This window comes from Hemiscyllium ocellatum, chromosome 46 (assembly GCF_020745735.1).
Source record: "Hemiscyllium ocellatum isolate sHemOce1 chromosome 46, sHemOce1.pat.X.cur, whole genome shotgun sequence".
NCBI classification, from domain to species: domain Eukaryota; kingdom Metazoa; phylum Chordata; class Chondrichthyes; order Orectolobiformes; family Hemiscylliidae; genus Hemiscyllium; species Hemiscyllium ocellatum.
The window spans coordinates 15,540,428-15,684,606 of NC_083446.1; the positions used below are offsets into that span (position 1 = coordinate 15,540,428).

Sequence of the window (144,179 nt, forward strand, 5' to 3'; positions counted from 1 at the left end):
AGGAGTACACTTAAGAGGAAAATCAGGAAGGCAAAACGGGGACATGAGATAGCTTTGCCAAATAGAATTAAGGAGAATCCAAAGGGTTTTTATAAATATATTAAGGACAAAGGGGTAACTAGGGAGAGAATAGGGGCCCTCAAAGATTAGCAAGGCAGCCTTTGTGTGGAGCCACAGAAAATGGGGGAGATACTAAATGAATATTTCATATCAGTATTTACTGTGGAAAAGGATATGGAAGATATAGACTGTAGGGAAATAGATGGTGACATCTTGCAAAATGTCCAGATTACAGAGGAGAAAGTGCTGGATGCCTTGAAACGGTGAAAGGTGGATAAGGCCCCAGAACTGATCAGGTGTACCCGAGAACTCTTTGGGAAGCTAGAGAAGTGATTGTTGGGCCTCTTGCTGAGATATCTGTATCATCGATAGTCACAGGTGAGGTGCTGGAAGACCTGAGGTTGACAAACATGGTGCCACTGTTTAAAGAGGGCAGTAAAGACAAGCCAGAGAACTATAGACCAGTGAGCCTAACCTCGGTGGTGGGCAAGTTGTTGGAGGGAATCCTGAGGGACAGGATGTACATGTATTTGGAAAGGCAAGAACTGGCTTTGTGCGTGGGAAATCATGTCTCACAAACTTGATTGAGTTTTTTGAAGAAGTAACAAAGAAGATTGATGAGGGCAGAGCAGTAGATGTGATCTATATGGACGTCAATAAGGCATTTGACTAGGTTCCCCATGGGAGACTGATTAGCAAGGTTAGATCTCATGGAGTACAGGGAGAACTAACCATTTCGATACAGAACTGGCTCAAAGGTAGAAGACAGAGGGTGGTGGTGGAGGGTTGTTTTTCAGACTGGAGGCCTGTGACCAGTGGAGTGCCACAAGGAATGGTGCTGGGTCCTCTACTTTTTGTCATTTACATAAATGATTTGGATGCGAGCATAAGAGGTACAGTTAGTAAGTTTGTAGATGACACCAAAATTGGAGGTGTAGTGGACAGCAAAGAGGGTTGCCTCAGATTACAACAGGATCTAGACCAGATGGGCCAATGGGCTGAGAAGTGGCAGATGGAGTTTAATTTTGGGAAAGCAAATCTTAGCAGGACTTATACACTTAATGGTAAGGTCCTAAGGAGTGTTGCTGAACAAAGAGACCTTGGAATGCAGGTTCATAGCTCCTTGAAAGTGGAGTTGCAGGTAGATAGGATAGTGAAGAAGGCGTTTGGTATGCTTTCCTTTATTGGTCAGAGTATTGTGTATAGGAGTTGGGAGGTCATGTTGCGGCTGTGCAGGACATTGGTTAGGCCACTGTTGGAATATTGCGTTCAATTCTGGTCTCCTTCCTATCGGAAAGATGTTGTGAAACTTGAAAGGGTTCAGAAAAGATTTACAAGGATGTTGCCAGGGTTGAAGGATCTGAGCTACAGGGAGAGGATGAACAGGCTGGGGCTGTTTTCCCTGGAGTGTTGGAGGCTGAGGGGTCACCTTATAGAGTTTTACAAAATTGAGAGGCATGGATAGGATAAATAGACAAAGTGTTTTCCGTGGAGTCGGGGAGTGCAGAACTAGAGGGCATAGGTTTAGGGTGAGAGGGGAAAGATATAAAAGAGATCTGAGGGGCAACTTTTTCACACAGAGGGTGGTACGTGTATGGAATGAACTGCCAGAGGATGTGGTGGAGGCTGGTACAATTGCAACATTTAAGAGGTATTTGGATGGGTATGGGAATAGGAAGGGTTTGGAGGGATGTGAGCCGGGTGCTGGCAGCTGGGACTAGATTGGGTTGGGATATCTGGTCGGTATGGACAGGTTGGACCAAAGGGTCTGTTTCCATGCTGTACATCTCTATGACTCTAATTGGGGAAATGTTCCAAGTTCACTTCTGAAAATCATTGTTGAATCTGCTTCCACGAGATATTCAGATAATATCATCCAAATCTACAGAACTCACTGAGTAAAATCATTTCTCACCTGGATTTTTTGCCACATACTTTAAAAAATTGTGTTGTGTGGTTACTAATCATCTTGCAGTGGAAACAGTTTCTCCATATATAGATGAAAGGTTCTAAAATATTTCCACACCTCAATATAGTCACTCTTTAACCTTGTCTGCTTGAAGGCGTGATCTGAAATGTGTGATCAGAAACTCATTTTGAGGTGAAATTTAACACAGAGATTGTGTGGTTGAGCCTCAGACATTTCTAGGGAGAGTGATGGACTTGGTAATTAAGGAACAGAAAGTGCAGTGGTGAGTGAAGACAATGACTTTGGTCTTCTCAATTTTCACTTGAAGAAAATTTCTGTTTGCCACATTTGCGATAATCGGGTTAATAATCTAGTATGAGGGAGACAGGAGAGAAATTAGAGAATGATGTAAGTTAAGGATACAAAGAAGAACTTCAGGGCAGTTTGGCTGGGCGAGCTCAGGGAAAGGAGGGACATAGCAGAGATAATTGATCAGATGGTCTCACTCTGACTGACAAATAGCTCTTCACTTGTTGTTGGACTTGGGGTGGAAGAGATGGGAAAAAGAGGGATATGGATCCTGTAAGTGAAGACGGTTTTAGTATGGAAGGGCAAAATGTGTCAGTGTGGGCTTGAAGGGCTGAAGGGTCTGTACTTTTGCTGTATTGTTCTTCGATGATGAAAGAATGTGATTTTGGTCCAAGTCATGAGAGCGAAGTTGCATGCACCTACTGTCTCTGGCTTTCTAGGTGGTAGGGGCCATTGGGAAGGTTCTGTTGGAGGAGCCATGGTGAGTTACTGCAATGTGGATGGTACATATTTCTGCAACTGTGCGTCAGTGATGAGGGTGTGAATGTTGAAGCTGATGGTTAGGGTGCCAATCTGGAAGGCTTTTACAATTCACATACCTAACCTACTTGTAAAGTTCACATTTATATTTTGAGCTAACGTGAATGTTCTCTTTTCTCCTTTCATCAGATTCTTGGTCACCCTCTATGAGATTATCAATTACTCCCTACCTTGTCACTTTTGCTTGTGAACTTCCCAACCATGATTCGCTGCATATTTCTGTCATCAAGGAATGCATAATTGTAAACTGTGCAGTATTTCTTCAAATCTTCGATACTACCTAAGTACTTTCAAATCATTTTGTGTATTTTTCCAATCCAACATGACCAAGTTGCCAGTTCAATCTTCACAATTTCCATTGTTACGTACGTTGGCATTATCACCTAAAATATGGACTAAATGATTTAATGTGTTTGTGAACTGGATGTGATTAATGGGCTTATGCCCAAAACATTGATTCTGCAGCTCCTCAGATGCTGCCTGACCTGCTATGCTTTTCCATCACTATACTCTCGACTCCAGATGTCATTAACAGGAAATTACAGCTCCTGAAATCACTCGTGGACTTGCTGATGTCTCTGCTGGCGTGCCATGAGGTGGGATTTCTCAGTGAATCCTTTTCATTCAGTGGAGATAAATGACCACCCTCCAGTGTGAACTCGCTGGCGTACACTGAGTTGAGGGAATGATTTGAACCCAGTCCCACAGTAAGTGTACTGAATAGTCTCTCATTGGTGTGAACACAGCTCATGCAGCAAATGCCTCTCATCAGAGTGAACACATTGATGGTGTTATCAGATCTCAGGATCGTGTATAATGATACCCACAGTCTGTACATTTGAAAGGTGTCTCCCCAGTGTGAAATTGCTGGTGTGTCAGTAGGTGGATTTTCTCATTCAATCCCTTCTCACTTATGGAGCAGGTGAACGGTCTCTCTCCGGTGTGAATACGTTGGTGTGTCAGGAGGTGAATTTTTTGAGTGAATTCCTTTCCATACTTGGAGCAGATAAATGGTCTCTGTGAGAGTGAGCGCGCTGGTGTGCAGTGAGATGAGATGATTACCTGAACCCAGTTACACAGTGAGAACACCTGAGCCATCTATTGGCAGTGTGAACACATTGGTGTAACTTCAGCTCCTCAGGGCTTTTACAACTCTCCTAGAGTTTGAACAGTTGAAATGTCTCCCGAGTGTAACTCTTGTTTGTAAATCTATTGATCTCTTTGCCTATAAATTCTGTACCTGTGTGTTTCTCTTCACTTCCTTGATGAAGGAGCAGTGATCCGAAAGCTTGTGATTTCAAAGAAATCTGTTGGACTATAACCTGACATTGTGTAACTTCTGACTTTGCACTGACAGGGGTGAGCCTTCCTGTTAACTCTCTTCACAGAGTGTGAGGATTTACAGAAACTCCCACCTAACACAATGGTAAAGTCACATTTGAAAATGTAAAAGGAGAAAATCTTTTGTGTTCTGAATGTGAAAAGGTTTCAAACATCAGGGTAAATGGAGAAAATACACAGGCAGGTACCAGTGGTTCCACTGCACTAACAACTGAAAAGAGCTCAAGGCACTTGCAGTCTGAGAAAACATCACATGATTCACAAAACAGAGAAATGAACAGATGTTCTCTGTGTGGAGAATTAATCATTGAACCAGGCGAGATGGATACCCACACTGTGGAGAAATTCTGGGAATGTATGGGTTGTGGGAAAAGGATTCAAAAACCAGTTTGAATTAGAAACTCATTAATTCAGTCACAATGGGGGAGGCCATTCATTTGTTTTGAGTGCGTGAAGGGATTCACTCAGCTGTTTACCCACTTGGAGAGTGGAAAAGGATTCACTCAGTCAGCATCCCCCCCACCCCCGCCCTGCTCAGCTACCAGCAGGTTCACATTGAGGAGAGACTGTATATCTGCTCTGAATATGGAAATTGATATATCCCATCATCCCACTTGCTCAGACACCAGCAGGTTCACAAAGGACTGGAGTGACTGAAATCAGGACAAAACCATTTTCATTTTAGTTCTCTTTCTGCCAATACTAATAAACTTTAGCCTAATTTTAGGGAATAATGTTCTGGCTGAGAAACAACTGCATCAGCTTTGTGTTCTGGCTGAGAAACAGCTGCATCAGCTTTGTGTTCTGTACAGTGTGTTAAGTCTTTTTAATATTTCATTAGTTTCTCCCTCTCCTCCAACTACACTTTAACAACAAATGCAAGGTTGTGAACATCTTCATCACCGAGTTTGAGACAATCTGATCAGTTGACCCATCTTGGGTACTTGTACCTTTGTACAGGGAGGGAAGGAAATAGGAATGTAGTAGTGCTGGGTGCAGGAGAATCAGAGGGGCAAATACTCAAAAGGCAAGCAGGCCCTATTCACTCCAAGAACTGAATGCAACTACTGTTGTTTTTTTTTCTCCTTTGCTTTTCCTATTGATCCATAAAAGTTAATGATATCAATTGTCTGAACTGTTTCCAACACATGATGCTCCCACAATGAACAATGACAAGGTCTAACGTTACATAGGGGAATGAGAAGTCCTCCTAGAGACAGGGCTCTGATATAGTCTTGTGCTGAGGATGGGTAGCCTGATTCTTTTATTTGTCATTACTGCAACAATCAAACTGACACAATGATGTAAAGTGGTAATGTATTTACAAATGATCCATACCATCCCAGCACCCTCACAAACTTCCTGTCTTTTTTCTCTCACATGCCATACATTGTGGTGGGATCTTCCTGGCTGGCAGCGATTGAACTGATGTACAGCCTGGTTTTAAGTATGGAGCTGGTGGCTGAAATCCGCTGGCAGCATTGGAGTCCTCAGTCACCGGTGAGAGCACACAGAGGCCTGTGGGGCATTTATATCTGGTGAACAGCAGAGAATTGTCTGAGGTAACTAATTAAAGCTCACAGAGAGAAATTAGATTAAATTCCCAGCAGTGTGGAAACAGGTCCTTCGGTCCAAGCAGTCCACACTGACTCTCCAAAGAGTAGCCCACCTAGACCCATTTCCCTCTGACTATTGCACCTAACACGATGGGCAATTTAGCATGGCCAATTCACCTGACCTGCACATCTTTGGACTGTGGGAGGAAACCAGAGCACCCAGAGGAACCCCACGCACACAGGGGGAGAATGTGCAAACCCCACATAGTCAGTCGCCTGAGGCTGAGCCACCATGCCACCCAATGAATGCTCTATGAAACTCACAGGAATGGACACCAGGCAGATTTGGTGTAAAATTGAGCCTGTTGTTTCCTCTTGTGCCTGGGTACATCCAGAACTAGAGGGCACTGGTTTAAAAGTAGGAGTTGCCCTTTCAGCGACAAGAGGGAGGAGAAGTTTTTATCTGGGACAGTTGAGTGAATTTGGGACTCTGTCTAAGTGGGTGAATATTTTTAAGGCAGAGGTAGTCGCTATTTTTGTTTTGCACTGGGATCAAGGATTATTGGGAGGAGATGGGAATGTGGAATTTGGAGCAGAAGACGACGAGCAATGATCTTACTGATTAGCAGAACAGGCTTGAAGGTCCCAGTGACCTATACCGTCTCCTAATTCATATTTTAATAGGAAGCTGGGAACCTGGCAGTGAGAAACTCACCTTCTGGCTCCTAGCCACTGGATGCAGAACAGCAACTGACTATGGCTCCTTCGACAGCAATTTCCAATCTCATGACCTCAAACATCTAGAAAGATAAAGGCAGCAGACACAGAGGAATACCTCTGCTGCAATTCTCCTCCAAGTCACACAGCATTCTGACTTGGAAAAAAATCCTCTTTCCTTCACTATTGCCAGGGTAAATATGTAAGGCTCATTGCTCACGATCGAGCCCTCCACAATCACCTGATAAAGGAGCGTCGCTCCGAAAGCTAGTGTGCTTCCAATTAAACCTGTTTGACTATAACCTGGTGTTGTGTGATTTTTAACTTTGCTTAATTAATCACCTATTTCTGGCTGAAGACCAATTAATACATTTGATTAATTACAAGATGTTGTCTTCAGTTAAATGTTAATCTCAAAATGGCTTCCTTCACGTGGTGAGATTATTTAATTAAAACCTAAATGTAGCTATTGAGAATATATTGAAGTTATACTGAAATTCATTCTGAAGATCTTTGCCTATCTCCCCCCAACATTGTCCTGGTATCTCTGGTAGTGGCCAGATTATTAAATAAAGTTCACTTCAAAAGTTCATAGTGAAGGATACAAACATCTCTACAACAAACTATCAACTTATTAGTCCCTCCTACACTTTCACTAGAATGTCTACCGGCAACATGATGCTTTATTCTATTACAACATATCCAAGGTGAATTATTCCAATTGCTATTCAAGTGCTGCGTGCTTTTCCTTAACTCTGTCTCCCAATCTTCATCACTCCTTTTCACACAATTTTGCACATTCCGGTATAGTTACCATTGTGAACAATGGAGAACAATGACTGTCCAATGCTGACAATCCCTTTCAAACAGAATTCAAACATGCCCATCTGATTCTGAAACACAATAACATACTGTGTTTGCTTATTGTTTATTTTATTTGGCATTGATGACTTAACAGTACCAAAGTCAATGGTGCCTGGAATTTTTTTTTATGAATATTAACCCAAAAACATCTTTTAAAAATCTGTAGGCAATTATTCCTTCAAACAAACCTTTTTGAAATCCAGGAGCCACTTGAACTGTTTATTATTTGTTTTTTTTTATTATCCCTTTAAACTTTAGCTCAATTTCCCTTTGAATGGTTTAATAAGAAACTTACATCAATTTACATTTCAGACCAATTCTGTCCACGTTTGGTGGTTTCAAATGATGCCTCTACATCAGAGACAGAACAACTTGCCATTAATTTAGATGTAACTTTCAAATCTTCTGTTCTCAAGAATTTTGTCTTGAATGAGAGCAAGTGGCCTGAATAGTTAAGGTCAAGTCATTGAACAGCGAAGTATTTTTAGTCTTATCAGCACCAGGTTGTGATGTTTGATGTCTATAGTTTATTTTGTGATTTAATAAAAAAAGTTCCACTACACCAGCTGCGGAATCAGCTCTTGTGCTGCTCTGCAAAGCATTGTACCCTGTTTAAAAACACACATCCACTTGGTTTTGACCAAGAGCCCAATGGGTGAACATGGCCATGAGAATAACCAAAGGTGTAAGAGCAAGAATAATGTTCAAACAGTCAGTACTAATCAGTACTAATACAGTGGACTGAATGGCCTCCTTCTATACCATAACAATTCTGTCATACAAAAGTGTCAGATCTGAAATAATCTGGAGTAATTATGTGTATTAATATTCAGTGGTTCCAACCTCATCTCTGTCTCAGAATGTTGAGAATTCAAACATCCCATCTGGACTCTTCACTGTAAAATCACAGATGATATACTGGTGCAGGACTGAGGGAGCACTGTACTTTCAGTGATCCTATCTTTCGGAGGAAGACGCACACATCTATCCTCACAGGTGGACTTAAAAGATCCCATAAAGTTATTTCAAAAAGAGGAGAACCGATCTCTCAGTTTTACTGTTTAATATGCATCCCTTAATAATCATTCCTGAAAGAGTGTCTGTCATAGCCATGTTTCTGTTGTCAACTCTGCTCCCCAAACATACTACCTGACCTTCTGAGTATTTCCAGTTTCTTATTTCTGTTTGTAAGAGTTTGTTGCACACAATTTAGCTGCTGTATCTCCAACAACAGTGGCTGCACTTCACAAGGACTTCAGGTTAGTAATGGCATATCTCTCAGTCTCCTCTAATCAGAGAGAAATCAGGGACACAAACTCTGTATCTTATGGGATTAATAACAGGACAATTAAAGAAAGGTCCAATTAAACAGAATATTCACATCCACTAAAGTAAACCCCAAACATCAGAATAAACACGGTTCGGTCCTGGTTGCTTTAACAGCAGAATATAATCACATGTGACCTCGTTGGTGTCTCAGACATGTAGATGAATCATTGAATCCTTTACCACACACAGAGCAGGTGAATGGTTTCTCTCCAGAATGAGTCTGCTGGTGTTTCATCAAATCATTGCTGCTTCTAAAGCTCTTCTCACACTCACAACATTTAAATGGTCTCTCATCGGTGTGAACAAGTCCGTGTCTGCTGAGATTGGAGGACCGAGTGAATCCCTTCCCACACACAGAGCAGGTAAAAGGTTTCTCCCCTGTGTGAATACGCTGGTGCTCACTCAGTACAGATGACCGAGTGAATCCCTTCCCACACTCGGTGCAGGTGTATGGTCTCTCTCTCGTGTGACCACGCTGGTGTATCAGAAGCTGTGCTGATTTAATAAATCCCTTCCCACACACAGAGCAGATAAATGGTCTCTCTCCAGTGTGAACATGCCTGTGATAAGTGAGGTGGGAAGAACAAGTGAATCCCTTCCCACATATGGAGCAGGTGAATGGTTTCTCCCCACTGTGAACACGTCGATGTTTAGTGAGGCTGGATAACTGACTGAAGCTCTTTCCACACTGAGAGCAGATGAATGGTCTCTCTCCAGTATGAGATGGCTTATGTGATCTTAGGCTGGATGATGATGTGAATCCCCTCCCACATACAGAGCAGGTAAAAGGTCTCTCTCCAGTGTGAACTCGACAGTGTGACCTTAGGCTGGATGATGATGTGAATCCTCTCCCACACACAGAGCAGGTAAAAGGTCTCTCTCCAGTGTGAACTCGACTGTGTGACATTAGGATGGACGATGAAGTGAATCCCTTCCCACACACAGAGCAGATGAATGGTCTCTCTCCAGTGTGAACCCGATTGTGTAACATTAGGCTGGAGCGTGAAGTGTATGCCTTCCCACACACCGAGCAGATGAAGCTTCTCTCCCCGTGGTGAAGACGTTTGTGTGACATTAGGCTGGATCCCCAAGTGAACTCCTTCCCACATGTGGAACAGCTGAATGATTTCTCCCCTGTGTGAACAGGTCGATGTTGAATTAGACCTTTTGAGCTTTTAAAGCTTTTCCCACAGTCAGAGCATTTAAAAGGTCTCTTGTCACTGTGAACCCACTGGTGTGACATGAGGCTGGATGAGCGAGCAAATCCCTTCCCACACACGGAGCACATGAATGGTCTCTCTCCAGAGTGTCTGCGTCGATGAGCTTCCAGTTGTCCTGGATATTTGTATTCCTTCCCACAATCCACACATTTCCATGGTTTTTCCATGGTGCTGATCTCTTGGCATCTCTCCAAGTTGGATGAACTGTTGAATCCTTGTTCATAAATGCAATGTGTACACAATTTCCTTGCTCTGTGGATATTTTTTCATATTGGTAACTGGATGATGTTAAATAATGTTTGCAGTTAGTTCACTAGAACATTCACACTTAGGTGTGTTTGCGTGTTGGCACTTTACAACCCACACTGATGTTTGAAACCTTTTCCCACAGACATACCAGGTAATCATGTTCCCTTCAGGTCAAAGTGAATTGAATGGCCCTGTTAGATCTTGATCTTGACTTCCCATCTTCAATGTCTTTCTTTCTATTGCTCTGTGAAATGATTTACAAACATTATGATTGTCTGTACACAGTAGAATCTCAGAACAAACAAATTCAATTTCTGAGAAACATTCTTTCTCTATTGCAATCCCTCCAAACATATGATCCATAATACAAGAGTGAAAACCACTCCTACACACAAAAGGACCATTCCTGATTAAACCAGATTGATGTCCCCAGTGTCACCAAGACATTGGGTACCCTGAGGTGCCAACTTGTCGTGGGAGGTACATAGCCTATAGGGGGACCCCACAAGCTCCCTGTCCTCACACAAGAGAGATGAAATCCTTAGCTGCTACTGTGCATCAATGGTGAAGAAAGTGAATGGTGAAGGTGATGAGTAACCAACAGGGCTGTTTTGTCCCACATGGTGTCAAGCTTCTTGAGTGTTGTTAAAGCTGCATCCGTTCAGGTAAGTGGAGAGCAATTCATATCACACCTGACTTAGGTTTTGCAAATGGTGAATAGATGTTGGACAGTTACAAAGTGAATTTCTCGCTGCAAGATCTCTAGACTCTCCCCTGTTCTTGGAGCAACTGTATTTATATGGTTAGTCTGGTCAATAGTAACCTCCAGGATGCTGACAGTCGAGGATTCAACAATGGTAATGCCACTGAATGTTAAGGAGTGATACTCAAATTCTCTATTGTTGAAGATAGTCATTGCCAGACACAAATGTGACATGCATGTTAATTGCCACTTATGCTGATCTTGGAAGCTTCATACATGCACTATCTCAGTATCTGAGCCATCACAAATGATGTAATCATCTGTCAACATCGGAAGGGAAAGTTATTGATGAAGCAGCTGAAGTTGTTTGGGCCAAGGACTCTGCCCTGAGGAACACTACTCTGGCTAAGAGAGTCTGGATTCTTAAATTAACCCTGCTCCAGAACACGTCAGAACAGGTTCGCTAAAAAACAAATCCCATCCAGTGAAATCCTGGGATTAATGTGGATTTCTGTTTGTTGCAAATATAACATGTGGGTGAAGTTACTGAAAAGGCTATCGCCAAGAAAGCTGCATCTCCTGGGTTCTGAAGAAGATGCACAATAGAATGGAATCGTTAACTCTGTTGTTTCTGTGTCTCTGTCGCACCACAGGTGCTGCCAGACCTGCTGACTTCCTCCAGCACTTTCTGATTTAATCTCAGATGTCCAGCAGCTGCAAGATTCATTCTCAGGCCCCGCCCTGGACTGTGACGTTAATGCGCTTTGTATCATCGCCAAGATGGCGTCCGTTCACCTCGGACCGTTCCCGGATAAAAGACACGAAACTGCAAAGAACTAACCTGCAGCTTCCCTTACAAGGTGCTCGCCTCTCGCTGCTTGCCTTTATAAACCCTCTCCATCCATTGACCGTTTCCATCATTCCCTCCGGCTCCCCGACCTTGTCATTTCGAAAAGAGCGTCTCTCGCGCCCGCTGCCGCTTCCAGTGCATGGATCCAGCCGGTAGTGCGCACGCGCCCCGTTCCTGATGTGTGGAAAGAGGACCTTCAACCTCGCGGGGGATGCTGGGTACTTAGCACGCCATTCAAATCAATTGTCATTGAAGATTGATTCTACTTTTCAATAGTTTTCTCTTTCTTTCATGTCAAGCTTCTGCTATCGAAATATTCTTTGGAAGAACAAAATTGGCAGCCGGAAAGACGTCCTGACCTAAGGACACATCCATCAAACTCTCAACCCCACTCTCTACAAGTAGGAGAAAGTGAGGACTTCAGATGCTGAGAAGTCAGGGTCGAAAAGTGTGTCACTGAAAAGCACAGCAGGTCAGGCAGCATTCGAGGAGTAGGAGCGTCAACATTTCAGGCATAAGTCCTTCTTCAGGAACGTGGAGGGGGATGAGAGATAAATAGATGGGGCTAGTGAGAAGATGGGAGATGAGATTAGATTATCTGCAGTGGGAAATAGGCCTTTCAGCCCAACACGTCCACACCAACCCTTCAAAGAGTAACCTACACAGACCCATTTCATTTTGACTAATGTACCTATCACTATGGGCAAATTAGCATGGCCAATTCACCGAACCTACACTAATTTGGATTGTGGGAGAAAACTGGAGCACCTGGAGCAAACCCATGCAGATGCAGGGATAATGTGCCACACAGATCCACACAGCCAGTCACGTGAGGCGGGAATCGAACCCGGGTCCCTGGCACTGTGAGGCAGCAGTGCTAGTCACCATGCCACCACAGGTGGATGCAGATGGGGTGTCCCTGGCGCTGTGAGGCAGCAGTGCTAGCCACCATAGGTGGATGCAAGTGGGGGGTAATTGTAGTAGGCCGATGGAGAGGGAGAAACACATAGGTGGGAATAAAGATAGTCACGTATAAAGGACAGGTCAAAAGAGCAGTGCCAAATTGGAGAGTTGGATTTGGGATGAGGTTGGTGGAGGGGAGATTTGGAAACTAGTGAAATCAATATTCATGCTGTGTGTTGAAGGTTCCCAAGGCGGAAGAGAAGGCATCCTTCCTTCAATTGGTGTGTGATTTTGATTTGGCAGTGCAGGTAACCCAAGACTTGCATGTCCTTGGGGGAGTGGGAGGGGGAGTTGAAGTGGTCAGCCACAGGACAGTGGGTATTTGGTGCGAGTGTCCCAGAGATTTTCCCTGAAATGCTCCTTGAGTTGGCGTCCACTCTCTACAACATAACCTTGTAATTTAAATACCTCATCCCTCAAATCATGTTGTAAGTTCCTGTCCTGAACTGATGGTGATGGATTTTGGAGATCCTTTAACAGATACTAAGATCATGAGAAATGCTTGCCTCTTCTGAATTTCTTCCTTGACTGATACTTATTTCTTTTGTCAGCTCATTTTTATACAGAGAAATGGAAGACATGAAATTTCTGAAAAAATTCTTTGATTCCAGTTCTGCTGTCTTCTCAGCTGCAAGATCCAGCCTGAGATTTTACATTTAATCATGATAAAATTTTTCCAAAGGTGAGTATTATTGAGCATTCATCTACTATTCAATGCTGATCCTGGTGTGCAGTTTTTCACGTGTGTGGGGCTGGTGTGAGCTGTTTGAAGTGGATCTGAATTTATGTCCATCTATTGCTCTGTTTTATCCCTGTCCTGCCTGATCACTTCTTTGTCATTGTCTAACCTTCTCTACCTTTAATAATTAATGTTTTTAACCTCATGTGATAGTTTTTCATGATTTCTTCTGATCATATCTAAATGAGAATTCCATCACTGCATCCACCCATTTAGGGTGGCATTGTGGCTCAGTGCTTAGCACTGCTGCCTCACAGCACCAGGGACCCGGGTTCGATTCGAGCATGTCTGTGTGGAGTTTGCACATTCTCCCTGCGTCTGCATGGGTTTCCTCCCACAATGCAAAGATGTGCAGGTTAGGTGAATTGACCATGTTAAATTGCCTATAGTGTGCAGGGATGTGCAGGTTAGATGCATTGGTCAGGATTAAATGTGGAGTAATAGACGAATGGGTCTGGGTGGATTACTTTTGGGAGAGTCGGTGTAAACTTAGAGTCATAGAGATGTACAGCATGGAAACAGACCCTTTGGTCCAACCCTTCCATGCCGACCAAATATCCCAACCAATCCAGTCCCACCTGCCAGCACCTGGCCCATATCCCTCCAAACCCTTCCTATTCATATACCCATCCAAATGCCTCTTAAATGTTGCAATTGTATCAGCCTCCACCACTTCCCCTGGCAGCTCATTCCATACACACACCACCCTCTGCATGAAAAAGTTGCCCATTAGGTCTCTTTTATATCTTTCTCCTCTCACCCTAAACCTATGCCCTCTAGTTCTGGACTCCCCGACCCCAGGGAAAAAACTTTGCCTATTTATCCTATCCATGCCGCTCATAATTTTGTAAACCTCTATAAGGTCACCCCTCAGCCTCCGACACTTCAAGGAAAACAGCCCCAGCCTGTTCAGCCTCTCCCTGTAGCTCAAATCCTTCAACCCTGGAAACATCCTTGTAAATCTTTTCTGAACTCTTTCCAGTTTCACAACATCTTTTCGATAGGAAGAAGACCAGAATTGCATGAAATATTCCAACAGTGGCCTAACCAATGTCCTGTACAGCCACAACATGACCTGACCCGTTTCCACACTGTAGGGCTTCTAATATTTCTAATATCCAGCAACTATGTGCTGCTGATTTATCTCATGTCCACACACATGGCTTCCCTTTCTTTTGCACAGGCCTCACTCACAAACAGCCCTCTCACTCTCCTATACTCCTGCTTGCTTCTATTTTTTGCGCTCCCTCTTTCTCCCACCTTGCATCCTCTTACATACTCTTTTCCCTTCCCCGGTCTTACTCTCCAGCCACATTTTCTCTCTCTCACTCTCTCCATTTCTGTCCTCCCTTACAGGCCAGAGTCTTGTGTCGATTCTGACCAGATGGCAGTTACCCTTCCCTGGTGGATATTCATAACAAGATTCAGCAGTTTTCATTCCCACTTTTTCTGAGAGCCCCATTCCTAAAAGTTACCAGTTTCATTGAGATCAGTTTCTAATGTCCTGTTTTGTGCATTCTGTCTTTCTTTTTTCTGTTTTAAATCAATTTCACAGGATGTTAGAAGGGGAAGATTTGCAGTTCGGAAATTCAAGCCAAACATCAAATCAGGATATGATGGATTTGCTCAGTTTGTCACAACTGAATATCAGCAGATATTGAACATGGAAGAAAAAGAATCCATTTATATCTGGGAAAAGGCACATTTGTGTTCCTTGTGTGGACATGGCCTCAAACAATCTTCTGGCCTGAAGAACCACAAGTGCACTCACACTGGGAAGAAAAGGTGGCAATGTGCAGATTGTGGCAAAGGATGCAGGTGCCCATCTGAGCTGGAAATTCACCAACACAGCCACACAGGGGCAAGGCCATTCACCTGCTCCAAGTGTGGTAAAGGATTCATGCAGCCATCCACCCTACTCACACACCAACGAGTTCACACTCAGGAGAGGCCTTTTCAATGCCCAGATTGTGGGAAGTGCTATAAAAGTTCCAGCAATCTGATGTCCCATCAACGTGTTCACACTGATGAGAGGCCATTTAAATGCCCAAACTGCAGGAAATGTTTTAAAAGTTCTGGCGAACTTATGGCTCATCAACGTGTTCATACTGATGAGAGACCCTTTAAATGTTCAGAGTGTGCAAAATGCTACAAAAGTTCTGGCGAGCTGATACGTCATGAACGTGTTCACAATGATGGGAGACCTTTCAAGTGCCCAGACTGTGCAAAGTGTTATAAATGTTCCGGGGAACTAATGCGTCATCAACGTGTTCACACTAATGAGAGACCTTTTAGCTGTGCAGACTGTGGGAAGTGTTATAAGAGTTCTTGGGAACTGATGTACCACCAACGAGTTCACACTGACGAGAGACCTTTTAAATGTCCAGATTGTGGGACATGCTATAAAAGTTCCGGGGAAGTGATGCGTCATCAACGAGTTCACACTGACGAGAGGCCTTTTAACTGCCCAGAGTGTGGGAAATCCTATAAAAGTTCTGGGGGACTTCAGTACCATCAACATGTTCATGCTGACAAAAGATCTTTTCACTGCACAGACTGTGGGAAGTGCTTTAAAACCTCTGGAGAACTAATAGTCCATCAACGTATTCACACTGAGGAGAGACCATTCAGATGCTCTCACTGTGGGACTGGGTTCAGGTGGTCATCTGACCTCACTGTACATCAACGAGTTCACACTGGGGAGAGACCATTCTCCTGCATGGAATGTGGGAAGCGATTCATTCAGTCATCCCATCTGCTGAGACACCAGCGTGTTCACTCTGAGGAGAGATCATTCAACAGCACTAAGTCTGGAAAGAGATTCACTGAAACATCTGCCCTGCAGACCCACCAGTGAATTCACACATTGGAGAGGCCTCTTAAAGACCCAGACTGCAGGTCATGCTGTAAATGGTTGTGTGAACTGATTATGTCATCCACAAGAGTCTGAGTCTGACTGGGGAAAAGGGTGGAAACGTCAATTGGAAGACTGAGAATGAGGTGAATGGAATAAGAGGGAAGAGATAAATCAGCAGGAATTGGTCTGAATAGCCTGTCTGCTCATTTCATGTTCTAAGTATTTCAGTTTAACCTCCTTTTACAGTATATTTTTGTGTTGTATTTCCAAATCAGAATCAACACATTAAGATCTGACAGAGTGACCCAATTCAACAGGACCTGAACATTACTGGCACCTCCGAATGTGGAAGGTGAAACGCTGTCTGTGAGAGGAGATTTTAAGCATCAGTGTGACTGCAAAACCACCAAGACACACACAAGTGTGAGAGTGTTCCAGTGCACTAACTGTGGAAAAAGCATTAACTATGCAACCTGAAAAATAATTACACCCTCCACAACGGAGAGAGACTGTCCATGTGTTCTGTCTGTGCAGATCAGTTTCAGTCAGACATTGAACCTGGAATGACTTAAGGAGAGCAACACCACGGAGAAACCATGGGAATTTGGGGACAATGGGAAAGGATTCCGTTAATCCTCAAAGTTGGAAACTCTTCAAGCAATCACAATAGAGAGAGGCTGCTCGGTGTGTGTGAAGTGATTCACTCAGTTATTGAGCCTGTACATACACCAGCACATTCACACTGGGAAGAGGCCATTCACCAGTTCCATGTGTGGGCAGGGATTTAATGCTTTATTAGCCCTTTGGGCTCATGAGCAGATTCAGTCTTAAATGTGTGAGAAGAATTTTAAAAGCGGATAGGATATATTGATACATCAGCATAGATGTGTCAACACACTGGGGAGAAGACCATTCACCTGCAAAGTGTGTGGGAAAGGATTCGTTCAGTCGTTCCACCTGCTGACCCACCAACTTATTCATATTGAAGAGAGATATTTTAAATGTTCTGACTGCAAGACCTTTAAACATAGAAAGATGTACTGAACCACTAACGCATTCTAACTGGGGAGAAACCATAGTCTGCTTTGTGTGTGGGAAATCTATTAGATTAGATTCCCCACAGTGTGGAAACAGGCAATTTGGCCCAACAAGTTCAAACCGACCCTCCGAAAAGTAACCCATCCAGACCAATTTCCCTACATTTACCCCTGACTAATGCATCGCACATCTTTGGATTGTGTGAAGAAATCCATGCAGATGCAGCGAGAATGTGCAAACTCCACACCGACAGTTGCCCAAGACAGGAATCGAACCTGTGTCTCTGGCGGTGTGAGGCAGCAACGCTGAGCCACCGTGCCACACAAGGGAATTCAGATTGGGCAGGGATTCACTAGTTCATCCTATCTTCTGACACATCATTTTGTTCACACTGATGAGAGATCTTTTGGATGTCTTGACTGTGAGAAGAAATTTAAAAGCAGAACGCATTTTCTTAAATACCGTGACACTCACACTGGGAAGAAGCCATTCCTTTGCTTTGTGTCTGGGAAAGGATTCACTCTATTTTCCCACCTGCTGAGACACCATCAAGTTAACACTGGGGAAAGGCCATTCTCCTGTGCTGAGTTTGAGCAGGAATTTGTTGATTCATCCTGATTTTCTAATCCACCAGTGAGTTCATACTGGGGAGAGACTGCTCCCTGTGTGGCAAGAGATTCACTCAGTCTTCCAATTTCACAGAACACCAACTTGTTCACACTGACAGCAGACCTTTTCAATATTGTGGCTGTGAGAATAGGTTTAAAAGTAAACAGTATCTGCTGAAACATCAAAAAATTCACTTGAGGTTGGGAGCGTACATCTGCTTTGTGTGCAGGAAAGGATTCGCTCAATCTCACATCCTTCTGAAACACCAGCAACTTCACCTGCAAGAGCAGCAATTGGATTCGACTGAGAATGCTGCTGTGACCTATAGTCGGACTGAGCCTTATCTGACTGCCCATTTCCGCTGGGGCTCCACAGTTTCTTGGTAGAGGTCAAGGATCTAGATTTCAATGTAGGGGCCATAATGAGGAAGATTTATAAATATGACAGAAGTTGGCCATAAAATGGACAATGAGAAACAAAGCTGCAGACTGCATGATGTCAATGGACTAGCCAAAAAGGCAGAAACATGGTCAATGGAATTCATTTGGAGATAAGGAATCTGGGAGGGAAGGGGCTAACAGGAAAAGGGAATGTACAATAATTCATGGGAAACTGAGAAGTTTAGAGGAACATTGAGCACATCGAATGATCGCTGGATGGGTACATAAAGAGGTTAGTGCGGGGTTTAGTTGAACCTGGAATATAAAAACATTGTGATTGTGCTGGAACTTTAGAAAATATTAGTTAAAGCACAGCTGGAGTACCAAGGGCAGTTCTGTTCATAACATGAGTGAACTAGAAAGTGAATCTATTTTAATCATCATAAAACTCAAGACATTTCGAGATTTCAGTACAATCAGTGTTCAATTCATCAAATGTCACTGATAAAGATAAAGCTAATCTACAAAATGATTGTAATAGTGAGGACATCTGAATTGTCAGCAACTGAAAATCTGTAGTGTTTCAATAATAATAATAATTAAGAAAAATATTTTGGTTAACTTACTAAAACATGGTGACTTTGTATAAGGGAAGAAGTTGATTAGTGTGTAGCGAATGAATCTATCCTTATTTTAATCTGAATTTTGTTTTGATTTAGTTAATAAATAAACATAGTGTAGGGAATCCCAGTCCCATAGACTACTCATCGAGTTCCATATGGGAAAACCAGGATAATTACAGTCACAGAGTCATACAGCACTGAAACAGGTCTTTCAGCTCAAACTTACTCAAGTCAAACAGCTTTACTAAACTGAACTAGTTGCATTTACCTGCGTTTGGCTTATATCTCTCTAACCCTTTCCTATCCATGTCCCTGTCTAAATGTCTTTTCAATATTGTTATTGTGTCTTGCCTTTATCACTTCCTCCGGCAGCTCATTACATATGTGCACCACCCTCTGTGTGAAAAGCTTGCCCCTCAGGATGTTATTAAAGCTTTCTCACCTCAAACCTGTGCCCTCTAATTCTGGACTCCTCTACTCTGGGTAAAGGTCTTGGCTATTCACCTTATCTGTGTCCTTCATAATTTTATAAACCTCTGTAATATCACCCCTCAGTCTCCTCTACTGCAGGGGAAAAAAGTCCCAGACAATGCATCCTCTCCTTTTAACTCAAAGCATCCAGTCTTGATAATATTCTAGTAACTCTTTTTTGCACGCTTTCCAGTTTAATGACATCCTACCTGTACCAGGGTAACCAGAATTGTACGCAGTGATACAAATGTGGTGTCATCAATGTCTTGTACAGCTGTAACATGACATCTCAACTCCTGTACTCAGTGCTCTGACCAATGAAGGCAAGTGTGCCAAATACCTTCTTCATCACCCTGTCTGCCAGGGACACAATTCTTGATACTGACAAGAACACTCATTTGACCACAGCTAAAATATGACACTCAGTTCTGGCCCCACATTCCAGGACAGACGTGATCACACTAGGGAGGGTGCAGAGGAGATTGATGAGAGTGTTTCCAGAATTGGAGAATTATAGCTCTGATAAAAGGTTGAATAGGTTGAGGTTGTTTTCTGTGGAAGAGAAGCAGACTGAGGTGAGAGTTAATTTAAGTGATAAGATAGGAGTCCAGACAGAGTGGATCGGAATGAGCTATTCATTAATAGCGAGATTGGTAACTGGAGGTTTTAGATTTAAAATATTTCACAGAAAGAAGAAGGAAGTGAGGAATCATTTCACATAGAGATGGTGGGGAGTTGGAATTCTCTGTCTGATAGAGGCAGAAATCTCATTGTATTAAAATAAAAGGACATGGATACACTTGGAATGCAGAATATACAGCTCAATGTATAAAGATCAGTAAAATGGGATCAGCCTAGATAGTGGGCGGCACGGTGGCACAGTGGTTAGCACTGCTGCCTCACAGCGCCTGCGACCCGGGTTCAATTCCCGACTGTGTGGAGTTTGCACGTTCTCCCCGTGTCTGCGTGGGTTTCCTCCGGGTGCTCCGGTTTCCTCCCACAGTCACAAAGATGTGTGGGTCAGGTGAATTGGCTATGCTAAATTGCCCATAGTGTAAGGTAAGGGGTACATGTAGGGGTATGGGTGGGTTGCGCTTTGGTGGGTCGGTGTGGACCTGTTGGGCCGAAGGGCCTGTTTCCACGCTGTAAGTAATCTAATCTTCCATTTCAGCCACACAACCACAATGGGCCAAGTGGCCTCCATCTGTGCCATAACTTTCAGATGTCTTTATTCTGACCTTTGGAGTTTTTTTTCTGATGATGTTTCTCACCTCTGAAATTGGACTGGAGTTTAATATTCTGGAGAAATGTCAAATAAATCAGGTTTGTTTCAAACATCTCAGTGTAGATTGTTTGAATCCTGAGTGTTTCTATACACCTGGAGATCAGAAACAACAGTCTCGGGGGAGGATCATATGACAGCAACAGAAGTTAAGGGTGGATATTTCCTTCCGAGTCACACTGAGAGGCACAAATAACACTTTGATTTTTCTCGTCTCCTCTTCACTGACAGCAAAGCCCCACTGTGGGTTTATTCTGCCGTGAAGAAGGAATGTGTCCCAGCCACTGTCTCCTTTGGCTCAGAGCTCCTAGATATAGAACAGAATCTCTAGAATCAGAGGAAGAACAACAGTGAATGCTGGAAATGTGCTTCAAGTCAGAGATGAGTAGAAAACCGATGTGTTCCTGACTGGAAGTGAATCTACATATTTAAGTTTCTACTACATTGATAAAGATGAAACTGTTTGGCAATCCAAGATGAACTAGAAATTATACTTTACCAAGAGTGTGACCATGGAAGATGTTGACAAAATATTAAGTTTCATTTTTAAATACCCATACATTGATTGGTCAAGAGGGTGTCTAACAGCACCAAGATTGGTGTTGGCAAGTGTTCATTGGTAGAGTCTTATCTGAAACTGTTATCATGAATTTATCATTTTATAATGATGGAATACCAATTCCATTTTGTTCTTTTCAGTTTTCCAGGATTGATTTTGTTTTTCTTTTTACTTAAATTTCTGCAGGTGGCACAGTGGTTCAGTGATTAGCACTGCTGCCTCACAGCACAAGGGACCCAGATTTGATTCCAGCACTGTGTGACTGTCTGTGAGGAGATTGCACATTCTCCTTGTGTCTGCATGGGTTTCCTGCCACAGTCCAAAGATGTGCAATCTAGGTGAATTGACCATGCTAAATTGTCTGTAGTATTTGGGATGTATTGAGTAGGTGCATTAGTCAGGGGAAATATCGATTATTAAGGCAGGAGAATGGGTCTGGGTGGGTTACTCTTCAAAGGGTCAGTGTGGACATGTTGGGCCAAATGGCCTGCTTCTGTTATATAATTTTCTTGTTCTAACACTGAATTCATAGATTTTTAACTATTTGTTGAAGACAGTTCCTATTGAGTACAGAAGGTTTTGGCTGGCACTCAGTATTTTGATTCCTTCCCTCAGACACTGCCAGGCCTGCAGAATTTCTCCAACAATTTCTGTTTTTGTTTCAAATCTCCAGCAACATGGTTTTTTTTTTCCTTTGGCAGTAAAATTGGACCCAATTTAGTAACATCTGCAGTAGATTTCACTGAACATAGATCAGTCTTGGCTGTGATTAACGGAAAAGAAGTCTCTGTAGTCGTTTGGACATTTAAAAGATCTCTTGTCTATGTGATCTCAGTGGTGTGTCAACTGGGGCCGTGATTTTTGAGAATTGAAATTCATGATATTCTTTCAGGGTAGGTGTAGATAGAATATCTCCCATGGCTGTTGAGTCTAGAACCAAGGGATCTTAACTCAGAATAAAGGATAGGCCACTGAAGACTGAGTGAGGAGGGATTTTTCATTCAAAATCATTGAAATTCTTCAACAATTGAGGATGTTCAATACAGGAAACAATAGATTCACGAGGTGGATGACAGAATGGGAACAATGCAGAAAAGAAATGACTGGCCAAGATCCAACTGAATGGCAGAGCAAGTTCAGGGGCAGAATGGTCCCTGCTGTTCCAAGTTCTAGGGCTTTCACCATCTCCTCCATCTTCAAGTCCAACAAGTGGGAACTGATGGACTGTCATCAGGAGTGAGAGCATCTGATGAGTAACCTCTGCGTGTCTTTCCTTCCCTGAGCTCACCCGGCCAAACTGTGTCAAATTCTTTTTTGAACTCTCAACCCATGTATTTCTTTAATTTCTAGATCTCCCATCAGGACTTGTCCATTTGATCCACTTTTGAATCCCTGGATCCTATTCCTACTAAATAACTGACCATCCAACTCTCCCATGGTCACTAAAATTGTGAACAGTTCTCTCTCTGTCTCTTTTTCTCTCTCTCTCACTGTTTTGGTTTTGTCCCTTTCACCTTTGAATCCCTGATCATCGCCTATCCTGAGAAAAAAAGTAACTCTTGACCTCACCACCATTGCAATCTACCACCTCCTCTTTAATCTCCATTTCTTCTCCAAAATTCTTGAACATGGTGTGCTACAAGGACCTGTCCCAGGCGTCTCCTACTTATCATCTACTGGGAAACAATGCCCAGAAGCACTGTGTTGTTTTACGCAGGCACACTGACAATACTTTACTCCATCTCACCACCATCTTTTTCTATTCCTCCATTTGCAGATTGTTCTTTCCACATCCAGTACCAGATCTGCAGGACTTTCCTCCAAGTAAAAATCAGGAAGAGACAATCCATTTTTTGAAATCTGTGATGCAAGTTCTGTTTCTTTATGACCAAATCCATCCCTTTTCACTGGGAACTATCTGAGGCTGAACTACACTGTTTACCTTCTCCCTAACATGCTTAATCTGAAAATGAGTGCCTGATCACAGATCATGGACAGACTGGAGAAGCTGAGATTATTTGTCTTTGAGAAGGTTAAAGAGGGAATTCATTGAAGGGTGGTAAGTTTTTAAGCTGGTTTCATCTGCACAAGGTGAAACTGTTCCAACTTCAGGATGGTTGGTAACCACAGAACTTAACTTCAAAGTATGTAGCAAAAAGTCAAAGGGGGCAAATGAGGAGAGATTATTTTAATTCAGTTCTGATGATCTGAACAATGTTATTGGATTGTCTGTTGGAAGCCGATTGAACAGTAACTTTCAAAAGTGATTTGGAATATTCCTTCATAAGGCAGAAGAAGCAAGGGAGAGGGATTCAATTGTCAGCATTTTCACAAACAGTTCCAGCACAATGAACTGAATGACCACCTTCTGTACTCTGAAGATTCTATTGTATGACTTTGTGCTGGATCAGGATTTAATTATTTGCACAGTCACTGCAGTCGTAGAGACATTTACAAGATCTCTTGTCTGTGTGAACTGGATGAATGTTTTTCCACATTCAGAACAAGCAAATGGCTTCTCCCAATGTGACTGCAGTGATGTGGTACCAACTTAGATGGGCATTTGCACCCTCTCCCAGACCTCTCAGTTTTCCCCATGGCATTTCGTGGCAGCTTGTAAGTTGAAGCCTGCTCCATAGAGTCTGCACATGTACAGATTTTCCCTGGTGTCGTGTCTTTCAAACGTTTTAACGAATTAAAACTCTTTCCCCAACCAGAGCACTGTCACAATCTCGTTTGTATCTTGGAGTTTTTACAGTAACACTGATATTTGAAATCATTGCCCACATTCACAGCAGAGAAAGCTTTCTCCTATCACATTTTCAGATGCATGCTATCCTGGTCCTAAATGTAAATACCATGTAGTTTGGTTAGAGTTTTATTTCTGCGAAGAGAGTTTGCAGGAAGCCCCAGCCCTTTCCGCCGGTGTGACCACTCGTGCTTACAGCCGAATGCTGTTTTCGAAACCCTGGACCCACCCTCAGGCTCTCCCACTTCCTCAAGCGCCACCACCGCTTCTACATCGGTACTGCAATTGCTCATTCTGCGGCGTCCGGGTGATTGGCAGAGGCTCTCGGCCAATAGGAATCCGGAGGCGGGGCAGGAAGACCAATCGTCCGGTGGGTCCTCCAACTAATCAAAGTGAACGATGGGCGGAGTTGCAGGACCGGTCACAGTGAGAGACTTGGAGCAGCTTTGTCCAGTGGCTGCGGTCGGCGACAGAAAAGGGAAGGAGTGGAGACTGTGTGTTCGAGTGCGATCGGGAGAGAAAGAGCGGAGAGGCTCTATAAACACCTCGTGTGGGCCGCAAACCCCGGATAAGTCTCTCCAAGCCCCGCGTTCGGAAATCCGACTCAAGGAGGCCCTGCCTTATGGCCGCCATCTCAGTGAGGGCACTGGGAGCGCGCGCGGGTTTCTAGGGGCGCCATCTTTATGGAGTCAATGCGCTGTAGAGCGCGTGCGAGGCCAGCTGTGGGACAGTGCTGTGATGTCACTGGGGGATGGCTCAGTGAGGGGAGTGGTGGAGAGGGTGTGCAGGAGGGATGGGGAGACCGGAAATAGGAGGGGGAGGGGCAGCAGGAGGGATGGGGAGACCGGAAGCAGGAGGGGGAGGGGCAGCAGGAGGGATGGGGAGACTGGAAGCAGGAGGGGGAGGGGCAGCAGGAGGGATGGGGAGACTGGAAGCAGGAGGGGGAGGGGCAGCCGCAAAGGTAGGCTGCAGGAGGGGGGGCAGCAGGAGAGGGGGGAGAGTGGTCTCAATTACAAAAGAAGAGGAAGGGTCTGAATTACAGGAGTGGTGGAGGATCTCAATCTTGGGGAGAGGGGGCGGTAACGTGGGGATGTGGGAGTCTACAGGTAACCGTGTAATAGATGAGAGTTTCAGAAGCAGGTGAATTGAGACTGCGAGGGAATCGGATGATGTTATGAGGTGGAAATAAGTGATTTTAATGATCATATGGACATATGACTGGTATCTCAGTTTGGAGAATGAAATATGACACTAAGGTTGTTTCAATGTCAGACAGTTTCCAGTGACAGATGAAGTTTGCAATTGGGGAGTAGACTTCGTAATGGGGCCTGTAAGGAATGACTATCATCCTCCTCCTATTTCAGTGACAGAGTTCAGTTTTACTCCAGTACTGGATGTCAAACAGGTCAGGACAGTGCGAGTTGGATGGTAACTTGGTGCTGGTTGTTTTCACACAGAGGTAAAAACAATGACTGCAGATGCTGGAAACCAGATTCTGGATTAGTGGTGCTGGAAGAGCACAGCAGTTCAGGCAGCATCCAAGGAGCAGCGAAATCGACGTTTCGGGCAAAAGCCCTTCATTCACACAGAGCCTCACAGCGCCAGAGACCCGGGTTCAATTCCCATCTCAGGCAACTGTCTGTGTAGAATTTGCACATTCCCCCTGTGTCTGCGTGGGTTTCCTCCCACAGTCCAAAGATGTGCAGGTTAGGTGAATTGGCTATGCTGAATTGCCCCTCGTGTTAGGTGAAGGGGTAAATGTAGGGGAATGGGTCTGGGTGGGTTGCTCTTCAGAGGATCGGTGTGGACTTGTTGGGCCGAAGGGCCTGTTTTCACACTAAGTAATCTAATCTAAAAAAAAATCTGTTATCGCGGTCATAGAGATATACAGCATGGAACAGACCCTTTGGTCCATCTGATCCATGCTGACCAGATAGCCTAAATTAACCTAGTCCTATATACCAACATTTGGCCCATATCCCTCTAAACCCTTCTTAGTCATATACCCATGCAGATACCTTTTAAATGTTGTAATTGTACCGGCCTCCACAATTTCCTCAGACAGCTCATTAGCACGCTTTGCGTGAAAAAGTTTCCCCCAAGGTCCCCTTTGCGCTGATGGTGATTGAGAATTTGAAAGATCCTCTTGAAGTTCTGGTCACGTTTGAGATAAACAAAGCTTGCTTCGTTGCCCCCAGCATCCCTACTTCCTTACCTATCTGTCTCTTTCTCTCTTCATGCCACTGTGTCATTCTCTTTTCTCTCTGTCTGCTCCATAGAGGCCATACAAGGTTTGCATAAAGATTTGTAGCTCAGGTGCCATAGTTGTGGGTATGTTCACCAAGCTGGGAAATTGATTTGTGGGCATGTCGGCCCCTGTCTAGTTGACATCTTAAGTGCTTTGGAGCCTCCTGTGAGACCTCCAACAGGCCAGATAGTCCAGTGTAGGGCCAGACCATGGAGCAGGTTCCCTTCCCTGATTGACATTCGCTTTAGCCACCGTAGAGTTTCTGTGGTAATCTAGCAGCTTTCATGGTCATTTTTCTTGAATGCCATTTCCACAAATCACCAGATTCTGTCAACATAATTTCACAACATGCCTTTAAGGTTTTGTGGTTTCTCTCTCGTTCACTTTTCTATTTTCGGTCAGTTTTACAGGGTGTGATAAGAGGAGGATTTGCAGGCAGGAAACAGAAATGAAACATCACATAATGACCTGATGGAGTCACCCAATTTATTACAACCAGAATACCAACAGATTTTAACCATGGAAGAGGAAAGCACGATTCATAGTGGGGAGAACAGGTACACATGTTCTGTGTGCAGAAAAGGCTTCAACCAATCAACTGACCTCAAGAACCACAAATGCAGTCACTCTGGGGATAAACCTTGGAAATGTGGGGACTGTGAGAAAGAATTTAAACACCACTCTGCGCTGAAAATTCACCAACGTGTTCACACTGGTGAAAGGCCATTCACCTGCGCCCTGTGTGGGAAGGGATTCACTCAGTTCTCCACACTGATTACACACCAGCGGGTTCACACTGAGGATAGACCTTTCAAGTGTCCATATTGTGGGAAGTGCTTTAAAAGCTCTGGTGATCTGATGTCCCATCAACGTGTTCACACTGAGGAGAGACGGTTCAGATGCTCTGACTGTGGTGCTGGCTTCAAGTGGTCATCCCAGCTCACTGTTCACCAGCGCATTCACACTGGGGAGAGACCATTTACCTGCTCTGAATGTGGAATTGGATTTACTCAATCATCTCACCTCAAGGCACACCAACAGGTTCACACTGAGGACAGACCTTTTAAATGTTCAAACTGCAGGAAGTGCTATAAAAGTTCCAGCCGTCTGCAGTCACATCAACGTGTTCACACTGAGGAGAGACCCTTTAAATGTTCAGACTGCGGTAAGTGCTTTAAAAGTTCCGGGGAACTGATGCTTCATCAACGTATTCACACTGAGGAGAGACCGTTCCGGTGCTCTCACTGTGGGACTGGGTTTAGGAGATCGTCACAACTCACTATACATCAGCGGCTTCACACTGGGGAGAGGCCATTTATCTGCTCGGAATGTGGGCAGGGATTCATTCAGTTCTCCACCCTGTTGACACACCAGCGAGTTCACACTGGAGAGTGGCCATTCACCTGCACTGAGTGTGGGAAAGGGTTCATTGAGTCATCCCACCTCAAGGCACACCAACGAGTTCACACTGAGGAGAGACCTTTCAAATGTTCAGATTGTGGGAAGTGTTACAAAAGCTCTGGAGAGCTTAAGTTACACCAACGTGTTCACACTGATGAGAGACCGTTCAGCTGCTCTCACTGTGGGACTAGGTTCAGATGGTCATCTCAACTCAGTGTACATCAGCGCACTCACACTGGAGAGAGACCATTCACCTGCTCTGAGTGTGGGAAGGGATTCACTCAGAAAATCCACCTGTTGACACACCAGCGGGTTCACACTGGGGAGGCACCTTTTAAATGTACAGACTGTGGGAAGGGCTTTAAAAGTTCTGGGGATCTGATGCGTCATCAACGAGTGCATTCTGATGACAGGCCTTTTAAATGCCCAGAGTGTGGGAAGTGCTTTAAAAGCTCTGGGGAACTAATGTCCCATCAACATATTCATACCGATGAGAGACCGTTCAGGTGTACTCACTGTGGCACTGGGTTCAGGCGATCAACTCAACTCACTGTACATCAGCGAGTTCACACTGGAGAGAGACCTTTCATCTGCACTGAATGTGGGAAAGGCTTCACTCAGAAATCCCACCTCATGGCACACCTGCAGCGACGTATCCACAAGTAACTTCAGGAGGTGTGTTTGTCTGTTACTCACACCAAGGTCACAAGGATGTTCACTGGTGACTTTTACAATCCTAGCATTTAGATCAGAGTGGTGCTGGAAAAGCGCAGCAGGTCAGGCAGCATCCGAGGAGCAGGAAAATCTACGTTTTGGGCAAAAGCCCTTCATCAGGAAAGTCCTCACTTTTGCCTATTAGCTTTATATGATAATGGTAAGGGTAAAAGTAAATATATGGACTTTCTGTTACACACAGTCAGCTGTTTATATTTAATATTGTACTTACTATAACACTACCTTTTGAATATAAATCAGAAAAATAGGTGTGCATGTAATATGAGTAATACAGTAGTAATGGGCGATTTCGATTTCCGTATAGATTGATGCTGATTAGCTTTACCCAATGTAGTGGAGGATGAATTTCTGTGGTGTGGATAAGATTCATTTATGAAGCAGAATTTTTAATGACCAAATATGAATCAGGCTGTTTTGTATTTTGTATTATGTAAACAGAATGTGTGATTAACAGTATTGCTGTTCAGATGCGTTTGGGAAATAGCCACCATAACATCGTCAAATTTTTCATCAAGTTTGAAAGAAGTATAGCTAAATTGCTGTTTATGGTAAGATCTTTGAAAATTGTTATATATGTACAGAGCTTTTTTTCTTTTAGTAATAAACTTGTCTTGTTGAAAGAACATTGGTAGCTTCATCTGAAAGTTTCTGACTACCATCCTAACTAAACTGCAAAACTTAAAACTTACAATCTTACCTCAGAGATCCAATTTATGCAGTATTACCATCAACTGGGACCGTAACTTTTGGGAATTAAATTTTACGATATTCTTTCAGGATAGATGTAGATAGGACATCTCCCATGGCTGTTGAGTCGAGAACCAAGGGATCTCCACTCAGAATAAAGGATAGGCCACTGAAGACCAGAGTGATAAGGGATTTTTCATTCAGAACCTTTGAGATTCTTCAACGATTGAGAATGTTCAAAACAGGAAACAATAGTTCCTCAGGTGGATGACAGAATGGGAATAATGCAGAAAAGAAATGACCAGCCAAGATCCAACTGAATGGCAGAGCACATTCAGGGGTAGAATGGTCCCTGCTGTTCCAAGTTCTAGGGCTTTCACCATCTCAAAAGAAGGGCTTATGCTCGAAACGTCGAATTCCCTATTCCTAAGATGCTGCCTGGCCTGCTGTGCTTTGACCAGCAACACATTTTCAGCTTTCACCATCTCCTCCATCTTCAAGTCCAACAAGTGAGGAACTAATGAACTGTCATTAGGAGTGAGAGCATCTGATGAGTTATCGCTGCATGTCTTTCCCTTCCCTGAGCTCACCCTGCCAAACTGCCTCGAAAATTCTTCTTTGAACTCTCAAACCGTGTCTTTCTCTAACTTCTCTATCTCCATCACGACTTGTCCATTTGACCCACTTTTGAATCCCTCGATCCTATTCCTACTAAACAACTGACCATCCAACTCTCCCATGGTCACTGAAATTGTGAATAGTTCTCTCCCTGTTCTGGTTTTGTTTCTCTCTCACCTTTCAATCCATGATCATTGTCCATTCTGAGAAAATAAATAACTCTTGACCTCACCACCATTGCAATCTACCACCTCCTCTCTAATGTCCATTTCCTCTCCAAAAGTCTTGAACATGGTGTGCTACTAGGATCTGTCCCAGCAGTCTCCTATTTCTCATCTACTGGGAAACATTGCCCAGAAGCACTATGTTGTTTTACGCAGGCACACTGACAACACTCTGCTGCACCTCACCACCATCTTTTTCTATTCCTCTAATTGCAGATTGCTCTTCTCACAGCCAATACCAGATCTGCAGGACTTTCCTCCAAGTAAAAATCAGGAAGAGACAATCCATCGTCCAAAATCAGTGATACAAGTTCTGTTTCCTAACGATCAAATCCATCCCTTTCACTGGAAACTATCTGAGGCTGAACTACACTGTTCACTTTCTCCCTCACACGTTTAATCTGAAAATGAGTGTCTGATCACAGACCATGGAGAGACTGGAGAAGCTGAGATTATTTGTCTTTGAACACAAAAGGTTAAAAAGGGAATTCATCGAAGAGTGGCAAGTTTTTAAGCTGGTTTCATCTGCATGGGGAGAAACTGTTCCAACTTCAGGATTGTTGGTAACCATAAAACTCAACTTTGAAGTACGTAGCAAAAAATCGAAAGGGGCAAATGTGGAGAGATTCAGTTCTGATGATCTGAAGGACATTATCAGATTGTCTAATGGAAGCAGATTGAACAGTAACTTTCAAAAGTGATTTGGAATTTTCCTTCGTAAGGCAGAAGGAGCAAGTTGGGGGGTGGGGGGGCAATTATCAGCATGTTTCACAGACAGTTCCAGCACAATGAGTCGAATGGCCACCTTCTGTTCTCTCAAGATTCTATTGTATGGCTTTGTGCTGGATCAGGATTTAATTATTTGCACAATTCCTGTTTTATTAATAATCAGACAGCTATTCCTTCAGTAATTGAGAAATAATTACACCAGTAATCAGAATGTTTGTATTTAAAATAACCACATTAATACAATTAATAAACAGAGTGCTGTTACAACACGAAACAGGATTCTATTACATAAGGGTCATTCACCAATTGTATCAATAATCCTGATTGTATCAAGTGAATAATTTGGATGTTATTACATTCATAATCTGTCACTACCACCCCCCCCCCTCCTCTCTCCACACACACAAGCCTACCCCATGCCACTGATGAGCAATTTCCAGGTCTCCCAAAAGTTAACTGTTGATTACACAGATCCTGAGGGATTCAAGCATGTCACACTGGGAAAAGATTTAGGAAGCTGTAATTTACTGCAGCCTTTTACTTGATTACATGGATCTGTCCACATCTCATGATTCACTGCCACATCTCCCTGTTTTATCTCCCTTGGTTATAGTTACCAGACATTGTTTTGAGTTATTATAGAACATAGAAAAATACAGCGCAGTACAGGCCCTTCGGCCCTCGATGTTGCGCCAACCAAAGCCTACCTAACCTACACTAGCCCAATAACCTCCATATGCTTATCCAATGCCCGCTTAAATGACCATAAAGAGGGAGAGTCCACCACTGCTACTGGCAGGGCATTCCATGAACTCACAACCCGCTGAGTAAAGAATCTACCCCTAACATCTGTCCTATACCTACCACCCCTTAATTTAAAGCTGTGTCCCCTAGTAACAGCTGACTCCATTAGCGGAAAAAGGTTCTCACTGTCAACCCTATCTAAACCCCTAATCATCTCGTACACCTCTATCAAATCTCCCCTAAACCTCCTTTTCTCCAATGAGAACAGCCCCAAGTGCCTCAGCCTTTCCTCATACGATCTTCCTACCATGCCAGGCAACATCCTGGTAAACCTCCTCTGCACTCGTTCCAATGCCTCCACGTCCTTCCTATAGTTCTTGATTTTGGTGTTGGCTTCTGTTTCACTTCATTCTTTATTGTGAAACTGTTGGTGTGGTGCTCTGAGACGATAGAGAACGCAGCATGTGGTTATTAAAGGAATGGATCAGAATGAAGAGCTTTGGTGGACAGCAAATTTTACCCAAAATCATTTCAAAACCTGTCCCACCGATCATGACAAATGGGTTAATCAGTTCTACAAAAGCAAGGTGAGGACTTAAGTCCTGTTCCCTACACTTTCCTTGTACCTGGGGCAAGGAGAACAGCATATCCTATGTCAATCTACCAGCACAGAAACCAAACTCTGTTTTTGGATACAGTCGGTCTGCAAGGAGATGAAGTCTTTTAAACATCACTCTCCAGAAGGCCTTCCTGAGGTGCCAAGTGAAACGTCCCTGTAGTTGTTGCAGTCTTCTCTGTAATCTCAGTATCTGTAAATTGTCATGATGTTTGTATTGTGCCTTTCCTGTGGAAATTACCTGATTTCCCATCAGAAATAAGGCCATGATGGTGCAGATAGGACTTTATATTTGAACCGTTCAGCTAGAATTCCATTCTTGCTGGGGTCCTTTCAGTTTAGTAAATGATCAATGGTCTTTTCAATCTTAAGTGATGAGCATTCCTTGTCCAACTAAACATGACGAGAAGGTGTGGGAGAGTATCAGACAGAGATGTCAGAGAGAGGGAGGATCAGCATGGACCTGCTTCTTTGGGTCTGTCTCATGGGGAGTACAGCTCAGTCATAGTCAACTGTTATGAACCAAGCCAGATCTCCTCAAAACATTTCAAGAAAGTAGCCCGGACCCTAAATTTCTTAGTTGTCTTAAGCAGATGTACATTGGATATTTCAGGAGTGATGCAGCCGGCCCAACCACTTAGTTTTAAACAAAATGGAATTGCTTTACAAGATTACTGAATGAAACACAAACAGCAGAGAACAGAATACTGAATAACCTAAACTATCCGATACACCAACAGATTATCCCAACTTAATGATGCCGTTCCAACTACTTGCAACAATCCTCATAAACACCGCTTGACACAAAAGATAAAATCAGTCACAGGGTCTGACAGAAGAGATGTTAGAGAGAGGGAGGATGAACATGGACCTGCTTCTTTGGGTCCAGCAGTTACAAAATCCCACTGCTAAAACCCAAACCAAATCAGAGAAAAGCTCAGGTGGGAAAACTGGCTACTCCCCTTTCATTGCACAAGTGTTTTTTAAAAAGACTTGAAAGCCTTTTATCTGAGGCAGTATCTGTTAGCCACAATCAAACTGGCCCTAAGAACATCGAACATTATAGCGCAGTACGGGTCCTTTGGCCTTGATGTTGGGCTACCTATGAAGCCCATCTAATCTACACTATTCCATTATCATTCATATATTATCTAATGCCCATTTAATGTCCTTAAAGTTGGTGAATCTACTGAAGTTGCAGGCAGGGCATTCCATGTCCTTACTACTCTCTGACTAAAGACCTTTCCTTCTCTGAGTAAAGAACCTACCTCTGACATCTGTCCGATATCTATCACCCCTCAATTTAAAGCTGTGTCCTCTCATTCTAGCCATCACCATTCGAGGAAAAAGGCTCTCACTGCCCACCCTATCTAACCCTCTGATAATCTATTATGTCTCTTTAAGTCACCTCTTAACTTTCTCTCTAATGAAAGCAGCCTCAAATCCCTCTCCCTTTCATCATAAGACCTTCCTTTCATACCAGGCAACATCCTAGTAAATCTCCTCTGCACACTTTCCAGTGCTTCCACATCCTTCCTATAATGCGGTGACCAGAATTGTACGCAATACTCCAAATGCGGCCACACCAGAGTTTTATACAGCTGCAGCATAACTCCCAAAGTCTCGGTTTACAAACCCTCTGAAAAATAAATCAAGAACAACACAACCTTGTTATAGGAGCAGCAGCATCACAATTCAGCAGCGACTTCTATTTATACCTGTCCATTAGCACCTCATCTGTCAATGTTGATGGGGCTGGGGTAACAGTATTGGTGATAGGGTTCCAGAACTCCCTCAATCCTATCACACAGAGTGAACAGACATTCACTGTCACAGGCAACTTGGATTTATTGGTATAATTTGATTGAGATACCATCCTGCTGAACAGATTTCAAACCAGTCTCTGTTACCAGTTCCAACTTTACCAAATGTTGATGCTGCTTTATCATAAATGACTAAAGTTAGCTACTTCCAATCTTCTCTAATATCAATGTGGATTGATGAAAATTCTTTTCACAGTTGTTTCTTTTTACTTGGTAATTTAGTTTCATAATGAAGGTTCCACTGTGAAAAATATGCACATCAGTGAGAATTGTGAGGAAGGATTAGTCAGCACTGATGATTAAAGTTCACAATTTGACTATAATCAGGTTCCTATTGGAAGTTCTTGAATGAAACAGAACAATCAAATTGCTTATTTAAAAATTAACATTGAAACTTTGAAAATCAGAATATTACCTATCCAGAATATTAGCTTCCAGTTGCTCATAGGACATTGTTAATATCAGCAGAAACAAACAAAATATTGTCAGGCTATCAACCCTGGATGTGTTGAACAGCACAATCCAGACTCTGCAGTCATGTGTGAACTTGCTGGTATCTCAACAGGCTGGATAATAAAGTGAACCTGTTCCCACACACAGTGCAAATGAATGGCCTCTGCACAGTGTGAACCCGCTGGTATGGTTTGAGATTGCCCAAAAGTTTGTTTCTTTTCACAAGAAGAGCAACTGAGTGGCATCTCCTTTGTGCGAATTCACTGATGTGCTGCCAGTTTGGTTGACCAAATAAATCCCTTCCCACACTCAGAGCAGGTGAACGGCCTCTCCCCAGTCTGAACCCATTAGTGTACAGTGAGGTGGGAGGACACAGTGAATCCCTTCCCACACTCAGAGCAGGTAAACGGCCTCTCCCCAGTGTTTACATACTGGCATACAGTGAGGTGGGAGGATAGAGTGAAACCCTTCCCACACTCGGAGCAGGTGAATGGCTTCTCCCCAGTGTGAACATGCTGGTGATTCTGCAAGTAGGAGAGTACAGTAAATCCATTCTTATATATATAGCAAGTGAATGATCTCTCCCCTGTGTGAACCTGCTGGTGTACACTGAGGTGGTATGACTGCCTGAACCTATTTCCACAGTCACTGCAGCAGAAGGGCCTCGGCTTATCGTGAATTTGCTGATGCAATGCCAGGACGGGTTGACTGTACAAATCCTTTCCTGCTTCTCCCCAGTGTAACTGTGTTGTTGGGTTTCTAGCAGCTAATGAGAATCAAATCTCTTGCCACATTCCTCACGTTTCAAAGGCCTCTCTTCAGTATGACTCTGATGGTGGTATTCCAGCTGGGATGGATAACTAAAGCCCTTTCCATGGTTTCTCTATGGCACTAGTGTCTTTGTGTCAATCCAGTTGGACAATCTCTGAACAAGTTTGTTCTCCTCAGAGTAAATTAATGATGCCTGTTGTATATGGTATAACTGGGTACAGCTTTTACCACACAGACAGTATACTGGAACACTCACACTCAGGCATTTCCTTGTCTCAGTGGTTTTAAAGTCACAATAGCATTTGAAAGCTTTTCTGAAAGACAGACCAGGCAAATGTCTCTTCTTCCACACTCAAAGGCTGGTAATATTCAGGCCCTGATAAGTCAAGTACCTCCCTCAATTCTTGCTGTGATGTTTGGTTTGAGATTTCTGTCTAGTGGTTAGCACTGCTGCCTCACAGCGCCAGAGACCCAGGTTCAATTCCCATCTTCGGCGACTGTGTGGAGTTTGCACATTCTCCCCATGCCTGCGTGGGTTTCCTCCGGGTGCTCCGGTTTCCTCCCACAGTCCAAAAATGTGGGTTAGGTGAATTGGCCATGCTAAATTGCCCGTAGTGTTAGATGAAGGGGTAAATGTAGGGGAATGGGTGGGTTGCGCTTCGACAGGTCGGTGTGGACTTGTTGGGCTGAAGGGCCTGTTTCCACACCGTAAGTAATCTAATCTACAAATCTTCCTGTTCCATCACTCTGCAAAAAAGGTTTACAGTTGCCTTTCATGTCAGTATAGAATAGAAATTCAAAACAGAAAATTTTAGCTTCACTGAATTAAGTTACTGAATTCAATAATTTCCTCTTTTGTTTGTCAAAGCTGTAAATTCCAGTCTTCATTGAATGTTTTGAAGAGGTGACGAAGGTAATGGACAGGGGGATGTCTGTAGATGTTGTTTACATGCATTTTTAGAAAGTATCTGTTAAAGTCCATAAGAATATAAGACATAGAAGCAGAAATTAGGCCATTAATATCTTTGAGGTAAAATACCTTTGAGTCTGCTCTCCCATTCAATTATGGCTGATAAGTTTCTCAATACCATTCTCCCACTTTGTCTCCATAAGCTTTGACCCCTTTGATACTCAAGAACCTATCTATTTCAGTTTTAAAAATACTCAATGAGCTGGCCTCCACAGCCTTCTGTGGCAATGAATTCCAGAGATTTCCCCACTCTCTGGTTGAAGAAGTTTCTCCTTATCTTCATATCAAAGGGTCTCCCCTTTACTCTAACACTATGCGCTCACGTCCTAGCCTCTACTAACAATGGAAACATCTTCCTAACATTTACTCTGTCCAGGCCATTCAGTATTCTGTAAACTTCAATTAAATCCCCCTAACCCTTTTTTTAACTCAGTAGAGTATAAACCCAGAGTCCTTAAATATTCCTCAAATGTTAAGCTTTTCATTCCTGGGATCATTGTCATGAACCTCCTCTGAACACGCCCCAGGGCCTTCCTGAGATATGGGGCCCAAAACTACACACACAATACTCCAAATGTGGTCTGACCAGAGCCGTATAGAGCCTCGGAAGTACATACCTGCTTTTATATTCAAGTCCTCTCAAAATTAATGCCATCATTGCATTTGCCTTCCTAACCACTGACTCAACCTGCAAATTTACCTGAAGAGAATCCTGAACTAGAACTCCCAAGTCTCTTTGCAGTTTAGACTTCTGAACTTTCCCTCCATTTAGAAAATAGTCCATGCCTCTATTCATGACATCACACTTTCCCAAGTTGTACTCCATCTGCCACTTCTTTGCCCAATCTCTTAACCTGTCCAATTCCTTCCGCAGCCTTCCCACCTCCTCAATGCTACCTCTCCCTCTACCCATCTTTGTATCATCTGCAAACTTAGCAGAATAACCTCATTTTCTTTATCTAAATTGTTAATGTATAAAGTGAAAAATTGGGGTCCCAACACTGAGCTTTGCAGAAAACCACATGTCACCGGCTGCCGTCCTAAGAAGGACACTTTTATCCCCACTTTCTGTTTTCTGCTGAATAGCCAAGCTTCTATCCATGCAAGCACCTTGCCTCTGACACCAAGGATCCTGATCTTACTCAGTAGCCTCCTGTGCAGCACCTTGTCAAAGGCTTTCTTGAAGTCCAGGTATGTATCATTCATTGGCGCTCCTTGGCTTAACCTGCTCATTACCTCCTCAAAGAATTCTGGGAGGTTTGTCAGTGATGACATCCCATTGGTGAAACTGTGCTGACTTTGCCCTATTTTGCCATTTACTTCCAAGTGTTTAGAAATCTTATCCTTCACAATGGATTCCAGGATCTTACCCACAATGGAGGTAAGGCTAATCATTCTGTAATTTTCCGTATTTTGCCATACTGCCTTTTTACACAGGGGAGACACATTAGCAATTTTCCAGTCTTCTAGGACCCTCCATGATTCTAGTGATGCCTGAGAGATCACCAATAACACTTCCACTATCTCTTCAGCTCTCTCCCTTAAATCTCTGGGGGGGTTCCCATCTGGTCCAGGTGACTTAAACACCTTCAGGCCATTCAGGTTTTCTAGCACCTTCTTCTTTGTGTTGGCTATCATACTCAGCTCTGCCCTCTCACTCTCGCGAAACTTTGGGATATTACTTTTGACTCCACCTTGAAGACTGATGCAAAATAATTATTCAGTTCTTCAGCTATTTCTTAGTTCCCTACTACTAACTCTCCAGTGTCATTCTCCAGCAGACCAATGGTCACTTTTGCCTCTCTTTTGCCCTTTGTATATCTTAAGAAACTCTTGCAGTCTTCTTTTACATTACTGGCTAGCTTACCCTCATAGTTAATATTCTCCCTCCTTATTTGTTTCTTTATTGCCCTCTGTTGGTCTTTGTATGCTTTCCAATCCTCTGGTTTCCCACTGGCCTTCACCACATTATATGCTTTCACTTTTGCTTTTATGCTGTCCCTGACTTCCCTCATCAGCCATGTTTGCCTCATCCTCCCAGTATCATGCCTCTTCTTCCTCAGGATGAATCTCTGCTGTGTCTCCTGAATTACTCATGGAAACCCGGGCCATTGCTGTTCCACTGTCTTTCCTGCTGGGTTCCTCTCTAAATAAATTCTACACAGCTCCTCCCTCATGCTTCTGCAGTTGCCTTTATTCAATTATAAGTTGCCCATAACATACTATAAACTAAGGTAGAAGCCAAAGGAATTAAGGAACTTAACTGATTTGCCTGGAAATATGGTTAATTGAAGGGGACAGCAAGTTACTCAAATTAGCATGACTTCATTGGGTTATAGAGATGTACAGCAGTGAAACAGACCCTTTGGTTCAACTTGTCCATGCAACCAGATATCTGAAGCCAATCTACTCCCACCTGCCAGCATCCGGCCCATAACCTCCAAACCCTTCCTGCTCATATACCCAACCAGATGCCTTTTAAATGTTGCAATTGTACTAGCCTCCACCATTTCCTCTGGCAGGTTATTCCATACACACACCACCCTCTGCGTGAAAATGCTTCCCCTTAGGTTTCTTTTATATCTTTCCCCTCTCACCATTAACCTATGCCCTCTGGTTCTGGACTCCTTCACCCCAGGGAAAAGACTTTGTCAATTTATCCTATTCATGCCCCTCATGATTTTAAAAACCTCAATCAGGTCACCCCTCAGCCTCCGACACTCCTGGGAAAACAGCCCCAGCCAATTCAACCTCTCCCTATTGCTCAAATCCTCCAGCCCTGGTAACATCCCTGTATACCTTTTCTGAACCCTTTCAGGCTTCACAACATTGTTCCGATAGGAAGGAGAACAGAATTGCATGCAATATTCCAGAAGTTGCCTAACCAATGCCCTGTACAACTGCAACATGACCTCCCAACTCCTGTACTCAATATTCTGACCAATAAAGGAAAATATACCAAATGCTTTCTTCACTATCATATCTACCAGCGACTCCAATTTCAAGGACTTATGAAACTGCATTCCACAGTGACTTTGTTCAGCAACACTCCCTTGGACCTGACCATTAAGTGTATAAGTCCTGCTAAGATTTGCTTTCCCAAAATGCAGCACCTAACATTTATCTAAATTAAACTCCATCTGCCACTTCCCAGCCTATTGGCCCATCTGATCAAGATCCTGTTGTAATCTCAGGTAACCTTCTTCACTGTCCATGACACCTTCAATTTTGATGTCATCTGTAAACTTACTAACTATATTTCTAATGCTCACATCCAAATCATTTATGTAAATGACAAAAAGTAGTGGACCCAGCACTGATCCTTGTGGCACTCCACTGGTCACAGGCCTCCAAACTGAAAAACAACCCTCCACCACCACCCTCTGTCTTCTACCTTTGAGCCAGTTCTGTATCCAAATGGCTAGTTCTCACTATATTCCATAAGATCTATCCTTGCTAATCAGTCTCCCATGGGGAACCTTGTTGAACATTGAAGTCCATATAGATCATAACTACTGCTTTGTTCTCATCAATCCTCTTTGTTCCTTATTCAACAAACTCAATCCAGTTTGTGAGACATGATCTCCCATGCACAAAGCCATGTAACTATCCCTAATCAGTCCTTGCTCTTCCAAATACAAGTACATCCCGTCCCTCACGATTCCCTTCAACAACTTGCCCAACGCTGCCATCAGGCTCACTTGTCTATCATTCCCTGGCTCGTCATTACCACCCCTCTTAAACAGTGGCACCACTTTAGCCAACCTCCCATTTTCCAGCACCTCACCTGTGACTATTGGTGAAACAAATATCTCAGCAAAGGGCCCAGCAATCATTTCTCTGGCTTCCCACAGAGTTCTAAGGTACACCTGATCAGGTTTATGTTTTGCAAGACATCCAGCACTTCCTTCTCTGTAATATGCACATTTTTCAAGATGTCACCATATATTTCCCCACATTCTATATCTTCCATGTCCTTTTCCGCAGGGAACACTCACGCAAAGTACTTGTTTAGTATCTCCCCCAACTCCTACGGTTCCACACAAAGGTCGCCTTGCTGATCTTTGAGGGGCCCTATTCTGTCCCTAGTTACTCTTTTGTCCTTAATGTGTTTGTAAAAACCCTTTGTATTCTCCTTAACTCTATTTGCCAAAGCTATTTCATGTCCCCTTTTTGTCCTCCTGAATTCCCTCTTAAGTATACTCCTATTGCCTTGAAACCCTTCTTAGGATTCATTTGGTCTATCTTGTCTATACCTGACATATGCTTCCTTTTTTTTCTTAACCAAACTCTCAATTTCTTTAGTCATCCAGCATTCCCTGTCCTTTCACCCTAACAGGAATATACTGTCTCTGGACTCTTGTTATCTCATTTCCGAAGGCTTCCTATTTTCCAGCCATCCCTTTACCTGCAAACATCTGTCTCTAATCAGCTTTTGAAAGTTCTTACCTAATACAGTCAAAATCAACCTTCCTTCAATTTAGAATTTCAACTTTCAGATCTGGTGTATTCTTTTCCATCAATATTTAAAAACTAATAGAATAATGGTCACTGCTTCCCCCACTAACACCTCAGTCACCTGCCTACTTATTTCCCAAGATTAGGTCAAGTTTAACACCTTCTCTAGTAGGTACATTCACATATTGAATCAGAAAATTTTCTTGTACACACTTAGCAGATTCTTTTCCTTCTAAACCCGTAACGCTATGGCAGTCCAAGTCAATGTTTGGAAAGTTAAAATTGCCTACCATTACAACCCAATTATTCTTACAGATAACTGAGATCTCTTTACAAATCTGTTTCTCAATTTCCCTCCGACTATTAGGGGGTCTATAATACAATCCCAATAAAGTGATCATCCCTTTCTTAATTCTCAGTTCAACCCAAATAACTTCCCTGGATGTATTTCTGGGAGTTTCCTCCCTCAATACAGGTGTAATGCTATCCCTTATCAAAAATGCCACTCCCCCATCCTCTCGTGCTTTACTTTCTGTCCTTCTTGTAGCATTTATATCCTGAAACATTAAGCTGCCAGTCATGTCCATCCCTGAGACATGTTTCTGTAATTGCTATGGTATCCCAGACCCATGTTCCTAACCATGCCCTAAGTTTATCTGCCTTCCCTGTTAGGTCTCTTGCACTGAGATAAATGCAATTTAATTTGTCAGTCCTACCTTGTTCTCTGCTTTGTCCCTGCCTGCCCTGACTGTTTGACTCGCTCCTTTTCTCAACTGTACCATCTCAGATTGATCTCTTTCCTCACTATCTCCCTGGGTCCCACCCCCACCCCCACCCCCACATTAATGGTTTAAATCCTCCTGAGCAACTTTAGCAAAATCTTCCTGCCGTCATATTAGTCCCCTTCCAGTTCAGGTGCAATCCATCCTTCTTGTACAGGTCACTTCTACACCAAAAGAGATTCCAATGATCCAAAAATGTAAATCCTTCTCCAGTACACCAGCTCCTTAGCCATGCAGTCATCTGCTCTATCATCCTATTCCTACTCTCACTAGCTCACAGTACTGGGAGTAATATTACTACCCTCGAGGACCTCCTTTTTAAATTCCTGCCTAATTTTCTATATTCTCCCTTCAGAATCTTATCCCTTCCTATCTCATTGGTTCCAATGTGCACAATGACCTCCTGCTGGTCCTTCTCCCTCCCCCCCCCCCACCGATAACATGCTGTGACTTCTGAGACATCCTTGATCCTGGCACTAGGGAGGCAACACACCATTCTGATTTTTCACTGCTGGCCACAGAAATGTCTGGCTGTGCCTCGGACTAGAGAGTCCCCTAACACAATTGATCTCTTGGAACCTGATGTACCCCTCATTGCATTAGAGCCAGTCTCGATACCAGAAACCTGGCTGTTCTTGATGCATTCCCCTGAGAATCCATCACTCTCTACATTTTCCAAAACAGCATACTTGTTTGAAATCAGGATAACCATAGAAGACGCCTGCATTACCTTCTATCTCTCTTACCTTTCCTGGAGTTAACCCATCTATGTAACTTTTTCCATCTGTAACTTTTTTCCCATCCTGTAATTGCCATCCATCACATTTGATGCTCTTGTAAATTCCTCATTGCCTCTAATTGTCTCTCCAACCTCAGTAACACATAAATTCTCCTTAAATTCCCACATCCAACAAGAAGAGCATATCACTCTACTAAAGGCCATTTTTGCTTCTTCCAACCTACAGATCCAGAAAATAACACGCTTATTCCTCTACAAAACATTACTCTAGGCTAATTTAATACTTATGGCTTATATTTTTAAATTTAATCAAGAGACATATCTCAATAAAACATATAATCAAGAAAGAACCCACTCTACTCACTACTGCAGACTTACTGTCAAGCCACACTTAAAAATACTCACTTATCTGTTTCTGCGCCATGACCTTTCCCAAACATGTTCCTCCAAGAATTGTACAAAACCTTAGATCCCTTGGAGTACTTTGAGCAGGTCTGGGCACCAGAGCTTGGGAAGGATGTACTGGCCTTGGAGGGAGCACAACATAGGTTTACAAGAATAATACATGGACTACAGGAGTTATGTTATGAAATGAGATTACAAAGTAGACCAATTGTCTTCAAATTTAGAAGGTCAAGACAAGCTTCGATTGTAGTTTTCAAGATATTAACAAGAAAAGACTGGGAGATAAGGAAAAAATATTTCCACTGGTTGGATATTCTGGACCTAGATAGCAGAGTCTGAGAAATGGCCTCAGACCATTCAGGAGAGATGTTGTGAAGAATTTCTACACGTTAGTGTGGTGGATGTTTGGCACTCTCTACCACAAACAATAGTCGATGCTAGATCAATTGTTGATTTTAAATCTGAGCTTTCTCTTTCTGTAAAAGTATTAAGTAACCTGGGCCAAAGGCCAGAGTATGGATTGCAGCCAGAGAACTAGCCATAATCCAATTGAAAAGCAGACCAGCCTTGATGGACTGAATGGCCTACTCTTCTTCCGATGTTCCTGACTTTCTCATCTCAAAGACTGAATCCGAAACCTATCTCCCCATTTCTTTCCTCTCCCACTCCCAGTTTTTTTCTCTCCTACTCTCCCTCTGCCTGTCTCCAGTTCTCCAGCTCCTGTCTGTAGACTTAGAATCACATCAATCTGTCAATCATTGTTCCTCCCAGTCACGTGGGCAATAGACATGCCAAGAATGTGTTGCTGGAAAACCACAGCAGGTCAGGCAGCATCCGAGGAGCAGGAAAATTGACGTTTTGGGCCGGAGCCCTTCATTAGGATAAAGATAGCTTGTCCAATCCCTCCCTAGAATTCAGACCATTGAGTCCAGGCAACATCGTTGTAAATTTCTTCTGCACTCTTTCCAGTTTAATAACATCCTTCCTGTAATAAAGGTGACCAAAACTGAACACAATACTCACCAACATCCTGTATATATGCAACGTAATTACCTAACTTGCATAGTCAGTGCCCTGACTGATGAAGGCCAGTGTACCAAAACCCTTCTTCACTACCATGTCTACCTGTGACTCAACTTTGAGATAACGGTCAACCTGAACTCCAAGATCCCCCTGTTCCACTACACTCCTTAAAGCCCTACTATTCACCATGAAACCCCTGCCATGATCTGACTTTCCAAAATGCAAGACATCATACGTATTTATCTTAAACTCCATTTGCCATTTCCCAGCCCACTTCCCCAGCTGATCAAGGTCCTGCTGCAATTTCTGATAACCTTCCTCACTGTCCATGATACTGCCTATTTTAGTAACATCAGCAAACTTACTAATCATGCCTTGTACATTCTCATTCAAATCACTGATTTAGATAACAAACAGCAATGGGCCTAGCACCAACCCCTGAGGCACTCTGCTAGTCATAGGCTTCTAGTCTGACAAGCATCCTTCCACTATTACCCTCTGCTTCCTGCCATCAAGCCAATTTTGTATCCAATTTGCCAACTCATGTTGTGGAAGAATCACTTAATGTTCTATTAAAAAAAATTACCAGGAGATGCAGAAATTCCTTCATGTAAACTTTAATCTTGCAAAATCAAATCTGTGGGAGCCAGAAAAATGTCTTCCTAATTCCCCACAATCTTTGTTCTCCTGCAATCTATACTGTTATTCTTCCCGCACTTATCTGATGGCATTAACATACCCAATCATGCAGGCTTGGTTTGCCTTTCTCAACTAATCATCATCTGCCACACTAGTTTCCTCCATCTCATTTAACCCATCACATTACAACACCATCATCTTCAGCATTAGCTCATCTCCCAGTGATTTAACTAACCTATCACAGTGCACTACCATTATCTGTTACTGGACCCCTGTAACATGATCCTGGGCATGCATTGCAACACTAGGTTAACCACATAACTGCCAGAATAACTTCCATATATTCCCCTCTTTGAGACTAACAGGTCTCACACAGAAAAAGAATACAAGGAGGCTGTACACCCACAGGCCAAATTGATTGACAGAGCCCCAAAAGAAGGCAACAACAATTTACAGCGTCCAGTCCTCAAAGGATTCTCCCTCCACACCTGGAGTCACAGGCCAAAAACCTGTCCCACAATAACAGGAAAAAATACCCAAAGACCCCGCACAACCTAAACACGTACGTAACACATGCAAGTCAGACATCTCCATCGGAACAAGGTTTCTGCACCACAGCAGACGTCAGATCATTGAAGCAGAGCAGTGAACCTGCAGCAGAAGAGGGGCTGGGCCAGAGTCCACTGGAACAACCGGGATCCATTGCGCAGCAAGACACATTTAAAAACAAGACTTAACAAGAGGAAGAGCACAGCAAAAGACAAAGGCAACAACAAGCAACACAAAACCTGCAACAATCCCAAATATAGCGAACCATGCCCCCGATCTACACAAAACACCATTCAACCAGCCCAAGGCCAGCCGAGTCCACCATGTCACCTGACCAGTCACATCCAATTGCTCACCCAATGCAGAGAGGGCATCAGCAGATTAATCAATAAATAGCTGCTGATCGTAACAAGATATAATTAATCCACCTAACATTCATGCAAATTCCAGTGGCAGGGATAAGTGACTCCCAGCCTGTGGCAATCTCACTCTGGCCCAAAACATTTTGGGAGCACCCCTTGGCTAACCAATATCAAGAACGTGTATTACTGGCTCAGGGACATTCTCCTATTTAGGGCGGTGCAGTCGGTTATGATAGGGCAGTGGCTCTACCAAATAAGATCCATCAGGTTCGCTAATGGGACCCTTCCTGTTACCAGACACTGGCTCCCTCAGTATTTCCTGTGTGTGGATAGACTCATGTATCTTAGTTAGCTGTTGCATGTATTACTTAAGTTCAACTTCCAGTTGTTCCAAGCTAGGCCCATCATATGGACCCCTCCACTTGGGCATTGGCAAGGATCTACTGGTAAGCATTTCATGTAGTGCCAAGTTAGTCATGTGGATAGTTTGCATACGGTAGCTCATTAGTGCCAGTGGTAGCGCATCAACCCATTTAAGACTGGAGCTCGCACAAATCTTACACAGCTTAGCTTTCAAAGTACCATTAATCCATTCCACTATAACCTGCGACAGGGGAGGATACACACAGCCAAACCTTTGCTTAATCTGCCAGGTCTGCAGTGCCAATTAAACAACCATCTGGATAAAGACAGACCCATTACTCAAACTGATCTCCGATGGTAGGCCAAACCATGGAATAACTTCAGTCATTAAAAGCGTTATCACTGTACCTGCCCCTGAATCTTTCGACGGGGTCACTTCTACCCATCTACTAAACCTGTCAATGGCCACTAACATCCCTTATTACTCACTGTCCTTATCATGTCTACATAGTTGATCACTAAATGCTTAAATGACCCATCAGATACAGGCATATGTCCTATAGGGGTCGTTATCCCCTTTCTGACATTACTTTGAGAACAGACATCAAATTGCAATAATATATAACCCACTGAACCCTGCAAGTAAGGTGACCAAAAGCTATCAATCTATTTACCTCAGTACTTCCCCTCTAGCACAGTGATCCAACTCATGTGCCACCGAGGTGAAAATGGTCAACAAAGGGGTAGGTGCCACCCACAAAACTTCTTCTGTGCACCACAGGCCTTCCTGGTTATGCCTGTCCCTCTCCCCTTTGTCCCCGCAACAGCTGCTCAGCCAAGGTCAAAGGAAGAACCAAGAACAAAGAAAATGTACAGCCCAGGAACAGGCCCTTGGACTCTCCAAGCCTGAGCCGATCCAAATCCACTGTCTAAAACTGTCTATACTCTTCATGCTTTTGTAGACCTTAATCAAGTCCCCCCTCAATCTCCTTTTCCTTAAGAAAACAGTCCTAACCTATTCAACCTCTCTTCATAGCCAGCACTTGCCATACTAGGCAACATCCTCGTAAATCTTCTCTGCACCATCTCCAAAGCGTCCGCATCCTTTTAGTAATGTGGTGACCAGAACTGTGCACAGTATTCTAAATTCAGCTATTCCTGATCCTCTCTGAATCTGATTTCTCTCTATACCCCTTGGCCCCACCATCTCCTCGTCCGTGTCCTTGGAGACCCTAGTTCCATCTAGGCAGTTGATTAAATTTGTTTTGCCCTTGGTATGGTACTTGTGGAAAAGCCCCTCCAAAAACGTTTATTACTGGCATGGGGTTTTCAGGCCCTTGTAAGATTGCGTTAGAGGATGTCCCCTGGACCGGCATATTATTCATCACAGTAGCGCTGATCAACCCAGTTGTCACTGGCAATATTTTCTTGCTTTTCTCTCGTTCTTTCTTTTTAAGTTCCTGAGCTGCAGCAGTGTCAACTTTCATTGCTGTACCTCCTCCTACTTGTCAGCCAACTCCTATATGTCTTTCTAGTATCTTTCAACCGCATGGACTACATGTTCTCTGAACTCCTGGGGGGCCATGGACATCAGACCCACAACCTCCTCCAACTTAGATTTGACTTGAGGGGGCTTTGTCTCAGTAATAGCAGTCCGCAACTTCGTGGTCAGCAGCTGACTACCTTCCACAACCTGTTTTGTTTCAAGCCTCCACCTTTTCAACTGGTTGTCCAAATAGGCTGCTGGGTTTTCAGTGTCTCTCAATGGATGCCCTCTCAAAGCTACAGGATCAATCTCAGGTGGGCAACAATCTAAGGGCCTGCCATACCCTTTGCTTTATTCGATCAAACACAGCACTAATCATTGGATTGTCCACCACATTCCTCAGGTAAAAACAATGACTGCAGATGCTGGAAACCAGATTCTGGATTAGTGGTGCTGGAGGGCTTTTGCCCAAAACATCGATTTTACTGCTCCTCGGATGCTGCCTGAACTGCTGTGCTCTTCCAGCACCACCAATCCACCACATTCCTCATGCAGACTTGGTCCCTTACCACTCTTAATGTCGAGAATCCCATCACCTGTATTAGCAATGCCTTTAAATCACCCACAGCCAACAACCATCCTGTGGTTTAATCTTCAAAGGCTCTAATCCACTTTCCTACTCCATCATGTAAACTGGGCAACACATTTCTCAGCCTTTCCAGATCCTGGGTTCCCCAAGGAATGAATAACAACTGTCTCCCCTCTTTTATAGACAAATGCAACATTTTCCCCTGTGGAAGCTTCTTTCCCTTATTAAAATTGCAACATTGTGATTCCTCACCGGATTCCAATTCTAACCTAACTTGTATTTCACCATTCTCCCTGTTACTGGCATGTTACCTTTCCTGCCTCTCATTTCTTTTTTTAACCACATTCTGTTCTGGGTCAGTTGCATCCAAATCTAATCCCCACATTGTCTCTAATGTCCCCTTATTACAAGACAATGTGTTACATTCTCCTCACCCAAATGGGGAGGGTTGCCACAAGCCGTCCAACCCAGGAAATACAGATGTAGACCTCTGCTGGGCCTCCATACTGGAAGGCTCTTTATTCTGCACTAAACATGTGGAGATGTTCTCATCCCAGCCTTTGTGCAGAGAAGCTGCTCATCCTGCTCTCTGGCACCCCCTGGTCGCAACTCGTGCCTGAAAAAATACTCCCAAACCTCCCCAACAATTTCATACTGCTGTAAAATTTCTAACTCCTATTCCCTCTTCAATATTGCCTTGTTTGGTTTACCCTTAAGTCACCAATTCTTAATTAACCTGTTCATTTCAGTGCACATATTTCTATCAAAGGTCATTTAGTGAAAAAAATCTCAAAAAATTCTTAAATTTTTACAGTGCAAAATAAAATCAAAACACCCCCAGATCTTGAGCTCCAGGGAAACAAAACACAAACATTCAACCACCAACAATTATGTATACAAACCAGATCACAATGATTAAATTATAAAACCTTTCTCAGACACACACACAGAAACATTCTGCAAACTACCTGCTCCCTCTCTCTCACACTCACATTCAGAGCCTTGCTGCAAACAGCCAAGAACTGGGCCGTAAATCAATCTCTCTCTCTCCCACCAAAGCCTTACTTAAACAGACCCTTTGTTCATTTCCGAAAGTCTAATTATCTTACAGGCCTTATCTAAAACATTCAACAGTCTAGTAACACTTTACCACTATGACTATTCTCTGGTATTTTGCTTTTAACCATCCACTACCAATCTGCTGGCTTTCTAAACAGGACTATCAGTCTTTTAGTAAAACTATTCCCCCAGACACTCAGAAAAGCTGACCTCACCTCGCAATCTGTTAAAGTATGAGTGACAAAGAACTACCCAAATCCCACAATTTAAAAAAAACAATTTATTCTTTAACTCCATGACAATAGAATGTTGAAGAACAACTATCTACACTGCAAGCATCCTTTCTCTGATCGAGTTATCTACTTCCCACTCTACAAAACTATACTGATCCAATAAAAACCCCAAACAAAATCAAGTTTCAAACCCACAACTCTTTTCATGAGTTTTTGGAATATGGCAGGTGCATTCTTCATTCCAAAGGGCATTACCTTGAATTGACATAGCCCATTTAGGGTTACAAATGCAGAAATTTCTTTCACTTTTTCTGATAAAGGTACCTGCCAGTAACCACGCAATAAGTTCAACTAGGTTATGTAAGTGACTTATCCAATGTTCTCGATGCAGTCCTCCAATCAAGGAATTGGATATGAGTCCAATTTTGTTCCGGCATTGATCTTTCGACAGTTTACACAAAATCATTGAGTACCGTCAGATTTGGGAACTCAGATGATTGGCGAACTCCACTCACTCTGACTCAGTTTGATAGCTTCATTGAGCATCACCTCGAATTCCTTCTGGACCTGTCTGACTTTGAAAGGATTAAGCCAACAGTGGTGTTGTTTTATCAGAACAGCATTCCCTATGCCTACCTCATGCACAATAGTGTTAATCCTCCCCATCTTATTCCTGCACATGTCCTCATACTGCTGCAACAAACCTTTCAATGTTCTTTGCTCCTGAGACAGTTAGTTTACTAACCTATCCCACTCCTCAAGGACTGCCTCATTATTTAACATACTTTGAGGCACACCAAATTCCATAACATCTGGATTTGATTCCTCACTCTGCTGACTGATAACTAACATCTGTTTTTCCAGTTCCTTCTCTCTATTATAATAAGGTTTCAACATATTTACATGACATACCTGATACAGATTTTTTTTCTATCTGGCATCTTTACTAGACAGTTCACGCGTCTCAACCTTTTCTCAATTTGATAGGGACCACTAAACATGGCTTTGAAGTGATCTCCTATCATGGATGACAATACTAGTACATCATTTCCATGGGAAAACGTCTGAATCTCAGAGCTTTTTTTATCTGCCACCTGTTTCATTCTAAGCTGTGCCCTCTATAGGGGCTGTTTACCTTACTCATCTACCCGATTTAATCTCTCCCTCACCTCCGATATATAATCTAAGTGTAAGATCTGTGACTTTGGTCCTAACCATTTTTCTTTCATTAATTTCAAAGGGCCTCTCACTTCATGCCTGAATATTAACTCAAAGGGAGTAAACTGAGTAGATTTTTTAAGGCATCTCTAATGGCAAACAATACAAATGAGCAACCTTTATCCAAATCGTTCACTGTCAACATAGAACATAGAAAAATACAGCGCAGTACAGGCCCTTTGGCCCTCGATGTTTCGCCGATCCAAGCCCACCTAACCTACACTAGCCCACTTTCCTCCATATGCCTATCCAATGCCCGTTTAAATGCCCATAAAGAGGAGAGTCCACCACTGTTACTGGTAGGGCATTCCATGAATTCACGACTCGCTGAGTAAAGAATCTACCCCTAACGTCTGTCCTATATCTACCACCCTTAATTTAAAGCTATGCCCCCTCGTAATATCTGACTCCATACATGGAAAAAGGTTCTCATGGTCAACCCTATTTAAACCCCTAATTATCTTGTACACCTCTATCAAGTCACCCCTAAACCTTCTTTTCTCCAATGAAAACAGCCCCAAGTGCCTCAGCCTTTCCTCATATGATCTTCCTACCATACCAGGCAATATCCTGGTAAACCTCCTCTGCACCCCTTCCAGTGCCTCCACGTCCTTCCTATAGTATGGCGATCAAAACTGCACACAATACTCCAGATGCGGCCACACCAGAGTCTTATACAACATGGTCTTCAGAGTCTGATGTCACCTTTCTATAGTTCCCTGGGATTCAGGATGATACACCGTTTATTTACAGTGCTGTATACCTAAGCTATCCATGATTTTCATAAAAAGCCTAACAATAAAATTAGACACTTGGTCTGCCTGAATCTCTCTGGCAGCCCATACCATATGAAGAAAGTTACTAACTCCTCTACCACCCTTTTGACCTTGATAATCTAGAATGAAATTGCCTCTGGAAATCTGGTAGATACATCCATTATGGTTATCAAATACTAATTCCCACTTTTAGTTCTCAGGAGGGGACTTACACAACCAATTATAACCTGTATGAAAGGTTCTTCGAATGCGAGAATTGGCAACAAAGGGGCTGGTTTTATTCCTGTCTGTGGCTACACTTGGAATGTATGACACTTCTGGCAAAGGTTAACCACATTGTTGTGCATTCCAGGCCAATAGAAATGTTTTTGTACCTTAGTCTGAGCCTTTCATACCCCAAAGTGAACTCCTACAGGTAGTTCATGTGCTACCCGTAACACCTCCTGCCTGTATGTGATCAGCATCGCAGTCTGGTGGACTTTAGCCCATTTCTCCTCTGCACTAACCTGCCGTGGTCTCCATTTCTGTTTTATGATTCTATCTTTCAGATAATAACACTCATGAATATTCTTTGCCTCCTTTTCGGAGTACACATCAACATATATATCTTTTATTGTCTCATCTTTCTGTTGCAAGACCATTAGCCTTTCAGGACTAAACACTTCTGCCTGACCCTCCTCCTGTTCAGGGTTTTCCTGTACCATTACATCAAACGGGGTATCTGCTAACAGAACCTCAACTCCATAATGTTTCTCTTTAGTTTTTGCCGTGTGCTGTGAATTATGATCATGGGCTCTTGTAACTACACAGTCTGAGAAAATACCAGGATAATTTCCTTTCAACTCCTTGGTTCCCTGGTCTTCCTTCGGCTTCTCTGCAACAAGGGGTGTCACTCCCACCTCAGACCCTGCTAAATTGCTCCCAAGGAAAAACTGGTTTCCTGGAACTGACACTCTGTCAATACTTCCACTGTTACTTCCTGAGTCCTGATGTGGCACTCCATTCTGATCTTACATAGAGGATCGCTAAATTTCTGTCCATTTATTCCACAAATTACCACTCTCTCGGATAATAGGTCAGAAAGAGTGCAAAATTATTCATCTCTTAGCATCTCTCAAAATTATAACTTCTTGTCCTTTCTTTCTTGTCCTGTCTTCTCCATTCTTTCTCAGTGAATTTTACCCACAGAGGCGAATTCTTTATGGAGATCAGGCACTATCACAAAGACAATGACAGTTAGAAGGCCTGATTCATACGCAATTCCATGTCTGGAAGACTGTATTGGGAAGTTGGGACAAACAACATATATATCTAAGTTGGATTTGCTCAGAGAATACTGGCAGATACCTTTATCCAAAAGAGCAAAGACAATTTTGGCTTTCATAACACGGATTGGACTGTACCAATTTAAAATCATGGTATCTGGTATGAAAAATGCACCAATCACATTTCAAAGACTAACCAATAAAACCATTTCTAGATTACCCAGTTGTGTGGTACACATTGATGACCTCATGATTTTTTAGTCATACATGGAAAGAGCATTTGCAGCATTTATTGGAATTATTTGATAGAATTTGGGAGGCAGGCTTGGTGATCAGCCTGGCTAAGAGTGAATTTGCTAAAGCCCAAGTCATGTTCCTGGGCTATGATATCATACAGAATGTAAAAATAAAGGTTATTGGGGTGTGTCCCATACCATCAATGAAGAGAGCAGCACTACGATTCCTGGAATTGAGCGGGTTTTACTGGAAGGTCATACCGAATTTTGGCAGTGTGGCTACTCCACTCACTGACTTATTGAAGAAGAGCAGAAAATTTCAGTGGACAGAGGAATGTTAGAGGGTATCCAGTAGTTTAAAATCTATGTTAACCACTGCCCCAGTATTAGCCACACCTAATTACGCAAAGTTATTCAAGGTGGCTATCGATGCAAGTGATGTGGGTATTGGTGCTGTGCTCTTACAAGAAGAAGATGAGAAGATAGAAAGAAGACAGGGTAATTCTCCAGAAAATTGACTATTCATCAACAGAAATATTTGAGAATTGAGAAAGTGACCTTGAGATTGGCGTTACAACATTTCAATATCGATACTGCCAGTAAAGCGTCTGAGACAATCGTATATACTGATCGTAACCCATTAAAGTTTTGGGAGAAATTTAATGACAATAATTTCAGACTGTTTAGATGGAGCTTATTACAGCCATTCAATTTGAAAATTGTACATGTGGCAGGAAAATAAAATAAAATTGCCAATGTGTTGTCATGACCCAGATGAAGTCATTTGGAGGTGCGTGTATGTTGTAGTGTACTAATACAGTAAGACTAAGGGGTTTTAAATGAAGCCATTTTTGTATATTGATGTTTTTTAAGGAGAGGGTGTAATGCGACAATGCTGCCAGTTTCAAAAGGTTATTTTGTTCTGGGTTTTTTTGAAAAAGGTTGTGAAAGTAGTGATGTTGAAATGGGTATGAGAGATTGCCTAAGTCAACAATTAGGGGAGGCTTTTTGGTTTTTTAATTTAAAAAGACAATTGTACAATGGAATGGGAGTGGCCAGTTCTGGCTATGTTTTTAGCTGTAGCAGTCACAAAATGTTTGAGTCCAGAAAGGTTGCAAGCTTCAGTAGATGATTCTTGACTGACTTTCTCTGAAATCTCTCTTTGGGTTTTTTTCCCCTCCTGCCTGGAAGAACCTGTGTTTGAATCCACCTTTTCCCCCAAGGGGTGTGCTTATGGGATGTTACTGTGTTGAAACAGTTAATCCATAAGGTTACTGTGTCAAGTATTGGTTAAGTTTTCCAATAGTTAAGTTATTCGAAAATCCACTTTCTTTTGTTTGTGTTTTAACTACGGTGTTTAGATAAATTTTGTTTTGCTTAAAAGCCGAATGGTTAGATGAGCTGCATCAGACCTGTAAGACTCACTTCACACCTGCCTTTAAAAGATGAAAAAGTTAGGGTCTCGGCTACCTTCTTGAAATATTTTGTGGGGGTCTGGCGTGGTCCATAACAACGTGGATAACAGACCTTTCAAATATTCTGAATGTAGAAGACATTTAAAAGGACAAGCAGTCTGCTGAAACACCAGCAAAGTCACACTTGGGAGAGGATATTCATTTGCTTCAAGAATAGGAAGAAACTCATTCAGTCATACCACTTACAGACACACCAGTGAGTTCACTCGGAGATTGTGTTGTGGATTGTGTTGTTGTTGCTTTACAACTGAGTTCATTCTGACAGTTCTAGTTTTATTTATGTTGCTGTTGTTAAAACCATAACTGGACTGGAATTTAATTACTCCACCAGATCAAAATATATAATGTAATTTGAAACAATGTGTCAGGTCCTTGATTTCTCCGGGATACAATGAAACTAAATGATGACTCCGGATTTTTTATGTTCTCATACTTCAGTTACTCCTATGGAAAAGTCCCAGTTCCCATACCTTCCACAACGTATCTCTTCATCTTGTTATCCAGCAAATGTTTTGGTAGTGCTCCTGGGAATCACTGAAAGCCAAACCCAATCTTTCTGACACTTTTAGTGATCAGACATTACGTGTGGCCCTTAGTAGACATCAAATAAACCAGTTTTGTGTTTAACACATGGAGTAGAATCTTCCCAGCCCCTGCACAGTGTAGGCAATAATGGGTTAGTTGGGAAAATATGGTGAGATTACAAAAATGAGGTTCTCAAGTCAAGGAATGAAAAGTCAAATTTTCTAACCATGGTTTTAACAGAGAGACAAGAATCTTGGTGGTAAGTAGTGAGAGGTTTTATTTGCATGCAATTACATCTCATTATTATCTATTCTCTGTTGATTTATTTGCAGTTTGATATTCTTCCATGTGGCAGAGAGAAACGTAGTGCTGACAATTTCCAACATACAAGTCTGAGCAGGTACTCAGTCATTCTCTCTTGATCCTCCAGGTCTCCTTCTCAGCAGCATTCCCCAACATTTCAGGACATTCTCCATGGGCAGTGAATTCCTGCATCTTTCATCTTATGAGGTCGACGTTGGAAATGCACCAGCCTCCCATCACCTCATGGCACATCCCTGATTCACTTAGAGTACAGTTCGCCACTTCACTTTGGAGCAGATCAAAACAGCTTAGTGGGAATAGGTGGAAGCTCAGAACCGATAGGCTGGACAGAGATTGCAAGCAATAAAAATAAATGAAGGTTTGGGGGATCACTGAGATTAAAGGGTTGAACTGTGACTCAAACTACAACTGAGAAACAGCTTCTACCACACCTTGAGTGCGCAGGGTAAGTGGGTTTTCCTGTCTGAGGACACAAGTTTCATCGGTCAGCAATGCGAGACCATTCTAGAGTCAAATTGCACTTAGAGAGCAAGTTGAAGATATCTGTAATCACAGGTTTCTGCATGTGAAACCCATGCAGTGATCAACAGAGCGATTCAAATCCTGGCCACGTACAATCTTAACCATGTCATTGATCGTTCTATGTTAATCAGTCATCTCTGTGAAGCAGAAGTAATCTCAGGTCACCTTAAAATTGTCAGCTGCAGAGATCAGAGATTTCTGTGAGCTAATGAAACCAAAGGTTATTGGGAGTATATTGGAACAGCCACATTCTCATTGAATATCAGTACAGGCTCAAGAGGCTGAATGGCCTACTTGTCCTAATTTATGTGTTTGTAGATCAGCAGTGTGTAACTTGCCTCCTGCTCTCCAGTAGCAGCAGTAATACCAGATACAGCACAGCAACTGACCAGGGCTCCTTAAACACACATTTCAAAACCATGACTCGATCACCTAGAAAGACAAGGAAACAGATGTTTAGGAATCCCAGTGTCCACAATTTTCCCTCCAAGCCACACAATTCAGACTTAGAAATGCATTGTTGTTCCTTCACTGTCACGGGCCAAATTTGCAAGGCTCACTCTTTGATGATCTGTCTCTGATTGGAGACTAATTAACATTTTCAGGATGTCTTCTTCAATTAAATGTTAGGCTCAAAATTCACCTTATTAGCTTACTTCAGTCAAAATAAAATGAAACTAGTCAGAGGATGGTCAAGTTCTACTGAAATTCATTATCTAGGCCAACTTAGTGGTGTTTGAAGATATTTTATTATCTCCCCTGCAGGGTCCCACTAGCTCAGGCAATGGCGAGGCTATCAAATGCATTTAAAAGTTCATAGACAAGGATACAAACATTTCCATGAGATGTTTCCTGTTACAGGCTTCCCCTGCTACTTGAAAGTACATATGGTGTAAAGCATTAATTTATATTGAAATATTATTTTTGTACAAGCGAAAATCCTCTTCAGATTTCTTTCAGTTAGTAAAAACAGGTACTAATGTTGGTCCTTCATAAAAGTGAAGTGGTGTAAAGTGAACTTTTGAAAAGCAGGGGATACCTGTATCAGTCTTACCTACATTTTCCTTTCACTGGAATGTTCATCAGTAACAGGGGGCACTTAAACCCCCTCAACCATTCAATTCCATCAGAACGGACACATTTTCCAGATCCCTTGAAACTCTTAACAAAAATCTAACATTGCAATTTTAAAATGTTTAAGTAGTTTTCACTATCCCTGATCGTTGGGGTCGTAGATTTCACTTTTCTAATTCTCCATCTTGCTCTGATGCTGCCATTTCTGTCCTCAGCTGATTACACTCTTTCAGTGATGCTAAACATAAGCTTCAAGAATACAGCCCTCTGGATTTGCTATTGAGACCAACACATACAGACTGGGAACTCTGCATCCTACTTTGTTTTCATACCTTTTCTTGTTTCAATTTGTTTCTTTTGTTAGCTGTGCACCTGCTCCAGATTAGATTAGATTAGATTACTTACAGTGTGGAAACAGGCCCTTCGGCCCAACAAGTCCACACCGACCCGCCGAAGCGCAACCCACCCATACATTTACCCCTTTTACCTAACACTACGGGCAATTTAGCATGGCCAATTCACCTGACCTGCACATCTTTGGACTGTGGGAGGAAACCGGAGCACCCGGAGGAAACCCACTCAGACACGGGGAGAATGTGCACTCCACACAGTCAGTCGCCTGAGTCGGGAATTGAACCCGGGTCTCTGGCGCTGTCAGGCAGCAGTGCTAACCACTGTGCCACCGTGCTGCCCACAATCTTTCGTTTCTTCGTTTCTTTTCCAGTCCCAACTCTGGTCAGCATAGATAAGTTGGACCAAAGGATCTGTTTCAGTGCTGTACATCTCTATGACTCTACAACTCATTTAACTTAATTTCCCATGGCTTTGAAGGACTAATTAATGTTATGTTCTCTGCTGGTCCAGTGGTTAGGCTTTGGAGCTCTCACTGTGATGACCTGAGCTTGACTCTGACTTAGAAAAGGGGAATTTGTTGTTCTTGTAGAACTGTTAACTGACCAGGACTTTTTTCACAGTAACAACAGGGAAAATAGAGCAGCTCTGCCTGAATCATTGTGGGTTTTACATCAGATATGAAAGCATCACGCTGGGCCAGGAACAAATCAAATGTTCATCTGCTCCTGAGTATTTAGCCACTCCAAAATACTGGCTGCAGGATGACATAAACCCTGCTTTTTATTGAAACACGCAAGATTGTTAGAGAGCGTGACAGCCTGGAGGTGCAAAGGTTGTTTGTGGGACAGTCTTAGACCAGAGGGGAGAATCTCAGAACAAGAATCTCACATAAAAACAGAGATGAGGAGTTTCTTCTTTCTGAGGTTTCTGAATCTGTGGAATTCTTCATCGCAGAGAACTGTTGAGACTGGCACATTAAAGTATATAAAAGGATATGACAGACATATTTTTGATCAGTAAAGGATTCAAGGGTTATGGGAAAAGGCAGGAAAGTGGAGTTGAGAATTATTAGATCCCCAAGAATCGAATTGAAGAGACCATGACTCAAAGCTTGAAAGTATATTTCACTGGAGAGGGTCATAAAATAACAGAGTGATTAAATAAAATGATGGAACATTCCAGAAGAGGTAGAGTTGATACTGAAGCAGTTTCCTGAGGACAAATATGCCTTGCCTACCGATGAAATTCATCACTTCTCAAAGTGAGGACCATTGAAGGAAAGCAGTGATGTCCGTTAACACCACAACATGTAGATGTTGGCTATGGGAAGAGCCTGCGGTGCAATAAGTAACAGATCTGACTACGCATCTGAAATGTGCAGCTTCAGATGCTGGCTCGAGGGCCATTCACAGCTTTTGTTTTAGCAGTAATTCTCAAAGAGAACAGAGTCCTGAAACAGAACTTGGGTTTTGGAAACTGAAAGTTGCACATGAGCAGCTTGTAGGACGACTTCACCTTTCCCTTGGAACATTGTCTCTGATGTTCTCGGTAACATTCACTAATCTGAGATATTGAAAGGATTCTCATTCCTGCACACCAGGGATTCAAACATCATCTCTGCCTGGCGATAATGAGAAAACTTACATGAGAACTATACTGGAGTCTCTTAATGGTAATATAAGAAGTGTTTGTTAAGTACAGAACTTGGTTGATTCAACAGACAGTGAAATCAGGGATTCTGTGTGCTCTGATTAGATCTGAGTTCATACAAACAGCCTATATTGGTTGATCTTTTGGCAGTTTTCTGTCAACTGTTCAATTTTTTTCTGGTTTAAAACTCAAAACATCAGAGCGCTTCATTGGTTTTAATATTGTCATAATACTAAGTTCAAACTTGATTGGAGTTTGGTACCTTAGAACATAATTTAAACTGATTGGCTGAATTTGAATTGGTTTTTATCTTATAGCAACACAGATAATGCTGGCTGTTTGACCAAGTGTTACATTTTATATTTTCCAGTACTCTGTGTGCTTCTCTAAGTCCTTGCTAGCTTCTCAACTCTCTTAAAAGGTACAGCAGCTCTTACATCTTCATAATACCAGTCCTTCTGTCCAACCTGTCCATGCCAACCAGATATCCTAACCTAATCTCATCTCATTTGACAGCACTTGGCTCATATCCCTCTAAACCCTTCGTATTCATATACCCCATCCAGATGCCTTTTAAATGTTGTAATTGTAACGGACCCCACTACTTCTTCTGACAGCTCATTCCATACACGCACCACCATCTACATGAAAAAGTTGGCACTTAGGTCTCTTTTGTATCTTTCCCCTCTCACCTTAACACTATGTTCTCTAGTTCTGGACTCCCCCATCCCAGGGAAAAGACCTTGTCTATTTACCCTATCCATGCCCTTCATGATTTTATAAACCTCTATAAGGTTATCCCTCGGCCAATGACCCTACTATACCTCTGCAATCAACACAGTTTCTCAATTGCTTTATCAGGTTCTGCCTTTATACAATCATACTTACCTGTGTTTAGATTAAAATGCTATACTTAGAAACATTAGAAAATCCCCAAATCTGCCTCATGTACAGTCACACACTTATATCACTGACCGTGGACCAAATAAGAATAGCATACCCGAGGAGCTGTGTCACTTGGAACAAACTGTCCATGTAGTTTTCTCCCTGATGTAGAACATAGAAAAGTTTGGCACAGAACAGGCCCTTCAGCCCACGATGTTGTGCTGAGGATTATTCCTAATCTAAAATAAAGTAACCTAATCTACGTACCCCGCAAGTCACTGCTGTCCATGTGCATGTCCAGCAGTCGCTTAAATGTCCGGAATGAGTCTGCTTCCACCACCATCACTGGCAACGCATTCCATGCATTCACAACTCTCTGCGTAAAAAAACGTCCTTTGATGTCTCCTCTATACCTTCCTCCTAACATCTTAAAAATTATGATCCCAAGTCAATCCTGCCTTGGGGAAAAGTCTCTGGCTATTGACTCTATCCATGCCTCTCGTTACCTTGTATACCTCAGTCAGGTCACCTCTCTTCCTCCTTCTCTTCAGCGAGAAAAGTCCGAGCTTAGTCAACTTCTCTGTGTAAGACAAGCCCTCCAGTCTAGGCACCATCCTAGTAAACCTTCTTTTCACCCTCTCCAAAGCCTCTGTATCTTTCCTAATTGGGTGACCAGAGCTGGACACAATATTCCAAGTGTGGCCTTACCAGGGTCTTATAGAGCTTCAGCAAATCCTCATGGCTCTTAAATTCAATCCCCTTGTTAAAGAAAGCCAAAACTCCATATGTTTTCTTAATAACTTGATCCACTTGGGTTGCAACTTTGAGGGATCTATGCACTTGAACACCATGATCCCTCTGTTCCTCCACACTACCAAGAATCCTGGCTTTAACCCTATATTCAGCATTCATGTTTGACCTTCCAAAATACATCACTTCACATTTATCCAGGTTGAACTACGTCTGCCATTTCTCAGACCAGTTCTGCATCCTGTATATGTTGCACTGCAGTCTGCAATACCCCTCGATACTGTCAATGGCATCTTCAACCTTTGCTAATTTACTAACCCACCCCACAACCTCTTCATCCAAGTCATTTATAAAAAAACTACAAAGAGCAGAGGCCCAAGAACAGAGCCTGCGGGACACCACTCACCACTGACCTCCAGGCAGAATACTTTTCATCTACAAACAGTCTCTGCTTTACATCAGCCAATGAATTCTGAATCCAGATAGCCAAATCTCCCAGTATCCCATACCTCCTGACTTTATGAATGAGCCTACCATGGGGAATCTTATCAAATGCCTTGCTGAAGTCCATATGCACCACATCCACTGCTCGACCATTGTTGACCTGTCTCGTCACCTCCTCAAATAACTCAATATGATTTGTGAGGCATGACCTGCCGCTCACAAAGCTATGCTGACTGCCTTTAATCACACTATGCTTTTCCAAATAGTCATAAATCCTAACCTTCAGAATTTTTTCCAAAGCCTTGCTGACCACAGACGAAAGACCGACTGGTCTGTAATTGCCAGAGATTTTCCTATTCCCCATCTTGAAAAGAGGAACAACATTCACCTCCCTCCAATCCTCTGGTACGACTCCCGTGGAGAGTGAGGAAGCAAAGATCTTCGTCAGTGGCTTAGCAACCTCCTTTCTCGCTTTCCGGAGCAACCTAGGATGAATCTGGTCTAGCCCTGGGGACTTATCAATCTTATTGTTTGTCAAAGTTTCCAGCACATCCACTTCATCAATCTTGATCTGTTCAAGCCTGTTTCCCAGCTCCTCAAAGTTCTCATTCACAAGGTCCCTTTTCTTAGTGAAAACCAAAGCAAAGAAAACTCAGTTAGGAGTTCCCTATCTGCTCAGACTACATTCACAAGTTCCCTGCGCTATCCCTGATCGGCCCTACCTTCTCCCTGATCTTCCCTTATTCCTCATATATGAGTAAAATGCCTTTGGGTTCTCCGTAATCCTTCCTGCTAAGCCTTTCTCGTGCCCCTTCCTGGCTCTCCTCAGTCCATTTCTGAGCTCCTTTCTAGTAAGCCTGTAATCCTCTAAAGCTGTGCTTGATCCTTGCTTCCTCCACCTTACGTAATCTGCCTTCTTCCTTTTGAAGAGAAGCTTCTCTGTCCTCATCATCTAAGGCTCCTTAACCTTACCCCTTCTTGCCTGTCTCCAAGGAACAAATTTGTGCATCACTTGCAATAACTGCTGCTTAAAAAGTCTCCACGTCTGTTGTGCCCTTTCCATTGAACAATTGCTCCCAATCTATACTTCCCACCTCCTGTCGGATGGTGTCATAATTTTCTTTTCCCCAATTAAATATCTTCCCTTGCTAATTGCTCATTTCCCTCTCCAAGGCTATGGTAAATATAAGGCAGTTGTGGTCACTGTCACCAAAGTGTTCTCCCACTGTGTGGTCTGACACCTGTCCTGGCTCATTGCCGAGCACCAAATCCAAAATAGCCTCTCCCCTTGTCGGCTTGTCTACATACTGAGTAAGGAAACCCTTCTGAACACACCTGACAAAAACAGCTCCATCCAAACCATTTGCGCTAAGGATGTTCCAGTCAATATTGGGAAAGTTGAAGTCACCCATAACAACAACCCTGCTGCATCTGCATTTTTCCAAAATCTGACAGGTATGAGTTCTTCAATCTCCCTACTGCTATTAGGGGGCCTGTAGAAAACCCTTGCAGTTCCTAACTTCCACCCATACTGACTCAGTAGACAAACCTTCCACAACAACTTTCGTTTCTGGGCTGTGATGCCCTCTCTGATTAGCAATGCTACATCCACTCCTCTTTGTTCACCCCTCCTGTTCTTTCTAAACGTTCGAAACCCTGGAACATCTAGCAACCATTCCTACCCCTGTGAAACCCAGGAACATCTAGCAACCATTCCTATCCCTGTGAAACCCACAACATCACACCCCCAAGTACTGATCCATGCTCTAAGCTCATCACGTTTTTCTGACACTCTTTGCGTTGAAGCAGACACACTTTATCCGATCACTTTGTTCCATCACATGAATAATCTTCCCGATAGACTCACTACATCCTGTCACTTCTCCATATCTAACTACCCTCCTCTCAGATACGTAGCTCTGGTTCCCACCACCCTGCCAAACTAGTTTTAACCTTCCAGAACCACACGAGCAAATCTCCCACTCAGGACATTTGTGCCCCTCCAATTCAGGTCCAAGCCGTCCTTCATGTATTACAATGCTTGTCGTACAGCCTCCAGTTCACTGATTATGAGCTGAAGTTCCTCTAGTCACAGACACTTGATGAGGGCATGTCAATCTGGATCACACCAGTTTTCAGAAGTTGCTACATCCTGAAAAGTCTCAACACATCATCTTTCCTACCATCTTAATTGATTTTAAAAACTAATAACTTTGCTTAGTAATCTTTTTGTAAAACGTAATATCTCAAATCTTGCATCAACTCATGTTCTTATTATTTTTTATGGGTGGAACCAGGGAGAGGATATTGATCAGTTAATTGTGGAAAATAATTCATTTGGTCATCTCATTTACTAATAGAGCAGCACAGACAAATAAATTAGGAAAGACAGTTCTGACATTTCGAGAACACAAAAGGATTTACTCAATTTTCCTACCTTCAAATGCGCAAACTTTGAAACAGCAAAGGATTTCTTCCACAATTGGCATATTCAAACTGGAGAAAGGTTATTTTAAATTATTTGAAAATGAGCGGTAAGTCACTTATTCTTCTACATTTGTCAAGGCTCCTATGACTACGAAACAAAACTATTATCTCAATGATTTCAGTCTTTTCCTGCACACAAGCTATGAATAGTTGAAACTAGTTAAGATGGGGGGGGTGGGGGGGGGTGGGGGGGAAAGGAGAGAGGGGGAAGGAAGAGAATGGGAGTGAAGCAATGAAATTGTACAAATGTTTTAACATTTTGATTTCTGCCTAAGGAGGAGCTAGAATGTGTCAGATCAAGATTCACTGCAAGGACAGATAAAATGATCCATTGAAACTCTGCCGTCCCGGGATCAAGCATTGCTGCTGCGTACAGATCTCAGAGGTCAGTGTAGAAAACAAAATGAGCAGTAACACTATCAAGGACAAAGAGGGTATTTGGTGAACGGGACTGGCATTCCCTCCAAATGGCTGTGCAGGCAGCCAGGGACGTTGCACAGTCATGACTTCTGAAATTGGAAGTCAATACCTCAGTCACAGTAGCTAAACTTGGAGTGACTATACACACACACACACACACACTACAGGAAATGTGGAACAGGAGTTGCAAAACAGAGTTTTGGAAGATCTCCGATTTCCAAACTGGGCTGTGGCAAATGTGGGAAACCGGTCAGGAATGCATTGGAATCATCAAGTCTAAAGATAACACAGGCACAGAGATGGGTTTCAGTAGCAAATGAGCTGGGCTGGGGTAGAGATGGCTATGTTATGGAGATTTAAGTATCTGGTATGAGTGACAGTGTGATTTTGTCTTTGGAAATTCATCTTGGGGTTAAATCTGTGACTGAGGTGATGAACAGTGTGGTACAGCCTCAGTGTCAAGAAAGAGGGATAAATTCAGGAGTTTGACAAAGGAATATGTAGTGGTAGCTGAAGACAATGGATTGGTCTTCCAAACATCTACTTGGAGGAGACTTCTGCTCATCCAATACTTGGTGTGGGATAATGCAATAACAGTGGAGGAATGAACAGGGCTGATGGAGAGGTAGAGCTGAGGTTGTCCAAGACCACATGAAAACTAACACAGTGCTTCTGGATAATGTTGACCAGTGGCAATGTGTAGATGAGAAGTAGGAGGGAGCAAGGATCACTCAAGTCTTTGCAAGCACTGTGCAATCAAAGCTTTTTTAAAAGGACTGGTGGATAGGAAGGTTTAAGGGAGAGTGAACTGTTAACAATATCAGTGAACATCCTTAGTGAGAATAGGCCAGTGGAACAAAGGTGGATCTCATGGCCAAGAGAAGCTCTGACAGGAGAGAAACTGGAAACAGCTTTGGAGTCAGAGGTCAGGAAGGCAAAACCTGACAGACAGTTTGACCCAGTCAGCTAGTGGAAGGGAGGGAAGCAGCAGAGGCAACTGATCAGATTGTGCCCCTCACACTTCTCATTAGAGGAAAGAAAGGTGAGTCCCTTCAAAGGCACTGACTTGTGTTGGTGATACTAAAAAGACTGAAGACACTGGGTGTAACATAAAGCCAATTCATTGAATTTTATTCTGAATGTTCACATACAAAACTGTTCTAGAGTTTATTAATATCAGTAGAAATAGATGAAATGAGAAATGGATGGTCCCAGCATTTGAATAACAGCAAATCCAATTCCTGCAGTTACTAATGAACTCGCTGGTGTCTCAGAAGGTGGGGTATCTGAGCAAGTCTTCCCACTCTCACAGCAAGTGATCAGCCTCCCCACAGTGTGAAATGATTGGCTAACAGTGAGGTCAGGTGATTGTCTGAAGCCAGTCCTGCAGTGAAAGCACCTGCATGGTCTTTGCTGTGTGTGTAAATACATTGGTGGGAAATCAGATCACTCAGATTTCCATAGCACTTTTCTCAGTCTGGGCAGAGGCAGTTGCACAGATTGTCTCCATCTCAGTGACAACAAAACTTGCTCAAGGTAAGGATGAAGGGGAGAGAGAGTAATTCAAAACAGAGACATCTGTGTTAAAGACAGTAAGGAGGTGGCATGTACTGTGTTTTACACAAAGCTGGTTTATATGATGTTTGTCAACATTAACCCTCTAACTGGGTAAAAGTAACATCAGAAACAGACCACAATGAACATGGCTCTCTCCTGGATGTGGTTCATAGTAAAATCCAATCACTGCAGTTAGTTGTGAACTCTCTGGTGACTCAGCAGGTGTGATACCTGTGTGAATCCCTTCCCACAGCTGGAGCAGGTGAATGGCTTCTCCCCAGTGTGAATGTGCTGGTGCCTCAGCAGGTGGGATGACTGACTGAAACCTTTCCCACAGGCAGAGCAGGTAAAGGGTTTCTCCCCAGTGTGAACACGCTGGTGTACCAACAGGTGGGATGACTGAGAGAACCCCTTCCCACAGTCAGTGCAGGTGAATGGCTTCTCCCTAGTGTGAACTCGATGGTGCACAGTCAAGTAAGATGATCGCCTAAACGCAGCCCCACAGTCAGAGCACCTGAAAGGTCTCTCATCCGTATGAACACGTTGATGGAGCATCAGCTCCCCAGAACTTTTATAACACTTGCCGCAGATTGGGCATTTAAATGGTCTCTCATCAGTGTGAACTCGCTGGTGTGTCACCAGGTTTGATGAATTGATAAATCTCTTCCCACACTCTGTGCAGGTGAATGGTCTCTTGCCAGTGTGAACTCTCTGGTGTCTCAGCAAGGTGGATGATTGAGTAAATCCTTTGCCACATTCAGGGCAGATGAATGGTTTCTCTCCAGTGTGAACTCGCTGGTGAATCAGTAGAGTGGATGATTGAGTGAATCCCTCCCCACACTCAGAACAGGTGAATGGCCTCTCCCCGGTGTGGCTACGCAGGTGAATTTTCAGTTTGGATGGATGAAAGAATTCTCTCCCACAGTCCCCACATTTCCACGGTTTCTCATCAGTATGAGCATGTTTATGTTCTGTCAGGCCAGCTGATTGGTTGGAGTCTTGCCCACACATAGAATCCGTGTACAGCCTCTCCTTGCTGGAAACAGTGCTTTCTTCTTCCATGTTCAACACTCAGTGATACGTTGGCAACTCTCTCAGATTCTGATGTAATGTTTGGGTTCAGATTATTGACTTCATAGCCTCCTCTTCTTAAAAACCATGTGAAACTGATTTAGAACGAACAAAAGGAGACAGAAACCACAAAATCAAAAACACATGTTATGATTAGATTTAGATTAGATTAGATTCCCTACAGTGTGGAAACAGGCCCTTCGGCTCAACAAGTCCACACTGACCCTCCGAAGAGTAACTCACCCAGACCCATTTCCCTCTGACTAATGCACCTAACACTATGGGTAATTTAGAATGGCCAATTCACCTGACCTGCACATCTTTGGACTGTGGGAGGAAACCGGAGCACCCGGAGGAAACCAACGCAGACACAGGGAGAATGTGCAAACTCCACACAGACAGTTGCCCAAGGCCGGAATCGAACCTGGGTCCCTGGTGCTGTGATGTTATGAAATGTGAACTGGGTGAGGTTTGTAATTTGCAGAGCAGAAATCAACAGTAGTACAGTAAAAACAATTTCTGATTGTTACCGATTCTCTTGGAAGGTAATATTGGCAAATCAGCAGAACACGGACAGACAGGGAATATAGGCAGCGTTGGAAAACTAATTTATACACAATTAGCAGATGTAACAGTAAAACACAAAACTGAGGGAAAATACAACCACTATTGTTGTAGCCAACCACAAAAGCAGTTGGACAATGGTAGAGAGCAGATCTGGAAGGGCAGAGGGGAAATACAGCAATAATGGACATGGATTCAGAACCAGAGAAAAGGAGTCACATACAATTTCTTACCGACAACAGACACAGCACGAAATGCTCAAACTTGCACCCGAGTCATCAAAAATGCTCAGCTCTGAAACAATTTCACTGCTTTCAAAATTAGAGACTCTTGCTGCAGCTTGCAACTGGTAAGATGTCTGAATCCCTGTAAACAGAGGATCCAGTTTGACACATTACCCTGTACCCCATGGTTTTTAACTTTGGACCAGTCTGCCATGTGGGACCTTGCCAAATGCCTCAGTAGGTAATATCCACTACACTACCCACATTCCTCAACGAATTCAATCAAATTTGTTAAAGTATGACCTTCCCTTCATAAAGCAATACTGACTATCCTGGACTGGTCCGTGCATTTCTAACCAGCAGTTTATCTGCTCTCTCAGGATTGATTCTTACAATTTGTCCACCACCAAAATAAGACTGAGTGGCCTAGACTTGTTCAGCATTTCCTTTGTTCCCTTTTTACACAATGAAATTGCATTTGCAGCCCACCAACCCTCCTGCACTTCACTTGTGTTGAGTGAAGATTGGAAAATATTCCTCACAGCATCTTCTATTTCCTTCCTGGCCTCCTTCAACATCCTAGGGAGCTATCCATCTGGCCGTGGTGACTTACCACTTTTAATGATTTCAGCTTTGCTGAAATACCCTCTGCCATGATGATTATTTTGTCTAATATTTCACATTACTACTCTTAGATTACGATATCCACAACATCCCTTGCTTTGATGGGTGAGTCCTGTAGTGGGTATGTCTAAAGCACAGGATGCCATCAAACTCTGTGTTGGTCTGCAACAGGGAATGAAGCAGGAGTGAGGGAACAACACCCACTTCCTACTGTGGACAAATCTTTAAGAAGTTGTCAACAAGTGACATAATCTCCAACTGTGATTTAAAGCAAGAACAGAGCAGCTGGAGATCTCTCCTGATTCATGGATAGTGATAACTTTTGTCCCTCATTTATCAATACAAGAAATTGCCGTTTGCCCAATGAGGTAAGACCTCCTTGACCCTGTACTCAAACCTTCGAGGAGAAAGTGAGGACTGCAGATGCTGGAGATCAGAGCTGAAAATGTGTTGCTGGAAAAGCGCAGCAGGTCAGGCAGCATCCAAGGAACAGGAGATTTGACGTTTCGGACATAAGCCCTTCTTCAGGAATTCCTGAAGAAGGGCTTATGCCCGAAACGTCGAATCTCCTGTTCCTTGGATGCTGCCTGACCTGCTGCGCTTTTCCAGCAACACATTTTCAGCCCTGTACTCAAACTCTCTTGCAATGAAGGACAAAGTTCCATTTGCTTTCTTCCATGCTTGCTGCACCGACATGCTTGCTTTGAATGGCTAGTGTACCGACATACCCAGGGCCCTTTCTCCAGAAACATTCCCAAAACTATCATCTACAAACATTTAAATTGTACTCTGCCATTCTGAATTTTCCACATAGTGAATAACTCACATTGATCCTGCATCTGCCATGCATTTCTTACTCACTCAAATGACCTAAATCACCCTGTCTTCACTCACAATCCCCTTGGCTGTGTGTCAACAAACTTGGAAATATCACATTGGATTCCCTCATCCAAACCGTTGATGTATTCTTTGAATAGCTGGGGTCCAAAGGGATCACTGAGAGCCCTACTTGTTAAAACTATACACTCCAAAAAAGCTTAATTTATTTCCTGTTTCCTGTCTGCTAACTAATTCTCAATCTGCACCAGTATATTCCCAGTAATCCTGTATACTTTCACTTAAAAGGTTAGTCTGCAAAATGAGACTTTATCAAAAGCTTTCCGAAAATCCGAACGACCCCATCCATTGGCTCCACCAGTTACACCTTCAAAAAAAACTTCAAATTGTCAAACGTGATTTGTCAAACATAATTTCACCCATCTTAAACTGACAGATTGCAGATCCAAAAGATGATCCTCTGACTTGCCTGGTCCCCTCTGTACTTTGTTTACTGTATCCAGTGCTCCCGAAGTGGTCTTCTCCACATTAGTGAGACCAGACTTAAACTCAGGGCACGTTTCGCCGAGCATCTTAGCCAGGTCCACAGGGGCCGACCTGACCTCCCAGTTACCGCACATTTTAATTCCCATTCCCATTCTGACATGACCATCCTCAGCCTCCTCCAGTGCCACAGTGAATCAGACTGCAAATCGGAGGAACACTGCCTGGAGGACCTTACACTGAGTTCTCCAATTTCAAATAATCTCCCTTCCCATTCCCAGACTCCCTTCCCAGCCCATAACCAGTCCTTTCCATTCCTCCAACTCTTCCTTCCAGCTCCCAACCAGGTTCATTCATCAACCAAATAGGCTGTACCCTCTATCTGTGTTTACCTATCACCACCTCACCATTCTGCCCTTTTCCCCACCCAAAACCCTTCCCCATTGCCCTCTTATCTGCAGCATCCCTTACACCCATCTCCAGTCCTGAAGAGTTATACACGAAACATTGATTTCTCCACCTCCTGATTCTGATAGGCAGGATGTTGGGACAAGCCAATCTATCCTGATGCTGCCTGGTTTGTCGTGTTTGTCCCAGCCTCCTGCCTGTCTACCCTCTGCACTTGCAGTCAAAGATTACAGACATGGTGCATGGCAGCACTTTCTCCAGAGCAGCTGAGATGGACAATAAATGTTGATCCAGACTGCACTGCTCCCACATCCCATCAACAAACCTTCTAAAGCCCCCTGTTCAGCCCTACCTGAATTTTAAAAATTCCCACCCTTGTTTTCATATTCCTCCATGGTCTTCCCTCTCTATTTCCACATGCTCCATATCTTTCCTCAAAGACAGATCAGACAAAACAGTCAAACGCTGGTCATATTCACCTTCTACTCATCAGTTCACTCTTTCAGCACTTGGTCCGGTTCGTCTTTCTAGAGAAAACTTACAAATCCTGTGCTCCTACATAACCCGCAGAAAAACGAAAAGGTTTTTCAAAACCGTTCTCCCGTCCCCAGACAACAGGCTCAGCGCGGGGCCCGCCGTCCGGAGCAGGCGCAGTGCGGCTGCCACCAGCAGCAGGGCTCAATCTGTTTCTTTAAGGCGCAGCAGCCGGAGGGAGTGGGGGAAGGGCGACGGGGTAGCTCCCCGAGGCTTCTCGCTGTTGTCCCAGCCCCCAGCCGGTTGCCTGGAAACCTTGACTACTGTAGGGGGGAGGGGAGGGAATGGACGAGGGTGGGACTACTGCGCTCACGCTCTGGAGCCCGTAGACGTCACCGCCGAACTCAGCGATTCCTATTGGCTGCGCCCGGCAAGCCCCACCCTATATTGTGAGCTCACAAAAGCAGATGTCATATTTCAGAGTGAGCCTTTGTCCTCTGAAGAACATCTGAGAGTCAAGCAATGCCTCCCCCTTTCCACTGCATTTCTCATCCTGGGAGGAAAGTAATGTCTCCCCCTTTCCATTCCTTTTCTCATTCTGGGAGGGATAGACGGGGAGAAAGAGTTAACTTGCAGCAACTGAAGGAAGTGAATCTAGGAAGGGAGCATAATCTAGAAATGTTGGTTCAAGTATGTCTCTTTAACTTATTGTCATTATTTATTCTGTCAACTTCACACATTTATTTGCCTGGCTAAAAAGATGGCCTCTTTCCTCATGTTCATGATTGTAGGATTTCTATCAGTGATGGTCAAGATTTAGGAGGTTTTTCAGAAAATCAAAAAAGGAGTGCAAACGCCCACACCCAATATACACAGGGTCCACGGACTCCACAGCGCCACAGAACAAGCAGTTGGGCTGGGAGTCCCTGAACCACCGCAATCTGCGGTTGCAGGGGACTGCTGCGTGCAGCACCCTCCAATGGTCAAGATTTAAGAATCTGTAAATTAATTAGCAATTAAATCCAAAATTCCACTTTCTTTCTTCATAACTTGCAGCACTGTTCATTAGGAGTTATTGTTGAATTGAATTGAATTGAATTTATTGTCACATGTACTGAGACACAGTGCAAAGCTTTGTTTTGTGAGCAATAGAGGCAGATCACATAGTTAAATAACATAGCTAAAAAAAAATAGGTAAACAGCAGCAAAAACAAAAACACGGAAAGGCGAATGCTCAGATTTTGAGAGTCCATTCAGTATTGAATAACAGTAGGGTAGAAACTGTTTCAAAACTGGCTGGTGTGTGTGTGTTCAGGCTTCTGTACCTTCTCCCTGATGGTAGAGGTTGTAGAAAAACATTGCCAGGGTGGGATGGATCTTTGAGAATGCTGGTGGCCTTTCCTTGACAGAAGGCCTGGTAGATCGATTCTATAGATGGGAGGTTGGCCTTTGTGATTGTCCGGGCCAAGATCACTACTCTTTGTAATTGTCTCCAATCTTCAATGATACAGTTGCCATACCAGGTGCCATACATCCAGACAGAATGCTCTCGATGGTGCACCTATAAAAGTTGGCAAGGGTATTCGCTGTCATGCAAATTTTTCTCAGCTGCCTGATGAAGAAGAGGCATTGCTGGGCCTTTGTAATCACTGCATCCACATGAAGAGTCCAAGAAAACATGTTGTTGATGACCATTGGCACTCTCCACTCGTTCCACCTCTGTGCTGTAAATGTGTAACATCCCACTGAAAGTCAATAATGAGTTCCTTGGCTTTGCCAGCATTGAGAGCTAGGTTGTTCTCAGTGCACCATTTTTCCAGGTCTTCCACCTCCTGTCTGTTTCGTCGCCATCTGAGATTCGACCGACTATGGTGGTGTGATCACCAAACTTCTAAATGGCATTAGTCTGTTATTGGCGACGCAGTCATGGGTATACACAGTCATAGAATACGCAGTTTCAGATCTAACTGTGGAGCGAGTAACATGTGATGAAATTGTCTTGTAGCTAAAATCCCTATTGACAATTCAAGGATGCATAGATTTCAGTAAGGCGTCTGATAAGGTTCCCCATGGTGGCTATTCCACAAAATATGGAGGCATGAGATTGAGAATAATTAGCGGTTTGGATCAGAAATTGGCTAGCTGAAAAGAGACAGAAGATCAGGATTGATGGGAAATATTCATCATGGATTTCAGTTACTATTGAGGTCCCTCAAGGATCTGTTCTGGGTCCACTGTTGTTTGTCATTTATATAAAACGATCTGGACGAAGGCATAGAAAGATGGGTTAGTAAATTTGTGGATGACACTAATTTCAGTAGAGATGAATAGTGATGAAGAATGTTGTAGATTACAGAGAGACATAGATAAGCTGCAGAGCTGGACTGAGAGGTGTCAAATCAAGTTTAACGCAGAAAAGTGTGAGGAGTAACAGGAATGCAGACTACTGGGCTTATGGTAAGAATCTTGATTGTGTCGATGATCAGAGAGATTTCGGTGTCCAAGTACATAGATCCTTGAAATTTGCCACCCAAATTGATAGTGTTATTAGAAAGGCATACGGTGTGTTAGCTTTTATTGGCAAAGGGATCGGGTTTCGGAACGATGAGATCGTGCTGCAGCGGTACAAGACTCTGGTGCGCCCACATTTGGAGTATTGCATACAGTTCTGCTCACCACATTATAGGAAGGATGTGGAAGCTTTGGAAAGGGTTCAGAGGAGATTTACTAGGACATTGCCTGGTATGGAGGGAAGGTCTTATGAGGAAGGTTGAGGGACCTGAGGCTGTTTTCGTTAGAGAGAAGGTTAGAGGCGACTTAATTGAGACATGTAAGATAATCAGAGGGTTATATAGGTTGGACAGTGAGAGGCTTTTTCCCTGGATGGTGATGGCTAGCATGAGGGGATATAGCTTTAAATTGAGGGGTGATAGACATAGGCCAGATATCAGAGGTAGATTCTTTAATCAGAGAATAGTAGGGGCATGAAACACACTGCCTGCAACAGTAGTAGACTCACCAACTTTAATGGCATTTAAATGGTCATTGGATATGCGTATAGACGAGAATGGAATAGTGTGCGTTAGATGGGCTTCAGATTGGTTCCACAGATTAACACTACATGAAAGGCCGAAGGGCCTGTACTGTGCTGTAATGTTCTATGTTCTATCTCACGGAGTATGCGATGGATAAAAGAATTAGGCTTCCTTTTCAGGCTGATATACCACCCACTAATATTCTGGATAACAGCTGAATGTAATGACCAGTTGTCCCATCCAAATATGTCACTAATACAGATTGAGTTACATTTACCATTGATCAGCTTGTCTGACCAGCCTGTCTTTACCCTCCTGTAAGCTAAGGCTGTCCTGCTCACTATTTCCCACCTGTGTTTTTTTAATCTCATCTGCAAACTAACTGATTTACCTTCTTTCATTCATGTCTAAATCATTTATATAAACCATAAACAACAAGAGTGCAACACTGAATACTGTGGGACCCCAATGGACACAGGCAGCCAGTCAGAAAAAAAAACCCTTTCTTGCCATTCAGCTGATTGTGGATCCAATTTGCCAAATTTCTATGGACCCCATGGGCACTTAACTTTGCTTTCAGTCTCTCTTTATCAAAAGCTGTCCAAACAGACTCTATCAGAAATATTGCACTCATTGACCCAACTGGACAACTCATCAAAACATTGAACCAAGTTGGTTAGGCATGAACTCCCCTTGACAAAATGCATCCTGGTTGTTTTTGATTAAGCCCTGCCTGTCCAAATAAATCTGTCCATCCAATAGTCTCCCCATCACCGAGGTGAGACTGGTGGGCTTGCAGTTCCTTGGTTTATCCCTTGCTGCCTTCTCGAGTTAAAGTTCCACTTTGACTGTCCTTCAGTGCTCATGCACCTTTCCTGTGATCAGAGGGGAATTAAATATTTTTGCTAGACCTCCTGCTATTTCGATCCAACAATATAGGATTTATTTCACTTGACCCTGGGATATTGATCTGCATTTAAGTCTGCCAGACTATTCAATACTTCATCTCTCTCTCTGCTAATTTCTTTACATTCTGTCACAGACCTTCTTCTTGATTCATCTCTCTCACTAGTGAATGCTGACACAAAGTATTAATTTAGAATCAGGCTTGCATCCTCTGGTTCTACACACAGATTACTGCTGTGGTCCTTAATGGGCCTTATCTTTCCCCTGTAATCCTTTGACCATAAATGTACCTGTAAACAACTGAGCGTTCTCCTTTATTTTCCTTGGCATCATCAATTCATGTTCCCCTTATAGTTCTCCTTATCTCCACAGTTTTGCACATTTACCTGAAAGTATCTGCTCCCTGTACACTCTGGCCAAATCATATCTGGCCTTATTAAAATCACCCAATTTAGAACTTTAATTGCAGACCCATTCTTGTCCTTGAAAACAACAGTTTCAAAACCCAATGCTGACAGTTACCAGGGAACTCATTGCTGTCTAACCAGTCCTGACGAACCACAAAATCACTTCACAAACAATATGCAGGTGAACAGTCTTTACCCAGTGAAAATATATCACAGCAACGTTGTGATCATTTTTAAAACCTACTAGGCAGATACACACTGCATCAACATTTTACCTACAATATTAGTATCTTTAATAGAGTAGAGTTTAATAATGTCAATACAACAGCCCAATGATCAAGGCACATTGCTTGATGTAAGTACAAGCAAAACCCTTCACCTGCAGTTCTTTGTAAATTCCCTGATGTGTTTGCAAACACAAATCCTTTTACACAAACAGAGCAGGTGAACAGGATCCACCCAGTGTCATTTCACTGCTATGTTAACAGTTTGGATGGTAGGGTGGGAAAGGTGAACAGTCTCTCTCCAAAATGAAGACACTGATTTGTCAGCAGTCGAGTTGACCGAGAGGATTTTTTTTTTCAGTGTGAACTCCCTGGTGTCTGCGCAGGTAGAATGATTGGTTAAATCCTCTCCAACATTGGGAGCAGGTGAACAGTCTCTCTCCAGTGTGAATTCACTGGTGGATCAGCAGGTTGGTTGACTGAGTGGATTCCTTTCCACACACGGAGCAAGTGAATGGTCTTTCCACAGAGTGACTGCGTTGGTGTATCTGGAGGCTGGATGGGCGAATGAATTCCAACCCACATGACAGCAACTGAACAGTCTCTCTGCAGTGTGAACTCTCTGGTGTATCTGCAGATTGGATGACTGAATGAGACCTTTCCCACAGACAGACCAGGTGAATGGCTTCTCCACAGTGTAAGGGCACTGGTGTATCTGCAGGTTGGATGACTAGTCAATCCCATCCCACAATCAGAGCAGGTGAACAGCTTCTCCTTAGTGTGACTGCGTTGGTACATTTTCAGCTGGGATGGGTAAAGAAATCCCTTCTCACAATCCCCACATTTCCATCATCTCTCCCCAGTGTGACTGCGCTGGGGTTTGGGCATTTCAGATGAATCTTCACAGACATTTCCACACACACAGTATGTGTTTCTCTCTGGTCTGAACGGTGCTTTTTCCTTCAGTGTTCAAAACCCTGAGATAATGAGGTCATTGCAAACAGAATGACTGTCAGATCCAGATGTGGTTTAATTTGAAATCGTTCATTTGCAAAACACCTTTAAAACAGAAAAGAAATATATTAGGAGAAACCAAAAGAACACACAGGTTGTGGAACTGACAGAAATTAATCTGGTCACTTGTGGAGATGACTCTTTGGGTAACTGCTAGATTATCATGAGAACATAAACATAGAAAAGTACAGCAGAACAGGCCCTTTGGTCCACAATGTTGTGATGAGGATTAATCCTAATGTAAAATAAAATAACTTAACCTACACACCCTCAACTCTCTGCTATCCATGTACATGTCCAGCAGTTGCGTAAATGACCCTCATGACTCTGCTTCCACCACAACTGCTGACAACGCATTCCATGCATTCACAACTCTCTGCATAAAGTCGCCCTCCATAATTTTCTCCTAATATCTTAAAATTATGACCCCTCGTGCCAGTCAATCCTGCCCTGTGGCAAAGTCCCTGACTACTGACTCTATCCATGCCTCTCATTAACGTGTATACCTCGATCAGGTCACCTCTCTTCCTCCTTCTCTCCAGACAGAAAGTTCCGAGCTTAGTCAACCTCTCTTCATAAAGGCAAGCCCCCAGTCTAGGCAGCATCCTGATAAACCTTCTTTGCACCCTCTCCAAAGCCTCTGTATCTTTCCTATGGTCGGGCAACCAGAACTGGACACAATATTCCAAGTGTGGTCTCATCAGGGACCTGTAGAGCTGCAGCAAAACATTGTGGCTCTTAAACTCGATCCCCCTGTTATACAGTCATAGAGTCACAGAGATGTACACTATGGAAACAGACTCTTCTATCCAACCCGTCCATGTCGACCAGATATCCCAACCCAATCTAGTCCCACCTGCCAGCACCTGGCCCATATCCCTCCAAACCCTTCGTATTCATATACCCATCCAAATGTCTCTTAAATTTTGCAATTGTACCAGCCTCCACCACTACCTCTGGCAGCTCATTCCATACATGTATCACCCTCTGCGTGAAAAAGCTGCACCTTTGGTCTCTTTTAATCTTTCCCCTCTCACCCTAAACCTATGCCCTATAGTTCTGGACTCCCTGACCCCAGGGAAAAGACTTTGTCTATTTCCCCTATCCATGCTCCTCATAATTTTGTAAACCTCTATAAGGTCACCCCTCAGCCCCAGCCTGTTCAGCCTCTCCCCATAGTTCAAATCCTCCAACCCTGGCAACATCCTTGTAAATCTTTTCTGAATCCTTTCAAAGTTTCACAACATCTTTCCAATAGGAAGGAGACCAGAATTGCACACAATTTTCCAACAGTGGCCTAACGAATGTCCTGTACAGCCACAACATGACCTCCCAACCCCTGTACTCAATACTCTGAGCAATAAAGGAAAGCATACCAAATGCCTTCTTCACTATCTTATCTACCTGCGACTCCACTTTCAAGGAGCAATGAACCTGCACTCCAAGGTCTCTTTCTTCAGCAACACTAGGACCTTACCATTATAAGTGTATAAGTCCTGCTAAGATTTGCTTTCCCAAATTGCAGCACCTCACATTTATCTGAATTAAACTCCATCTGCCACTTCTCAGCCCATTGGCCCACCTGGTCCAGATCCTGTTGTAATCTGAGATAACCCTCTTCATTGTCCACTACACCTCCAATTTTGGTGTCATCTGCAAACTTACTAACTGTACCTCTTATGCTCGCATCAAAATCATTTATGTAAATGACAAAAAGTACACGACCCAGCACCAATCCTTGTGGCACTGCACTGGTCACAAGTCTCCAGTCTGAAAAACAACCCTCCATTCCCACCCTCTTGTCTTCTACGTTTGAATCAGTTCTGTATCCAAATGGCTAGTCCTCCCTGTATTCTGTGAGATCTAACCTTGCTAATCAGTCTCCCATGGGGAGCCTTGTCCAACGCCTTACTGAAGTCCATATAGTTCACATCTACTGCTCTGCCCTCATCAATCCTCTTTGTTACTTCTTCAAAAAACCCAATCAAGTTTTTTAGACATGATTTCCCACACACAAAGCCATGTTGACCATCCCTAATCAGTCCTTGCCTTTCCAAATACATGTACACCCTGTCCCTCCGGATTCCCTCCAACAACTTGCCCACCACCGAGGTCAGGCTCACTGGTCTATAGTTCTGTGGTTTGTCTTTACCGCCCTTCTTAAACAGTGGCACCACGTTTGCCAATCGCCAGTCTTCCAACACCTCTCCTGTGAGTATCGATGATACAAATATCTCAGCAAAAGGCCCAGCAATCACTTCTTTCGCTTCCCACAGAGTTCTCGGGTACACCTGATCAGATCCTGATGTATCTGATGTATCCACCTTTATCTGTTTCAAGACATCCAGCATTTCCTCCTCTGTAATCTGGACATTTTGCAAGATGTCACCATCTATTTCCCTACAGTCTATATCTTCCATACCCTTTTCCATAGTCAATACTGATGCAAAATATTCATTTAGTATCTTCCCCATTTTCTGCGGCTCCACACAAAGGGCGCCTTGCTGATTTTTGAGGTGTCCTATTCTCTCCCTAGTTATCCTTTTATCCTTAATATATTCGTAAAAACCCTTTGGATTCTCCTTAATTCTGGACCAGGTTAAAACACTGCACCAGGTTAAATGAATAGTTATGGCTTATATTTTAAGTTTAGTCAAGAGACTTATCTCCAAAAACATATAATCAGGAGGGAACCCACTGTACTCACTACTGCAGCCTTTCTATTGGACAGACTTAAAACAACGATTAACTTATCTGATTCTGTGCTGTGAACTTCGCCCAAACAGGTTCCTCCAAGATTAGTTGTGAAATTCACTGTTTGATAATTTTCCCAGACGCACTCCGATGTCCAGCAATACATGAATTCAAAATGAAAGCCAAAACACCATATGCATTCTTAACAAGGAACAATGTTCTTTCATAACATTAAAATAATAAGCTTTAATCTGCAATTTAAAAGGGAGAGAGTACAATTGGAAGTGACAATATTTCAGTTGAATAAAGGGAACTATGGAGCTATGAGGGAGGTGCTGACCAAAGTTCATTGGTGCAATAACCGAGCAGGGATGGCAGTAGAGCAACAATAACAGGTTTTTCTGGGTATAATGCAGAAAATGCAGGATCAGTTCATTCCAAAAAGGAAGAAAGATCGTAAGAGGAGGCAGGGGTGGCCATGGCTGACAAGGGAAGTTAAGAAACATATAAAGTCAAAAGAGAAAAAAGTATAACATAGCAAAGATGAGTGGGAAAACAGAGGACTGGGAAGCTTTTAAAGAACAACAGAGGATAACTAAGAAGAAAATACACAGAGAGAAAAATGAGTTACGAAGGTAAACTGGCCAAAAATATAAAGCAGGATAGTAAATGCTTTTTTAGGTATGTGAAAGAAAAAAATGGTTAAGATTAAAATTGGGCCCTTGAAGACAGAAACGGGGAACAAAGAAATGGCAGAAGAGTTGAATTGGTACTTCAGATCTGTGTTCACTGGGGAAGACACCAGCAATCTCCCAGAGGTAACAGTGGCTGAAGGACCTGAACTGAAGGGAATTTATATTTGCCAGGAAATGGTGTTGGAGAGACTGTTAGGTCTGAAGGCTGATAAGTCCCTGGGATCTAATGGTCTATCCCAGGGTACTGAAGGCGGTGGCTCTAGAAATCGTGGATGCATTGGTGATCATTTTCCAATGTTCTATAGATTCAGGATCAGTTCCTGCGGATTGGAGGGTGGCTAATATTGTTCTACTTTTTAAGAAAGGAGGGAGAGAGAAAGCAGGGAATTATAGACCAGTTAGTCTGACTGCAGTGGTGGGAAAGATCCTGGAGTCAATTATAAAGGATGAATTTACGACACATCTGGATAGCAGTAACAGGATAGGTCAGAGTCAGTATGGATGTATGAAGGGGAAATCATGCTTGACTAATCTTCTGGAATTGTTTGAGGATGTAAGTCTGAAGATGGACAAGGGAGATCCAGTGGATGTAGTGTACCTGGACTTTCAGAAAGCCTTTGATAAAGTCCCACATAGGAGGTTAGTAAGCAAAATTAGGGCACATGGTATTGGGGGCAAAATACTGACTTGGATTGAAAATTGGTTGGCTGACAGCAAACAAAGAGTAGTGATAAACGGCTTCCTTTCAGAATGGCAGGCGGTGACCAGTGGGGTACCGCAGGGATCAGTGCTGGGACCGCAGCTTTTTACAATATACATTAATGATATAGATAATGGTATTAAAAGTAATATTAGCAAATTTGCTGATGATACAAAGCTGGATGGCAGGGTGAAATGTGAGGAGGATGTTAGGAGATTACAGGGTGACCTGGACAGGCTAGGTGAATGGACAGATGCATGGCAGATGCAGTTTCATGTGGATAAATGTGTGATTATCCACTCTGGTGGCAAGAACAGGAAGACAGATTACTGCCTAAATGGAGTCAAGTTAGGTAAAGGGGCAGTACAACAAGATCTAGATGTCCTTGTACATCAGTCAGTGAAAGCAAGCATGCAGGTACAGCAGGCAGTGAAGAAAGCTAATAGCACGTTGGCCTTCATAATAAGAGGAATTGAGTATAGAAGCAAAGAGGTTCGTCTGCGCCTGGACAGGGGCCTGGTGAGACTGCACCTGGAATATTGTGTGCAGTTTTGGTCTCCAAATTTGAGGAAAGACATTCTGGCTAATGAGGGAGTGCAGCATAGGTTCATGAAGTCAATTCCCGGAGTGGCAGGACTATCTTATACTGAACGATTGGAACGACTGGGCTTGCATACACTTGAGTTTAAAAGGCTGAGGGGGGGAATCTGATTGAGACGTACAAGATTATTAAAGGATTGGAAACTCTGGAGGCAGGAAGCATGTTTCCACTGATGGGTGAGTTCCGAACCAGAGGACACAGTTTAAAAATAAGGGGTAGGCCATTTAGAAAACAGTTGAGGAGAAAACTGTTGGGCGGCACGGTGGCACAGTGGTTAGCACTGCTGCCTCACAGCGCCTGAGACCCGGGTTCAATTCCCGACTCAGGCGACTGACTGTGTGGAGTTTGCACATTCTCCCCGTGTCTGCGTGGGTTTCCTCCGGGTGCTCCGGTTTCCTCCCACAATCCAAAGATGTGTGGGTCAGGTGAATTGGCCATGCTAAATTGCCCGTAGTGTTAGGTAAAGGGGTACATGTAGGGGTATGGGTGGGTTGCGAGTCGGTGTGGACTTGTTGGGCCGAAGGGCCTGTTTCCACACTAAGTAATCTAAAACGTCTTCACCCAGAGAATGGTGGGTGTGTGGAATGCTCTGCCCCAGAAGGCTGTGGAGGCCCAGTCTCTGGATACTTTAAAGAAAGAGTTGGATAGAGTTCTTAAGGATAGTGGAATCAAGGGTTATGGGGATAAGGCAGGAACAGGATACCGATTGAGGATGATCAGCCATGATCATAATGAATGGTGGTGCTGGCTCGAAGGGCAGAATGGCCTACTCCTGCACCTATTTATTGTCTATTGTCTATAAAACTGAACTGGTTCATAAATGTCCTTCAGGGAATGGAACCAATCAGTGTTTGCACAAAACTACAGAGAAAGAGGTGGGAGAGAAGGAAAGGAATTTTTTCGATCCACAACACAATCCTGTTCCTGTTTTCTTTCCATACCCATCAATCCCTCTGAAGGCTAAGAACAAGTGCAGAGTTCCTGGAAAATGGAGCTTTATGTAGATCAGGTACTGAAGAAACCATTTGGCATGTTTACCAAATTGGTCAATGCTTTGATCAATAAAGGGACCCAGGGTCAATTCCACTCTGTTTGGAGTTTGCACATTCTCCCAGTGTCTGTGTGGGTTTTCTCCAAGTGCTCAGATTTCCTCCCATAGACCAAAAACATGTCGGTTGGGTGGATTAGCCACTGGAAATGCAGGGTTACAGGGATAGGGTGGGATGCTCTTTGGATGGTTGGTGTGGATCTGTGGGTTGAATGGCCTGCTTCCACACTGTCAGGACTCTTATGATTGGGGATTCTGTAATGTACAACTCTATGACTGAAGCAAAATGGTGGAAGTCTGAAATAAAAATGAAGAGTGGTAGAGAAGGGTCTGAAACGATGAGAAATGCAACCATTGCAGCCTTGAAGAAATGTTTAGATGATCATCCAAGGCACAACATAGGTTACACGCTGACTGCTGGGAAATGGGACAGAGTAAGTAGGTGCTTAATGACAAACATGCATACAATTTTATATCAGACTGACCACATTTTGCTCAATGTTTCGCTGTAACTCTCTCTAGTAGGAAGCAGGCAGCAGTGGTAAGCAGTGAAGAATGCAAATGATACGTTCAGATGTCATATTGTGGATGTAGAGGACATTGGTGAGGCCAATTTTAGAATACTGTATTCAATTCTAGTCTCCCTGATTTCAGAAAGATGTTATCAGGGTAGGACTTATACACTTAATGGTAAGATCCTGGGGAGTGTTGCTGAACAAAGAGACCTTGAAGTGCAGGTTCATAGTTCCTTGAAAGTGGAGTCGCAGGTAGACACGATAGTGAAGAAGGCACTAGCTGTTACTGGTTAGTGTATTGAGTATAGATGTTGGGGGGTCATGTTGTGACTGTATAGGATATTGGTTAGGCCACTGTTGGAATACTGCATTCCGTTCTGGTCTCTCTGCTTTAGGAAAGTTGTAGTAAAACTTGAAAAGATTCAAAAAAGTTTTATACAATGTTGCCAGGGCTGGAGGTTTTGAACTATACATTGAGGCTGAAGGCTGGGGCTATTTTCCCTGGAGCATCGGAGGCTGAGGGGTGACCTTATACAGGTTTATAAAATTATGAGGAGCACGGATGGGGTAAATAGTCAAGATCTTTTTTGTATGGGAGCACAAAACTAGAGGGCATAGGTTTAAGCTAAGAGGGGAAAGACTGAACAGGGGGCTAAGGAGCAACTTTTTTTTATGCAGAGGGTGGTGGACACATTGAATGAGCTGGTCAGGATGGATGTGTTGGGCTGAAGGGTCCGATTCTGTTCTGTACATCTCTGTGACTGAAAGTGCTTAAGCAAAATGGAAGTCCTGGGGATTTATCCACCTTTAACCGTTTCAAGACATCCAGCATTTCCTCCTCTGTAATCTGGACATTTTGCAAGATGTCACCATCTATTTCCCTATAGTCTATATCTTCCATATCCTTTTCCACAGTAAATACTGATGCAAAATATTCATTTCGTACCTCCCCCATTTTCTGTGGCTCCACACAAAGGCCGCCTTGTTGATCTTTGAGGGGCCCTATTCTCTCCCTAGTTACCCTTTTGTCCTTAATAGATTTGTAAAACCCCTTTGGATTCTTCTTAATTCTATTTGCCAAAGCTATCTCATGTCCCCGTTTTGCCCTCCTGATTTCCCTCTTAGGTAAATTACTCCTACTTCCTTTATACTCTTCTAAGGATTCACTTGATCGATCCTGTCTGTACCTGACATATGCTTCCTTCTTCTTCTTAACCAAACCCTCAATTTCTTTAGTCATCCAGCATTCCCTGTACCTACCAGTCTTCCCTTTCAGCCTGACAGGAATAAACTTTCTCTGGATTCTTGTTGACTCATTTCTGAAGGCTTCCCATTTTCCAGCTGTCCCTTTACCTGCGAACATCTGCCTCCAATCAGTGTTCAACAGTTCTTGCCTAATACCGTCAAAATTGGCCTTTCTCCAATTTAGAACTTCAACTTTCAGATCTGGTTTATCCTTTTCCATCACGATTTTAAAACGAATAGAATTATGGTCACTGGCCCCAAAATGCTCCCCCACTGACACCTCAGTCATCTGCCCTGCCTTATTTCCCAAGAGGAGGTCATGTTTTGCACCTTCTCTAGTAGGTACATCCACATTGTGAATCAGAAAATTGTCTTGTACACACTTAAGACATTCCTCTCCATCTAAACTTTTAACACTATGGCAGTCCCAGTCGATGTTTGGAAAGTTAATCACCCTATTATTCTTACAGATAGCTGAGATCTCCTTACAAGTTTGTTTCTCAATTTCCCTCTGACTATTGGGGTTCTATTATACAATCCCAAGAAGGTGATCATCCCTTTCTTATTTCTCAGTTCCACCCAAATAACTTGCCTGGATGTATTTCTGGGAATATCCCCCCTTAGCACAGCTGTAATGCTATCACTTCTCAAAAATGCCACTCTCCCTCCTCTTTTGCCTCCCTTTCTATCCTTCCTGTAGCATTTGTATCCTGGAACATTCAGCTGCCAGTCCTGCCCATCCCTGAGCCATGTTTCCGTAATTGCTATGATATCCCAGTCCCATGTTCGTAACCATGCCCTGAGTTCATCTGCCTTCCCTGTTAGGCCCCTTGCATTGAAATAAATGCAGTTTAATTTATTAGTCCTACCTTGTCCTTGCCTGCCATGACTGTTTGACTCACTTCTGTTCTCAGCTGTACCCGTCTCAGATCGATCTCTTTTCTCACTATCTCCCTGGGTCCCACCTCCCTACCTTACTAGTTTAAATCCTCCCAAGCAGTTCTAGCAAATTTCCCTGCCAGTATATTAGTTCCCTTCCAATTTAGGTGCAATCCATCCTTCTTGTACAGGTCATTTCTACCCCAAAAGAGATTCCAATGATCCAAAAATGTGAATCCTTCTCCCATACACCAGCTCCTCAGCCATGCATTCATTTGCTCTATCCTCCTATTCCTGCCCTCACTAGCTCGTAGCACTGGGAGTAATTCAGATATTAGTACCCTTGAGGACCTTCTTTTTTAAAATTCTACCTAACTCTCTGTGATCTCCCTTCAGAGTCTCAACCGTTTCCCTTCCAATATCGTTGGTTCCAATGTGGACAATGACCTCCTGCTGGCCCTTCTACCCCGTGAGAACATTCTGCACCCTCTCTGAGACATCCTTGATCCTGGCACCAGGGAAACAACACACCATCCTGCTTTTTCTCTGCTGGCCACAGAAACGTCTGTCTGTACCTCGGACTACAGAATCCCCTAATGCAATAGATCTCTTAGAAGCCGACATACCCCTCGTTGCATTAGAGCCAGTCTCAATACCAGAACCTTTGCTGTTTGTGCTACGTACCCCTGAGAATCCATCACCCCCTACATTTTCCAAAACAGCATACCTGTTTGAAATGGGTATATCCACAAAAAGTTCCTGCTCTAGCTGCCTCCCTCTCTTACCCTTCCTGGAGTTAACCCATCATAACAGAATCACACGAGTCAGTTACAGCTGGAAACTAATCAAGTGTTCAGGATGGTTTTGTATAAAATAACAGATACCTAGAAATGAGTTAGAATATGGAATTGAATTGAGGGGGTTCAGCCTGGTTTAATCAAAGGTCATTTAAAAATCAGGGGTGAACTTCAGAGGTGTAAACTTTGGGGGGGGGGGGTAGGGTGTGAATGGAAGGGGGCTAAAACAGGATGGTGTGTAATGAAGGGAATGGCAGTGCCAAACATGATGTGATTGTAAACTGGGAATGGGCACAAGTATGGGGCAGGGACAAGATTTGGGGGTAGGTCAAAAATTTGGAGGGAGGTGGTGAGTGCCAAACTTGAGGGGAGGACATTTATGGAGGTGCATAATTTGGGGACACAACAATAGGGGAACTTAATGATTGCAAAGTACTTTGGGGAGCCGGCTGCTAATTATAGGGGAGCATAATGGGGGCAGCTGCATAATTGGGGTGGAGGTAACATTTGGCAAGGTGCACAGTTTATGGGACATCCTTTGTGGAGTGTTGATAAAACCTAGGGATGGTACACATGGGGGCATAAAATAGGGGGCAGAGTTAGGGAGGGCTGCATAAATGGGAATAGGGCAAATTTAGGGAGTGCAATATTTTGGGGGTCAATATTTTGAACGCAAAATTTGGTAGGGGCACAAACTGTGGCGGGGTGCAAAATCTTTGGATGGGTTTAGTAAAATTGTGGGTGTTGTATAATTGGATGTGTGTTGAAGACATGGTGGGGACAAAATGAGGCAGTGCATAATTTGGGATGGCAAAATTATGGGGGCTACAAAAAGGAACAATATCGGGGATATAAAACTGAGGGGTAGGCACAGGATTGGGGGCACAAAACTGGGAAAAGGGGACTGGAGCACCATGTCCAAGGGGTGACAATATTTGGGGAGAGGCAAAATGTGCTGGGTGCACTTCCAGGTTTTCTGGGGGGTGCTTTACCTCAGGGGAGGACCAAAATGGTGTATCTATTTTGAGGAAATGCAAACAGTGGGCAGTGGGGAGTGTGAGACACAACATTTGAGAAAGGGAGCAATATTGGGGAGACTACAAAATTCGGTGGGGGCACAAAATTTGGGAGATGTCTGCATTATTGTGGGGGTGTATAATTTGTGGAGGGGCAGCACAGTGGCTCAGTGGTTACATTGCTGCCTCACAGCACCAGGGTCCCAGGTTCGGGCGACTGTCTGTGTGGAGTTTGCACATTCTCCCTGTGTCTGCGTGGATTTCCTCCCACAGTCCAAAGATGTGCAGGTCAGGTGAATTGGCTATGCTAAAGGGGACTGCACAGTGGCTCAGTGGTTAGCACTGCTGCCTCACAGTGCCAGAGACTGTTCATTCCCCGCCTCAGGCACTGTCTATGTGGAGTTTGCACATTCTCCCCGTGTCTGCGTGGATTTCATCCGGGCACTCCGGTTTCCTCCCACAGTCCAAAAATGTGCAGGTTAAGTGAATTGTCCAGGCTAAATTGCCCCGAGTGTTAGGTGAAGGGGTAAATGTAGGGGAATGGGTCTGGATGGGTTGCTCTTCGGAGGGTTGTGTAGACTTGTTGGGCTGAAGGGCCTGTTTCCACACTATAAGTAATCTAATCAAAACCTGACAGCAGTCTACACAGAGATGGAGGAGGGGTAAAAGACAAGTGAATTTAAAAAAAGGGAAGAAACTAGAATAGGATGGAACGGAGACAAAGGCAGAAAGAAGAGGCAAGAGTCAGAAATACTAAAGAACAAGAAAGAAATAGAGAGAGCAATAGACAATGTAAGAGAGAGGGAGTAAAATAGGAGTGAAAAAAAGAGGAGAGCTGTAAAAAGAGAGGCAGAGAGACCTACAGAGGGAGAGAAGGGCAAAAAGTCGGAGAGACGAACAGGTTCTAAGGGGAGACTGGGAAGGGGACTATACGGTGCATATTGAAAAGATGCGGATGTGGATGAAACTAAGGAAATCAGTTTGAAGCAGTTATAAGAGCACATGACGAACAGACTGTTGCCTAGATCTTGTGGTTAGGATGTGGGGAACAGTTTGCGAGTATGTCGTGGGAGGTTATTATGAACTAGATTAACAGAATGTACTGAATGTTACTGGCAATCTCTGGAGGATCAAGTAAAACTATATAAAAAGCATGAGCAGTTACTGCAGAAATCTCAACTTCCAACTGTGTACAGGTAATCGATATACAAGAAGACATGAAGCTGGATATTTGAAAAGATTGCAGACTCGTTCCTTATTTCTTAGGAATCCAACAGATACGCACCATTCCAGTGGGTCCCAGCTGTCTTGGGTTTCTGACACTTCCTCTCTCCCATGAAGAACAGACCCTGCTCCAGGATTTTGCTTCAGCCTGACTGGTTCAGGGAAGGCTAGATGGAGGGAGGGCGGTGTTTATGCAACAAAACTGGCATTGAAATTCTTAGTACCCACAATCTCTCTCAAACACACGGGCAGACAGATACTGAGCTGAAAAATGTGTTGCTAGAAAAGCGCAGCAGGTCAGGCAGCATCCAAGGAGCAGGAGAATCGACGTATGCGCTTTTCCAGCAACACATTTTTCACCTCTGATCTCCAGCATCTGAGTCCTCACTTTCTTCAGGCAGACAGATACCCTCATACACACCTCCTGTCCTGTATGGCTGCCAGGATCTACTTTAAATACTTACAGATCTGTCACTCAAAGGCTGCTCTCCACCCAAATCCCACTTCATACAATGAGCTCCCAGCTCTCTCTACCTACAGCACACCTCACCCAGTGTGGAGTATATTGAAAATTGTGTGATTGAGATACAGTATAACAAGGGTTAAACTGCAAATACTAATGCAAAAGGGAAACTTGCAAGTCCTGCTTAAATCAGTTCAAAGCAGACATAAGCATATGTTACAGATAGATTGTGGCCTAGAGTTTGTGATTCGGGTATGGAGAACAGTTTGTGTTTTCAGGGAGGATCAAATGATAAAAGAATGGCTGTTTTTATGGAGGTCTCACTTGTAACCATCTGAGGATGGGGAGCCAAGAGAGAGCCCATACTGCCTCTGTCTGCCTCTACCCTCTCCCAAAAGCTCACCTCTCACACATCAGTCCCAGACTTGAAATCCACAGAGAGAGAAAGCTTCCTCTGGAAGCTCATTCTATACACAGAGAGAGAGTGGGACACTGTACAATATACACAGTGTCCTGCATGAAAATGTTGCCACTTTTATATCTTCCCCTCTCACCCTAAACTTATTTCCTCTAGTTCTGGATTGCCTCACTTCAGGGAAACAATGTTGTCAATTTACCCTATCCATGTCCCTCATGATTTTATAAATCTGAATCTCTATAAGATCATCCCTCAGCCTCCACTGCTCCAGGAAAAACAGCCCCAGCCTGTTCAGCTTCTCCCTGTAGCTCAAACCCTCCAACCCTGGCAACATCCTTGTAAATCTTTTCTGAACCCTTTCAAATTTCACAGCATCTTTCCTGTAGAAAGGAGATCAGAATTGAATGCAGATTCCAAAAGTCATTTGGCAGAATGTCCAACAAGCACCAAGGGATCACTTGGCTGGTGGTGATCCTTCATGCTTGGACAGACTCTCTGAACAACTGCACGCTGCCATCGAGAGGGCATGAGTTGAGTTGGAGTTTGCACATTCTCTCCGTGTCTGCGTGGTTTCCCCGGGTGCTCCGGTTTCCTCCCACAGTCCAAAGATGCGCAGGGCAGATGAACTGGCTATTCTAAATTGCCCGTAGTGCTAGGTGCATTAGTCAGAGGGAAATGGGACTGAGTGGGTTACTCTTTGGAGGGTCGGTGTGGACTTGTTGGGCTGAAGGGCCTGTTTCCACACTGTAGGGAATCTTATCTAAATTACAGCATTTAAAAGGCATCTGTGTGGGCATATGAGTAGGAAAGATATGGGCCAAGTGCTGGCAAATGGGACCAGAATTATTTAGGATATATGGTCAGCATGGACTAATTGGACTGAAGGGTCTGCTTCCATGCTGTACATCTTTATGACTTTGTGACTTTGATAGTTTGCTCAGGGAACCACCCAACAAAATCAACTCTCTCTTTTTCCCCGCAGGCTATGTGCTGACCATTCTCTGATGGACTTGTGGTCAAACGCGTTTTCTTTACAAATTTCTACACAACATAAAAGTGATCAAGGAGAGCCCAACTACTTGGAGCATGCCATGGTGGAGGCCAGACAGGCGACAGGTGGAACCTTGGTAAATACTGACCCAAACTTGGGTTTTGCATAATGACAGCCTACATACAACTTGATGCAGAGTACTTTGGAGGTGCATGGTAAAACAGGGCAGCATCAGCATGGCTTTGTCAAGGGGAAGTCATGCCTGACAAATCTGTTAGAATTTTTTGATGAGGTAACGAGCAAGTTAGACAAAGTAGAGCCACTGAATGTGATCTAATTGGATTTTCAGAATGCATTTGACAAGGTGCCATACAGAGGTTGCTAAATAAGATAAGATCCCATTGTGTTCGTGACAAGGTACTGGCATGGATGGAGGATTGGCTGACTGGCAGAAGGCAGAGAGTTGGGAATAAACAGGTCTTTTTCAGGTTGGTAACCGGTACTCATGGAGTTCCGTAGGGCTTAGTGTTGGGACTGCAACTATTCATGTTATACATTAACAATCTGGATAGAGGCATTGTTGCACAGCTTGCAGTTGACATAAAGATAGGTGGAGGGACAGTTAGTGCTGAGAAAGCAGGGAGGCTGCAGAAGGACTTGTATATATTAGGCGATCAAGTGACAAATGGAGTACTATGTGGAAAAGTGTGAGGTTATGCATGGAAGGTTAACATGGAAGTTCAGTTAGCAGTAAGGAAGACAAATGCTATTTTAACATTTATTTCAGAGGAGCCTAGAATACAAGAGATGAGATGTACTGCTGAGGCTTTATCAGCTCTAGTCAGACCACATTTGGAATAAGGTGATCAGTTTTGGGCCCCATATCTAAGGATGTAGTGCTGGCATTAGTGGGACTCCAGAGGTGGTTGACAAGAATGATGCCAGGGATTAAGGATTTGTCATATAAGCAGCAGTTGAGGACTTTGGGTCTGTATTAGAACTTAGAAGGATGAGGAGGACATGAATGAAACTTACAGAATACTGATAGGCCTGGATAGAATGGATATGAAGGAGATGTTTCAACTGGTGGGAGAGACTAGGGCTCAAGGACACAGCCTCAAATGGAGATCAACCTTTTAGAACTGAGATCAGTTGGAGTATCTTCAGCCAAAGGTAGTGTACTTCAGTGCCGTGGAGGCCAAATCATTAAACATATTTAAGACAAAGATAGATAGGTTCTTGATTTGTAAGGGGAATCAATGTTTATGGGAAATGGCAGGAGAATGGGATTGAGAAACATATCAGCCACAATCAAATGGCAGAGCAGAGCTGATGGGCAAATGGCCTAATTTTGCTGCTATATCTAGTGGTCTTATGGTTATTATGGGTGACTTCAATCTGCACATAGACTGAGAAAATCAAACCAGTAACAATTTCATTGAGGAGACATTCCTGGAGTGTGTGTGTGTGTGATACTGTGTGACGCCAATAGCACATGCTCAATTCATGGACTGATTGAGGTCACCATGAAAGTCCTACGTCCTTCACCATGGTTACCCTCAGGTTAAAGCACCTTCACTCATCTCTCTCTTTAATGAGTCAGCATTCCTAGGATCCTCTGGAACAATGGCAGGCTCAGAGCAGTTTCAGCAAAAGAAGATGAAGGGATTGATTAAAGAGGGAAAAGATAAAGTATAAATCTAGGCTTGCAGAGAACATACAAACTAATTGTAAAAGCTTCTCAAGGTATATGAGGAGGAAACAAGATTAATGAAATCAAATCCCTTGCAATCAGAAACAGGGCAAGTTATAATGTGGAATGGGTTTGAATTTAAATAAAGGAAACTAATGGTCATCTTTTAAGACTCTATAGTCTGGAACAATTTCTATGGATTGCAGGATAGCTAATGTAACTCCACTATTTAAACCATGGAATGACACACATTAGACGGGATAGCCTTACACTGGTAAACAGTGACAGGATTCGACAGTCAGTCAGCAACGATTCACAAAAGGGAAATCATCCTGCACAAACCTGCTGGAATGTTTCAAGAACACAGCGTTTAGAGCTGATAACGAGGCAGTGGATGTGGTTTACCAGAGCTCTGAGAAGGCATTTAGAAAGTTCCTCAGAAGAGATTACCATGTAAAATTAAAGCACATGGAATTAAGGGTAGTGTACTGACATGGATACAGAACTGGATGGCAGACGGGAACAAAGTGTCAGAATAAACACCCACTAGCTAGTGTGGTACCACAAGGATCAGTGTTTGGACTCCAGCTATTCACAGAATCTATTAATGATTTAGATGAGAAAACGCAAATGTCATATCTCCAAGCATGCATATGACACGTGATAAAGAGGACTGGGCCTATATGGACTTCAGTACACCATGGTAGACTGATTAGCAAGGGGTTGGATCACATGGAATATAGAGAGAAGAATCCATTTGGATATATAACTGGTTAGAAAGTTTGAGACAGCAGGTAGTGGAGGATGGTTTCTTCTCAGAATGAAAACCAGTGGTGTGCTGGGTCCACTGTTTATCATCACTTACATAAATGATTTCGGTGGCTCACTGGTTAGCACTGCTGCCTCACTGCACCAGGGTCCCAGGTTCGAGTCCAACCTCGGGCAACTGTCTGTGTGGAGTTTCTCCCTGTGTGCACATTCTCCCTGTGTCTGTGTGGGTTTCCTCTGGGTGCTCCGATTTCCTCCTACAGTCCAAAGACGTGCAGGTCAGGTGAATTGGCCATGTTAAATTGCCCATAGTGTTAGGTGCATTAGTCAAGGGGAATGGGTCTGGGTGAATTATTCTTTGGGCCAAAGGGCCTATTGAAGTTTGCAAAAAGGTGGGCAGCGAAAAGGTTTATTTTAGGGACCTTGATCAGATAGACCAAAGAGGAACAGATGGAATTTAATTTAATTTGAAATCAGGTCAGGACATATACACTTAATGGTAATGACCTGGGAAGCTGAATAGGCTGGGGCTGTTTTTCCTGGAGTGTCGAAGGCTGAGAAATACTGAGAAAAAAGATCAATCTGACACAGGTACATATGGGTAAGGGAGTGAGTCAAACAGTCAGGGCAGGAAGGAACATAGCAGAGAACAAGGTAGGACCTACTAGAGAAGGTGCAAAACTTGACCTACTCTTGGGAACTAAAGCAGGGTGGGTGACTGAGATGTCAGTGGGGAAGCACTTTGGGGCCAGTGACCATGATTCTATTCGTTTTAAAATAGTGATGGAAAAGGATAGACCAGATCTAAAAGTTGAAGTGCTAAATTGGAGAAGGGCCAATTTTGATGGCATTAGGCAAGAACTTTTGAACGATGATTGGAGGCAGATGTTCACAGGTAAAAGGACAGCTGGAAAATGGAAAGCCTTCAGAAATGAGATAACAAGAATCCAGAGAAAGTATATTCCTGTGAGGGTGAAAGACAAGGCTGGTAACTATAGGGAATGCCGGATGACTAAAGAAATTGAGGGTTTTATTAAGAAGAAGAAGGAAGCATATGTCAGGTATAAACAGGATAGATTGAATGAATCCTTAGAAGAGTATAAAGAAAGTAGGAGTATACTTACGAGGGAAATCAGGAAGACAAAACTGGGACATGAGACAGATTTGGCAAATTAAAATTAAGGAGAATCCGAAGAGCCTTTACAAATATATTAAGGACAAAAGGGTAACTAGGGAGAGAATAGGGCCCCTCAAAGATCAGCAAGGCAGCCTTTGTGTGGAGCCACAGAAAATGAGGGAGATACTAAATGAATATTTTGCATCAGTATTCACTATGGAAAAGGATATGGAAGAAATAGATGGGAAATAGATGGTGACATCCTGCAAAATGTTCAGATTACAGAGGAGGAAGTGTTGGATGTCTTGAAACGGTTAAAGGTGGATAAATCCCCAGGACCTGATCAGGTGTACCTGAGAACTCTGTGGGAAGATAGAAAAGTGATTGCTGGGCCTCTTGCTGAGATATTTGTATCATCGATAGTCACAGATGAGGTGCCGGAAGACTGGAGGTTGGCTAATGTGGTGCCACTGTTTAAGGAGGGCAATAAAGACAAGCCAGGGAACTATAGACCGGTGAGCCTGACCTCGATGGTGGGCAAGTTGTTGGAGGAAATCTTGAGGGACAGGATGTAGATGTATTTGGAAAGGTAAGGACTAATTTGGGATAGTCAACATGGCTTTGTGTGTGGGAAGTCATGTCTCACAAACTTAATTGAGTTTTCTGAAGAAGTAACAAAGAAGATTGATGAGGGCAGAGCAGTAGATGTGAACTATATGGAGTTCAGTAAGGCGTTCGACAAGGTTCCCCATGGGAGACTGATTAGCAAGGTTAGATCTCATGGAATACAGGGACAACTAGCCATTTGAATACAGAACGTTCTCAAACGTAGAAGGTGGTGGTGGAGGGTTGTTTTTCAGACTGGAGGTCTGTGACCAGTGGAGTGGCACAAGGATCGGTGCTGGGCCCTCTACTTTTTGTCATGTACATAAATGATTTGGATGCGAGCATACAAGGTACAGTTAGTAAGTTTGCAGATGACACCAAAATTGGAGGTGTTGTGGATAGCGAAGAGGGTTACCTCAGATTACAACAGGACCTGGACCAGATGGGCCAATGGGCTGAGAAGAGGCAGATGGAGTTTAATTCAGATAAATGTGAGGTGCTGCATTTTGGGAAAGCAAGTCTTAGCAGGACTTATACACTTAATGGTAATGTCCTAGGGAGTGTTGCTGAACAAAGAGACCTTGGAGTGCAGATTCAGATCTCCTTGAAAGTGGAGTCACAGGTAGATAGGATAGTGAAGAAGGTGTTTGGTATGCTTTCCTTTATTGGTCAGAGTATTGAGTACAGAAGATGGGAGGTCATGTTGCAGCTGTACAGGACATTGGTTAGGCCACTGTTGGAAAATTGTGTGCAATTCTGGTCTCCTTCTTATTGGAAAGATGTTGTGAAACTTGAAAGGGTTCAGAAAAGATTTACAAGGATGTTGCCAGGGTTGGAGGATCTGAGCTACAGGGAGAGGCTGAACAGGCTGGGGCTGTTTTCCCTGGATCGTTGGAGGCTGAGGAGTGACCTTATAGAAGTTTACAAAATTATGAGGGGCATGGATAGGATAAATAGACAAAGTCTTTTCCATGGGATCGGGAAGTCCAGAACTATAGGGCATAGGTTTAGGGTGAGAGGGGAAAGATATAAAAGAGACCTAAGGGGCAACTTTTTCATGCAGAGGGTGGTACGTGTATGGAATGTGGTGGAGGCTGGTACAATTGCAACATTTAAGAGGCATTTGGATGGGTATATGAATAGGAACGGTTTGGAGGGATATGGGCCGGGTGCTGGCAGGTGGGACCAGATTGGGTTGGGATATCTGGTCAGCATCGAAGAGTTGGACTGAAGGGTCTGTTTCCATGCTGTACTTCTCTATGACTGATAAATTAAACTGCATTTACTTCAGTGATATGGGCAGCACAGTGGTTAGCACTGCTGCTTCACAGCGCCAGAGATCCAGGTTCATTTCCCGCCTCAGGCGACTGACTGTGTGGAGTTTGCATGTTCTCCCTGTGTCTGCGTGGGTTTCCTCCGGGTGCTCCGGTTTCCTCCCACAGTCCAAAGATGTGCGGGTCAGGTGAATTGGCCATGCTAAATTGCTCCTAGTGTTAGGTAAGGGGTAAATGTAGGGGTATTGGTGGGTTGCGCTTCGGCCGGTCGGTGTGGCCAAAGGGCCTGTTTCCACACTGTAAGTAATCTAATCTCCTTCAATGCAAGAGGCTTAACAGGGTATAGTTGGGAACATGGGATTTGGATTTCACAGCAATTACAGAGACGTGGCTCAGTATGGACAGGATTGGCAGCTTAATGTTCCAGATTATAGATGCTATAGCAAGGAAGGAGAGGAGGGGGTGTGGCGTTTTTGGTAAGGGATAGCATTACTGCTGTACTTCGGGAAGATGTTCCTGGAAATACATTGAGGTAAGTTATTTGAGTGGAACTGGTGATTTGCAGAATTCAATGCCACACAAAGCAGTTTCAGCCAAAACAGTGATCGTTTTGGGAAAGACAGATATAGTTCTTATAGCTAAAGGGATTAGAGGATAGAAGTCAAAAGTGGGAACATGGTGTTAAGGAGGATGGTCAGCCAAGATCATACTGAATATTGGAGCAGGATCAAACACCACAACATACTCCTCTTTATGTGTCTATTCAGTTAAAGGTGGGATACAAAAGCAAAGCAATGGTAACTGAGACAGATATCAGCACTACCTTATCATCACTGGATGAAAATTCTTTTATTCTTTTTCAGACAGCTTCACCACACGAACTGCAGCAGTTCAAGGAGATCAAGGTCAGACAGAATGAGTTTAGAAGTTTTTGGACTGGCTGCTCTGTCTCTCGTTTTCTATCCAGCTCTCATAATTGTTCAATGCTCTGGGAAAGACAACAGAGTATGTAGGAAATATGAAAATATCTATGTAAGTTTGCTGGAACTGTTTACATTCACTGCTGACTTAGAAATTGGATAAAGTTTTACGTGCCTGTAAACAACACATTATTCAAGGATTGCACAAAGGCTTGGCACCCATAGTTGGAAACTATTCAATTGAACTGACAACTTACTTTTTTTCTTTTTAAGATATCCCCTATCTCTCTCTGTCAATCAGAGAGACTGGAAGTTATGAACAAAGAAGATTGTGTTTAAATCAAGATATTGATTAGATTGCCTAATTGCTTACATTAGTTTTGGTCAAGTTAGTGTTATTTCTTTCTTCCATAAACTTGCCATCCAAGGTCTGTTATTCATAAAGACCAGTAAGGAACATTGAATGACCCTCAAAATTGCCACAATGTTTTAATTACACTGTGTTGTGAATTCAGTCATAGTGAGGCGAATATGTTTTGGATTGCTATCTTTGTGTCATAACAAGTATTTGATCATCAAGATTAGCACAGAAACAGAAATGATCTCCAGTGCAGGACACACAATTCCTGGCCATGGGAAGATAAAGCTGGGAAATCCACAGCATAACCTGCAATTTACATCCAGGTATGGTCTCAAAAACAAACAAACATTCCTTTTAACATAAGTTGCTGCTCATAATCCAGAGATCACTGTGCACAGTTAGTTACAAATTGTGTGGGACATTACTCATTTCAACTGGAATAATGAGAGATGATCTCACTGAAGCAATTCAATCCTGAAGGGGTGTAACCGGGTAAATGCTGAGATGATGTTCCCTCTCACTAGAAAGATCAGGATGAGAAAGAATAATCTCAGAATAAACTGAGCCAATTTAAAACTGAAAAGAGGAGGATTTTCATCTCAGAGGGTTGAGAGTTCTTGGGATTTCCTGCCAAAGAGAGCTATGGGGCAGAGTCCTTGTGTACAGCTAAGGCTGAAATAGATAGATGCTTGATTACGAGGAGGATCAAGGGTTACAGGAAAAATGCTGGCAAGTGATCTCTCCACCCTTCAGCCTCTCTGCCTGTATTCCTGATGCAGGGCTTTTGCCTGAAACGTCGATTTTACTGCTCCTCGGATGCTGCCTGAACTGCTGTGCTCTTCCAGCACCACTAATCCAGAATAAGGAATGTCAGGTCAACAAATCTTTTTGAATGGTGTAACAGGCTCAAGGAGCTGAATGGTTTTCTCCTACTCCTAATACATATGGTCTTCCAGTGGACTGTGGAAATAGCTGTAACCAGTTAGACAACCTGAGAGAGTGTTCCTGTCTACCAACTGTGGAAAAAGCTTTAACATGGACTGAAATAAAATCACACTGCATGGAGTTGAGAAAAAAAATTACATAGATGTTCTGTCGATTAGATTAGAATTTATCTGGGAGAACGTGAGGACTGCAGATGCTGGAAAGTCAGAGTTGAAAAGTGTGGCACTGGAAAAGCACCAATCAGACAGCATTGAAGAGCAAGAGAATCGACATTTCAAGCATAAGGCCTTCATCAGGAAACTATTGAAGTTGATGTTGTAGCCATGTGGTTGAAGGGTCCCAATGTGGTTTGTGAGGCGTTCTTCCTCCAGTTGGTGGGTGACTTTGATTTGGTGGTGAAAGAGGCCCAGGACTTGTATGTCCTTGGTGGAGTGGGAGGGGGAGTTGAAGTTGTCGGCTACAGGACAGTGGGATTGTTTGGTTCATGTGTCCCAGACGTGTTCCCTGAACAGAGCGTTTCATTGATTTCACTAGTTTCCAAATTTTCTCTTCCACCTCATCCCAGATCCAAACTTCCAATTCGGCACCACCCCCTTGACCTGTCTTACTTAAACGCTTCAACCCTCCCCACTGAGCTATCACAAGTAACCCCCATCCATATCCACCAATCGCCTTTCTAGCTACCTTCACCCCACCCCATCCTTCTATTTATCTCGTAGCCCCCTTCCCCCCAAAATATTCCTGATGAAGGGCTTATTTGGAAACGTTGACTCTCCTACACCTCTGATGCTCCCTGCCCTGCTGTGCTTTTCCAGCATCACACCTTTTGACTTAGAATTTATCTGACCATCCAGCCAACTGTGATTCCTACAACATGGAGATCCTGTGGAAATATCAGGATAACGCCAGGGATACAGTTACCCACCTGACCTGCCCACCCAAAGGTGCAGTCACACCAGGGACAGATCTGCTCCATTTGCAAGAGGTATTCAGTAAGACATCCAGCTGCTGAGAGCCTTGTAGGGTTACAGGGGTTTAAATGAATTAGATTCTGGTGGGATTGCTACTTTTTATTCCACCCAGCTTCATCTCCCCTTCATATTGCTATTTTCCAATAAGCCCTCACCCCGAGAGGAACCAAACAAAGCAGCATATCCCCAAATATCCCCAGATAGAGGGATTGGCAAAGATTTGGATTATACACGACACCGTCCACTTACTGTGACATCAACGCGCTAACTGCGCTTGCGTACTCCCTCCTCCCGCTGAACTAAAATGGCGGCAATTCACAGGGGCCTGTTACTGGGAAGACGCCTGAGGCCTTCTGCGCATTAAATCGCGGCTCCGGTAACCCCATTTTGGGGGCTAGAATCCCACGCTGATCAATCACTAAATTTTCTAACTAGAAATATAACTGTGTCCCTTGAATCTTAACTCACCGCCTGTGAATGGGAGAGACTAACATTCCTTTCCAGCTATGACATCCGCCGCAAATTCTCACAATCCATATTAACTGTGCGCATGCTCCTGCGTCAGCCCGACTGGTGTTGATGGACGTCGCTGGGCGTGCAGCTGGACCAATCGGAAAACGGAGGTGGGGCCGGCTCTCCAACGGGTCACAGAGAGGGGCGGGCTAACCCGTCAGCCATTCAGCGAAAGAGAAGGCGGGTCTGGAACTGTGACTAGAGCATGCGTCGTAGGCAGCTGCAGCTCGAGCTGAGGTTGTTATACATCTGCTGTTTGTAAAAGCTTGTTCAATGGGAAGTAATTGCACATCGTCAATTCCAACCAGATCTCACAGCAAGGTCTAACTGCAATCACCATCACCTCAATGTCATCAGCCTTTCACAGTGTAGTAGAGGTTTGTATATTGTGCCTGTTGGAAAACATTCCAAGATCAGTGTCACTGCAAGGCTCCGAGTGATTTGAAATGTGAGCAGAGCAGCCTTCAGGGATGTGATCTGGGTGACAATATGGTAGCACGCTTAGGTAAGTTTGCCGACTACACCAAGATTGGTGGTATAATAGACAATGAAGAAGGTACTGTAAGATTACAAAGGGATCTTGATCAAATGGGTCAATGGGCTGAAAATTGGCAGATGAAGTTCAATCTGGAGAAATTTGGTCCAACAAACAGTGAGTTGGGTGTATGAAGTTAATGGTCTGGCCTTGGATAGTGTTGTAAAACAGAGGGACTCAGGGGTGCAGGCACAATTCATAGACGTTTGTGTCATGGTAACCATTTGGCACACTTGTCTTCATTGCTCAGTCCTTTGCGAATAGGAGTTGGGAAGTCATGTTGAGGCCTCTGCTGGAATACTGTGTCAAGTTCTGGTTGCCCAGTTATAGGAAGGATATTATGGGCAGCACGGTGGCTTGGCAGCAGTTAGCACTAAATGTATGCAGGTCAGATAAATTGGCAATAGTGTTAGGTGCATTAGTCAGAGGGAAATGGGTCTGGGTGGGGTACTGGTCGATGGGTTGGTGTGGACTGGTTGGGCCGAAGGGCCTGTTTCCACACTGTAGGGAGTGTCCCTAGGTTATGGGATTAGATTCCCTACAGTGTGGAAACAGGCCCAACCAATCCACACTGACCCACTAAGGGCAATTGCAATTAGATCATTGCCAATTCACCTAACCTACACATCTTTGGATTGTGGGAGGAAATTGGAGCACCTAGAGAAAACACACACAGACAGGGGCGGGGGGATGTGCAAACTCCACAGAACAGTCACTCAAGGCTGGAATTGAACCCGGGACCCTGGTGCTGTGAGGCAGTAGTGCTAATCACTGAGCTACCATGCCACCCTAACGTAAAGCACAGTAACATAAGGTCGTGGAGGGAGTCGAACTCTCAACTCTGCAGAGGTTGTAAACCTAAACCCAGCAGCTTAGACCACTCGACCATAGCCCAGATGTATGAGGGTATTGCTGGGTATGAAATATTTGATTAATAAAGAGAGGCTGAATAGGCTGGATCTATTTTCACTGGAGTGTAAGACGTTGAAAGGTAACCTTATAGAAGTTTATAAACTAAGGAAGAGTATAGATAGAGTTAATGGCAATTGTCTTTTCCCTAAGATTGGGAGGAGGGGGTGCATAAGGTGAGAGGAGAAAGGTTTGAAAAAAATAAGGGCTAACTTTTTTACATAGGGTGGTTTGCATGTGAAACAAACTTCCTCAAGAAGTGGTGGATTACAATGTTTAAAAGACATTTGGATAAGTAGATGAATAGAAAAGGTGTATACGGATATGGGCCAGGAATAGGCAGGACTGCGCAAGTCGTGTTGAGGCCTCTTCTGGAATATTGTGTCCAGTTCGGGTTGCCCAATTATAGGAAGGATATTATGGGCATCACGGTGGCTCAGCGGTTAGCACTGCTGCCTCACATCACCGGAACCCAGGATTCCAACCTTGAGCAAATGTTTTTGTGTGTTTGCTTGTTTTCCCATGACTTTGTGGGTTTCCTCCAGGTGCACGTTAGGTAGACTGTCCCATAATGTGCAGGTTAGATGGGGTTAACCATGACAAACATTCCATGTGGGTTTGCTGAGGTGGGGTGGGGGAGTGACTGGATGGCATGCTCTACAGAGGGTAGGTGCAGACTTGAAGGGCTGAGTGGCCTCTTCATGCACTGGAGGGATTCTATCTTCTGCCGATCTTGAAGATGATTGGGCCTAATTCACTACCCAGCCTTTTCCAACTTATATTAATTACTTGAATGAGGGGGTTGAAGACAATATTGCTAAAGATGGATAGAAAACCATGTGATGAAGACATGAGGTTGCAGGCTGAGATAGTTACGGTTAGTGTATGGGCAACACATTTTGCAGATGGAATATCATGTGCGAAAATGTGAAATCACTTTTGCAGGAATGGTAAATAAGAGCAGAATATTCCTTAAATGGAGAATGCAACTCAGAATTTTGCAGTTAGAGGGTTTTAGGAATTATTACATTGGAGTCACAAAGTTGTTATGTGGATGTAATCAAGAAAGCTAATAGGCTGTTTCCTTTTTTTTATAACAGGAATTGAACATAAACAGAATGATGTTCTGTTCCATTTGTGCAGCAATTGGTGAGATCACATCTCGGTGGCTATGTTCAGATTTGGTCTCATGTAAATTAATAGAAGGTAGTTGAGAGGAGGTTTACATGATTGATATGTAGAATCAGCAGATTATCGAAGGAAGATTTGTATTCCCTGCTGGTCTAGTGATTGGGATTCAGTGCTTTCACTGTTGCAGTCCAGGTTTCATTCCAGGGCAGAGTATGAGAGTTAGATCGTTCTGCTAATTTATCGTAATGACAGCATTTCTAACAGATATTTGGGGTGGCACAGTGTCTCAGTGGTTAGCACTGCTGTCTCACAGCACCAGGGACCCGGGTTCAATTCCAGCCTCGAGTGACTGTCTGTCTGTGTAGCGTTTGCACATTCTCCCCATGTCTGCATGGGTTTCCTCCAGGTGCTCCAGTTTCCTCCTACAATCCAAACATGTGCAGGTTAGATGAATTGGCCATGCTAAATTGCCCACAATGTTCAGGGATGTGCCGGTTTGGTGTATTAGTCGGGGTAAAATGTCGAATAGTAGGGTGGGGAATAGGTCTGGATGGGTTACTCTTTGGAGGGTCAGTGTGGACATGTTGGGCGGAACGGCCTGTTTCCACACTGTAGGAATTCTGTGATTGATAATAGAATCAACCATAGACTTCCAAAAGGCGTTTGATAAGGTGCCTCACGGAAGGCTGCTGAGTAAGGTGAGGACCCATGGTGTTCAAGGTGAGGTGTTGGCATGAATTGAGGATTGGCTGTCTGACAGAAGGCAGAGAGTTGGGATAAATGGTTCTTTTTTGAAATGGCAGCTCATGACAAGTGGTGCCCCACAGGGTTCAGTGTTGGGGCCGCAGCTGTTCACGTTATATATAAATGACCTGGATGAGGAAACTGGGGGCATTCTGGCAAAGTTTGCCGATGATGTAAAGTTAGATGGACAAGCAGGTAGTTCTGAGGAGGTGGGGAGACTACAGAAAGATTGAGACAGTTAGGGAGAGTAGCCAAAGTAGAAAAGGAACTGGGAGTGCTCGCACAGGATTCTCTAAAGGTTGACTTGCAGGTTGAGTCCGTGGTGAAGAAAACAAATGTCATGTTGTCATTTATCTCAAGAGGGTTGGAATGTAAAAATGGTGATGTGGTACTGAGACTTTATAAAGCTCTGGTTAGGCCCCATTTAGAATACTGTGTTCAATTTTGGGCGCCACATCTCAGGAAGGACATATTGGCACTGGAGCATCTCCAGCGGAGATTCACATGTATGATCCCTGGAATGGTAGGCTGAACATACGATGAATGGCTGAGGATCCTGAGATTGTATTCATTACAGTTTAGAAGGTTGAGTGGAGGTCTAATAGAAACTTACAAGAAAATTATGAGACGTTTCTTTAGCCAGAGAGTGGTTGGCCTGTGGAATTCATTGCCATGGAGCACAGTGGAGGCCGAGATGTTAAATGACTTCAAGGCTGAGATTGATACATTTTTAATCTTGCAAGGAATTAAGGGATACGGGGATAGTGCAGGTAAGTGGCGTTGAAATGCTCATCAGCCATGATTGAAGGGACTCGTTGGGCCGAATGGCCTTACTTCCACTCCCGTTTCTTATGGTCTTAATCTTCACCCCAGTGTACGTCAGGAAGTGACCCGAGAAATAGCAGATCGATTAGTGGTTATCTTCCAAAGTTCTGAGTCCTGGAAGAGTTCTTAAGGATTGGAGGTAGCTAATGTAACCCCAGGATTTAAGAAGGGAAGCAGAGAAGAAGCAGGGAATTTAAATAGTATAGATCACGGGAAAAATGCTAGAGTCTACTATAAAAGGTGTAATGACAGAGTACTCGGAAGATAGTGGCAAGATCAGACAGAATTAGCAAAGCCTTTTTCTCTTCTGTAGATCTTTTGAGTTTATTTTTGTTGACCATGAATTCTCTCCAAGCCATTCACCATCCTGACTTGGAAATGCATTTCTGTTCCTTCACTGTTGTTCGGTCAAAGTCCTGAATTTCCTCTCGGACAGTGTTGTCGGTCTACCTGTAGCTCATGCACTGCAGCGGTTCAAGAAGGCAGCTCATCATCCCCTTCTCAATGGCAACTTAAGAACACCCACGTGAATTACAAAAAATCATTGGGGTCAAATGTGAATGTGGAATTCAGCCTGAATAGATAAGCCTTGATCTGAAGACTTGAGGGGCCAAATGGACTTCTGCTGTTCCTATTTTGAGTGTTCCCTACCTCTTCTACCAAAATGCATAATCTTTTCAGGAATATTGTATTCCCTGGAGTTTAGAACATTGATGAATGATTTGATTAAAAGTTTCCAGATGTTAATTGAAGTTGGTCAGGTAGATAGTGAGAAACTATTCCCACTGAGTGGGTGTAGTGGGAACTGTCAGAGAAATTAGCCCCATAAAGCAGAAATCACACAAGCCAGATCAGGTGAAATTGACAAGCTGTTTATTATAAGCATATGGCTGGAAGAGAAATTGACTAGGCTGACACAGAACTGACAGTCTGTATTGGTAGATCAAAGGTTCTCTTTCCTGAGCAGAGAATTAAGCCAGTTTTTATACGAATATTTTCAATGATGCTAATTGAAAATAAGAAAAATACAATGGTCTTGATAATCAAGAAATCCAGTTACAATGGTGATAATCACAAAGCAGTTTTCAGAAGAATATCCTGAATGTGGATCCAATGAAACATCCGAGCAGCAGCAAACAGTTTTTAATGGGATCAGGAGATTCCAGCTCTCTTCCAGGGTTGGTGAGAATGTCTCTTTTCTTCGCAGTAATAAAGATGTTTCTCCCCTCTAAGGGAGATATTCTGGTGCCTGTCTGTCTGACCTGTCCTTTGTATGGCTTTGATATCACTGGGTTACGAGACTGCCCTCAGGCTATGGGACAGCTGTGTTGATCAGGTCCAGGAAGCTTATTGTTAATTTGTCTTGGGAAGTGTATTTCTGGTCTGTGAGTGACTGTGGTCATGTCTGGTTTCTCTTGTCAGCTTGTTTGATCAATGCTGAGGCATTCTGGGTGTTTCTTGTATGGTTTGGACAGGCTTGATTTTCTGTGTTCTCTGTGGCTATGCTGTGGATGGGCAGGGTGGCAGATCTTTTCCCACAAGAACTCAAACACACCCTCCCCACTGCCCATAATCAGACAAGACTGGAGTTTCTTTGTTCACTGATTTTTTTCAAACAGGCAAATGAGGACCAGGAACAGGGCTCTCGGCCCTTCGAGTCTGCTCTGTACTCAATAAGATCGTGGCTGATTGTTTTCACCTTCAACTCTATGTCTGTACATATCTTTCATCACCTTGGTCATAAACAATCCATGTACATGGGTACCCTTGAGGATAGCCTCAACCGGATCCTTGGGTTCATGTCACACTATAGGTGACCCAACCACACTACACTTTCACACACAAGTACGTACCTTTTCACAGGTAGAGATTTCATCACACTTCTGCATACACTCTTATCAAATGCACACGCACACTCGCACGCTTTTCCTCTCGCTCTCTCTCGACACACTCGCGCACACACACGTATACATGTGTCTATGGAGTGAATTTGTAGTTGCAGGTACATTGTATTTTGTTCAAAAAGCACACAGTCTATAGGCAGTCAGTCAACATGACAATGTATAAATTCCTACTGGAAATAGAACCAGTTTGACTCAAGGTTGGGATACAGACAAAATCTAACCTCACATCTTTAATGCATTGTCTGAGCTGAGATGTCACGATTTTTAATACTGATAAAACCTTAAGTTACCTCAGGACTGTGGCTTGAAAGAAATTCTGTGATTTTCATATTAACCAATCAAAACCTGCAACCCCATTCTAAGTGATTAAAGATTTAAGAGCAATCTAGGTTTGTTCAATACATCATCTCAATTGCTTGACACTTTGACCTTTTACTATAAACTCTGTGTCCTATAATGCTGCCCACGAGCTACCTGATGAGGGAGTAACGCTCCGAAAACTTGTACTTTCAAATAAATCTGTTGGACTTGAACTTGGTTTTATGTGACTTTTAACTTTTAAAATGTATTTGTACCAGCCACTTCTTCTGACAGCTCATTCCATCCACTCTGTATGAAGTAATTGCCACTTTGGTCCCTTTTATATTGTTCCCCTCTCACCTTAAGCCTATGCCATCCAGTTTTGGACTCCCCCATCCTTTGGAAGAGACATTGTCTATTTATCCAATCCATGCCCCTCATGTAACCTCTATAACGTCGTCCCTCAGCGTCCAACATTCCAGGGAAAACAGCCCCAACCCATTCAGCCTTTCCCTATAGTTCAAACCTTCCAACTCTGGCAACATGCTTCAAAATGTTTTCAAGTTTCACAACATCCTACTATAGCTGCAACATGACCTTCCAACTCCTATATGCAATGCTCTCACCAAGAAAGGAAAACATACCAAACATCTTCTTCACTATTCCACCTACAAATGGCTTCACTTCCAAGCAACCATGAACCTGCATTCCAAGGTCTCTTTGTTCAGCAACATTCTCCAGGACCTTACCATTAAGTGTAAAGCTGAAAATGTGTTGCTGGAAAAGTGCAGCAGGTCAGGCAGCATCCAAGGAGCAGGAGAATTAACGTTTCGGGCATAAGCCCTTCTTCAGGGATGAGGAGAGTGTGCCAAGCAAGCTAAGATAAAAGGTAGGGAGGAGGGACTTGGGGAGGGGTGTTGGAAATGCGATAGGTGGAAGGAGGTTCAGGTGAGGGTGATAGGCCAGAGTGGGGGTGGGCAAGGAGAGATCAGGAAGAAGATTGAGTGGTGCTGAGTTCGAGGTTTGGGACTGAGACAAGGTGGGGGGAGGGGAAATGAGGAAACTGGAGAAATCTGAGTTCATCCCTTGTGGTTGGAGGGTTCCTAGGCGGAAGATGAGGTGCTCTTCCTCCAGCCGTCGTATTGCTATGGTCTGGCAATGGAGGAGTCCAAGGACCTGCATGTCCTTGGTGGAGTGGGAGGGGGAGTTGAAGTGTTGAGCCACGGAGTGGTTGGGTTGGTTGGTTCGGGTGTCCCAGAGGTGTTCTCTGAAATGTTCTGCAAGTCGGCGGCCTGTCTCCCCAATATAAAGGAGGCCACATCAGGTGCAGCGGATGCAGTAAGTGATGTGTGTGGAGGTGCAGGTGAATTTGTGGCGGATATGGAAGGATCCTTGGGGCCTTGGAGGGAAGTAAAGGGGGAGGCGTGGGCGCAAGTTTATCATTTCTTGCGGTTGCAGGGGAAGGTGCTGGGAGTGGAGGTTGGGTTGGTGGGGGGAGTGGACCTGACAAGGGAGTCACGGAGGGACTGGTCTTTTCGGAACGCTGATAGGGGAGGGGAGGGAAATATATCCCTGGTGGTGGGGTCCGTTTGGAGGTGGCGGAAATGACGATGGATGATGTGATGTATATGGAGGTTGGTGAGGACCAGTGGGATTCTGTCCTTGTGGCAATTGGAGGGACAGAGCTCAAGGGCGGAGGAGCGGGAAGTGGAGGAGATGCGGTGGAGAGCATTGTCAATAATTTCTGGGGGGAAATTGTGGTCTTTGAAGAAGGAGGCCATCTGGATTGTTCGGTATTGGAACTGGTCCTCCTGGGAGCAGATGTGGCGGAGACGAAGGAATTGGGAATATGGGATGGTGTTTTTACAGGGGGCAGGGTGGGAGGAGGTGTAGTCTAGGTAGCTGTGGGAGTCGGTCGGTTTATAGTAAATGTCCGTGTTGATTCGGTCGTCTGAGATAGAAATGGAGAGGTCTCGGAAGGGGAGGGAGGAGTCTGAGACGGTCCAAGTAAATTTGAGGTCGGGGTGGAAGGTGTTGGTAAAGTGGATGAACTGTTCAACCTCCTCGTGGGAGCACGAGGCAGCACCGATACAGTCATTGATGTAGCGGGGGAAAAGGTGCGGGGTGGTGCCAGTGTAGCGGAAGATGGACTGTTCCACACATCCTACGAAGAGGCAGTCATAGCTGGGGCCCATACGGGTGCCCATGGCTACTCCTTTGGTTTGGAGGAAGTGGGAGGATTGGAAAGAGACATTTGTTCAGAGTGAGGACCAGTTCAGTCAGTCAAAGGAGGGTGTCAGTGGAAAAGTACTGGTTGGTATGGCGGGCAAGGAAGAAGCAGAGGGCTTTGAGTCCTTCATGATGGGGGATGGAGGTGTACAGAGGTCCAGGTAAATTTGAGGACTCCCTCTCCCACTCCACCAAGGACATGCAGGTCCTTGGACTCCTCCATCGCCAGACCATAGCAACACGACAGCTGGAGGAAGAGCACCTCATCTTCCGCCTAGGAACCCTTCAACCACAGGGGATGAACTCAGATTTCTCCAGTTTCCTCATTTCCCCTCCCCCCACCTTGTCTCAATCCCAACCCTCGAACTCAGCACCACATTCCTAACCTGCAATCTTCTTCCTGACCACTCCGCCCCCATCCCCACTCCGGCCTATCACCCTCACCTGAACCTCCTTCCACCTACCTCATTTCCAACGTCCCTCCCCCCAAGTCCCTCCTCCCTATCTTTTATCTTAGCCTGCTTGGCACACTCTCCTCATCCCTGAAGAAGGGCTCATGCCCGAAACATCGATTCGCCTGCTCCTTGGATGCTGTCTGACCTGCTGTGCTTTTCCAGCAACACATTTTCAGCTCTGATCTCCAGCATCTGCAGTCCTCACTTTCTCCATTCAGTGTAAAGTCCTACCCTGATTTGCCTCAATGCAGCACCTCACATTTATCCAAATTAAACACCATCAGCCATTCCTCAGCCTATTGGCCACTCTGATCAAGATCCTGTTGTACTCTGAGGTAACCTTCTTTGTTGCCCACTACACCTATTTTTTGTCATCTGCAAACTTATTAACTATACCTCCTGTGTTCACATCCAAGTTAATTGTATAAATGATGGGAAGAAGAGCCATTCCTGAAGAAGGGCTCATGCCCGAAACGTCGATTCTCCTGCTCCTTGGATGCTGCCTGACCTGCTGTGCTTTTCCAGCATCTGCAGTCCTCACTTTCTCCTTCTCCTGCCAACCTGGGTAATTATTTTCATCCCTCACCATCACCACCATCTCGTCCTGCTAACCTGCGTAACTCTTTTCATCACTCCATCATGTCCTCCTCCTGCCAATCTGGGTAACTTTTCATCCTTCGCCATCACCACCATCTCTTCCTGCCAACCTGGGTAATCCTTTTTATTGCTTGTCACGATCACCAGCTCCTGCCAACCTGGGTAATTATTTTCATTCCTCACCATCCCCACCACCACCTCCTGCCAACCTGGATAACTTTTCATCCCTCGCCATCACCACCATCTCGTCCTGCCAACCTGGGTAATCCTTTTTATTGCTTGCCACCACCATCACCACCTCCTGCCAACCTGGGTAACTCTGTTAATCCCTCAACCACCAACACCACCTCCTCCTGCCAACCTGGGTGACTCTTCATTGTTCTGCCACCACCTCCTTCTCCTGCCAACCTGGGTAATTATTTTCATCCCTCACCATCCCCACCACCTCCTCCTGCCAACCAGGGTAACTCTTCATTGTTCCGCCACCACCTCCTTCTCCTGCCAACCTGGGTAATTATTTTCATCCCTCACCATCCCCACCACCTCCTCCTGCCAACCTGGATAATCCTTTTTATTGCTTACCACCACCACCACCACCTCCTGCTGCCAACATGGGTAATTCTTTTCATCCTTCACCATCCCTCACCACCGCCACCTCCTGCCAACCTGCCTCTTTTGGTCCCTTCTTACCTGCCACTGTTTGGTTTGTCCAACAAAACTATGTTACATAACCTCTCATAAATGTAAAATCAAACTTCTAGCAACTTGATGACATTGAGAAATATCATTTTGTAGTCGGAGTTCATCCATTAAGATTCATGAATAAAATAATCAGCATTGCCAATAACTACCAATGCCACTGACAATTCTGAAGCACAGGAATACTTGGGAAGCATGTGAAAATGTTAAATTTCTGTCAAACGTAACACTATAGTAGTTGTTGATTAATTATTCAAGTGCTGTTAACTTTTTTCTCTAACTGGCTCCAATTCAGTGTTACTTATGTTCTGCAACTTGGTTTTGTTATAATGTTTGCCTGCAACAGTAGCCAAATGCTACTGAAGCTCAGCAGGAGTTGGGGCAGAGAACAGACAAGTGCCAATGATAAAACTAATCGAATTTTTGAAGATCTGGTTCGATAAATTGCTTAGTTAGGATATTGCCGTCATTTACCGGGATTCACAAATTTCCTGCAATATAGCCTTCACTTTTAATATGCTGTGAAAAGCAACTTTATAATCTTTGGTGAAAAGCAAGATAAGAACTGGTTGGTGTTTTATGTCTGAGTTAAAGTGGATGGTTTACAGGGTTGGGGTTTCATTCCATCATCCGCTTGGGCAGCTTCTCATCCTCCACCTTGCCTAAATCACTCAAAGCTCTGTTGCTTGTGTTCACTATGTACAACTTCCCTTTTGTGATGATCATGTAGAATTTTCCTGTAACCACCTCCCTCAACCCAGAATTGCAGTTTAAAATTCAGCTCTCGTTATTGACCATCATAGTAAGATTGTAAAAATCCCAGCTGTCATAATTGTTGAAGTGCTCAATGATGTACAACATCCAATATATTGCTGCAATTGAATTCTCCCAACACATTTTGTAAATGACCTTAGTTTTGCTTGTTGTCTGTACAGGATCTTTCAAGTTCATTTGTTGCTGTTTTTGGTAGCCCACAAACAAAAACAGCCACCAACACATGAAAACAGCAGCTAATGAACTTGAAAAACCCTATATGGACAGCAAGCAAAACGAATGTCATTTACAAAATACCGTGCAAGAACTGTAACAAACACTACATTGGACAAACTGGCAGAAAACTAGCCACAGGATACATGAACATCAGCTAGCCATAAAAAGACATGACCCTCTCTCACTAGTATCCTTACATACAAATGAGGGAGGACTCCACTTCGACTGGAACAACATATCCATCCTAAGACAAGCCAAACAGAGACATGCATGAGAATTCCTCGGAGCATTGCATTCCAACCTGAAGTTTATCAATAAATTCATTGACTTGGATCCCATTTGCCACCCTCTGAGAAAAAGAGCAGGAAATGATATCACCAACCAAGGAAACCTAAACAAATAAATAGAAAGTGTGCCATGCCACTGGAAGCTCACTGGTAATGTTACCTAGTATGGTGATGAAACGTCTGAAAATGAACCTTCCAGCTCAGCAAGCAAACCTACATGCAGAATACAATTATGAAAGACAAAGACTTGATATTATGTACTCTTTCATGTGGATGAGGCTTCAGTTAATCCTCTGCCCTGTGAGGACACAAATTCAATCAGAGCAGGAAGAAAGCATGGAAATGAGAATACGGTGGCAAGGGATTCCATTACCCACCTGCCCTTGAAAATCATTGGTGCAGTCACACTGGGGAGAGACTATTCATCTGTCTTGAGACTATTCATCTGGCTCACTCAGTCATCCACCCTCCTCAAATACCGAGTGACTGCACACTGGGGAGAGACCATTCACCTTCCTCAAATGGGGGCAGGGGCTCACTCAGTCACCCACCCTGCTCAAACACCCAGTGGTTGCACCCCAGGGAGAGACCATTCACCTGTCCCAAGTGGGGGAAGGGGCTCACTCAGTCACCCACCCTGCTCAAACATCCAGTGGCTGCACCCCAGGGAGAGACCATTCAACTGCCCCAAGTGGTAGAAGGGATTAACTCAGTCATCCCACCTGTTGATACACCAGCATGCTCAAACTGGGGAAAAGCTGTTCATATGCACCATGTGTGGGAAGAAATTTGTCCATTTGTGTAACCTGCTGACACACCAGTGAGTTCACCAGTAAACACAATGATTGGATTTTGCTTTTCATCACATCTAGGCCTGGATATTGTCTCAGATGGAGTTGTAAGAGCAGGGGCAAAGGAAGCTGTGTCTGAGTTACATTGAAACCGACTCACTCAGGGAGTGATCAGCTTTCACAGAAATATAACACAAGCTCTGTCTGTCTGAGTTACATTTTATACAGGATTGGGTGAGGTCTCATTCAACTATGAATGTGTTGAGCATAGCATGAGGCCACTCAGCCCCTCAAATCTACTCCTCCATTCTAGTTCATGGCCGATCATCTCTCTTAGTGCCACATTCTCATGCTATTGTCATCTACCTTGATGTCATTACTAACCTAGCAATCTCTTTCTTTGACTTACTGAATGACTGAGCTTTCACAGGCCTCTGGGGAAGAGAATTTCAAAAGCTCATCACCCTCTGAGTGACCGCCCCATTCCAATCCTAAATGGCTTGCCTTTTATTCGGAGACTCTGTCCCTGGTTGTGGACTCCACAGCCAGGGAACATCCTTTCTGTATACATTCCCACTTGTCTCTTTCATAAGTATGAAGAAGGGCTCATGCCTGAAACATTGATTCTCCTGCTCCTTGGATGCTGCCTGACCTGCTGCACTTTTCCAGCAACACATTTTCAGCTCTTTCATAAGTATGTAAATTTCTATGAGATCACCTTACTTTTTTAAACTCCAGAGATTAAAGACCCAGTCTCACTAATATGACAGTCCCACCAAACCAGGAATCAGTCTGATGAAGCTTCACTGCCCTGCAAATACATCCTTCCCAAGATAAGGGAGCCAGGACTGCACACAACCCTGAGGTGGTCTCACCAATGTCTGCACTATTGTGGAGGAGCCAGTGTTCCATCCCTGCTATCTGAAATTTTTTTTGGGCACATCTTCTCCAACCTTTCTGCCTCTTACCACAGTGATTAGCAGTGCTGCCTCAAACCACCAGCGTCCCATGTTCGATTCCAGCCTCGGGTGACTGTCTGTGTGGAGCTTGCACCTTTTTCCCGTGTCAGCGTGGGTTTCCTCCCACAGTCCAAAAATGTGCAGGCTAAGTGAATTGGCCTTGCAAATTGCCCATAGTGTTAGGTTCATTAGTTAGAGTGAAATGGGTCTGGGTGGGTTACTCCTAGGAGGGTCGGTGTGGACAGGTTGGGCCGAAGGGCCTGTTTCCACACTGTAGGTGATATAATCTAATCTAAAAACCCTTTGCCAACCACCCCCCCGCCCATCCTGTGATCTGTCCCTCTGTCACGGGGAAACGTTTATTTCAGTCTACCCTACTCTTATCCCTCATTATTTTGTACATCTCAATCATGTCTTCTCTCAATCTCCTCTGCTCTAAGAAAAACAACCTCAGTCTGTCTAATCTCTTCATAATTGAACCTTTTCAGTCCAGACAATACCCTGGTAAAACTATTCTGCACTGCTCCCAGTGCTATCTCATCCCCGCTACAATGTGAATTGCCGAACTGCACGCAATCATCTGAATAGAGCCTACTGCACAAGTGAAACAAATGACGCAGAAAGCTACAGAAACTGTCTTTTCCAATAAAGTATCTTTTGCTCAATACTGCCCTGTGTCAAGCATGCAGGTACAGCAGGTAGTGAAGAAGGCTAATAGCATGCTGGCCTTCAATAACAAGAGGGATTGAGTATAGAGGCAAAGAGGTGCTTCTGCAGCTATACAGGGCCCTGGTGAGACCACACCTGGAGTACTGTGTGCAGTTCTGTCTCCAAATTTGAGGAAAGACATTCTGGCTATTGAGGGAGTGCAGCGTAGGTTCACGAAGTCAATTCCTGGAATGGCGGGATTACCTTACACTGAAAGACTGAAGCGACTGGGCCCGTATACCCTTGAGTTTAGAAGACTGAGAGGGGATCTGATTGAGACATTTAAGATTATGAAAGGATTGGACATTCTGGCAGTAGGAAACATACTTCGGCTGATGGGTGAGTGCCGAACCAGAGGACACAGCTTAAAAATACGGGGTAGACCATTTAGGACAGAGATGAGGAGAAACTTCTTCACCCAGAGAGTGGTGGCTGAGTGGAATGCTCTGCCCCAGAGGGCAATGGAGGCCCAGTCTCTGGGTTCATTTAAGAAAGAGTTGGATAGAGCTCTCAAGGATAGTGGAATCAAGGGTTATGGAGATAAGGCAGGAAGAGGATACCTTTTACGAATGATCATATTGAATGGCGGTGCAGGCTCGAAGGGCTGAGTGACCGACTCCTGCACCTATTGTCTATTGCTCCAATAATCTCTGGTTCATGCCAGTAAAAGCTGCTACATGAGGTTCGATCTTACAACCGCGGGATCTAAATAGATTGAAGGGTTTGAAGGTCCCGATGGCGGGATTGGGGTACGTCCACCCAGCAGCAGTGACCGCAGCAGCACAGACTGAACAGTGTCAATGTGAAAGTGAGTGTTAGATTGTGCAGTGCCTCAGGGAAGTGGGAGGAGGGACGTAAAGGAGGGTTAGTGATTATGGGAGGGAGAGAATCTCCGAGAATGGGTGGGTCTGAATCCTGATATGTGAGACTCGGAGATGTGAGAGAGCTGGGGTTTGAATAAATACTTTCATGTCGAAAAAGTTTGATTTCTTTCCGCGTTTCTTTAGCAAGTGTTACGTGGAGCAAACTGAGGAGAACTCTCACTGCAGTGACTCGGATTGGATTCTCTTCCGGGCACCACGCAGCGTATCATGACGCCACACCGCAAGGTAACCTTAAAAAGGCCATCAAGTACAGTGTTAAAAAAACCACACAATACCGGTTTACAGTTCAACCGCTTTACTCGAAAGCGAAAGCTTGTACTTTCAAATAAACCTATTGGACTATAACCTGGTGTTGTGTGAATTTTAACTGTCCTCCCCAGTCCAAAACCGGCTCCACCACGTCGTGTTAAAAGCATGTTTGCCTCTTTATCTTTTAAAACAGGATTCTTCTTTCATTTCCACGACCTTTCATTAGAACTGGGTGAATTTTCATGTTTTTGCAGCCATAGAGGGAGGAAGTTTTAAAAAAAAGCAATCGCAGGTTGTGGTGTGTGAAAGCGAGGAGTGCGAGAACCGGCTGGCAAAGAGAGAGCATCGATTTTACTACTGAAGGGCTTTTGCCCGAAACGTCGATTCTCCTGCTCCTCGGATGCTGCCTGACCTACTGTGCTGTTTCAGCACCACACTCTCGACACTAATTTCCAGCAGGCGAAACTGAGGACTGCAGATACTGGAGATCAGAGTCAAGATTAGAGTGGTGCTGGAAAAGCACAACAGGTCAGGCAGCATCCGAGGAGCAGGAAAATCGACGTTTCGGGCAGGAGCCCTTGATCAGGGATCTCTAGCACCACTCCAATCTTGACTCTACTCTCTAGCATCTGCAGTCCTCGATTTTGCCTTGGAAAGAGAGCTGCACATAAAAACTTTCAGACGAATTTGAATGTCATTTCACACGATTCAGGAAATGTTACCATCAACAGACAAATGACCTTGAAGAAGGTAATGAGAACAGAAATTGTTGGAGAAACTCAGCAGGTCTGACAACATCTGTGGAGAAAAAAGTAAAGTTAATATTTCGGGTGCCATGACTCTTCATCACAGTTCTTCAGAATGAGGAATGAAACTTATGGATCAGCCTTTAGTAAAATTTCAGGTAAATAATAAGCCTATCCATCTGAATGAGTTGATGGTCTACTCGGCCCTTTGTTTGGAACCAAAAAAAAAACCCTGCTGATGCTGGAATCCAAGGTAGATAGGCAGGAGGATGGAAGAACACAGCAAACCAGGCAGCATCAGGAGGTGAAGAAGTTAACGTCATGGGTGTAATCCTTCTTCAGAACTAGGGGTGGGTATAAGGGGAACTGCAGATAAAGGAGGTGAGGGGTGGGAGTGGGCAGTATGGTGAAGTGGGGATAGGCGAAGATAGGCAGAAGGTATGATCTCGTAGGTCAATCAGAGGAATGAATCTGATTGGTGGCTGGGGGGAGGGTCCTTTGTTTATCTGATATTGTGTGTCTTGCTGGAGCGTTGTTGCTCTTGTGTCTGTGTATGTATTCATTTAAGATACGTCTGGACAGATGCATGAGTAGGTGGGGAGTAGAGGTATACACATGCTCAGAAATTGGATGACAAGTTTAGACAGTGGATTTGGATTGGGTCAGGCTTGGAGGGCCAAAGGGCCTGTTCCTGGGCTGTAAATTTTCTTTGTTGAGTGTGTGTGTGTGTCTATGTCTGTGTCTGTCACATTCTGTATGATGTGCCACATTGGAATTGTGCAGCCAGGAATCCTGCCAACATGTATACTCCTGCTTCCCCAACATGTATACTCCTGCACAAAAGCAATGGAAAAATGAATGTCTGTCTTATTTCCAATTTCACTATTAGCATGCAATGATGTCCTGGGCAGGTAGCAGACTGTTTGTCTTCCTAATATGTTGCTGCCATAGGACACCTTTGAATATCTATACTTTCTAATCCCTCACTATTTAAGGAATATTCTGCACTTTTGACTTTTCCAACCAACACTGATAATCTCTCACATCCTCATTATATTCCATCAGCTGTACTCTTGCCCACTTTCTAATCCAATCCAAACCCCTTGATGTGTCTTCAAAAATACCTCACAGTGCACATTCCCCAAGTTTTGTGTCTTCTTCAAATTTGGAAACATACTCCCATACTGAAAATAATTGAAACATACTGAAATAATTGATATTGACTGTGATATATTGAAAAAAACCTGAATTGCTGTTAAGTCTTTCATCTTTTAGATGGGTTGCAGATTTTTAAAAAAGGAAAGGTTTACAGCAGTTTAGGTTTGTTCACTATATTGTTTCAAATGCATGGCATTGAGACCTTTTGCTATAAATTCTGCCTCTTATGATTGTGCCTCACTTGCGACCTGATGAAGAAGCAGTGCTCTGAAAGCTACTGCTTCCGAATAAACCTGTTGGACTATAAACTGGTGTTTTGTGATTATTAACTTTGTCCACCCCAGTCCAACACCGGCTCCACCATATCTGTGAAGAGAGTCACAAGTGCTTGGATTCTTTGCCATTTCTGTATCCCTGATTATAAATTCTCTTGCCTTTGTCTAGAGTGGACTCACATCTGTCTTTGCTAAACTTTTCATTTTTGAAAAATCAAAACCTGAGTTTTTACAATTTTAGTTTTGTTTAACACTTACATTATTTTCTCAATTTATCAATTTTGTTCATCCTCCATTTGTGATGGTGCTGTGCCTTTAAGACGGATTTGTTCTGTGTTGTTTCTCTTCCAGCTGTTGTTTCTATAGCGGTTCCAGAATGTCTGCGTCAGGAGCAGTGGGTGAACACTTTGAGCTCTCTGATTGTTCACGATTTCCTAAAGGTTCTTTCACAGCAAGTTTATTCATTTCTCATTGTATTCTCACAGATCTAAATTAGGCAGTACCCTAGGTGACTCCTCAACATCTGTCTTCAGAAAACTATCTCAAACACATTCATGAATTCCTCTTCCACAGCATGGGGTTACCCCTCATTGGGAACTTGCACTGCAGAATGAGCCGAACTGTTCCAGAGTCACCATAAATGTCAAAGATTTTGAGAAATATGCAAAGTTTTCCAATTCTTTTCTCTTTTACACTCAGATTAACAGAAAGCATGGAGCAAATGCCTGTACTTAACAAGAATGGCTATTTATTAAAAATTAATAGATTTTAGTTCCAGATAAACAATCATGAAACATTAGATATAACTACTCCTTGAAACTTAAAGCCCCAATACAAGTTCCCCATCTATGCACCAATGCAAAAACAAAATCATGTATGGGGGGAGAAACTAGGATGGTAGTCCAATAGTCCCTGTCCACAGGGTTGGCTGAGGTGATTCTTTTGCTGATCAGAATACAGCTTCTTGATCGTCCTTCCTCTGGCACTTGTTCGCAGGAGGCACAGACTGACTGCTTCACACTTAGAACGTTCTTTGGCTTATTAAATTAAAAGGCACAGCTGATAGCACCTGGAAGTGGGAAATAAACTACTCTCTTCAGGCTGGATTTCTTTCTTCTTGCTGAGCAAAAGCAGCTCCTTCTCCAGAGATCCAATGGTTTCTTCCAAAACATTAAAATCCCAAGATGTACACCCATCCAGGAGCCAGTCACATTGATGTGGGCAAACAGTAGCCTTTGTCATTGAGAAGTGGCCATGATCTTTTGTAAAGAGAAGAATTTAACACAGACAGAAAATGCAGATTTTCTTTGGGAATTCTCTTCAGACACTGAAAGCACGGGCAAAGAATGAGCAGCATTCTGGCGATTCGATGACTGAGCAAATCTATTCTCACATAGATTTTCCTCATCCTGAATGAGCTGGTGTTTCTGAAAGTGGAATAGTTCCCTTGAATACCTTCCCAGAACCTCTTTCCAGTGTGACTGTGCTGAGAAGTTCCTTGCTGGGCTGGGAAACTGATCCCTTTTGCGCAGCCCTCACATTTGCCCTTTTTCTTCTTACCGTGGATATCCTTGCATTTATCTAGTTTGGATGATTACTTGATGCCTTAGGTAAGATATATAGAACAACATCTACCCTTTTAGCCGAGCGAATCAAAGTTATTATGTTCCTGATCACACATAACCTACCTCCTAACAGAGAAGGGGGAGGTCATGAAGGCATGGCAGTTGATGGCACGTTTTGTAGGTGAGCAGTTCAGTTGTGTTTCCAAACTTGCCAGGAACCTTTCTGCTTATTCCACATTCAATGGCTATTTCCAGGTCAGGTCAGGAGGGTACCAACACAACAATGACAGAAAGATACAGGACAACATGAAATTGACACAAATGTAAGTCACGGAGTAATGTTCAACCCAGTTCAATCTATTCATTTCTCTCCCTGTGTAGTCTAGAGTCTGCCAATTTTGGGCAGGGGTAATGTTGGCGGCGGTTGCACCAAGTTATCTCTCAATGGCATGGCACACAGTATACAGATTTCAATCAGGGACAGCAGTTTGGATTTCTTTGCTCAGATTGACTCAGTGCACGATATCTCCCTGCAGTATACATGACTGTCTTGGTTCTTCTAAGTGAAACAGTGTTCCAGTTTATGTTGTACGTTAGGTGCCTTTAGTATGTGCTTCAATGACAGATGCCACCTCTACAGAGCATGCTTGAAACTCGCCTTTATTGTGAGGTCGACCTTTACCGAGTATTGATAAATGTCTCAGAAATTATAACCCAGCAACTTCCAAACTTACATCAAGATCAATGTGGATTGCTGAAACATTTATTGGTGTGCTTGGAAAATCTTTCACTATTCTGCTTCATTTTCATTTACAATTTCAGTCCATAATGAAGGGGTCACTGTGCAAATCAGTAAGATTTCTCAAAAACAAATTCTCAACAAGCACTTGCCCATTGGCAATGTGTGGACCATGTCAGAGATTGAATTGTATATTTTGCACCAAAAATCCACTGAAGCCAAAGTTCAGAACAGTGGTGTAATCGAGTTCAGGGCAATGACCATAATTGGGGAAAGATAGGTGTTTTTCATAGCACACATTGAAATACTGAAGAACAGTGACATGCCCAGATTATTAAACTCCAACCAGTTACAGGAGATGTTAACAAACCACACTACACATTGTCAGCCTATCAATCCTGGCTGTGATTCACAGCAGCAGTAACAGCAGAATTCAAACCCTGCATTAACATGTGAACTTGCTGCAGGTGGGATGACCGAGTGTATCCCTTCTTACACGCAGAGCAGGGGAACACCTCTCTCTAGTGGGAGAGTGTTCCTGTTAATGCAAGCTGCTAGACTGAGTCAATCCCTTTCCACACTCGCGTCAGGTGAATATTCTCTTCACAGTGTGGACTTACTCGGCTACAAGCGGTTTGCAGGAACCTGGAAATCTCCCTACAGTGAGTGCCTCAGTGTGAACTCAATTATGTAACAGCAGAGTGAATCACTTGCCATACCCTGAACAAAATTAAAAATCGTACAACCCCATGTTATAGTCCACCAGGTTAATTTGGAAGTACTAACTTTCGAGCAATTCTCCTTCATCTGGTAACTAATGGGGCAGGATCATGAGACATAGAATTTGAAGCAAAGATCACACTGTAATGCATGCAACTAATACGTTATATTGAATAACCCTCGCTTGCTGTTAAGTCTTGCATATTTTAGAATGGGCTGCAGGTTTCAGTTCATTAATCTGTAAATCCCAGAACTTTTCTCAAGTCACATTTTTGAGATAACTTAAGCTTTTATGAAAAAAGGCGACATCTCAGCTCAGTGCAGTCAAGGTGCAAGGTTAGAGTCTGTATGTATCCCAATCTTGAGTCAGATTGGTTCTATTTCCAAAGTAGGAATTTATAAAGTATTTCATTGATTGACTGCCTGCGGATCGTGCGCTTTTTGAACAAAATAGAATGTATCTGCAATTACAGTCCTGCAAATGCATACTCTGAACAGATGAAAGACTACACTGTGTGGAATAAATACGGGTTTCTTCCAGATTGAAGTGCTTACTAGGAGCAAACATTGATGTCGAAATGATGTGAGCAAAAGTAACATCCTCGAAATAGCAGAGGATTGTTTGTATTCATCGACCTTGGGGTTATGGGTCCAGCACGGTTCTGCTGTGCCACTCTGCTACCTGCCCAAGAAGTCGTTGCATGTTATTAGTGATATTGGAAGCAAGACAAATATTCATTTTCTCTTTGCTTTTGAACATGTTGGGAGGATTTCCTGCCACACAATTCCAATGTGGCACACCACACAGAACGTGAGAGACACACACACACACACACACACACGAGCAGCAACCCTCCAGCAAGACACAATGTCAGATAAACAAAGGGCTCACCTCCCAGCTATCAATCTGATTCATTCCTCTGATTGACCAACCGGGCTGTACATTCTGCCTGTCTTCATCTATTCCCACTTCATCATCCTGCCCCCACCAACCCGTTTATCTGCAGCTTCCCTTACACCCACCACCAATCCTGAAGAAGGATTACACCCAAAATGTTAACTTCTCCACTTCCCGATGCTGCCTGGCTTGCTGTGTACTCCTCGACTCCTGCCTGACTATCTTGGATTCCAGTATCTGCAGTTTGTTTTACTCCAAACAAAGGGCCGAGTCAACCAGGAACTCCCTTAGATGGACAGATTCATTATTTGCTTCAGGTTTTACTAAAGGCTGATCCATAAGTTACATTCCTCATTCTGAAGAGCTGAAGGGTCACGGCACCCGAAACGTTAACTCTGTTTTTACTCGACAGATGATGTCAGACCTGTTGAGTTTCTCCAGCAATTTCTGTTCTTACTACCTTCCTCCAGGTCGTTTGTCTGGATGGCAACATTTCATGAACCGCGCTGGGGGGAAGGTAACTGAGAGTGTGATAGATAGATGGTGGTGGGGGTAATGACGATAGGTTTGAGAGGAGGGTGGAGTGGATAGATGTGAAAGAAGGTGGACAGGTCAAGAAGGCCATGCCACTTTTGAAGGTTGGATCTGGGATTTGGGAGTGGGGGAGAAGGGAAAATGAGGAAACTAGTAAAATCCACATGGATGCCACATGGTTGGTGGATCCCAAGGCAGAAGATGAGGTGTGCTCACCCCCCTGCCATTTGATGGTTAGGGTGTGGCAATGGAGGAGGCCCAGGACCTGCATGTTCTTGACGAGGTGGGGGGAGGGCAGTTGATATGTTTCACCACACGGTGGCCGGATCAGTTGGTACAGGTTGCCCGGAGTTGTTCTCTGAAGTGCTCTGCAAGTAGGTGTCCTGTCTCCCCAATGTAGAGGAGACAACAACGGCAACAATGGACACATAAATGGCATGTGTGGAAGTGCAGGTAAAATTCATTCAGATATGGAAGGCTTCTTTGGTGCCTTGGACAGAGGTGAGGGGGAGGTGTGGGTGCAGAATTTGCAATTCCTGTGGTGACAGGGGAAGGTGCCAGGAGGAGAGCATGTGTTAGAGGTGTGGTGGTGTGGATCTGAGAAGGAGTCACGGAGGGAATGGTCTTTATGGAAAATGGGAGGGAAATATATCTCTGGTGATGGTGTCAATTTGTAGTTGGCAGAGATATCGGAGGATTATATGATGTATATGGAGGTTGGTGTGGATGCAATTGAAGACCGGAGGGTTCTGCCGTTGTGGCAGTTAGATGGGTGGCGTTCAAGGGCGGAGGTGCAGGAAGTCAATGAGATGCGCAGGAGGGCATCATCGACCATGTTGGGCAGGGAAATTGTGGTCTGTGATAAAGGAGGCCATCTGGTGTGTTCGGTGGTGGAATGGGTCCTCCTGGGAGCATATGTGGCAGAGGCAGAGGAATTGGAAATAAGGGACTGCATTTTTACAGGAGACAGGGTGGGAGGAGGTAGCTGTGGGAGTCAGTGAGTTTGTAGCCGATGTCTGTGTTGATGGAGATAGAGAGGTTCAGGAAAGTGGGGGGGGGGGGGTGGGTCGGGGTGGAATGTGTTGGTGAAGTTGATGAACTGTTCAACCTCCTTGTGTATGCATGATGTAGTGCCAATACAGTCATCAATGTATTGGAGGAGAAGGTTGGAAATGGTGCTGGAAGAACCAGGTGGTGTGGAGTTCCAGAACTTTGATTTTGGAGGCTGTGAATGTGATGAGGTTGTATTTGGTCTGGGAGATGATTGTTTCAAGATGGGAGGTGAGGTCATGGTCAAGGGGACAAAAGGAGGAGGTGTCTTTGAGTTGGCATCTGGCTTCAGCGGTGTAGAGGTATAAACTACCATTGTGCGGTCTTCTGGTTTGATGGTGAGGTTGGGGTGGAGTGAAGGGAGTGGGGAGGGGGAGGGAGTTGCGAGGGTGAGAGGTTGGAGTGGGTGAGGAGGCGTCGACAGGTTAAGGTGGTTAAGGTGGGAGGTCAGATGACTTAAATGAAGTTCTGGGATTTACATATAATGAACCAAAACTTGCAACCCATTCTAAATGATGAAAGACTTAACGCTCCAGGTTTGTTCAATATCTCATTTCAGCTGCATGACACTGAGATCGTTTGATATAAATGATGTGTCTTATGATCCATCCCCACAGATACCTGAAGAGGAATAAATGGCTCATTCTCATGTAGGTAGACTGTGACCAATGGGGTATTGCAAGATTCAGTGAGTGGACTCCAACTGTTCACAATCAATATCAGTGATTAGGATACGGAAGCTGAGCAGAGGGAGATTATGTTTCCAAAATGAAGTTCTGGGATTTAAATATCATGAACCAAAACTTGCAACTCATTCTAAAAGATGAAAGACTTAACGATCTAGATTTGTTCACTATATGATCGCAGGCTCATGACACTAATCTTTAGCTATAAATTCCTTGTCTTATACTCCACAACGGGCGGCACGGTGGCACAGTGGTTAGCGCTGTTGCTTCACAGTGCCTGAGATCCGTCTTCAATTCCCGATTCAGGCGAATGACTGTTTGGAGTTTGCAAGTTCTCCCCGTTTCCTCCCACAGTCCGGTGTTGTGTGGTTTTTAAGTTTTTCCGCCCGCAGTCCTACACCAGCTCCTCCGCATCAATCTAACACTTACTTTTGTATTAACACCGTTCATTCTGTGCTGCGGGGTGAACGTGCTCCAATCTCACCAACCGGACCGTCAAACTACTTGATCCATTTAGATACCGTGGCTGTGAATTCAATCCGCACGTAGCAGTTTTTACTGAGATGGACCAGACGTTATTGGAGCGTTCGGCTTTGGAAAAGGACACAGAGCAGTATTGAGGGCGGGGGTAAAAAAACTATTGGAAAAGATCAGTTTCTGTAGCATTCAGCGTCATTTCTTTCATTTGTTCAGTGGGCTCTTGCTCGAGAATTGTGTGCAACTTCTGCACTTCACATTGTAGCAGGGGTGCGATCGCTATACAAACGGCGCAGAATATTGTCTGGGCTGAAAAGTTTCAGTTATGAGGAGAGATTGTACAGTCTAGGGTTGTTTTGCTTAGAGCAGAGGAAATTGAGAGGAGACATGATTGAGATGTACCAAATAATGAGGGATATGGATAGGATGGACTGAAAGAAACGTTGCCCCTTGATGGAGGGACGGATCGCCATGGGGGCGCGTGGGTTTGCAGAAGGTACGAGGCAGAAGGTATGAGTAAATGTAAGGGAAAAACGTGATCAGCCAGCCGGGGGTTGAATTTGGAATTCACTGTCTGTAAGAGCCGGAGAAGCACAAACCCTCAACTTGAAGAAGCATTGCAATATTAATTTGTGATGCAACGAGACACAAAGCTATTGGCGAAATAATAAAAACATGACTTAAAAATGCGACTGACAGCGAGATCCTCGGTAGTATCGTGGTTAGTATCCCCGCCTGTCACGCGGGAGACCCGGGTTCAATTCCCCGCCGGGGAGAGCTGCTGTGCTTTCCACCACTGTAGTGGCTAGTGGCATTTTTTTTTCTCACCAATAGGGATCCAAGTTCGAGGAGAGTTTTCTATGTGCAGTTTTCATACCCTCCCGGAATCTATAGATGTACACATTTGGTGTATTGGAGTTGAAATCTGTTCTTGTCAATTTATCTCACCGGACATTCCTGACACTGCCTTCGCGTCTAAATCAAGAATTAGAACCTGTCGCCAATGCTTTATTGACATTTAAACGAAGTGGGAAAATTAAAGGAACACCATTTCCACTCCCTTCATCGCTCCCGCCTTCACTCTTTATGAATTTGCATCGAATACAAAACAAAAGCAAAAAATCAAATAAAGATCTATCAGAAGCACAGGTATATCCCGTGGGATTGTTGATGGGTATCTTAAACTCACACTCGACACAAGGTTCTGATCAATATTAAAATGTTGAGGAGTCAATGACAACGGAACCAGCAGAACGTTTCTCCAACAGAACAAAGGTACCTTTCATTGTGTCTCATCCTCTTCTGTTCTGTGAGAATCATACCATAATCCTGCATGAGCACTGTTTTATCAATCGTCTAAGGTTCACCACTTGTCTTGAATATTCACAGCAAGTGCACATTTCCATTAAAAAGGAGATTTGGGGTATGCAGAGTACTATTTGCTGTTTCAAAGATGATTGGAGGTGTAGTGCACAACAAAGAAGGTTACCTCACATTACAACGGGGTGTTGATCAAATGAGTCAATGGGCTGAGGAGTGGTGGATGGAGTTTAACTTCGGTAAATGTGATGTGTTGCACTTTGGAAAAGCAAATCTTAGCAGGACTTATACACTTAATGGTAGGGGTCTGGGGAGTGTTGCTGAACAAAAAGACCTTGAAGTGCAGGTTCATAGTTTCTTGGAAGTGGAGTTACAAATAGATAGAATAGTGAAGAAGGTTTGGTATGCTTCCCTTTTTTTTGGTCCAAGCATTGAGTGTAGGAGTTAGGACTTCATGTTGCAGCTGTGCAGGACATTGGTTTTGGAATATTGTGTGCAATTCTGTCACCCACTTATAGGAAGGATGTTATGAAACTTGAAGGAGTTCAGAAAAGATTTACAAGGATGTTGCCAGGCTTGAAATGTTTGAGCTCTCAGGAGAAGCTGAAATAGCTGGGGCTGTTTTCGCTGGACTATCGAAGGCTGAGGGGTGAACTTATACAGGTTTATAAAACCATGAGAGGCATGGATCGGGTAAATATACAAGTTCTTTCCCCTGGGTTGGACAAGTCCAGAATGAAAGGGCATAAGTTTAGGGTGTGAGGGGAAAATTTAAAAGGAACCTAATGGACAACTTTTTCACACAGAGGGTGAAGTGCATGGAAGAAGCTGCGAGAGCAAGTGCAGAGGCTGCTACAATTACAGCATTTAAAAGGCATCTGGATGGGTGTATGAATAGGAAGGGTTTCGAGGAAATGGGCGTAATGCTAGCAAGTGGGACTAGATTAGGCTAGGATATCTGTTCAGTATGGATGGGTTGGACTCATCAAGCTTCATCACCGATGGTGAAAAGTGTTATATAAATGCAACTCTGTCTTTCTTCAATGTTCTAAAATCTCAGTTCCCTAATTACTGATCCTGGTCTGTGGAAACAGTTTCTTACTTTCTGCTCCACCCAAACATTAGCGCCATGAAATCTCCATTTCATCGTTTTTGTTCTAGCCTCTGGAATCTCTCCGCCAAACTAAACTCCCTCTTTCCTGGGCATGATGTAACTGGGGGATTGAGACAAGGTTTTAGGAAAACAAAAGTCAGTTGATAGGTGAAAACATGGAAGCCTAGTCTTCAGCTTTGTGATCTTTCAATACTCTTTGTGTACCAAGTGAAAGAAAATGGTTGAATAACGTGCCCATGAAGAGAGCCCAATCCCAGGGGAAGGGACATCCCTGGATCAGGGAGAAAGAATGAGAAGAAGACGTTCTTGAAATTCCTTGCTGCTTGGAATTCCTGGAGCAATGCATACAGTTCTGGTCACCATACTACCAGAAGGTTGTGCATGCAATGGAGAGGGTTCAGAAAGGTTTACCAGAATACTGCCTGGTATGGGGGATTTTAGCTATGAAGGAAGGACTGGGTTTGTTTTCACTGGCATGCAACAGGCTGAAGGTTGACCTGATAGAAATTTATAAGTTTGTGAATGGCATGGATAGAGTAAAAAATGAGTCTTTTTCCCAGGGTGGAGGGGTCACTTACTAGGGGACACAGATTCAAGGTGCAGGAGTAGGAGGGAATGTTTAAAAGAGACGTGCGAGACAAGTTTGCACACAAAGGGTGGTGACTGCCTGGAACATACTGAGAGAGGAAGTGGTGGAAGCAGGCACAATGGCAGCATTCAAGAAACTTGGCATGTCTGGCAATAACTGTAGAGAGCACTCAGTTCTGTAAAACAGATGCTGCCAGACCGATTGCCCAGCAATTTCTGACTTTGTTTCTGATTTCCAGCAACCGCAGTTCATTTTTTTTTGTAACCCATAGGTTTGTAAACTGATTAAGCGAAGACGTGATCTGAATGTGAGGTGTGCTCTTCGTTTTCCAGTGAAATTCATCAGCTTTCAAAGTGAACGAGGTCAAGTAGTGAAACGGACTCTCTTGCTGAATACTCATGTTGTCGATTCACTGTTGCCACTCATTTAATCATCAAAACCACAGCATTGCCGAGGTGACCCTTTTCCCAGTTCCCACCGACATCAAGCCATGGTGGAGAGCGCTGAGGTTCGACTGGAATGGACAAAGTCAAAAATCACACGACACTCGGTTTTAGTCCAACAGGCTTATTTGAAAGTGCAAACGTTCGGACCCCCGTTCCTTCCCCAGGCAGCTAGTGTGAGAGAGTACATCGGACACAGAATTTATAAGTAAAAGATCAAAGAGTCATACACCTTATGCGAATGTATTCAACAAACCTAGATAGCTAAATTGTTTTAAAGTCAGTTCTGGGAAATGATATTCAATATTTTATCCTTGGGGTCTGGAGGCTAATGTAATAATGATCACTGTTTTATATTGGACTCTGGGGAACAAGCTCATTGTCGAGAGTATGGTGCTGGAAAAGGACAGCATCCAAGGAGCAAGAGAATCGACATTTCGGGCAAAAGTCCTTCATCAGGAATTACAGGGAATTCCTGTGGTGGATCCAGTACCTGTGTTGTACTGTTCTCTGTTCTCTTTGTTCTATTACCAACAAAATAAACCTGGATGTTCACAGTGATTTAATCCCAGATGTGGTTAATAGGTGAATCTGACTCTGACAGTCACTTGTAAATTGCTTGCTGCCTCAGCAGGTAGTAACATCTGGGGACTAGTGTCAACATTGGGAGAGCAAACTTATAGGCTAGGCAAACAATAGTCAAACATAGTCATACTTACAGCTGGTTGACTCTCAAATATTATCTTCTCCCCCATTCCTCTTATTGCTTTTTTAGACATCTTTGCTGGTTTCTATAGAGCCTCTCAATCCTCTGGCTTCCCACTCAACCTCACCACATTGCATGTTTTTTATTTCGCTTTTATGCGTTCCTGACTTCCTCTGTCAGCCATGGTTGCCTCTTCCTCCCCTTAGCAGGAATTCCTGATGAAGGGCTTATGCCTGATACGTTGATTCTCCTGCTCCTTGGATGCTGCCTGACCTGCTGTTCTTTTCCACTTTCAACTCTGATCTGCAGCATCTGTAGTCCTCACTTTCTCCCAGAACAATGCTCATTGTTTTATATTGGGCTGTAGAGGATAATAACCTGCGATGTATACCAATTACAGATCAAAGCAATTACAGAAACGTGGCTCAAGGATGCGCAGGACTGTCAGGTTAATGTTGCAGGATACAAATGCTACATGGAGGATAGAAAAGGAGGCAAGAGAGGAGGGGGAGTGGCATTTTTGATAAGGGATAGCATTACAGCTGTGCTAATGGAGGATATTCCCAATCTACATCCAGGGAAGTTATTTGGGTGGAAGTGAGAAATAAGAAAGCGATGATAATCTTATTGACCCCCTAATAGTCAGAGGGAAATTGAGAAACAAACTTATAAGGAGATCTCAGCGATCTGTAAGAATAATAAGCTGGTTATCAGTGGGGACTTTAACTTTCCAAACATACACTGGGACTGCCATAGTAATAAGGGTTTAGATGGAGAGGAATTTGTTAAGTGTGTACAAGACAAATTTCTGATTCTGTATGTGGATGTACATGTTAGAGAAGGTTCAAAACGTGACCTGCTCTTGGGAAATAAACCATTTTCAACATAAAATTATTCTCCGGGGTGATGATTTTATTCATTCAAACCCCAGCTCTCTCACATCTCCACGTCTCATCTATCAGGATTCAAACCCACCCATTCTCGGAGATTTCTCTCCCTCCCACAATCACTAACCCTGCTTTACGTCCCTCCTCCCATTTCCAAGAGGCACTGCACAATCTAACACTCACTTTCACATTGACACTGTTCAGTCTGTGCTGCTGCGGTCACTGTTGCTGGGTGATGTGCCACAATCCTGCCCTCGAGACCTTCAAACCCTTTGATCTATTTAGATCCCGCGGTTGTGAGACCAAACCTCATGTAGCAGCTTTTACTGGCATGAACCAGAGATCATTGGAGCTTCAGGACACCAGGCAATGTTAAGCAAAAGAGATTTTATTGGAAAAGACCAGTTTCTGTAGCTTTCTGCGTCATTTGTTTCACTTGTGCATTCGGCTCTATTTAGTGTATTGTGTGTAGTTCTGCAATTCACTTTATCGCGGGGATGTGATAGCACTGGCAGCGGTGCAGAATAGATTGACCAGAATATTTTCTGGACTGAAGAGGTTCGTTATGAAGAGAGATTAGACAGGCTGGGGTTATTCTTCTTAGAGCAGAGGAGATTGAGAGAAGTCATGACTGAGTTGTACAAAATAATGAGAGGTATGGAAAGGGCAGGCTGAAATAAACGTTTCCCCTTAATTGAGGGACGGGATGGGATGGGAATAGATTTATGCTAAGAGGCAGTAAGGTTTGAGTAGATGTGCTGAAAAACTTTTTCAGCAAGCCGGTTTTTGGAATTTGGCCCACCCCAGTCCAACACTTGCTCCTCCACGTCATGGCTTCAGTTGTGCAGACGTTGGTGGAGGGTTGTGTACAGTCCTGGTCTCCTGATCTTGGGAAGGATGTATTTGCAGTTCAGTGAAGCTTCATCAGACCGATTCCTGCTTTGGTGGGATTACCTCATAAAATCAGATTGGGTCTTTAATCTCTGGAGTTTAAAAAAAAGTAAGGTGGTCTCATAGAAATTTACATATTTCTGAAAGAGACAAATAGGAATAGATATAGAAAAGATGTTTCCTGACCGTGGAGTCCACAACCCGGGACAGAGTCTCCGAATAGAAGTCAAGCCATCTAGGATTAAGATGGGGCAGACACTCAGAGGATGATGGACAGTCATTCAGTAAGTCCAAAAGAGAGATTGCTACATTTCCAGTTGCTAATGACAACAAGATACATGACAGCATGGAATGCGGTACTAAAAGAGATGATCAGCCATGAATTAGATTGGAAGAGCAGGTTTAAGAGGCTGAGTGGCATCCTGATATACTCCAGCACAGTCATAGTTGAATGAGACCTCACCTAAACCTGAGCCTGCATAAAATGTAACTCAGACAGACACAGCTTGTGTCATAATTCTGTCCCTGAGTGAGTCATTTCAATGTAACTCAGACAATGTTTCCTTAGGCCCTGCTCCATCTGAGACAATATGGTAGGCTACTGCAAAAAAATACAGAGGTATGGCATTGAGGGTGAATTGGAAGTTTGGATTAGGGATTGGCTGCCTGGAAGAAGACAGAGGGTAGTAGTTGATGGTAAAGGTTCATCTTGGAGTGCAGTTACCAGCGGTGTTCCGCAAGGATCTGGTTTGGGGCCATTGCTGTTTGTCATTTTTATAAATGACCTGGAGGAGGGGCTAGAAGGTTGGGTGAGCAAGTTTGCGGATGATACAAAGTCGGTGGAGTTGTTGACAGTGAGGAAGGATGTGGCAGGTTACAGTGGGATATGGATAAGCTGGGCAGAAAGGTGGCAAATGGAGTTCAATGTAGCTAAATGTGAAGTGATTCACTTTGGTAAGAGTAACAAGAAGATGGGGTATTGGGCTAATGGTCGGATACTTGGTAGTGTGGATGAGCAGACGGATCTTGGTGTCCATGTACGCAGATCTCTGAAAGTTGCCACCCAGGTAAATAGTGCTGTGAAGAAGGCATATGGCGTACTGGCTTTCATTGGTAGAGGAATTGAGTTCCGGAGTCCTGAGGCCATGTTGCAGTTGTATAAGATTCTGGTGTGGCCCCATCTGGAGTATTGTGTGCAGTTTTGGTCGCCATACTATAGGAAGGATGTGGAGGCACTGGAACGGGTGCAGAGGAGGTTTACCAGGATGTTGCCTGGTATGGTAGGAAGATTGTATGAGGAAAGGCTGAGGCACTTGGGGCTGTTTTCATTGGAGAAAAGAAGGTTTGGGGAGATTTGATAGAGGTGTACAAGATGATTAGGGGTTTAGATAGGGTTGACTATGAGAACCTTTTTCCACATATGGAGTCAGCTATTACGAGGGGGCATAGCTTTAATTAAGGTGTAGTAGGTATAGGACAGATGTTAGGGGTAGATTCTTTACTCAGCGAGTCGTGAGTTCATGGAATACCCTGCCAGCAGACTCTCCCTCTTTATGGGCATTTAAACGGGCATTGGATAGGCATATGGAGGATAGTGGGCTAGTGTAGGTTAGGTAGGCTTGGATCAGTGCAACATCGAGGGCCGAAGGGCTTGTACTGCGCTGTATTTTTCTATGTTCTATGTTCTATATCTAGGCCTGGATGTGATGAGCAGCAAAATCCAATTATTACGTTTATTGGTGAACTCACTGGTGTGTGGGCAGATTACACAAAAGGACGAATTTCTGCCCTCACATGGTGCATATTAATGGCTTTGCCCCAGTGTGAGCATGGCTGTGCATCAAGAGATGGGATGACAGAGTAAATCGCTTCTCCCACTTTGGGCAGGTGAATCGTCTTTCTCACCAGGATGCACTAACTGGGTGTTTGAGCAGGGTAGATGACCATGTGAGCCCCTTCCCCAACTCACGCAGGTGAATGGTCTCTCCCCAGTGTGTAATCATTGGGTGTTTGAGGAGGGTGGATGACTGAGTCAGTCCTTCCCCGACGAGAGGCAGGTAAATGGTCTCTCGCCAGTGTTCAGTCATTGGGTGTTTGAAGAGGGTGGATGACTGAGTGAACTCCTTCCCCCACTCCAGCAGAAGAATGGTCTCTCACCAGTGTTACTGTGTCAATGTCTTTAAAGGGCAGATGGGTAATGGACTCCTTTCTCACAATATTCGCATTTCCATGCTTTCTCCCTATTCTGATTGCATTTGTGTCCTCTCAGGGCAGATGAGCAACTGAAGCCTCATCCACACAAAAGAATACATAACAACAAGTCTTTGTCTCACATGATTGTACTCTGGATGTACGTTTGCTCGTTGAGCTGGAAGATTTATTATCAGACATTTCAACACCATACTAGATAACATCACAAGTGAGCCTCCAGATGAAGCACTGGTGGCATGGCCTGCTTTCGATTTATGTGTTTAGGTTTCCTTGGTTTGGTGACCTCATTTCCTGTGGTGACATTATTTTCCATTCTTTGTAGCAGAGGGTGGCAAATGCGATCCAAGTCAATGTGTTTGTTGATGGAGTCTCACTCGGAATGCCATGCTTCTAGGAATTCTCGTGTGCATCTCTGTTGGCTTGTCCTTGGATGGATGTGTTGCCCCATTCGAAGTGGTGTCCTCCCTCATCTATATGTAAGGATACCAGTGAGAGAGGGTCATGTCTTTTTGTGGCTAATTGGTATTCTTATATCCTGGTGACTAGCTTTTTGCCTGTTTGTCCAATATAGTGTTTGTTACAGTTCTTGCAAGGACTTTTGGAAATTACATTAGTTTTTCTTGTTGTCTATGTATGGTATTTCAAGTTCATTAGCTGCTATTTTAAGTGTGTTGGGGCATTCGTGGGCTACCAAAAACAGCAGCTAATGAACTTGAAAGATCGTATACAAAGAACAAACAAAATTAATGTGATTTAAAAAATGTGTTGGGAATTCAATTGCAGCGGCATAATGAATGTGTACATTATTGACAACCTCAACAATTATGTCAGCTGGGATGTTTTTTACAATCTTACTATGATGATAGATAAGTAGAGCTGAATTTTAAATTGCAATTTTTATTTGAGGGAAGAGGTTATAGGAAACTTGTACATCATCAGCACAAAAGTGAAGTTGCATATAGTGGACACAAGCAAGAGAGCTTTGAGTGATTTAGTCAATGTGGAGGATGAGAAGCTGCCCAAACGAATGATGGAATGAAACCTCAAACCTGTAAACCATTCACTTTAACTCAGACATGCAACACCAATTGGTTTTTATCTTGATTTTCACCACAGGTTATAAAGTTGCTTTTCACAGCATGTTACAAATGAAGGCTATATTGCAGGAAATTTGTGCATCTCAGTAAATGACAGCAATATCCTAATAAAGCAATTTATCTAATCAGATCTTCAAAAAAAATCGATTGGTACTTGTTTGTTCTCTGCTCCAACACCTGCTGAACTTCAGTAGCGTTCTGCTGTCTCTTGTTGCTCCTGTCTTCACAATTGTTTTACAAGTAAACATTACAACAGAACCAAGTTGCAGAACATACGTAAAACAAAATTAGTGCCAGGTAGTAAAAGTCAACAGTATTTGAATCAATAATCAAAAACTCATGACGATAATGTTATACCTGAAACAAATTTAACAGTTTCACATGCTTCCCAAGTATTCCTGAGCTTCAGAATGGTCAGTGGCATTGGTACTTATTAATAATCCAGATTTTTTATTAATGAATCTTAATGGATGAACTCTGACTACAAAATGATATTTCTCAATGTCATCAAGCAGCTAGAAGTTTAATTTACACTTACAACAGGTTGTGTAACACGGTTTTGTTGGAGAAACCAGACAGTGGCAGGTAAGAGGGGACCGAAAGAGTTATCCTGGTTGGCAGGAGGAGAAGGAGCAGGTGGCGGCAGTGAGGAATGAAAAGAGTTATCCAGGTTGGCAGGAGGAGCTGGTGGTAGTGAGGGATGAAATGAATTAGCTAGATTGGCAGGAGGAGGTGGGGGTAATGGTGAGGGATGAAAAGGTGTATCCAGGTTGGCAGTGGGAGGTAGTGGTGATGCTGAGGGAAGAAGAGAGTTACCCAGTTTGACAGGAAGAGATGGTGTTGGTGGTGAGGGATAAACAGTGTTATTCGACGTTTTGGGCATAAGCCCTTCTTCATGGTACCTGAAGAAGGGCTTATGCCCGAAACGTCGAATCTCCTGTTCCTTGGATGCTGCCTGACCTGCTGCGCTTTTTCAGCAACACATTTTCAGCTCTGATCTCCAGCATCTGCAGACCTCACTTTCTCCTCGATAAACAGTGTTACCCAAGTTGGCAGGAGGACGTGGTGGTGGTCGTCAGGGGTGAAAAGGGTTACCCAGGTTGGCAGGAGGCGATGGTGGTGGTGGTGATGGATGAAAAGGGTTACTCAGGTTGGCAGGAAGAGGTGGTGTTGGTGGGGAGTGATGAAAAGGTGTACTCGAGTTGGCAGGAGATAATGGTGGTTGTGGTGAATTATGAGAACAGTTACCCAGGGTGGCAAGAGATGGTGATGGTAGTGGTGTTGAGAGACGAAAAGAACTGAATCAGTATGACATTGAATCAATGGGAATTTAAGCTAGTGCTTTTGTAATAACGATCCTAACGTCAGTGCGGATATTTACAAATCTCTGCTAATTTCATAAACATTTCCTGAGAAGGTCTCGAAGTGGGAGATGGCACGGGGCAGGGTAACACGAGGCACACGGACACACAAGTTGGCTGCTGAGCCATAAGTTGGCCACCTGACACATAAGGTGGCTACAAACCACAGTATGGGGCAAGACAGCAGAGCAAATTCCCTGGGGCCGCCAGAATGCCGGCACAATGCATTAGTTGATTAGTTTAAGGCGGGTGAGGGAGAGAATGCATATAAGTAGCGTATACAGCCCGCCGAAGTGTTTGGGTCCAGCCAACACCCTTAGTATAAGTGCTAACAGAATGATATGGACTCAATACAAAATGATAATAGCCAGAGCTGCAGTAATCGTCCCTTTCAGGAAGAGCGATTCACGCCCAAAACTGCAGCAATGCACTCCTGTGCGGACATTGAAACTGGCAATGTCAGCGCTGAAACTGACAACGACTGTGCTGAAACTAACAAAGGCTGCGCTGGAACTGACAATTACAGCATCAAAACTATCAATGATTCTGCAATGTTTACAATAAATAAAGACAATAATCTCATCACTGACCTATTGTGCTGCAGAATTTGTAAACGTTTATTGACGTGTGCTCTGGGTTGAGAGAAGAATCGCAGCTGACCACTGTGCTGTTCGTGTCTTTCTCTCCCTAGAGCTCCGGTATTTCCTTGTACCATAAATACATTTAACGCCGATTCTGACTCCGAAGCTGGTGATTTTCCCCACAACAACTGGCGCTGCAAGCAGGATTCTTATCACTGGTCCCCAAGTCGGAGGCCACGACTGGGGAGCCGGGCTAAGAAACCATTTGTACCTGCAAACGGGAGGAGTCTGACCGGGCCGAAGACACCGTTTAAAGGGTATACCAATTATAATGTCTAACTTGTGACAGGACTGAGATTTTTTTTAAGTGTATGCCTGTGGAGAATAATTGTTAATTGTTGCAAGAACCTACTGCGTGTGCTCAAACAGCCAGAAGACAAAGTAGTGCCTGTCTCAAAAGCCCTGTTGTTAATAAGAGTATGGACCATGTGAAGGTTCGGATTTGAAGTGGAAGTTGAGGTGCCAAGGGTAGTAGGAATTGTGAAGCACAAGTGGCAAATTCAGGTAACATTGCACTCTGTAGAGATGAACAATGCTGAGTCCAGTTCGAGTTTAAGTTAAAAGTTGGGTGCTGTCTGTACCTGTAATTTCCAATGTAGTGAGGAAGAGGAGCTCATCACTCTGACCAAGAGCCAAACCTCAGTGGAAGACACGTTAGCAAAATGGAGAGCATGGATACTGTGAGTAACCGTCAGTCTGTAGTATAACGACAGTGACGGTGGCAAGGAGGGCAAAGAGTCCCACCGGTAGAGAGCACACCGGGCTGGAGGTAGGTTTCTGGGCCTACTGGGAGGTGTTGGGTCAGTAGAGGTAGCCGGGAGGGTAGAGAAGTCCTGGTAGAGAGCACACTCGATTGAGCCAGCATTCTCAGCTGACCAGTAGGTAATGACTGGTAGTGGTGACCGGGAGGGTAGAGAAGTCCAACCGTTAGAGAACACACCTCACTAGGAGGCTGCTAGAGCCTTACGGACGGTGCTGGAACAGTATTATTGGCCAGGGGTTTGAGACGTCCCCACTGGTTAGGAACAATTAACTGTTGGTGGTATCGGGGGGACACAATCGGCAAAATGGCAGATGAAACGTTTAAGGGAAATACTGCAGGTTCCCTTACTGAGAAATACAAAACAGACAGACAAGGGTTGACAGAGCAAATGAAGTAAAGTGGTTGAGATTCATCCCAGACACGAGCACAACAGAGAGTGTGGGTAGATAAACATAAACGTAACAAAACTAAAAAGTTTGGGGTAATGTTAGTATACCAATTAGCAGGCCAAAGTGATCGTGTGAGTGCCTCCACGAGTAGGTGGAGAAAGAAATAGGAACAAGTTAAAGAGTTGAAGTACAGAATACAAGAGTTAGAGCAGGTAACAATGTACAATACTGCAGCCACTGCAACAGAATACGACACATAGAAGCAGTGTGTGGAAAAAGTATGGGGGACTCTCAAAAGCTACCCAATAACTGTGCAACTGCGGGTAACCAAAGGTCAGCAGAGCTGACAATCAGCTGCTCCCATTTGAGAGGGTAAGGGAGAGGGGCAACTTTATATGCCCGCAATAACAGGAGGGAGGAAATGTGAAATGCTAGTAGATACAGGAGCGACTATATCCATCACAAACATACCCTTACCCCACACAAATAAATGATTCACTTAACTCTGGTATGGAGGGGATAAAGCACCAACTTACTTAAGCGAAACTATTTTATATATATATAATAGAAATTATATATATCCCCATGAAATTCTTTGCATGCATACATAATGAAGGCATCATAATGGGCAATGATCTCTTGAGAGAATATAATGTTCTAATTTATTGTACAGAAGGAAATTGATTTGGCCCAGACAGGACGGTTGAAAGACACTGATTGGGAAACTTACATGTCACCTTGAAATTACTAAAATAGCTACAGTCCCCAGTAGGGACTGGAACTTCGAAAAGGGGGGACTCGGAGTCATCTGTGCCTCCATCCCCGGAGCATGGGCAGAAACAAAGTCAGATAAAGGTCCAGAACCCGAAAAAGGTTCCTCGACTGGAGCATAATCCCCACCGGCAACACCTAATAAAACCGGTAGTAGATAAAGCAGTTGTGGGAATTGAAAGGACTGCTGAAACAGGTAACCCTGAAAGCAAACACAAGTACAACAAATTCACCGATGTGGTCAGTAATAAAAGCCTGATGGGAGCTATAGTCTCACCACTGATTACACAGGAATGAATTAGGTCACCACCAAATTGCACCCCATTGTAGCAGACCCCTCCACCAGTTTAAATGGCTTGGCCCCCGAGAACAAGATTTTTATTGTTTGAGACAAAGCCAACAGTTTCTGGTCGATCCCTTTACATCCTGAGTCCCAGAACAAATTTTGTTCTACAGTATAAGGGACAGGCAGCATATGTGGGCAACATTTTCCCCCTTTCTCCCCCTAAACTTTGATCCCCTTGCTACTCAAGAATATATCTGTCTCAGTGTTAAATATAGTCAATGGCCTGGCGTTCCTCCAATGACAGCCTTCTGTGGCAATGAATTCCACAGATTCACCACATTCTGGCGAAAGAAGTCTCTCTATATCTCCGGACCAGAACGTTAAGTGTGATTTCATTCCACAGATGCTGTCAGACCAAGTACCCAGCAATTTCTGACTTTGCTCCTGATTTCCAGCATCCGCAGTTCGTGTTTTTTTTGTAACCTCGAAGTTTGGAATCTGACTTAGCGAAGACGTGATCTGAATGCGAGGTGTGCTCTTAGTTTTCGGTAAAATTCATCAGCTTTCAAAGCGAACGAGGTCAAGCAGTGAAACTGATTATCTTGCTGAATATTCAGCTTGTCGATTCACTCCTGCCACTCATTTCATCATCAAAACCATAGAATTGCAGAGGGGGACTCATCGTATAACAGCGATGGGTGTGTGGGCTAGTGGCGCAATGGATAACGCGTCTGACTACGGATCAGAAGATTGTAGGTTCGACTCCTACCTAGCTCGGGTGCGTTTTAAAACCTCAAAGCTACCACTTTAACACACTCTTATAATTTAACCTCAATGAAAACATTTCTGCAGGCTTGCGTTACCATTTGTTGTGATTATGGATTTCATCACCTCTCCTGCAACTGGTGTGAGACGTGATGGTCTTCATTTGCTTGAACACAACGTGCAGGATAGGACTCATAATCAGACAACAGGATTCATAACACCAGGGAAGACGGACCAATAAACATGATCGGCGTTGACTGGTTGGACCGAAGGATCGTGCTGTATAACTCTATAATGAACCAAGACCAGAGCTGTCAGCAGAAAGCGTGACCTCTCTGCTGCTTTGAAGAGGGCCGTCTCACAGGTCACCAGTTGACGTTGTGCCATATTTTCATGTAATGTTTCCGATTTTCATTAGCAGCTCCTCTGTGGGTTTTGGGAACAAATTCAACTACTCAGCACAGTTTGAAAAGAAATCAAAAGCTTTGAAAAGTAAAGTTCACATCATTTCTATATTAGCTAATTTTCTTTTCAAATCGATTTTGTATTCTGGAATAACATTAGAAATCAGACGAGTTCGGAGGAAAGGTCCACAAGACAGAGGAGCAGAAATTATTCCACTAAGACCATCGATTCTGCTCCGCCAATATGGCTGATAGGTTTTCTAATCCTATTTTCCCGCTTTCTCCCCCTAACCTTTGATCCCCTTGTTACTCAAGAACGTATCTGTCTCAGTTTTAAATATAGTCAATGGCCTGGCTTCCTCCAATGACGGCCTTCTGTGGCAATGAATTCCACAAATTCACTAGATTCTGGCGAAAGAAGTCTCTCTATATCTCCGCACCAGAACGTTAAGTGTGATTTCATTCCACAGATGCTGTCAGACCAATTACCCAATAATTTCTGACTTTGCTCCTGATTTCCAGCATCCGCAGTTCGTGTTTTTTGTAACCTCGAAGTTTGGAATCTGACGTAGCGAAGACGTGATCTGAATGTGAGGTGTGCTCTTAGTTTTCGGTGAAATTCATCAGCTTTCAAAGTGAACGAGGTCAAGCAGTGAAACTGATTATCTTGCTGAATATTCAGCTTGTCGATTCACTCCTGCCAGTCATTTCATCATCAAAACCATAGAATTGCAGAGGGGGACTCATCGTATACTTTCTAATTTTCTGTTCAAATCGATTTTGTATCCTGTTATGTATTCGTGTGTTATCAGTGGTGAGCCTTTGTCTCCAATCAGGCTTTATTACTGGCAAAGTCGGGGAATTCATTGTACTTGTGGTTGCTTTCAGGATTCCCTGTTTCAGCAATCTTTTCTCGATCTCCACACCTGCTTATTCTCCTACGGGTTTTATTGGGTAATGCCGGTGGGGATTATGCCCTGTTCCGGGAACCCTTATCGCGTCTGTGTTAACTCGACCTATATCTAACTTTGTTTCTGCCCATGTTCTGGGGATGGAGGCACAGATGGCTCTGAATCCCCCCTTTTCGAGGTTGCAGTCCCTTCTGGTGACTGTAGCCATTTTAATAGTTTCAAGGTGAATTGTACGTTTCCCAAACCCTGTCTTTCAACCGTCTTGTCTGGGCCAAATCAATTTCCCTTCGGCACAATAAATTGGAACATTATATTCTCTCATGAGATCATTGCCCATTATGATGCCCTCATTCTTTAGGCATACATAGAATTTCGTTGGATATATATATATATTGTTTATTTCTATGAGGGTAGTTTCGCTTAGGTAAGCTGGTGTTTTATCCCCTCCATACCAGAATTAAGTGAATCATTTTATTTGTGTGGATTAAGGGTAAGTTTGTGTTGGATACAGCTGCTCCTCTGTCTACTAGCATTTCACATTTCCTCCATTATTCTCTTCTCTCCCTTCCCATCATGAATGGGAGCAGCTGGTTGTCAGTTCTGCTGACCTTGGATTACCCGCAGTTCCACAATGCAGGGGTGCCCATGCGTTTCTCACACACTGCTTCTATGTGTCCTATTCTCTTTCATTGGTTGCAGTATTTTACATTGTTCCCTGCTCTACGCATTGTATTCTGTCCCCCTGCACTTTAACTTGTTCGTATTCCTTTCTCCACCTACTCGTGGAGACACTCCCTTATTCAATCAAGCCTGCTAATTGGTATACTAACATTACCCCTATCTTTTTAGTTTTATTACGTTTATGTATATCTACATACTCTCTCTGTTGTGCCAGTGTCTGGGATGGATCCCAACCACTTTCCTTCATTTGCTCTGTCTGCTTTGTATTTCTGAATGAGGGAACCTGCTGTATTCCCCTTAAGACTTTGATCAGCTATTTCGCAGGTTGTGTAGCCTGGATACCACCGAAAGTAAAGTGTTCCTAACCAGTGGGGACTTCTGTAACCCCTGGCCAATAATACGGTCCCAGCACTGCCCTTACGGCTTTAGCAGCATCCTCCTGCCAAGGCGTGCAATCTACCGGTTGGACTTCTCTACCCTCGTGGTGATCACTATTCGTCGGTACGTACTGGTCAGCTGGGAATGCTGGCTCAACAGGGTGTGGTCTCTACTTGGCCTCTTCTACACTCCCGGCCACCTCTACTGATCTAACGCCCCCCAATAGGCCCAGAAACCGACCGTTAGCCCGGTGTGCTCTCCTGGCCACCGTCAGTATCTGCCATTTTTTTTTATTTCAAAAATATACTTTATTCATAAAATATGCATAGAATAATTTGATACACTGTACATTAGGTAATGCCATTCATATTTCCACATTTGCATACACAGCTCCGAATTATCATTATTCCATACAGATCTGTGCATCTCTCACTCACATATTGAGCTAAGGCGTCAGCAGAGCCCAAATGACTGCATGGGCCCCCTGCTTTTCTTTCGACAGGCAGATGTTAAACGGTGGTCTTTCCCCACCGCGCCTTGGCGGCAGCTGCCCCAAGCTTCAGCGCATCCCTCAACACGTAGTCCTGGACCTTGGAATGTGCCAGTCTGCAACACTCAGTCGGGGTCAACTCCTTCAGCTGGAAGATCAACAGGTTTCGGACCGCCCAGAGAGCGTCCTTCACCGAGTTGATGATCCTCCAGGCGCAGTTGATGTTCGTCTCGGTGTGCGTCCCGGGGAACAGGCCGTAGAGCACGGAGTCCCGCGTCACGGCGCTGCTCGGGACGAACCTCGACAAATACCACTGCATTCCTCTCCAGACTTCCTCTGCATAGGCACATTCCAGAAGGAGGTGTGTGACAGTCTCGTCCCCCCCGCAGCCGCTTCGAGGGCAGCGTGCGGTGCGGCTGAGAGTCCGGGCGTGCATAAATGATCTCACAGGTAGAGCCCTTCTCACCACCAGCCAAGCCATGTCTTGGTGCTTGTTGGAAAGTTCTGGCGATGAGGCATTCTGCCAAATTGCTTTGACAGTCTGCTCAGGGAACCACTCAACAGGATCCCCCCTCTCCTTTTCCCGAAGGGTCTCGAGGACGCTACGTGCTGACCACTTCCTGATGGACTTGTGGTCAAAGGTGTTTTTCTTCAGAAATTTCTCCACGAAGGACAGGTGGTACGGAACGGTCCAACTACTCGAAGCGTTCCGCGGCAGCGAGGCCAGGCCCATCCTTCGCAACACCGGGGACAGGTAGAACCTCAGTACGTAGTGACACTTGGTGTTTGCGTACCGGGGATCCACACACAGCTTGATGCAGCCACACACAAAGGTGGCCATCAGGGTGAGGGTGGCATTGGGTGTATTTTTTTCCCCCATTGCCCAGATCTTTGTATAGTGAGTCCCTTCAGACCCGGTCCATCTTTGAACTCCATATGAACTGGAAGATGGCCCGGGCGACTGCAGCGGCGCAGGTTCTGGGAATAGGCCAGACCTGTGCCACGTACAACAGCAATGACAGTGCCTCACACCTGATGACCAGGTTTTTTCCCGTGATGGAGAGCGACCGTAGCCTCCATCTGCCCAGTTTCTGCCTCACTTTACTGATACGCTCCTCCCAAGACTTGGCGCACGCCCCAGCCCCCCGAACCAAATACCCAGCACCTTCAGGTGGTCGGTCCTGACGGTGAAGGGGATCAAGGATTGGTCGGCCCAGTTCCCGAAGAGCATGGCCTCGCTCTTGCCTCGGTTTACCTTGGCCCCCGAGGCCCGTTCGAACTGGTCACAAATGCACATGAGCCTGCGCACGGACAGCGGATCCGAGCAGAAAACGGCGACGTCGTCCATGTACAGGGAGGCCTTAACCTGCAGGCCGCCGCTGCCCGGAATAGTCACCCCTCTCAGGCTCGCATTCTTCCTGATGGACTCGGCAAATGGCTCTATGCAGCACACAAACAAGGCTGGAGAGAGAGGGCAGCCCTGCCTGACTCCAGATCTGACTGGGAAGCTATCTGATTCCCACCCATTGATTGAGACTGCACTGACGATGTTGGTGTATCTGCCATTTTACTACAGGCTGGCAGGGCATCACGGTTACTCACAGTGTTCATGCTCCCTACTTGGCAACGTGTGCTGCACTCGGATTTGGCTCTTGGTCAGAGTGATCAGCTCCCCTTCCTCGCCACATTGGAAATTACAAGCCCAGACAGCGCACAACTTGTAACTTAAACTCTAACTGGACTCTGCATTGTTCGCCTCTACAGAGTCCAATGCAACCTGAATTTGCCACTTGTGCTTCACAACGCCTTGTGCCCTTGGCACCTCAACTCCCACCTCAAATCCCAACCTTCGCTACCTTGTCCTCTGGCTGTTTCTGCCTCACAGCACCAGGGTCCCAGGTCTGTGTGGATCGTACACATTCTCCCCGTGTCTGCTGTGGTTGTGCTTCATAACTCCTTTGTGCTCTTTGCACCTCAACTCCCAGGTCAAATCCCAACCTTCACGTGGGGGCCTACCCCTCTTAACAACAGGTTTTGGGTAGGGCTTCTGAGACCGGCACTACCTTCTCCTCTCGCTGTTTCAGCACAAACAGCAAGTTCTTACAACAGTTAACACTTATTATCCACAGACATGCTCTTTAAAAAAATTATATCAGTACTATAGCAAGTTAGACATTATAATTGTTTTACCTTTAAACTGTGTCTTTGGCCGGTTTGACTCTTCCCTTTTACAGGTACAAAGTGGTTCTTACCCCATCTCCCCGATCGTGGGCTTCGATCATGAGATCAGTGATAAGCATACTGCTCGCAGCGCCAATTGTTGTGGGGTAAGTGGCCAGCCTCGCAGACAGAATCGGGTTTCGATGGCAGAGTTCATTGTACATGGACAGAAAGACACCAACAGCACAGTGGTCAGCTGCGATTCTTCTCTCAACCCAGAGCACATGTCTGGGTTTTTATACATTTTGTAATACAATAGGTCAGTGATGAGGTCATTGCCTTTGTAAAGTGGTTTGTTTATTGTCAACATTGCAGAATCATTGATAGTTTTGGTGCAGTCTTTGTCAGTTCTAGAGCAGCGTTTGTTAGTTTCAGCGCGGTCGTTGTCAGTTACAGCGCTGATATTATCAGTTTCAATGTTGGCGCAAGAGTCCATTACTGTCGTAATGGGCGCTAATCGCTCTTCCTGAAAGGGACGATTACTGCAGCCCTTGTTATCATCATTTTGTATTGAGTCTATATCAATCTGTTAGCACTTCCATCAAAAGTGTTGGTTGGACCCAGACACTTTCGTGGGCAGTATGTGCTTCTCATGTGTATTCTCTCCCCCACCCGTCTTCAACTAATCAACTAAGTTGTGAGTGTATTGCACTGGCATTCTGGTGGCCCCAGGCAGTGTCTGTACATGTTCTGCTATCTCTCCCCATATTGTGGTCCGGCGGCCATCCTGTGTGTCAAGTGACCAACTTATGACTCAGCGCCCAGCTCGTGCATCTGGGTGCCTCGTGTTACCTTGCCCCGTGCCATCTCTCACTTCAAGATCTTCTCGGGGAATGATTTACTTGGTTTATCACTGCTCATGAAATTAGCAGGGATTTTAAAATATCCGCACTGAAGTTGATACCGTCATTACAAAATCATCTGCTTTATTTCCCATATTTTCCATGTCATACTCATCCTGTTCTTTTAATCTCTCAGCACCACAACCACCACCATCTCTTGCCACCCTGGGTAACCGTTTTCATTACTCACCACCACTGTCCCCATCATCTCCTGCCAACCTGGGTAACCCTTTTGATACCTCACCACCAACACCATGTCCTCCTGTCAACCTGGGTACCTCTTTTCTCCCCTCCCCATCACCACCTCCTCCTCCTGCCAAACTGGGTAATTATTTTCAACCCCCATCACCACCACCCCCTCCACCCGCCAACCTGGGTAATACTTTCCATCACTCACCATCACCACCATTTCATGCTGCTAATCCAGATAACTCTTTTCATCCCTCACCACCACTGCCACCCCCTCCTGTCAATCTGGGTAACTCTTTTCATCCCTCAACTTCACCACCTTCTCCTCCTGCCAACCCAGGTAATTCTTTTTGTTGCTCACCACCACCACCGCCTCGTCCTCCTGTCAACCTGGGTAATCCTTTTCATCTCTCACCACCACAGCATCCTCCTGCCAAACTGGGTAAACTGTTTCATCTCTCAACACCAACACCATGTCCACCTGCCAACTGGGGTAATTATTTTCATCCCACATAACTACCACCTCCTTCTCCTGCCAACCTGGGTAATTCGTTTCATCCCTCACCACTACCACCTCCTCATCCTGCCAACTTGGGTAACTCTTTTGAGCCCCTTTTATCTGCCACTGTTTGGTTTCTTCAACAAAACTGTGTTACATAACCTGTTGTAAATGTAAATTAAACTTCTGGCTACTTGATGACACTGAGAAATATCATTTTCTCATCAGTGCTCATCCATTAAGATTCATTCATTCAATAATCTGGATTGTTAATAACTGCCATGGGAAGCATGTGAAAATGTTAAATTTCTGTCAAGCATAACACTTCAGTAATTAGTTGTTGATTAATGTTTCAAATGCTGTTGACTTTCATCACCTGGCACCAATTCTGTCTTACTTATGTTCTGTAACTTGGTTCTGTCGGAATGTTTGCCTGCAGAATAACTGTAAAAACGGGAGCAACAAGAGACAGCAGAACGCTACTGAAGATCAGCAGGTGTTGGGGCAGACAACAAACAAGTACCAATGATAAAACTAATCGATTTTTTTTGAAGATCTGGTTGGATAAATTGCTTGGTTAACATATTGCTGTCATTTACTGAGATGCACAAATTTCATGCAATATAGCCTTCATGTGTAACATATTGTGAAAAGCAACTTTATAATCTGTGGCGAAAATCAAGATAAAAACCAATTGGTGTTGTATGTGTAAGTTAAAGTGGATGGTTTACAGGGTCGAGGCTTCATTCCATCATCCGCTTGGGCGGCTTCTCATCCTCCACCTTGCCTAAATCACTCAAAGCTCTGTTGCTTGTGTCCACTATGTACAACTTCACTTTTGTGCTGATCATGTAGACCCTGTAACCTCGTCCCTCAACCAAGAAATGCAGTTTAAAATTCAGCTCTAGTTATCTATCATCATAGTAAAATTGCAAAAAAAAAAATCCCAGCTGTCATAATTGTTGAAGTGCTCAATAATGTACACATCCAAAATGCTGCTGCAATTGAATTCTCCCAGCACATTTTGTAAATGGCGTTGGTTTTGCTTGTTGTCTCTATGGGATCTTTCAAGTTCATTAGCTGCTGCTTTTCGTAGCCCACAAACCCCCTAACACACTAAACAGCAGCTAATTAACTTGAAATAGCAGCTCCTCTGCGTTTTGGAAACAAATTCAACTACTCAGCACAGTTTGAAAAGAAATCAAAAGCTTCACAGTAAAGTTCACATCATTTCTATACTTTCTAATTTTCTTTTCAAATCGATTTTGTATCCTGGAATAAAATCAGAAATCAGACGAGTTCTGAGGAAAGGTCCACAAGACAGAGGAGCAGAAATTATGCCACTCAGACCATCGATTCTGCTCCGCCAATATGGCTGAGAGGCTTTCCCATCCCATTTTCCCGCTTTCTCCCCCTAAACTTTGATCCCCTTGCTACTCAAGAAGGTTCCTGTGTCAGTTTTAAATATACTCAGCGGCCTGACTTACTCCAATGACAGCCTTCTGTGGCAATGAATTCCACAGATTCACCACATTCTGGCGAAAGAAGTTTCTGTTTATCTCCGGACCCGAACGTTAAGTGTGATTTCATTCCACAGATGCTGACAGACCAAGTACCCAGCAATTTCTGACTGTGTTCCTGATTTCCAGCATCCGCAGTTCGTGTTTTTGTGTAACCTCGAAGTTTGGAATCTGACTGAGCGAAGACGTGATCTGAATGTGAGGTGTGCTCTTAGTTTTCGGTAAAATTCATCAGCTTTCGAAGTGAACGAGGTCAAGCAGTGAAACTGATTATCTTGCTGAATATTCAGCTTGTCAATTCACGATTGCTTCTCATTTCTTCATCCAAACCACAGAATTGCAGAGGGGACTCATTTTAGCATGGCGTCTGGTGTGTGGGCTAGTGGCGCCATGGATAACACGTCTGACTACGGATCAGAAGATTGTAGGTTCGACTCCTACCTAGCTCGGGTGCTTT

At 43.8% G+C, this 144,179-nt stretch overlaps 4 protein-coding genes and 1 non-coding gene across 19 annotated transcripts; 3 read left to right on the top strand and 2 right to left on the bottom strand.

The window, feature by feature from the left end:
* Nucleotides 1-7,463: 7,463 nt before the first annotated feature.
* Nucleotides 7,464-11,783, bottom strand: LOC132836148 (zinc finger protein 229-like). Its single transcript, XM_060855468.1, has 2 exons — nt 11,639-11,783; nt 7,464-10,338 (listed from the first exon to the last, which is right to left on the bottom strand). Exon 2 carries the CDS (start codon nt 10,010-10,012, stop codon nt 8,750-8,752), a length of 1,263 nt encoding a protein of 420 aa, XP_060711451.1. The 5' UTR covers nt 10,013-10,338; nt 11,639-11,783; the 3' UTR covers nt 7,464-8,749.
* A 1,460-nt stretch (nt 11,784-13,243) lies between these two features.
* Nucleotides 13,244-18,813, top strand: LOC132836326 (zinc finger protein 418-like). Its single transcript, XM_060855757.1, has 2 exons — nt 13,244-13,292; nt 14,905-18,813. Exon 2 carries the CDS (start codon nt 15,013-15,015, stop codon nt 16,204-16,206), a length of 1,194 nt encoding a protein of 397 aa, XP_060711740.1. The 5' UTR covers nt 13,244-13,292; nt 14,905-15,012; the 3' UTR covers nt 16,207-18,813.
* Nucleotides 18,814-24,323: 5,510 nt separating this feature from the next.
* Nucleotides 24,324-28,879, top strand: LOC132836154 (zinc finger protein 420-like). 2 transcript variants are annotated; one of them, XM_060855478.1, is made up of 2 exons: nt 24,324-24,554; nt 26,568-28,879. In XM_060855478.1, exon 2 carries the CDS (start codon nt 26,637-26,639, stop codon nt 28,230-28,232), a length of 1,596 nt encoding a protein of 531 aa, XP_060711461.1. In that variant the 5' UTR covers nt 24,324-24,554; nt 26,568-26,636; the 3' UTR covers nt 28,233-28,879. The 2 variants fall into 2 exon arrangements, with proteins under 2 accessions (XP_060711461.1, XP_060711462.1); XM_060855479.1 differs by lacking the exon at nt 24,324-24,554 and adding an exon at nt 24,970-25,376.
* A 25,498-nt stretch (nt 28,880-54,377) lies between these two features.
* On the bottom strand, nt 54,378-97,341 carry LOC132836294 (zinc finger protein 239-like). Of its 14 annotated transcripts, XR_009647360.1 has the most exons (6): nt 97,047-97,257; nt 94,424-94,588; nt 90,701-90,860; nt 86,332-86,437; nt 62,559-62,617; nt 54,378-55,396 (listed from the first exon to the last, which is right to left on the bottom strand). XR_009647360.1 is itself a non-coding variant. In XM_060855690.1 (5 exons), exon 5 carries the CDS (start codon nt 65,645-65,647, stop codon nt 64,778-64,780), a length of 870 nt encoding a protein of 289 aa, XP_060711673.1. In that variant the 5' UTR covers nt 65,648-65,751; nt 86,332-86,437; nt 90,701-90,860; nt 94,424-94,588; nt 97,266-97,341; the 3' UTR covers nt 64,194-64,777. The 14 variants fall into 14 exon arrangements, 8 of the variants coding, with proteins under 8 accessions (XP_060711673.1, XP_060711675.1, XP_060711676.1 ...); XR_009647358.1 differs by lacking the exon at nt 62,559-62,617; XM_060855690.1 differs by lacking the exons at nt 54,378-55,396; nt 62,559-62,617; nt 97,047-97,257 and adding exons at nt 64,194-65,751; nt 97,266-97,341.
* Nucleotides 97,342-135,527: 38,186 nt separating this feature from the next.
* Nucleotides 135,528-135,600, top strand: trnar-acg (transfer RNA arginine (anticodon ACG)). The gene has a single exon. It is a non-coding gene; the product is annotated as a tRNA-Arg (tRNA).
* The last annotated feature ends 8,579 nt before the right edge of the window (nt 135,601-144,179 follow it).

Bases quoted from the DNA above. Each gene is read 5' to 3' on its own strand.
- LOC132836148 (XM_060855468.1), bottom strand. From the start codon at position 10,012: ATGGAAAAACCATGGAAATGTGTGGATTGTGGGAAGGAATACAAATAT.
- LOC132836326 (XM_060855757.1), top strand. From the start codon at position 15,013: ATGGAAGAAAAAGAATCCATTTATATCTGGGAAAAGGCACATTTGTGT.
- LOC132836154 (XM_060855478.1), top strand. From the start codon at position 26,637: ATGGAGTCACCCAATTTATTACAACCAGAATACCAACAGATTTTAACC.
- LOC132836294 (XM_060855690.1), bottom strand. From the start codon at position 65,647: ATGGAAGAAGAAAGCACTGTTTCCAGCAAGGAGAGGCTGTACACGGAT.